The 144,179-nt window shown below is 41.2% G+C and overlaps 1 protein-coding gene and 1 long non-coding RNA gene across 2 annotated transcripts; one reads left to right on the forward strand and one right to left on the reverse strand.

Annotated features, from left to right (window-relative positions):
• Nucleotides 1-22,103: 22,103 nt before the first annotated feature.
• LOC142664329 (uncharacterized) lies at nt 22,104-83,079 on the reverse strand. Its single transcript, XR_012851270.1, has 4 exons — nt 83,027-83,079; nt 79,429-79,539; nt 51,707-51,852; nt 22,104-22,207 (listed from the first exon to the last, which is right to left on the reverse strand). It is a non-coding gene; the product is annotated as an uncharacterized LOC142664329 (long non-coding RNA).
• A 47-nt stretch (nt 83,080-83,126) lies between these two features.
• On the forward strand, nt 83,127-89,836 carry DACT1 (dishevelled binding antagonist of beta catenin 1). Its single transcript, XM_075843521.1, has 4 exons — nt 83,127-83,633; nt 85,883-86,015; nt 86,405-86,560; nt 87,241-89,836. The coding sequence occupies exons 1-4, from the start codon at nt 83,343-83,345 to the stop codon at nt 89,124-89,126; spliced, it is 2,466 nt and encodes an 821-aa protein (XP_075699636.1). The 5' UTR covers nt 83,127-83,342; the 3' UTR covers nt 89,127-89,836.
• Nucleotides 89,837-144,179: the final 54,343 nt, after the last annotated feature.

Genomic DNA, 144,179 nt, shown 5'->3' on the forward strand with positions numbered 1-144,179 from the left:
CTTGGAGAGAGGGACCCAGTTCTGGTTGGTCCTATACCATTTACGACTGGGTGGAAAGAACCTGTGGAGGAGCCCTCTCTCCAGACGGGTAGGAAATTGGCCCAAGCATTTTAATCTTTGCTATGGGGCCCCCACTTTTCTATGTATGTCACTGGAAGGGGGAACACTGGCCATATGGTGCTAAAGCTGCCCATGCATGGTGTATTTTTTGTACCCTAAAGTGACAATCAGGACGATTAAAGGAGGTTTTCTAACATGATTAGGTGATACTTCCATTCTCTCAGAGAAGGGAAAAAATAAAATGACGGCAGCTAAGCCAGTGGGGTCTGGCAACTATTTCACCACCTCAGACTCAAACATGCACGGAGGCCAATTTCAGGGAGGAAACACCGGGAGAACATAAAAACTCCATGCAGGTGTTGTCCCTGGTCAGATTAGAATCCATGACCCCAGTGCTGCAAGGCAACAGTTCTAACCCCAGAGCCACCGTGCTTGTGTTGTATCTGATCCTTTAAGAAAGGTAATGTTATTTTTATTAATGGAATTTCTGATAGCAGAGATACTTGACTTAATAGAGTACATGAAGAAAATCTGCCATTTCATTAGTGATAAATGTATGCAGTAATTTATTGGTAACATCGTCTGTAATGAGGTTTTTCCATAAGTGAGACAGTTAATATTGATCACTCCAGTGCCGAGATGTCTTCACGAAAAAGCAACGGCCGCCAGCTTCTCTATTACATTCATTGTTTTAGATGGATTTTCTCTGAATAATGGTGAATTTACACATGGTGGAGAGCTGTATCACTATCGCATTAAAAAATACACAAAATCGGTGTCAATAATGCCAATTTTGTAATGATTTCTTTGAAGTAGAACATACTGAAAATTGGCAAGTGTGAATATGGCCTTACTGATTAATAGTATAGACCTGCTAGGCCTGTATGTACCACACTGCAGTATAGTAGTATAGAGGAGGGGGGGGGGGTCACAAACTTTTGGTACTCCAGCTGTTCTGAAACTACAATTCCTAGCATGCACTGACAGCCTTTGGCTGGAATAATAAAGCCTTTGGTTGTCAGAGCATGCTGGGAGTTGTAGTTTTACAACAGCTGGAGTGCAGAAGGTTGCTGGTCCCTGGTATAGAGACAACATAATAATGAGGGCACCATATGGCTGATAATAATGCCGACTGGAAAAAAATACCATACACTGCAAAAATAAGATTCGTGGTTGTCACAAGCCTCAGATGCCTGGACATCTGTGACACCCCTTTCAGCAGTGATGGCTGATGCGCCCTGTGCAACTGCACAGGTCACAAACCCCTAAGTCACATGCACACAGAGAGTGTGCACTGATCCTGCACAGCAACACACAGGGTCCCTATAGTTCTGTATGTAGATCCATAGTTCCCCTGTGTGCCGCTGTATGATGCGCCTTATTCTCCCCTAGAAGCAATCGTTCTTGAAGAGATTTCTATGGTCGTGTGTGCATGAGGCGTTACAGCTGTTCTCCGGTCAAGGAATTTTGGGGAATCTATTTAAATCTTTCTTAAGAATATTAGTTTTTAGTTGTTGTTCTAGCCTTAAGGTTTAATTTCCATGTAAAATATAAGGATTCTTGGCATATGCTTTGAATTAGTATTCATTTTATTTGGCACAGGTTTGTAACACTTTCATTGCTAAACAACATCCCGTGCGGAAGTCTTAACTTTGCAAAATATATATCTTGCCTTGATACCAAAAATAAATATTATCCTGAAGCAATACTGAAAGAAAATTAATCATGCAGATAATAGAGTGGATATATTAATTACAATCATGAATTATTGTAGAGATGTCATTTTAAGGGTATTTTACATGTTTTGACCACTAGGGGCACTACTGGAATATTTATTAGGAAAAGTGCAAATGTTCAACCAGTGCGCAAATTAGGATGAACGTTTTTTTTTTTTCTCCGCAGATACATAGATAGTCCTCTGCAATTCTGCACACCAGTTAATGCATAGTTGGGTGTTAGATTGTGAGCTCCAATGGGGACAGGGGGCTGTTTGAGTAATGACAATCTTTGTACTGTGTTCTGGAATATGTTGGGACTATATAAGCAATGTGAAATAAATAACATATATATTGTTTTTACTGACTACAAAGCAGAATTAATTATTCATTCAATCCATCTCTATAATGGGAAGCACTGAAATGCAGGAAATGACGCGAACATGTTTGACCAGTGTTCTTCATCGTCACGGCTGGTAACCCCATGAAACTTGGCTTGGTGGTTAGCACCATGTCAATGTCACCTGCAGGGCCGGACTGAGACAAAAAAGCAGCCCTGGCAGACAAGTCCCAGCAGCCAACGCACTCTGTCTAAAATCAGCCCTGGGCCTAAGCCCCCCAGTCACAGCAGACAGCGCACGTCGGTCCAAAGTGATTTCTGTTGAATATCAGATTACCGCACTTTTTTATGAGGTGAAAATGCGTTCCGGTGGAGCCGCTAGCTAACAGCTTATGTGCTCAACATTCAGCTTTCCCCCTTGCCCATTGAGCAACACCTACGGGGTGACGGAACGTGATACTTGATTAAGTGATAAGTATATTTCTGAAATCTGCAATAATGTTCTGTAAAAGAGAACTGGTTCAGCCGCATCAGTAACTTTCTTATGCAGCAACCTCCTCACTACACCAACTCCACACAGCGAGGTATCCTCTCAGACAAGGCCACACTTCAGGATTTGAACTAGGGTCCACACAGAAGACACTGCTTAAGCACCAGACCACCAGCTCAGGCTGATCTCTGAGCTTTCTTATTGTCCCCATAAGACCAAATGTGAACGTCACTTCCAGCAGGAATAAGAACATGTCATCTTTAGAAGATTTTTGTTGCAAACAGTTGAAAGCAGAGGTAGCGCGCACTGGTAAAGATCTCTGCTAATAAATTAGAGGCGTGAGGACCATGTGAGTTCTATCTCCAGGATCTCCAGCCTTAAAAAAAAAGTTAACCCCCAAGCCACTGTGCTGTCATGTCCCAATGTCATCCAAGGTTTTTCTTGTTGAAGGTCCGATTACTCGTTTTTAAAAAAAAGAGGTGAAAAATGTGTCCTCATAAGGCTGCCGTGCAGCTAGATCACAGCTTCCATGATCCGAGTTGAGCGTAGGAAACACTTCTGTACAATGTGGGTTCTAACCCCCACGTTGTCCTCCTGGTGACCTTGGGCAGCTGAACAAGTAACTTTCTTTACATAATTAACGTTCTTATGCAGCAACAATCTCACTGCGCTGCCTCCGTACCACTATTAACACCACCCAGCAAAGTACCATTTTGGACAATCCACACATCAGGACTTGAACCAAGGACTGCACAGAAGACACTCACTGTTTAGACACCACTTAAATCACCACACCACCAGCTCACGTTGGCATCTTAGCTTTCTTATTGTCCCCATAAGACCAAATGTAGTAATTACTTCCAGCAGCAATAAAAACATGTCATCTTTGGAAGAGTTTGTGGCTGGCTCTCGATAGCAGAGGTAGCACACTGGTAATGTTCTCTGCTGATAAACTAGAGAGAAAAACGGTGCAAAATACTCACCATTTTCTGCAGGAAAAAACTCAGAAAATGGTGTTTTTCCGCAGCTGAATATTTGCTAGTTTCTGCGGCATTGCTGCAGAATTTTTCTGCAGCAATTCCAATACGTGTGGACAAGCCCTTATGATGCAGATTTTCCACAACTAAATCCATTGGTAAAATCTGCAGTATTTAATCTACGAGTGAAATACATACAACAGGTATAGCGTTCTGCACTCACACCCACATATACACACGCACACGCATATATAGACACACACACACACACACACACACACACACACACATACATATACACATACACACACACACACACTATATATGCACATGTACACATCACAAACACACAGACACACACATGCACATTACATGAACACATTATACACATATAAAGTACACATTGTAAACACACATGCACATCTTCACTCCATCACTTCTCCAGCTCACAGCCCAACAAAGAGCCCACCGACAGTCTCCCCTCCCCCTCCCTCACGTCCCAACTGGTAATAGCAGCAGGAGGGGAGGTTGGGTGAAGAGTAGGCAAGGGGGGGGGGGCTGGAGCGGGAGATTTTAAAGTAGCACCGCAAGATTTAGTAATAGCAGCACAGACCATGGCTGCGTTTACAGTTGGACAGCAGTTCTTAGCTGTTGTGCTGCCCCCTTAGAAATGCTGTACCCTGCCGCCTAAGACACTGATCTTTGGGGGGCCAGCAGGCGGGCCACTGTTCACCGGCCCATCTGGCATTTGCCAGAACTGCCAGATGGCCAGTCTGGCCCTGGGCACCTGGCTCAAGGTCAGGGCAGACGGCAGGCATGGATATTCAAAAAAACAAGCAAAGGTCAGTACACAGGAATTCAAAAACAAGACAGTGGGGATACACTTGAAACACTAGAAACTCAGGGGAACCAAATTGCTCTGGCAATACGAGTTGGGAGAGGAGGTCCTTCATACCAGGGGTGTCTTGAAGAATTTTTATTTTGGCGTGCGCTGACCCTTTAAGAATACAAGGGTCAGTATGCGCGCTAGGACCCAGTGAAGGGACCGTCACGCGCTGTACAAGGAGGAGAATGCTAAGAGCTTGGACCAGGATGCTGGGGACAAGTATGGAATGGGGCGCATTACACCGATCTAATACTGATGGCCTATCCTAAGGATAGGCCATCAATTTTCAAAATCCCGGATAACTCCTTTAAGGATTAAACAAGAAGTAAAAAAAAAAAAAGAGAGGCAGCGCTCCAAACATATCGTCAGGGAGAATAAATCCACTTTTCTGACGATATCTGTTTGGAGTGCTGCCTCTCTTTTCTACTTCTTGTTTGGACATTGTGGGATTTACAAGTGAGATCCCTGGAGGTCGGCACCCATCTGGGCCCTGGAGGCTTCTCTTGTTCTGCTGTGTTGCCCACACTCTCTTTCTCCTTTAAGGATTAAATAGTGCAGTGAGCCAAAAGGAAAATCCATAAATTGCTTGCAATGTTTTTTAATAAATAACATATGTAAAATGTTAAATTACTAGGTTATATGAAATTGGCCTATTGTCAAGTACACAACTTATTGTAACGTGTATAGTAAATGCCAGTGACCTTTAACACTACTAGGGTTAGGAGATTTGTGGAAAATACATGTACAGCTTAAAATAAATTGTTTAGAAGTACCCAGCCTTTTATTCCTCTAATCTTTGGCCATAATGACAGGGGATTGGCTCAGAGTTTATACCAATGTGTAAACCATTTGCAGGACCATCAGCAATTTTAGCAGAAGGTTCTTTCTTCAGGAAGTCCCCAATTTTAAGGCTGGATCAAATTGAATTAGTTTTGGTCTCAAGTCGGGAATGTATCCATCGAAGTGTGATCGTAATTTGCCTTCACGTAATCCTTCTATCATTTGTAGCTAAAAACAGACCTCACTATAGAATACCAGCATGGAGACGAGATCATGCATATTCAATCCGATCTCCAGTGTGTAATTGGATTGGGTGACAGATGATTATTCTTCAGCATAAGGCCAGCGGGCCGATAACGGTTTAGGTCGGTGGAGGAGTGATTTATCAAAGAATCATAGGAGTATTGTGAGAAAGTTACTAAATTGGTCACCATATTAGTTGTTTTGGTTAAAACATATCGCCTGATTCCTCCATTATTGCTGCTTTTCCAGGTCTGCAGCTGTCACATGGGATAAAAAGTCATCCCATGAGGCTGACCTGGAGGAAGAACACAGACTTCTGGGTAAGCAGAAGTTGTTTTTTTTTTGCCATTCCGCCGCAATAAATGCAACATCTGCTATTTGTTGTGGGTTTTACCTCCCTATTGAATTCAATGGGGAAAACCTGTTCTTCCGCTCACTATTTACGCAGTGTGTGGATGAGATTTGTTTTATCTCATCCACTTTTCTGCTACTGTATTATGCTGTGGATTTTCTGTGATTAATTCCATTGTGGAGAATCCGCAATGTGTGAACTGACCATTACCCCCCCCCCGTTCTGGTCCCTGGAAACATTTTCTTGCATGAAACTGGTCCTTGGTGCAAAAAAGTTTGGGGACCGCCGACTTAGGAGACCCAGTGATGCAGCTCAAAGCTGCAGGCCTTTGGCCATGAGAAGAAGTTTTGGGGGGCCCCAAGAAGCACTTTTGCAACGGGGCCCATGAGCCTTTATCTACGCCCCTGCTTTGAGAGCTCTATGGTTCCTAAAGTTCACAATAATCTTTAGAGGATACCGTAAATTTAGTTGTAGCTACCAGGGTTGGCCAGGCCCACCAGATCCTTTTGTGGGCCCAGGTTCTGACACAATAATGGGTCCCATGGAAAGACAACCCCATTTGATGGTGATTTGGAGCTCAATCACATCTTGCTAATGATAACTCTTCTACATTAATATGTGTTGTGTGAACACCGATAACAATATCATTCAGGATGTACCGAAATTAAAATTTGATGTTTACATGTTCTGTAAAAAGACATGCCCGACCAACGCTTGTAGGTATACAAAAAGACTTTCTATATTCCCAAGGATCCTGTTGCCATGTATATGTTCCAGCTGTTTGTCCTTCTGACTAATTTTTATAATAGGTTACTTGCCAAAGGTCAGTGAGTGATTATAAGATTTAAGCTGCGCCCATCTACATCAAAGCCTCGGGTATTAATATCAGGCTTCTCCTCATTATGTCTCTTGTTATTGACCAGAGTGGTTTAAAGTTTCATACATAAGAGGCCTTGCCTAAATAAATACCCCTCTATGACTAAATGAAGCACAACGATGTTTGCCTCTGTCTTATGCGAGGGCCTTTGGAGATCTCATATCTCTCAACTTGCTCACATCATGAGAACTTTTCTAACTTCCCAAAAACTTTAGCTTGATCCTCAGTTAACACAGCATTTTCTTTGAATACAGAAGTTCCATTACTGACAAATAACATTTTCTGCCTCTAATTGCTTCTAATTTGCATATCGTTACACGTGTGGTCCAAACACTGTAGGCAGGAGGTTTTATCTACATTATGCAAATGTATCTATCTGGCTAATTAGAGCAATATATTAGAATTCACTTACAGTCTAATCTTTTGCTCATGAACAGCAGGGTTGCATCTGAAGATCCTGTAAATACATTTCTGGTTTAATCCGTTTCCTGGCAGCGAACTACACCACAGAGCCGACTGTTCTGGCATGGAAGAAGCCATAATGGAAAAAAAAAACATTCTCTCCGAAGGAAATTTTCACGAGAAATACAAAAACACAAATACATAGAAAAGAAAAAATATATATTCTTATCTACCAGATTACGATCTAGACAAATAATATGCCCGTATCAGTGGAATATATTCCCTTACCATGGCCAATACTTCTTACATTGCATATATTAGGGTATTATTTGGGGCCCTTGTATGAATATATTTTTGGAATTGGTACAGGAGAACTGCTGGAATAAGGTCTCATCCAGACGGGTGCCTTTGCAGGAATATGAACTAACGGCTCTGAACGGAATTTACACCATCATATGTATCTATGGTGATGTAAGATTGGTTTAGTAGAACCACAGGAGGCCCGGGTGCTACATCTGGAACACGGACTGTTAAACACAAGTACAATACACTCATCTGAATGAGGCCCAACACAGACTTATCTATACATAGGAGTTCAGGACGCCATAAACAGCATCCTGCTGACAGATTTCCAGGGAAACAGCAGGACAATTTCTTACTCTACAGCCCTGGATCCAGGTTATTGGATTTTTTCAGATAGTAATTGGGAATTATGTTTGAGGGAAATAGCCGTTGGTGTCCGATTATAATCATTAATAAAAAAAAAAAAAAAAAAAGTGTCCTATAGTCCCTAATACTGTTTTTCCCAATCAGTGTTCCCCAGAATCTAGTCAGGGGTTCCATAAAAGACAGCTGCAAGTGCTGTCACATTTACAATGGATGTGGCAAAATTAGCTCAGCTCTCCCAAAGTGGAGGATGTTCCCTGCAGTTGAAAACGTTTTTTTTGGGGTTACTCTACGATAATAAAGTTGGGAATCACTGCCCTAATAGTATTAGCGAGTCCTGCTCGCTATCAGCAACGACTACATATTGGTAGACACCCTGCACTTATGGCGTGGACCTGACAGAAGACACAAGTTTCCCAACGGGAAGGTTTCCTTAATATCCTATACATGAATACAATAAGCATGCATGTATAAATAGAAATAAAATGGCGTTCTCATGGTCCAATGTGGAGTTCAAGCCACTTTGTTAGTCACCTGGACCATTGCCTGGGGAACCTGTGCTCCAAATGTTTATTTTTGTTTGTTACTCCCCTAATCCTGTAACGCTCTGTGATTCTAAACTCCAATCCATCACAATTATTTAAAATAAACATGAAATGCGTTCTAGCTGGACAATCGCTAAATATTTATGAAAGGCAAAAAAAAAATGACACAGGAAATAATCATTGTAATGATGTGCAAAGTGGAGAAAATGTGATAACTGCAACTCACTATTATACTTTATTACATGTGTATGCATACGACCATAACAGGTTCCATTATATAATATTACTTGCTATACTTCTCCAGAACGTTTACTATATTAATAAAATGGGACCCTTTAAAGCTTGACAGAGGATATAAAGATTAATAAGCTCCCGTTTCCTATTAACAATAAGTAGTAAATACAAATAAGGCCAATATTATTTTACAAGGCCTAGGGGTCTTATTTCACACGCAGATTCTCAAGGCCTAAGTTATGGTTAAACAGCCCGCAGTCCGGTCCTAAACCTCAGTAATGTTTTTTGCACTGTCCCCCTTTGCATCATCCACAATGATCTCAAAACGTGAGTGGGTAGATAAGGTGGACAGTTTCTTGGCAGAGCTTCTTTCAAATCAATTCTATCTATAAACTGGACCCTGTGGGATACGTAAATCATCTGGAAAAGGATCATACACTGTGGTAACTGCTCACATTTAGGGCAGTTTCAGACAGTCATAATACGGCCTTATTTTAGTGTTCGTGTTATGGCCAGACCCACTGCGGTTGCACTGAACGAAGCTTAGATCACCATAAAATCATACCTGGTACAATGTTGGCCAATACCATCTAAAGTGACGCTGCATATATCCCTACATCTGTTGAATGGATGGCCAAAATGAAAGAAAGTCTTGCCATTTGGCCCAAATCTTGGCCAGCAGAAATCCATAAACCCCTGCAAGTTTGGAATACGTCAATCGATTTTAAGGGAAGCACCAACGAGAACACAAAAGAAAAAAAGGCCTAATAACAAGAATTACAATGGGTTCCCTTATATGTGCTGACTTATACTACCACATGCTCCCATTTGGGGTCAAGGGGGCCGATCAAAGTTTACCTGCCCCACTAGCCAAGCTGGCTATGAAGATTGGTGAAAGCCCCCGTGGCTTGATTTACTTCTCCCTTGTTGACTGATGGTGCAAAAATGTGGAAAGACAAAGTCCCGCTTAAGTTCCTTCGACTCATTCGGGGATGGGAACAATTGAAGCTGCCCTCCCATGGGCCCCTTAGCTGCTACATGAGCTGCCTCTATACGCCCTTGGCGTCACACAGTTAGGATTGCTGGTTCTAACTAGGATACCTACTGTATTATAGTCATGACTTATTAAATGTAGATTGAGGCTTAAAATTGCACAAGAAAAATAATTAATGATACCACCTCAATTTCCTTTCCTTCCGCCCCTCCTAATCAAGCCTCTTTGTATTTTAATAAATCATTGAAACCCCTGCAATAACCACCTTTACATTTTCCAATGAATATAATTTTTCTACTGTGCTGAAAGCTTTCTAATGGCTTCACATAAATGTGCGCAGCCACTAGAGCTCCACGCAGTGTATGGCTGTTGGGGCTGAACTGCTGTAAAAGGGTCTTTTGTACAATTCACTGCCAGACAATAACACCGGGGACAAAAGATTTTGTTACTGCTGCCGATCAGCGCAGAGACTGAATGGGGACCCAGCACGCAGTGACACGTGTCGCCATAATGAGATGCAATCTTTGATTTATTGTTATGGAATTAGTCGTAAAATGTAGCCAGTAACCCTTGACTGTCCAAATAATCTGGTAGGTGTCTGTAAGAGACGTCTGACATTATATACATACATAAAATATATACTATTTGTTCCACATTTTGACAAACACAATATAATTAATGCAATTCTCACACCTTGCGCTTATATATTATTAGGGTATGTTCACACGGCCTATTTTCACCCGTTTTTCGGGTCGAAAATTCCCCGAAAAATGGCTAAAAATACGGAGGCTGAACGCCTCCAAACATCTGCCCATCGATTTCAATAGGCCTGTAAAAAAACACCTTGTAAAAAGAGGTGCATGTCACTTTTTGAGCTGTTTTTGGAGCCGGTTTTCATTGGGTCAATAGAAAATCAGCTCCAAAAACAACCGTAAAAACCAAATAAAAAACGTTTGATGCTTAAAAAAACGGCTGAAAATCAGAAGCGGTTTTCCCCTGAAAACAGCTCCGTATTTTACAGCCATTTTTTGTTTGCCGTGTGAACATACCCTTACCAGTTGACTGTGTGTATCTGAAGTAGATATGAATGATGCATAGTCCGTAAGAGTAGTACTGCTGCCGGAACAATTCATTATATCTCAGCCTTTCAACCTTTATAAACCTGTCAAATATTGGCCATTGTAAAAATTTACTAAAAATTCAAGATGTCAAGATATAGAAGAGAGCCACAAGGTTGAAATCACAACCAGTAATCTATGGCTGCAGGGCCCCCTCACACATAAGAGATTAAATAAGTGGTTGATTGGGGGTGCAATAACATATCATAGCATGACATCATCAATGACATCATCACATACTTTTAGTAAGGCATTTGGGGCGTAGGATTTATCAGGGCCCATGTGAAGCTATACCTCTAGGCCAGTTATTCCCCACTTTATTACCGTGGGGGAACCCCTACTACCCTTCCTACCGCAAAAATGTTTGATGTAGGGGAAGATGACGCATCCTATAATTCTTGTTCAGAGCTATATTTTTTTTCAAGCTTCATGGAGTCATTCCTACTGTAAAAGTGACTGCTCCAGTTATCTGGAAAAAAAAACCATGACCAGGCTCCAACAAATGGGAAATACTGTTCCACATCCACATAGCAGCCATAAATGTAACCACAAGAAGACCACACCAAAATTACTATGTGGCCATCATTAGTCAAGCTCTATTTTGGACCCACCTTAAATAATATACCATGAAATTCATAGAAACCTGTTACCCAACAAACACAAGCCATGGCTTCTATGAAATAACCTGCGGAGAATTACACTCACCATACCTGTCCCAACAGAATGCAGGTTGCAATTTGAGGCAGCCTATCCTCAGTCAATAAACTTTCAGACAGACTAAAAAAAGCCTCTATAGGGCGATAGCTCTTCTGTGACATTCTCCCCCATCCTTAAAGGTTGTTTTCAGGGGCATAGCTAATTGGGGGGGGGGGGTGGCAGGGGTACCAACAAGCCACTCTGCCTTGGCTAATCACAGGCACATTTCCGATAACATACCAGGGAATTGCTTTGTATGCCATTAATGTAGCAGTTATTTACAGTGGCCCCAACCCAAAGCTTCATATTAAACAATGAACCAATTCACTTTCCCATAGAAAGAGCCAGGGGTGTTCCTGGAAAGTACAAATCATTGTAATGGTCGCACTGTTTGCCTTTGCCTTTGTCAACTGGATAATAGAAGTGTCTATAAGAAATGTATTTATTGTATAAGCTACTGCAGGCCCCGCCGGTGGCCATCACGTCACAATGCGGAAGACTAGAGAGTTTGCCATGAAGTATGGGTAACAAAAGATGACTCTACAGAACTATTACAGTGGATTACGCTGCAGATTACATCTTTTCAACCCACAAAACAAAAAGTTTATTCACGAGTTTAAAGATATATGTTATAGCTTGAAAAAAATAACATGTTAATCTTACCAATTATATTTTACTCGCCAGCTTTAAGGATTATCTCTTTAAAATACGGTGCATTAACCAAAAGAAAATATCTCAGCATTTTTTCAGTTTCCAGAGTCAAATTTTAAAATGTATTGTTATTTTTGTTAATAATGTAAACAGTATTATGTTTAGAAGCCGGGGTAGGAATAAAAGGGGCGAGCTGTCCTGCTTGCCTTTGTGTTACATAGTGCTGACACTGCCACTCAACACTTTACAATACAAGCCAGCATGCGGCGCGGCACTAAAAGCTGGATTATATCTGCAAACATAACTGTAAAGATGAGATGGGCACCAGGGGCAGACATTGTCAGACCACAGCAGGTGGATTAAAATGCAAACGCGCATGTTGTTAATATTGTCTGCATTTGTATAGAACAGGAAGAGTGAGATATGAACCAATTTATAATGCAGCTCCCATAATCCTACTCCTCCCAGCGGGTCTGATATTGAATACCATGAATTTATAAGTGTCTTCTAATAATACTGGTGGCATCGGGAAACAGGCACAGAATTGCATTATGAATGGAAATTAAGGACTTCTAAACATGTCTGGCCTAAGGGGTGAGCGACCTGTGCGGTTACACAGGGCGCATCAACCTCCCATGCTGTAGAGGTGCTTCAGGGGCAATTTGTGTCCGCCAGAAAACGTATTCATTGTATAGCAGTGCACGGTTATTAAATTACACATGGAGCGGTTATCTGGTCACTGTTTGTTGGTATTATTTGACCATTGTTTTTGGTATTGGAGCATTGTAGGATGGTATTTACTTAGGCATTGTGTGGCACTCCTGCTTAGACACTGTACAGTATATTATTTTTGCCATGTATTGTGGTGGCGGCTGCACTGTACAGCTTTGTTAATTTGGCAACTTGTTATTGAAGTGTTATTTGGCCAACATATGGCACGGTATGGTACCTTTTAATTAGAAATTGTTTAGTAAACAATTTCTAATTAAAAGGTACCATACCGTGCCATATGTTGGCCAAATAACACCAGATGGGGAAGGGGTGTCCTAACATTGGGTACCGCACAGGGCAACATCCAGTGTAAGGCCAGCCCTGCTTATAATGCTCCTCTAAAAATCAATAGGACAGATTGTGCCATGTTCAGGAGATACCTGTGGATGACTTCTACTGACTTCAGGACAGCCTTAATGACCCTCTTAGAGTGATATTACCTTTCAGTTTGATGCATATGTCTTTTTTTTTTTTCAACAAAAATCTGTTTCCTATTAACAATAGTACATTGGTGGGAGCTGTAGACCCAGAATGTTGTGTGCCAAAGGAACAGGTGCCTTATCAAAATTGGCCCTATTGAGGCTAGTCGAGTTGAAAGGGTTTCTAAAAGAAAGTACAAGGGTCTTCTACTAATTGCCGGCTTTGTAGAATGCTAGTTAAAGGGGATGTCTGCTTTGTTAGGCTATATTCACATGAGCTTATCAGAGTCACACGCGTGAATCTGGTCCGTGTGTGTTGCATTATGCATCAGTGTGCTTTGGAAGTGGCATGCGTTATTCACACACGTTTTTGTTTTTTTTCAATCGAATTGATGTGCAAATCAATTGGCTCGTAAGTGCGTTTTCACGCACCAATATAGGACATGCAGTGAGTTTCACGCAGCGGACTCACGCTGCGTGAAAACTCACACGTGTGAACTGCCCCATTGAAATCAACGGGTCCGTGTGCTGCGCGTGATTTCCATGCGCAGCACACGTACATTATTCACGGTCGTGTGAATAGGCCCTTAGAGGCATCCCCTGGAAATAAGCTGATTCCACTGATTGATTCCTCAGCAATCTGCTGTAATCTACAGGGTACCAGGAAGTGTCTAATTTCCCTGCAGCACCCCCACAGGGGAAATTAAGCACTGTATGGTGGCCTATGTGCATTATATGGACAGCCCATTTACTTCAGACATGCCAGGTCGTTCAGAGCGAGAGAAACTCTTTGCAGAATAGAAAATCTGCATCTATAAAACTAAAAAAACATAATAATTTCAAACTAGACAACCATTTCAATACCCTACATGAATATAATGTTAATAAAAGAAACGTTAGTCATGAAACCAATTCTAACAAAATCAGGAAACTGCTATTGGGGCTGCTCCCCAATATTGTGTTTAAAGTGGCTCCAATGGTGGACCCTCACCTAACGTCTTTTACATGAATATCACAGAATGGACAATTAAAGTCAAAGGTTGCTATGCTACAGCGTTCTGAAAATACGTATTTTATACAACTGGTAGAACAGGTTTTTACTCAAAATGATCCTGCATCTCCTACATCATTGTCAGGTTACCACAAAGTATAACAGATCTCTATGGAGAAAGAAGCTGCTTGTCTGGACTGCTCCTGCTATATAACAGAAGAGCTCTCTGAAACAACTACTAATTCTTTCATGAATACCCATTTTCAAAGGGGTTGTGTGGTTTATAAAAACCCATTTTCAAATTACCTATTAGGGTACTCTGAGTTAATAAGTGGATCATGGCTACAAAAATAGTATGTCACTTTGGGGGACCAAACAGATCCATGCATTACACAGATAGCTCATTGATTTCAATAGGCACCATGTAATGCTTCATTTCCCCAGTGATGGCGCTGTAGGAGAACTGAACACTTGCTGACTGGTTTCCCTGAAGATTAAAGCTGATCGTTGAGGGTTCCTTGTAGTAAGACATTATTTGATCTCAAACAGATTCTGGTTTACATTATGTCTCATTCATTGATACATTTAGAATTCTGCAGAATTCTGACCCACTCTAAGCTCTAAGTATATGAAAAAAGTATCCGGCACACCAATTTGATCTTTTTTCACATAAAGATTCGGGTTGGGCCCCTATCCGTGCACCCCCTCCCCCAGTGCTGGTGATATCTGAACATCCATACACTAAGCTCTAAGTAGTTCACTGCTGATTCGGTGTCTGCACAGTACATGTTTGTATTTGCAATGTGAGAAGTGTAGTACACCTGGCATTAAACAGTAACCTGATGTAGAAGTACTAACTGCAGTCCATCATAACATGTCATTAATAAAATGGGAGCAGTGTGTTCATCTTTGCCCTCCATTATTAACTGAACAAAATCTACAATAATTCAGAGCAAACAGATCAAAACGTTAGCCCTCATTTGCCTAGCTTATGCTAAACCCAATTTATTCTTATTACATACTTGCCTGCTTTTGAGAAGTGACATCAGGGATATTATGAGAAATGGTGTGATAAGCGTCACAAATGCAAAAAACAGTTTAAACATATATCCGCCCACTTACACAGATCATGCCCCACATCTTACGCAACCTGAAGCCTTTGTTATGCACTACTTGTAATTCAACGTGAGAGGCGTAGATCCCCGTCTGCTAATTGTATATGCAAACCCAGAGACGGGGGTCACAAGACTGACAAGTAAGAAAGCCTAAACGATCTATATAAAAAAACTAAAAATAAAGTCTATTCAAGGTTCTCAGAACCTCCTCTTATGTACTTTTTTTTTATAGTACTCATACTAGTCCACCAGCTCCAAATGACATCAGCCAGGCCCACATTAGACCGGTAACCAGCTGACGGCCAATTAAGAGCACAAAAAGGATGGAAAAACTGGAAGTAGTAACGTACCACTCATCTCCAGAAATATCCGATTTTACATGAACTTGTTCTCTGAAGCCGATTACCCACCCGTCAATTGTAGCAATTTTGTTGGGTCGCCACTTTCCTCACTGAATCATGTAATGCCTGAAGTGAGGAACACCCAAACAACCACTGACAAAGATGTCTGAAGTTCTCAAGAAGCTACAAGTGGACTTCTAGACAGTAAGCAGGAAAGTATGGAAGAGGCAAATAAAGTGGATGGCATATATGGGAGCAATGTGGTTGGCATTTACTGGGGAATTATGTCTGACACGTATGGAGGCAATGAAGCTTACACTTATGAGGCAATATGGCTTGTGCTTACAAGGTTCAATGTGTCTGGCTCATGGGGCAATTTGGCGGACATTTATGGGGAAATGTGGGTGGCACTACTGGGATGTATTTTGTGGTATTGGTGCTGCAGGAGAGTATTTTGTGCTATACTCTGGTATTTGTTTGGCGCCGCTTGGTAGGGGTTTTATGCTGCACTGTGGTATTTAATGCTGCTGGGGCGCATTATGTGCACTGCACGGTGGTATTGGTTTTCTAGCGAGGCCCCGACATCACCATGGATTAGCTGGTGAGGCTCGGGTAAAAGAAGTTGGAGAAGCCCTTGTGTATATGACCCATTTACCACACACCAAAATTTTATTTTAGACACCAAAATTAATTTAGAACAGTCTACAAGGTGAATTCAGACCTTAGACCCCAGAGTTACTTACCTCTCCTAGCTCTTCCTAACACGTAGACTTAACTCCCGGGCGCCGCAAAGCACAAAGTCTTGAGAAAGTGCTCATCGAGCCTGGAGTCACGATTCAGTACGCGACACCTGGGAGACTTGTCTTCTCTTTCTTTTTTTGGTAGTCTAAGTAAGTATGCTTTATTATGTACCCCATTTCTTTATTAGCAGCCAAGCAGTACATGCAATTAAAGATTTGTGATTCGCCAATTTGCCGGCCATTAGGATGCAAGATGAAATTAATTTGCCAAATTTGAGATTTGCTTTTGATGAATTTATGAGAATAGGCACATTTATCCATCCTTTGTGTTCTATGGAACAGAAAATTGGTTAATCAGTTGCATTGGCAAAATGGAGACAAAGGCATATCCATTCACTCACCGCTACCCATGATACATAAGTAATTTTTCTATTTTCTGGAAATCCATTTCACCCTTAATTGGATCTATTTTTAATAATGGACTTCCTATGTAATAAGCATCTCAAATTTAGAAACCGAGATGCCTATCTCCAATATTGATAGCAGGCAGATGTATAATTACATCCCACTCATGTCCTCCCCTCCTCTCCCCAGTATAATATTAATCAAATGTGGTTTATATTGAAGAGGAAGAAAAACGTCCTTAATCTCTGGCATGTCGACAGTGCGACTCCAAGGCATATTTATTCTCATGTCTCTCGTGTGTTTCCAGTTAAATCACGGGGAGGAGATGTTTACTTTTGTTTTCTATTTAAATTTAAATTTCAGTTCCTTTTTTTTTTTCTAGAAATTAACATTTCTATTTATAGGAGTAGTAAGAGCACAACTTTTCTTTATGGGCCAAGGCTTACTGAACCTTGACCTCCATTAGTAAAGGAAGAGTGGAAGATTACAATAACCTGTGTATTTGATAATTCATATAATAAATCTCTACAATGAAACAGCTTCTTCCTAGTGACAATCCTGCTGTTCTTAAAGGGGCTTCCACTGACAGACTTTTATGTCAAGCCCAGGGGCGTAGCTAAAGGCTCATGGGCACTGGTGCAAGAATTCAGCTTGGGCCCCCCCTACCCCTCCCCAACACCACCGGACCCCTGAGGACTATGCCCAGCCGCCTTGCCTGACAGACCCCATGAGTGCCTCCACAGTATAATGCTCCCCATAGCTGCCCCCACAGTATAATGCTCCATAGCTGCCCCCACACAGTATAATGCCCCCATAGCTGCCCCCACAGTATATTACCACCCATAGCTGCCCCATACAGTATAATGCACCCCATACAATACCCCCATAGCTGCCACATATAGTATAATGCCCCCATAGCTGCCCCATACACTATAATGCCCCCCATGCAGTGTAATGCCCCCCATACAGTATAAAGCCCCCCACAGCTGTCCCATACTGTATAATGCCCCCATACAGTATAATGCCCCCCATAGCTGCCCCAATCGGTATAATGCCCTCCACACTGCCCCATACAGTATAATGCCCTCCTACGGTATAATGCCCCCTATAGCTGTCCTATGCAGTATAATGCCCCCATATAGTGTAATGCTCCCTCTGCAGCTACCATATGAGCCCCCCCCCCCCATACCCAGTATAATACCCCCATATGTATGCACCTAATGGAAAAATAACAACAATTACTTAACTATCGCCGTTCCCACGACACGACAAGGTGAGGAGATCCTTCTCCTCCTCTGCACTGTGCTGTGAATGAGACACTCGCGGCACAGTGAATGCTGGAGCAAGGTTGAGGACGCAAATACAGATTAGAAGTGTGACCAGCGCTGTGTGGCAATGGGGGCTCTGCGGGCCCCCCAGGCTTGGACCGTTGTGACCCCTATAGCTACGCCACTGTTCAGGCCAATCTGACATGTCATAGAGCAGTGGACCCCAACCATTGGCTCTCCAACTGTGGCGAAACTACAACTCCCAGCATGCCCTCGTGTGGTGCAGTCATGGTTTTAGGTTTTTGCTGTTGAAGATAATCACATCACCTCTGATGGAGCCCAGCAGTATTAGGACCGTGTTGAAATAGATTCTCATATAGGTCGCAGCATGAGTGGATTGATTGCAGATGCCCGGATGGTAATGCTAGGACATTGATTGATAAAGCTAGAGTTGAAATCCAGAATCGCAGGTTCACATATAACGAGACGATGACAGTAGGGAGCGTAACACAGCCACTATCTAACCTAGCAATACAGTCTAGGGAAGAAGATTCTACTGTTTAAAGAGGATCTGTCTCTAGTGATGGCACACTGATAATGCTAGTGACAAGGGTGTCCCAAAAAGTTTATTTTAAAAGTTATGAGCTTTTTTTCTAAATATGTAAATGAGCCTATACTAGACAAGTGAGTGTCAAAAGTAGCGATTCTCCGGAGGTGGAGCCTCCTCACAGCCTCTGACGCTGTCCAATAAGCATGAAGCTGCTTCACACAGTGTGAGAGACTGAGGCTGGAGGGAAGGGGATCAATTAAAATAGCCATATCTCAGGCTGTGGTGGCATATGAAAGATGAGATTCTAATCTTTTATAATGGCACCAGGATCGCAATTCTAGCTGTGAAATAACCGGAGGTATCGCCAGTTGATAACAGAGTCGGGAATGGAAGCTGTATACTATATGATCACACTGTGAAGCTCGGCTTGAGAACTCTATGACACTGATTGGACAGCGCCATACAGAAAACATTACACCGCCCAGAGTGAAAAGAAAGTATCACCTCCGATCGCGCAAGTATAGCCACATTACCATATTTAGAGAAATGCTCATAACTTTGCAAATAATAAACGTTATTTAAAAAAAATTACACTGTAGTTATCAGCATCATACCACCTATTAGATTAGTTACGAGATAGAGAATTACTAAACTAGCGGCAGAACCTCTTTAGGTGCATTTTATTTATGTTGTCTTTATTCACCCCCTATAGGTCCATATCCGGGACTGCCAGAGATGTTGTATATGTAAACGCCTGATTGTTTTGTTTCATTGTAGTGTGCTCTTTGTTGCATGCAGTGATGACTCACTTTATCTTTTGTATGTTGCCTGGGTGAATGCGGCGCCGAGAGAAATGTCCCAGACTCAATTTGCTTTTATATTTTTTTTACGACAACAGTATTGTGAGGACGCAACCAGCGTAGGGGAGTTGCCAGGGAGCCTCCCCGCAAGCAGCGAGTTTGATACGGCGGGTCGAGAGAGAGAAATGGCCTGGAGATAGAGCACGCTACTCTTGTATCAGGAAGGAGTTGAAAGCTCTGTCTGGAAGTTAAGTGGTGAGCCACCATTACCCGCATTGCTGCCATTATATTGTGTAACATTTAAAGAGGCTCTATCACCAGTTTAATACTTCTCTATCTCCTACCTAATCTAATAGTGTTGTAGATAAACATTTTTCAAAAAAAAAAAGTTATTAGTGACAAGTTCTGTTCATTTTTACATTTATGCAAATTTATTCTAAATGCCCAACTGGGCGTTTTTTTTTAACTTTCACCAAGTGGGCGTTGACCAATCAGCGTCATACACTTCTCTTCATTCATGCCCAGCTGTGCCAGGACGATCATCCTCCCTAGCAGCAGTCCTGGCACGGCTGGAGCGGATGTTTGGTCATTCTCCCGTCATTCTCCTGTCGCTCCGGTGAATCAACTGCGGGAGTAAGCGACGTCACGACGATCTCACGAGATCACGCTGTGCTATGAATAAAGCTGGGCATGAATGAAGAGAAGTGTAGGACGCCGATTGGTCAGCGTCATACATTTTTCTTTACAATGCCCACTTAGTGAAAGTAAAAAAAAAACGCCCAGTTGGGCATTTAGAAAAAAAATTGCATAAATGTGAAAATGAACAGACCTTTGGCACTAATAAATGTTTTTTAAAAAAACAAAAAAACAGTAGTTATCTACATCAAAGCGTTTATTAGATTAGGTAGGAGATAGGGAAGTATTAAACTGGTGACAGAGGCTCTTTAAATACACTGTGCCTCTTGTTTGTATGAAGTTGAGGCCATTTCTGTATACCACCTTTCAGTAAACAGCCTGATGTTTGCATCATATCTGGGCTACTGTCATCACTTGCTCCACAAACATCCCTGTCTTATACTCCGCTTATTCTCTGATCACCTGCAGCTGTCAGAGCATGCTTGGAGTTGTAGTTTTGCAACAACTGGAGAGCTACAGGTTGGGAACCACTGTCATAGAGGTTAAATTCCTGGGGTTCAGCAGCTGGGACCCCAATGATATTAAGATTGAGTGAATACTAATAGAGTGATGGATGTGCACGATTGGCCTTGCTAGATGTAGAGTCATGACTGAAACGACTACAATGTTTTCTGCTACCCCATTGTTCTAATTACTACCAGGAAATGGAAAGTTCTCCAAATGTACCCACTGATATATGTAAAAGGGAGTTGTATGAGAATCTCCAGTTTTATAATTCTTTAAAGAAATTAACAAGATGTAGGATTCTAAACGTATCCTCCATCATGGCCTATGGTGTTCTCTACTATGGAACGCAGATTCGAAGACTGCCTTCATGGCTGCACTAGGCGGTTTGTCCGATTCGAAGACTGCCTTCATGGCTGCACTAGGCGGTTTGTCCGATTCATTGTGTATGGCTCCTATTGACCTGAATGTACAAATGCAGCAGTGTGCACAGAGCCTTTATAGGGAGTTGTGTACGGTCATATAGTGCTATGGGGGTATTCTCCCCACGAACAATTAAAGGGGTTGTCCCAGAATGGACAATTATTCACTATCCACAAATTAATAATTGTCTGATCACTGGGACCCTCACCGATCACTAGAACAAGGGTCCCGAACCACCAGATCTTCCTCATTGCAGTTAAACGGAGCTTAAAATCGAGTGGCAGCTCAGCATATGCCCGCTGCTCTATTCAACGTCTAAGAGACCGACAGAAACAGCACAGCGCTGTACTCGGTTATTTCCGTCATTCCCATAGTCTTTGAACAGCAGTGCACATACTCGACCACTGCTCCATTCAATGTCCTCCTCACTGAGGTGAAGCTGCAAAGAGGAACGGGAGAGGATTGGGACCACCATTCTCGCGATCAGTGGGGGTTCAAGCGGTGGGTCCTCCAGCGATCAGACCATGATCAACTATCGTGTGAATAGGTGATAATTGTCGATTCTAGGAAAACCCCTTCAACCTGTGAGAAAAAAACCTCTGTATGACCTCCATATAATAGTGTGAACAGTGTGATACACTACCTATATAAGCTTTTCTTTAGGGAGGGGAAAATATTTGTTTACATGCTGCTCATCCATCTATGGAGATCTCAATGAAATGACTTATCCTATTGTTCTTGCCACCTCTAGCAGCATGCTAATAAGCAGACCCCCTCCTTTGGCAATGTATCCAGGATCAGCTCAGGGGCACTGAGCATTACTATAATGCATCTTACCAAGTGTGAGTGTCACTTGTGCTCCGTCGCTTGAACCCTATTGATTGCAAACCATGGATTTAAATCCGCTACTCTCAGCCAGTCAGTGCCTCAGCATTTGCACTGTATACTACTCCACCAGTTACTACTCATGTCCTGTTTTAAAAGAACCATCTGATCGTAACTCAAAGTTTAGAGGTCCATAAAAACAAACTTACAAGGCTTGGAAACTCTGTTTGTAATTCCTGGTAACAAGTGCCAGATGTTTTATTAGTGGAAGCAATTTGTTATTTCAACAGTATGCGAGGTCCTAATTACATACATGCCAGCAATCCGCCAGTGAAAACAGAGAGATTTAAGGGGCACCGCATAATGTTCTGCTGGGGTGGAAGCTTGTAAGACCTTTAACAAATAAGAAGTGTAAAAAGTTCAGTTTTTTTTAAAAACAATAAAATTTAGATGTAAATATATTAATCTGTCTTGTATTCTAGTGTTTGGTTGTTTGCTCTTGGTTACAACATTGAGTAGTCTGCATTTCCACCATGCATCTCAGTTTTTGGAAGTGCATATTAGGACTCTCTATTATCAGAATAACATACCTCTCAATGTTTAAGCTTCACCCAATTTGCCAAGGAATGACTCCAAAATAGCATAAAAAGGCTTTTTTTATGCAAATTTTCAGATGTACAGTCCATTAAGCAGTCCCAGACTCTTGTCAGGTATGAAATAAATTAAAGAGCATTTCCACTAAAAATCAAAACTGTACTGGAGTTGTCCCCCTACTGCTGGGAAACCTAGGGGGCAACAGATATAGAAACAATTACAGCTCCCATTTGGATTCATCCAGCTTTCCTAGAGGACTAAATGGAAAATGTGGCTAATTATGCTTTGATACGTCTCCTTTTTCTACACACCTGTCAACAGTTATATCCTGAAACATTTTAAGCCCTGCCCTTTTCTGCCCACAAAAATGGCATAGAAGCACCCCCGTTATGTAAATTTGAATAAGCCACACCCCTTTCATGATCTGGTTGGCTGGACAGCTCTACAAAAAGCAGAAATGTTGGGAAGTCTAAACAGCATATATAGCAATATAGGAGCAGTGCAACAAACCCGGCAGGAGCTATAATGCCAGCCATATTGGTTGAACCATGGCTTTCCAAGAAAAAGATTAGAGCATTGTTTTATTCTACCAACAAATGCTCTTAAAATTGGACAAGCGTACCTAGTCTACCTATATATACACACACACACACACACACACACACACACACACATTTAGTTCTTGCTGCTTTCCTCTGTTTAGTCCTTGCATTAACTTTATGCTAAAGTTCCTTTTCAGGAGGATTGTGCTTTCGTTAACATCGTTAATAATGGTCGAGCAGAAATGCCGTGCAGGGTATGTATATACACCAGTGTTTCTGTGCGGTGCTCCAGCTGCTGTGGAACGGGTTCCAGCTTCATTGTTACAATAGCAGAAGGAGGGTATGCCGATTCTCTGTAGTTTGTATACGTAAAGGAGAGATTTCCTTTACCCAGAACAAACCGATACAAAAGCATAAATAAACCAATGTGTGCATTGTGGGCCACTGTGAAGTTGAGGTTCTGCGGATCCAGTTTCCCACTAGTGGCACTGAAAGCAACACCTCTAGAGGAAAACTGGGCCGTTATAAGGCATCCCATGGAGCAAGCCGACGGACCGCACTGACTTATAATCAGGTTTCAGTTGATGTTTCGGTATTTTTGAAGGCAAGAATAGCACTGCAGACTGCTATATTGTTGCTGGAAAAAAATAATGGAAACCCCAAGAAAAAACAATAATATCATAAGCTCGGCACTTGGCTACAAATATAACAGAATGAAACAACATAGGATTGATGTCCTAACACCAAATTGTGGGGTATATTACTTGATCTGGTGGAGACTTGGAGAGAAGGGTAGAGGTGTCATTAACACATGCTACCAACACTTCTACAGACTGGTGGCTTGGTATGTTGGTCTCCACTGAAGTATGAAGATCCAGCATAGTCACCTGCTGTCTATGCCACCTGTTACGAGGCAATGCTATGAACGTATATGGACAAAATCCTTCAAATTGCCTGGAAACCTATTTTTATGTTTGTGTTTGAACCTTTTCCTAAAACTTGCTTCATCTGATATTCATAGAAGCTTTGCAAAACTATATAGATCTATTAAGGAGGACTATTACATAAAATAAAAATCCTGAGAATTTAGGTTTTATATGAGTTGTTCACAAGTTCTCTCAGACTTTGAATGGAAAACTCTACTTTGTGATGTAGGTGATATAGCTAGATTCCTGGGGGCCCCACCACTCGGAAACCCACCAACCCCTAGAATGGGGGTCTGAGTCCCCCGTACCTCCTCACCAGCACGACCAGTGATGAGGATAGGTTAGTTTGGAGCAAGACTGTGGTTTTTCTTTATCAGTTTTATTGTGTATTTTTAAACAAACTTCGCTGTATGTGTGTCTGAAGCTCCGTTCACATCTGCGTCAGAGCTCCGTTCATGGGTTCTGTCTGAGATTTCCGTCAGGAGAACCCATGAACGGACTCCAAACTCAAACAAACGGAAACCACAGGTTTCCAATTGCACCACTATTGATTTCAATGGTGACGGATCCAGTGCAAATGGTTTCCGTTTGTCATCATTGTGTAAGGGTTCCGTGGTTTTGACGGAAATACCACCATAGTCGACTGTGCTATTCATTACGTCAAAACAACAAAACCCTTACACAATGTTGACAAACGAAAACTATTTGCATCGGATCCGACACCATTTAAATCAATGGTGATGCAAACGGAAACCTATGGTTTCCTTTTTTTTCAGTTTAGATTTCGTTCATGGGTTCCCCCGACGGAAAGCTCTGACGGAACCCATGAATGGAGTCCCAACGATGTGAACGAAGCCTAATGTGTTTTACTGTTAATCCTGATTACCGGACTGCATGCAAATGAGGTCAGAGTACGTCTTTTTTTAGCGCTCGTTTCTTTATATTTAACATCTGTATTACTGCCTGTTCATTATACTCTGGCGTTGATGAAGATACCAGTTTGGTATCGAAACACGTAGCCTTTGAGTGATCAAATAAACGGATCAAAACAATACCACTTGGTTGTGTCGACTTTTCTATTCTAGCAGTGTAATGACGGGGTAGGAAGACAGACAGGTGAGCCCTAATCTACCCGCCACTCAGTCCCTGCCTACTTGCAACGGCCCGTCCTAGGCGACGGCGTACAACTGGGCGACGGTCCCTAAGCTCAATAAGTGCATGACAGACAAACAGACAAGGGTACACAGAAGCTAGGGAAATGGGGCAGTTGCCCACGGCAACACAGTGAGCAACAAGAGTAGTGAACGAGCCGAGTCAAACCAGGAATGTATGAGGTACAAATCGAAGAGCAGGAGCGTAGTCAGTAAAGCCAGGGTCAAAAATGAAGCAAGGTCAATGATCATAGCAGGAGCAGCATAGCCAGGAAACCGGAAAGAATCACAGGCACTGGAGGAGCAGGAATGCAGGTATAAATAGACAGAGGGCGGGAGCTAGCTCCGTCTGGCCAGGCTGTGATAGGCTCTCCCACTCCTCAGCCTCCCAGCCTGACTGGTAGAAGATCGTGTCACTCTCTCAGACTTAGGAGCAGGTGCAGACTGATTACCCACGGGCGTCGACACAGAAGCTGTGTCTGGCAGATGCTTTACAAGCAGCACCCACATCTCAACTTTCATTCCTACAAGCAAATTGAACAACGACATCTCTTCTACTGCAGTGACATATGACACCATTATTACAGAGCTGACCGTACAACGTTCTACTGGTCATTAAGAGGAATCTTTATTGTATAAATATGACGTTCTGAATATACAAGGCAAAAAGCAGCTACATCCCTTTGGCAAAAGATAGGATCTGTTTCCCATTAAAGCTCCCAGGTTAGTCCACGGGCCTACTAACCATTTAAATTGGAAAATGTGCTTCTATTATCCTATTCAATACTAATAACATAATGTCCAAACAGCAGAGTCATTATCAGTGCATCAGTCTGTAATGGTTCCCAAATTAATGATTGCGCTCCCGGGATGAAGAATGAAGAATTGATTCCTTCACTGGAGCCAGATAAATGGGCAGTCATGTGTAGAGAATGCAGTGTCAACCTCTGTATTATTCATGTGTGTCTAATGCACAAGGAGCCTTTCAATGGCCACAGTCGGCCTATGGTAAATGCTAGAATATAAACAGATATAATCTCCCTGTTAATAAACACAGTTCATAATGAAATGACAGTAATGAGTTTCGCACATGTACTTGGTTTCTGAGTGAGGGGCACTGTCTTTTCTGTAACCTTTTGTGTCTATGTATTAAATCTGGTGCAGCAGAAAAGGTTCCCTTAATGGACACAAGCCAAATATTCTCTTTCTAAGAGGTTTCGATGACAAAAGCGAATAAAAGAAATCGGATTGTACTTTTAGATATAGAAAACACGTCATTAGTTCTCATCAGTCAGGGCAGTCTACAACTAAGGAGCTGGGGTCCTCTGCAATTTATTCCCTTTGGCTTTATTTGACTGTAATGCAAGTCTATACCCCTTCTGAGTGAAGTCAAGACAAGCAATTGGGAGCTACTGGGGAACAGCACTCTGCAGAGTACTGCAGCCTTTAGTACGAACTATCAGCAGGTATCGGTCTCAACATTAAAGGGGGTTTTACACTGGGCGATTATCGGGCAGACAAGCGTTCATATAACGCTCATTGCCGATATTTGCCCCGTGTAAACAGGGCAGGAATCAGCAGATCAACGAGCAAACGGTCGATCATCTGCTGGTCGTATCGTTTTAAAAAAAAGTTAAATATTATCGTTGTCGGCAGCACATCTCCTTGTGTAAACAGGGAGACGCGAAGCCGACATGATGATGTATGGGGACGAGTGATCGGAGTAACGAACGCTCGTCCACATCCAACGATGTCTCATTGATCGGCGCTCGCTGCACCGGCCGATTGTTGGCAGGTGTAAAAGGGCCTTTAGACTCCCACAGATAATAAGGGACACGTCTTTATAATCTATTTCCAGCCAGTCCTGTGAGAAATAGTAAGATAATTGGGTAGGGGTTGTGTCATCACCAGTGGGTGTAGCTATGTAACAATTACATAAATAGTACACACAGCATCTTAATAAATCGTGCACATAGTGTCCAGTTGAATAGTATATGCAGCAACCAGATAGACTGTATAGTGACTAGAAAATCAGTCATCAGTGCCCCAAAACTCTAATGTAAAGGGGATTGGCTTGGTGACTCAATCTTCCAACCGGGTGGTCCATGGTTGTAATCCATATTAACGTTGCACAGGTCTGTTAAAACACTACTATATAGTTTCCAAATGATAGTGCCATACAATAGTATCAGCCATAACACCAATCTAACAGAACCAGCCACATCAATGCCATAAAGTATGCAAATTACAATGTCATAAAAAGGTCCAATTTATTGAGGCTAATGCAAATAAAAAGCAACCAGATTATTTCTTGCATTTTCTAAACTGTGGAGGAAAACTAAAAGCTGTAATCGGATTGGTCTAGTTTTTCTAAATGTGATCCACAGTATACAAATCACAGTGCCAAACAATGTCAAAATAATAGCGCCAATGTCTAAATAGCCTTGCCACACAATGCATAAATAATTGTTCCATACAGAGAGCAGATAAGACCAAGCAAACTTTGTTCAAATAATAGGGTCATGGAGCTGCCCAAATAATAGGGACATACACTGCCCAAATAATAGGGACATACACTGCCCAAATAATAGGGACATACACTGCGCAAGTAATAGGCATATACACTGCCCAAATAATAGGCATATACACTGCCCAAATAAAAGGTATATACACTGCCCACATAATAGGCATATACACTGCCCAAGTAATAGGCATATACACTCCACAAACTGTGCCTAACAGTGAGAAAATAACAGTGCTACACAATGTGTACATAACTGCGCCATTCATTGTGCAAATATAAGTGCCATACAGTGAGATATTGATTATATAGCACACTCCTACTCCTCTACACTGGATTCTGATCTCCTGGTAGCAAGAGATCGACCCCTTGACTGCAGAACCTATAAATGTGCTACAACATAATCCGTGTCATGGGTGATATAACCGTCCTCTAGAGGAGTTTACCTGCAGTGCTGCTACAATATGAATGTTAGGGGGCAATCTGGTAAATCGCCCCAAAACCTGCCCTTCTATGATCACCCCCATCACCATCCCATACACTACTGGTATTTGCGGTTTTGTGTTCAATAGGGCTACTGTAAGATCGACAATCAGATTTTCCTGTGCTGTGGTGCAGCCGTACAATGGATCTACAATAGAGGTTTTTTTTAGTTGCTCACACATTACATTTTAAGAGATGACAGTTTACAAAAAGTGAACGGTCCTAGATATTCTCATTAATGGAGCCCTAGCACATCTGCCCCGGGTGTATATACAAGATGAAGAGGTAGTAGTTGTACCTGGTGCCAGGGGGGGGGGGGGGGGGTAAAGGCCCCTGTGCCACATTTATAAGACACTATTATAAGCTGTAGTGGTAGGTGGGGAGCCCTGCTACAGATTTTGCATGTCTACATTTGCCGAAATAATATTACTATATAATATGACTGTTCATAGCTGTCAAAATAACAAGAGCAAACCTAGCAGAGGGAAAAAGGAAAACAAATTAGATACAGACGTCAATTTTAATCACGTGAAGATGATCAAAAAAACTTTTTGTATCTCGCAATAACTATTTTCTAATTTTTCTATTATTTTTCCTCCTTTTTTACTTTTGTTTTTTTCTCTTATAAAAGGTTCCACATACGTCAATCTGAGTTAGAGACCGGTACCACTTAAGAGATATAGGCTATATAATTTTAGATGACATTTTTTAAATTATATTTTATAGTCTTCTAATTATAAATGTTGTTTTTTTTTTCCTTTGAATAAAATTTCACATAATTAGCATTATAGCTTTAGTAAATCAAGGCTACAGTGAGTGCACATCACATTTTGACCCTCCGTTTAGCGTGTAAGTTGGGAAAGCTCTCAACGGACACGCTAAACGTATACATAGGGCTCCGTTGGCTTGACAGAGACCAAAAGAGCGTGGTTTTGGCCTCCGTCGGGCTGATATACGCAAATATACCCTTTTAAAAAAAAGATTATTACTTTAGGGGTATCGTATGCCAATGTAAAGCATATGTTAAACATATACATCATGGGCTTTACAATAGCCTTTCATGATGTATACGTTAAATGGATACCATTATAGAATACGGGTGACGTAGGCATTTAACGGATGCCTAATCGTGCCATCCGTCACCCATAGACTATAATGGTATACATTAAACAGATACCATTATGTCATGAACAGGGTCATAAGAGCTCATGACGTATACATTTAACGTACACTATTAAGTTCTATGGTGACGGATGCCACTGTTAAAAGGGCAATTAGTTAAACAATTATTATTTAAGCGATTACACATTGTTTTAATTTTTTAAATTTTTTCACAAGTCAGGAAATATTATAAATTAGATTCTAATTTATAACATTTCCATGTGCTGGTCACTAGAGGGAGCAGTTCCCAAAATTGCAGCATGGTCAATGTGGTAAAGCAACCTCATTGCTTTATGCTGCAAATTTGGGGTAGACACACTCGCTCTAGTCTCCTCATACAATCCCCCCTCCCTTATTCTGGCTAGTGCCAGGAGAAGGAGGGGGTTGAATCTTCAAACCTCCTACACTGTGTGCCGCCATTTTCTGAGCGAATGCACAGTGTAGGAGGATTAGATACAGTGCTAATCAGACAGTATAACACGGACATAATACACACATCACATACACAAACATAACTTACCTGCTCCTGCCGCCGCTGCCGTCTCCACTCCTATTCCTTGCGTTTTCGCTTCCTTGAACATATGGCCGGAAGCCGCGGTCGGAAGTCGTCATCTGACTGTCCGGCAGCAGTTTCCGGTCCACATGAAAATGGCACCGGATTTCGCTCTGCTAACGAGCTTCGTTTTGGTCTGTGTGGGAGCGGCGCATGGTGTGAATGGAACGGCTCCCGTTCGCATTCTCTATGGGGATGTATGTGCCGTATTCCAGATGAAAAATAAATGGCAGCCCCCATAGAGAAGTAAAAGTAAGAAAAAAAAAATAAGTAGAACACAAAAAATTTATTTTAATATCGTACTAAAAGCAATATTATATAAAAAAAATAATTTAATGACACCTTCCCTTTAAGGCACAGCTTACGTTTCAAGCATATGTTGGGAGCATTTTCAGGCATATACGTTAAAATGTAGGCCAAAAATGTGATGGACACACCCAGGTTTAGGCATAAATAAATCAATTATATATTTATATTACACAACAAAGCGTTGACAGCACTCTGCAAACACCAATGTAACAACCACTATATATAAATATGCATTACTGCTATAGCTACTTACAATAGTGAAGTTCTTAGCGCACATTTTGATCAAAATTGTGTGAGTCCACCTGCCAGGACAAGGCGACCTCACTTCTAAGGTTAGTCCCTACGCTGCACATACACCCAGTTCTGGGACTAAGCCTACAGATTAGGACTTGCGAATCCTAAGCGCCAGCATTAGACTAATTAAAATCACCACATATCAACAAAAAGAAAAAAAAAAGAAAAAAAACGTGTATAAGGCTGAATTTACCCAGGACAGAAATGCTTACAGAATTACAGTCCCATCCACGTGAATGAGATATGAACACATCTCATCCACTTGCGGATTTTCAAATCCACAGCATGCTCATTCTGTTCTGGATGTATTTTGCAAATGTAACCTTTTTCCAATGTAGAATGGGTGAAATGCACAGTAAAATCTTGATGTGTGGATTTTCCAGCAAAAAACACTGCAGAAAATCCAACATTTCTATTCTATGCAAATCCAGCCTAATCCGCTGCAGATTTTCCCCACAGAAAATCTCAAATATTTCCAATCAGTGTGAATCCAGCATTGGACCTGGTAGTCCAAGTTAGTGGGAAAGATAAAGTCATTAACCCTGGTGATTTAGTGGAACGTTTCCTTCTTTGGTGGTAAGGGTAGAAGAGGAGGTTAATATTTGGTAAACTAGAGTAGAAGAGGGGGATATCTTATTCCCTAGGGGGCTAGTATAAAAGCAGTGGCTAACACCTGGTAGTCCAGGGTATATTTAGGGGGTTCATTTTTTGTTCCCTTGTGGTCTAGTGTAAAATAATGGGTTTATACCTGGTGTTCTAGTGGTTAACTTACCTCCCAAGGCTCCAACGATGTGTCCTGTCTGGAAGCTGAATGTGGTGCGTTCAGCCGCTCTACCTGCCCTGATCATACAAGATGGGCCAGGCAGGGACAGGTTATGAACCGCCGCACAGTTCTCTCTTGAATGTAAAGAAAACTTTATGAGCACTTCCCTATCATTAAGGAATGCCCCCCCCCCCCAAATTGGACTACATCACTCCCTAAGAAAGCGTAATATGTGTGCCAAAGCAAAATTCAAAGCTGCAAGTTAAAACCTTTTGAATTTTTTTTTTATTTTTATTAGCCCCAACATTTCTTTTAAAACGTGTCCTAAAACGCTTCATAGGTGCCTACATCTCAGATGGCCCCCATACACTGCCTGCCACAGACTGCCGGCTATAGATGCCCACACCTTTATGTCCACATTTACCTACTGCAGGCTTGGCTTCTCCACGGCACCATCAGGGGCCCAATGTAACGGAACGGTTTACTCTATGGATAAAGCGTCCCTGCTACACACAGTCCAGGCAGGATTTTTATCAGGTGAAAAACTATACACTGTCTATAATTTCAACATGAAGTAGTGACGTCATTGAGAAATATGACTTGTCCATTGAGTGCAGATGAAACATCCACTTTAAGCACGGATTAAAAAAAGCAAACAAAACAAGCTTTGCTTATTCCAGCAATGAATCACTTGTTATCTCGCAGAAAATGCTGCCATTGAGGAATAAGGTTTATTTATACCGAACAAGAACACGATAGGGAAACGGTTGTAGAAACAATAGCAGGAAGTGATCGCACGTGTACATGCAGTGATCGATGCCTGTGAGCATTACGTTTGATTACATATACATGTAATCACAGTACATGAAAGCAAACAAATGTTTGGCACTTGTTTGAGAAAAGTTTTTTACTGTGCGGGTATAGCAGGTAGTCTGAAAACCGTAAAGAAGAAGACATTAAAAATCATACAGGGTACACAAACCCCCTAACACAGGAGATATTTTGAGCTTTAATGACCAGACAAATTTTAGAGGCGGCTATGGGTGCCATATAATTCAGAGGTTGTATGAATGAGCCCTAACTTAATGCTCTATTACACTGGTCGATTTTGGCCGATGCAGCAAGCGCCGATCAATGAAACAGGTCGTTGATCGGCGCTCGTTTGCTCCTGTCACAAGGAGCTATCTATGGGGGATGAACGGTCGTTACTCTGAACGCTCGTCCCCATACATTATCATCATGTCAGCAGGAAGTCTCCCTGTTTGCAGGGAGATGTGCTGCCGGCAACGATAATATTTAACTTTTTTTAAAATGATAAGATCAGCAGATGAACGAGCGTTTATCGGCAATGAGCGTTCTATGAACGCTTGTCTTCCCGACAATCGCCCTGTGTAAAGCCCCATTTAGCTTCTAATGTGACTTTTGGTGCTACATGGGGGAAATTCTAGGTGTGAACCAATAAAGAACTACGACAACAGAGGGTCCCTGCGAAAGAACAGTATATGGTTCTGCTAATTTGATGAGCAGGGTGCTAGCCATAGATCACCTCATTCATGGCTCCGCAAAAGAACCCTTACCCATGTGCCAATCCACTAGTAATGGTTAGGGTCCTCTTACACGGCCTGACATGGGCTGTGTAAACGACTGATGATCAACGAGGCAGCACTTCTTTGCTCCTTTCAAAAAGGAGAAATGCATGGGGACGAGGAATCATTACTACGATCCCTCGTCCCCATAAATTTCCATCATGGAAACCGGGAGATGGGCTGTAGGCAATGATAATATTTCATGCTGCATAAACGCTATGATCGGCCGATGAACGAGCGCTTGCTCGTTCATCGACTGATTGTTGCCCTGGGCAACAATATGAACGCTCATTTGCCCGATCATTGGCCCATGTAAAAGGGCTTAGACATGTAAAAGGGGCTATGCTCATTCAGATGTGATCTAATAGACAGTAGGGCAGCGTATTTTTTTTGTAAAGTAGCATTGACCTCCTTGTCTGCAGGGAGTAGCGTCCATGACCGCGGGCCGTTGGGTCTACTCACATCCTGACGCCCACAGCCATGGATCTGTGAGCGCCGGTCCCCATCTCCTTCCCAGGAGACGCCAGCGCTCACTTCCGCTCCTGTCCGCTGTGCCCACTCTTAAAGGGCCAGCACGCGCACATGAAGAAAATCATCATCATCAACACACATGATTTCCTGGACTATAAGAAGGCCCCAGCCCGTCTGATCCTTGCTTGAGTGTTGTTAGTATATCCCAAGTCTGTCTTGCAAATGGTCCCTTAGTGTTTCCCATTCCAGTTGTTACCCATGCCCGGTTACCTGTTCCTGTATCCCGTGCTGTGTTCTTGTTCCTGTGCCTACTAGTTGGAGTCGTGTCTACTTCAGCTGCTGTTGTTTGCCATGTTCTGTGTCATCTGCCACGTCCAGAGGGATTCACGTCTGGTGCAACCTGCGGCACCTGCTGTCATCCGCCACGTCCTGTGTAATCTGCCACGTCCAGAGAGATTCGCCACTCCTGGCTCAACCTGCGGCACCTGCTGTCATCCGCCACGTCTGGCGTTACCTGCTGCACCCACCTCCATCCGTGCCAGAGCTGCGGCCACTGTCTGGACTATCCAGGTACCCTTGTGCGGGACTTTGTATTGCTAGGGTTCCCTGTTTGGCCAGCTGCCTCCCTGCTACAGCGGTGCGGCCTAGTGGGTCCACATACCCACAAACCGTGACACAGGGCCTCTCTGCAACTGCACCTGGTGTGATCGAGATGATCAGCAATCTGACCGGAAAATAAGATTTTTAACCATTATTGTTTATTTCATTGTAGCATTCAGCTACAATCTAAGAAAATGTGCTCCATTGATCAGAATAATGTGCATATCGGCCTTTAGATGGTTACATTTTACGTTTACTGACTGCAGGGGCAACATTCATCATAGGAGGAGTTCAATTTGCCTCTGCTTTTAGAATAAATTGAAAGATAAACCCATAATAAAATGAAAAAGGTAAAAAAATAAATAAAATAAAAAAGTAAGTGTTATGATCTGCAGAACTCACAATCAAAACTGTACGAATATGTTCAGTTTACAAAGAATGAAAGATTACATTTTTATGTTCTGCTTCTGGAAATATTTCTACGGTGAGGACTGGATCGTGCAATAACTAAATTTGTATTTTCTAACACACTAACTCTACTATGTGAAACTTCACACATATCCGCCTCTGGGATATCTGGAATGGTTATAATTTGCTTTGGGCATATGGGATTATCTTAATCATATAAAACAATGGTCTTATGGCGTTGAGAAGTTTTGAAACGAAGTATAGAAATTAAATTAAGATTCCAAGAATCATATGTATTGTTACTTCCAACCTAGAAACCCATAAATAGCTCAAGGTAGTCAATTGGGAATAAGACTGTCCTATAAAATGGAAATCCATTAATCAGTCTAAGCGCTCATGCATGAAATGGTATTATCGCTCTGTACCAGTCGCAAGTGTTTCAGAGCCATGATACAGCGGTAATGTTATACTATGGAGGTTTCAGTAGTTCCTTGTGCCATTATTTATATGCACTCCATGTGTCGCTATACGCAAACAAAATCATGCCATGCTCCATCAGATGCTGTACGGACGCCATTTTTTCCCATTGATGTGAATGGACAAAAGACAAAAACCTTAGTATGGGGCTGTACGAGTACAGGTTTTCTCCCCTACCCTATTGGCAAGGACGATTTTTAAGCAGCAAATATTTTGGAACTCATATGGTACCCCTACTGAACACTATATGGAAATATATGGTCAAGAATACTGTACTATATGGAACTTAGGGGTATTCCGATTTCGGCAAATAAAAGGTTATTCCTTGTGTAAGGTAACTTTATACACTTTACCAACATAATTTCAGCCTAAATTCCTCACAGTTTCTGCTTGCGATCATTCGATAGGAAACTTCATATAATATGTTGTGTGACAGATTTTTATCCCCTAGGAGTAAACAATTCAGATTCCAATTGAATGACCGCAAGCAGAGATTCATACAGAAAGTATATTGGAAAAATTGTATAATCACTTCTGTATTTGCCGAAACTGTATTATCCCTTTAAAGAGAACCTGTCACCTGCCCATACGTGTGCAGCATGTAATAGACCGGGCTTCACAACACTATCTCACTTTAAAAAAAAATTCCTATCTTCCTCTGTTATTTACATATCGGTACTGTTATATTTGGCGCCCGATATGTAAATAAGCCCCTGAACTGTCAATGGGGCATTTCTAGCTAACTAAATGGCAAGGGAGCGTGAGGTCTTCGCTCTGACACTGTCCAATCAGCTACGGACAGTGTCAGGGCAGCTTGCGCGGTGTTCCCTCCCGCGAGAACACACACAGCGAGCGCTCTCTGCAGAACCACCAGTCTGTGTGTGTTCTCACGGGAGGGAACACAGCGCTAGCCGTCCTGATGCAGTCTTTAGCTGATTGGACAGTGTCAGAGCGAAGACATCACGCCCCCTTGCCATTTAGCTAGAAATGCCCCATTGACAGTTCAGGGGCTTATTTACATATTGGGCGCCAAATATAACGGAGGAAGATCGGAAAAAAATCTAAAAGGAGACAGTGTTTGTGAAGCCCTGCCTATTACATGCTGCAATCAACTGCACATGTATGGGCAGGTGAAAGGTTCTCTTTAACAAGTGCAGTTTGGGCATCCGCACGGAGTTCCCGTTGGTAAAGCATTCCCAAAGAAAATGAATAAATGATATTTCAGAAGCCTTCTTGTTATTGTGTTATTTTTTTAAATATTAGGTTATAGGTAAAAGTATATTTATGTCTGGCGGTGCAATGATGAAGTGTTGTAATATATGCTGGCAGTACAGAACATCGTGTATATATTTAGCTCTATGATGTGAACAGCTTGGCACGTGAAGAGTTAAAGTATTACATTTTGCATGACTTCATTTCCAAAGTGATTAGTATGGCTTGTTGCCTAAAGTAATATGCTAAATAACTAACTCTTAACTAACACTCTATTTTGATTGTAAGGAATATCACTCCATAGACTTCAGACAACATCAGGCCGTTGTGTTCCAGTTATTATTATTTTTTGCAACTCATAAAAGTATCATTTGGTAGATAGTTTTCCATTAGCAAAAATTGACTGGACCTGGCATGGGTATACATTTGAGGAGCGTTAGTAGGTTAGAGCATGATCACTGAAACGTCTCAATATGTTGCTTTTATGACATTTTAAGCCTGGTTTTTTACAACACGCTTTATAAATTGGGCACACCCTTGGGGCATTTGTACCACACCCCAAGCTAAAAACAAATGGCCACAACGAACACACACAAAAAAACAGTAGCCAGATGTAATAAATACATACACTCTGCAGATCTTGCTAGGTAGCACCATGAGGAAGTTTAGATGGCAGCCCTGCATGTTCTTATGTAGACCAGTGTGATCACCTTCTATCCTACAACATCACCTCCAAACGGCATGAGAAGATGAGATCGCGCCGGTACCCAAAGCTGGAGCTAGCCAAGTCAATTTTTGCTTTTACCATGAGAAGAGGAGTCGTTCGTTCTAGTGAATCCAAGTAGTACATAGGGACCACAACCCCAATTACTAAAATATAAAAAGGGGGTGAATGACATCATCCCAGACTGGAGGGCCAGGTTCTAGTTTACCCACGCTCCTATACTGGTCTCTTGTAGGAGACAACATGGGTGCAACGCCCACACTCCTTTATTAGACAGCATTGTTGTTCCTGTGCAGGCGAACTCTACCCACGGGGTAGGATATAAGGTCAAGCTGAGCCCTCTGATTGGGTCCCAGATCAGCGGCATGATCTGCCCCTGTGGTACATTCACTTAACTTGATTAAAACCAAATGTTCCTGGCACTCACATATTGCGCACACGGCTTAAGCAAGATACACAGCAAATCCATACAAGCCTTGAGGCTAAACATCAAGAGACAGAGTGTGCAGATTGACTCAAGTAAGGCAAGTTCCGATAGAATTAATGAGAAATACATTTGGCTACTCAGACAGCTAGAAGCGAAGCCATAAACAACTGTAGCTGCAACATAAAGAATATTTATAGGTAAATTTTCTGCATTTTATGCTCACTGGTTTCAAAGGATCGCCTAAAACCACGTTGAATACTAAGAAGTTAACAATTCTTCTACCGTTGCATTCAGCGTCTCATCTGACCAGAGCGTGGTTGCCATGGAAATGGAGAAAATTATAAAATTCTTAGTAAACAGGATTTTATCCTCTGCTTTATTTATGGAACAGAAAAATGCCGGACTGACCCTTCGAATTATTTAAACACTTATAATATTTCCATTATTTAGTACCAGCGATACAATTTCAGGTTGACTTTTGAAAATCTTTCCCATCATCTTGTGGATTCAGCGTTTTTTTATACAACCGGAGATCCGACATCAGAGGGGAATTTTCCCTTTCATTTCTCATCAATACTGTATCAAGTAAAAAATATTGATCTGTGTAGTCAATAGGGGCGCAAATGAATTTTGTTTTAACGCAATTCTTCAGTTCAGACCAATTTCAGTCCACATATGGCATGTTGCTTGCCAAAAAAACAACTGAACACCGGGAGAGAGCTGCGATTTATTGCGTGCTTGGCGGTGCGGATGATCAGGTGAGAGACCAGTGTTTGTCACGGCTGAACACTTGGTAACCACACAATGCAGCACTGCTCACTCTCCGAGTGTTCAGCGCTGCAAGGACAGAGTTGATCAACCGCTCTGTAAAAGAAAAAAAGTTATCAGCTCTCTCACCTATGTGCACACCCTCCCAAGCTGGTGTGTAGTAGCTGTGGTCTCTCCTACATGCACCCCCCCAAGCTTGTGTTCAGTAGCCACAGTCTCTATGTGCACACCCCTAATATGGTTTCAGTAGCCGCCGTATCTCCTAAATGCAACACCCCCCTAATATGGTTTCAGTAGCCGCCGTATCTCCTAAATGCAACACCCCCCTAATATGGTTTCAGTAGCCGCCGTCTCTCCTAAATGCAACACCCCCAAGCTACTGTTCAGTAGTCTCTCCTGTGTGCAGCACTCCCAAGCTGGTATTAAATAGCCGCAGTCTCTCCTATGTGCGCCACCCCCAGCTGGCGTTCAGTAGCCTCGTATGCAACACAGATGAACCATCTGCGAAGAAAGTCCGGGACAAGCGTCACACTGAAATGTAAGTTTATTAACTGATTAATTAATTTAGTCACATACGTGGTTACAGTTTGTCTATGAGTCAGGTTTGCATGGCAGATTGAGTACTTCATCATTGATTTATTTATTTTTTTAATCGGCATGCCATACAAAAAGGTTGCTTAGCCCTGTCTTAGACACTTACAGGAGCACCCCTTTGCCATCAAAATCCTCTTGAATCCTGGTTTCTGGGCCCAAATTTACAGAAGTGCCACATGCACCATCTTGGCCACTAATTGGGCATCACTAGCTTATGGGCAATTCCTCTCTGTATGCTGGGCCCCACCTAGTACCCCATTAAACAAACCCTAAGAAACTAAGAGCAGTTGCTTTTGGCTTGTAGTTTCTGGGCCAGCTTGGGCATTTGCTCCAGACTATACCAGGCTTATAACATATTACCAGGCTTATAACATATTATTACTAAGCTCTATGAATTTAATTATAACTTAAAACTATGTTAAATGCCTGGATACAAGAAGTGAACTCCATTTTAAAATCATTCAGGACTACAATCCAAATACCAAAAATAAAAACCTAAGAATCTTAAAACCTAAACAACTTTGGGGCCAAGGTAAGAGCCGTCATTGTGCTACGGAAGAGCCATCTTTACCTCATACTGTTAAGCTCTTCAAAAAAACATCTGGCAGCCTCAGGACTTGACAGGTTGGTCTCTCCAATGGATGAGAACTGTTGACTTTGGATATAACGTCCAAGTCAATTGCCAAGATCACTGCAGTAGAGGGCCTGGACGATACGGAAGGATATTGTTACACAGTATCTCCAGTGTCCCACATCTGGTCTCAATAAAAGTACTTGGAGTAAAGGGGGAGGGAGGTGGAAATTCTCCATGGACTCCATTTCCTGAATTTAGGATCAAGCTCATGAGCTCCAGATTAGTCTGCAGCTGATCATTTTCAACAATTTGCATGTCATACCAAGGAAATGCAAAGTTTAGCCCGCTGGAGGGTTAAAGGGAAAATCACGAAGACATATTAACCACTGTGTTTTCTGATTCTTTAATCAAACCTCTTAAGGAACCTGAAAATCCATTGTTCTTCACAAAATTAGGGCTCATTACCCTCCTTGTAACGCAGTTGAGCAGCATATTACTAAATAGTCATTACCTATAGATCTTTTTACTGTATGCTGCATACTATTACATGTTAAGTTATAAACTATAAAAGGTTTATGGCAGTAACTAAAGTAGTTTATGGTTTTAGGTACAATTTCTTGTTTTAAATGTTTACAATGCCATCTAAATATTCTGCGGAGATTTTTTGGGCTGCATTGTTCCTGCCATGTAAGGCTCCATTCACATATTGTTTTTTGTTTCTGTGTGGTGCATACTCTGTGCAAATCTTCTGATGTATGGGCTATACGTATAGCCCAGAATTATGCAACCGTATGCCATACAGTTACATATATCATCCAAAGACCACCATGATTATATATATATATATATATATATATATATATACATACACACATACACACACGTACGTACGTGTGTGTGTGTAAATATATATATACACGTGTGTGTGTAAATATATATATGTATATACGTGTGTGTATATATATACACACACACGTGTGTGTGTGTGTGTGTGTGTGTGTGTGTGTATACATACACACACAAATATTGGTGCCAATTTGTTAAAAACAAAACAAAAAGATGTTTCAATGAAGAATAAAAATATACTGTATATTATTCTATTCCAAATGGTGCATTTTATCCAGATCATAAAAGGCTAAAACATTTTTCAAAGAGACCTTGGTAGGTAAGGCTACCCCTGGGTGCACAGGATTTTTGGCCAATCCAAGGGGCAATTAGTGCTCTGACTGATGCATCTATATCAATGTTGACAATCATTTTGAACCAATAAAAATATATTAAACACATTTTCCAATATAATTTCGGTATTAGTTCCTCACGGTTTGCAAGATCTCTGCTTGTTGTTATTCAGCAGGAACATTGATTGTTTACTTCCAGTAAATAAATTCTGTCCATGGTCGTGTGAAGGACACACAGGTGCTGGGATCGTTAGAAGACACAGCTCTGATACACATACTGTAACGAGCAGCGCACCATCACATGACCATGGACCAAACTTATTCACTGGAAGTAAACAATCAATGTTCCTACTGAACAACAAGAAGCAGAAATCTTGCAAACCGTGAGGAATTATTTCAGAAAGTATATTGAAAATTTTTATAACTTTTAATTATACAAAAATATCATACATTTTCGGAAACTGGACATCCCCTTTAAGTTAAGTTAAGCTGACCTTACACATAAGATAGCGGCTTACAGGGAGGTCGTGGAGAAATCGGTCGGCCAAGTGCTAAGCTGACCGCCATCTCCCCTGACTTTCCCATGAAAATGCAGACTTGGTTTGGCCAATAGGGAATAGGGAGACAATCCACCCACTTCTGGCAGCAGGATTTGGGATGTTAAAATCCAACACGCCCATTGCTCGCTTCCCCCAACATCTGCAACCTGACATAAGACGGTTAGGATTATTAGCCAGTAAATGTGTATGGGCACCTTAAATTGGGCATGCTCTTATTAGTCTTATTTACATGATTATATAACTTAAAGAGGCTCTGTCACCAGATTTTGCAACCCCTATCTGCTATTGCAGCAGATCGGCGCTGCAATGTAGATTACAGTAACGTTTTTATTTTTAAAAAACGAGCATTTTTGGCCAAGTTATGACCATTTTTGTATTTATGCAAATGAGGCTTGCAAAAGTCCAAGTGGGCGTGTATTATGTGCGTACATCGGGGCGTGTTTACTACTTTTACTAGCTGGGCATTCTGATGAGAAGTATCATCCACTTCTCTTCACAACGCCCAGCTTCAGGTAGTGCAGATCTGTGACGTCACTCACAGGTCCTGCATCGTGTCGGCCACATCGGCACCAGAGGCTACAGTTGATAATGCAGCAGCATCAGCGTTTGCAGGTAAGTAGCTACATCGACTTACCTGCAAACGTGGATGCTGCTGCAGAATCAACTGTAGCCTCTGGTGCCGATGTGGCCGACACGATGCAGGACCTGTGAGTGACGTCACAGATCTGCACTGCCAGAAGCTGGGCGTTGTGAAGAGAAGTGGATGATACTTCTATACACAACGCCCAGCTAGTAAAAGTAGTAAACACGCCCCGATGTACGCACATAATACACGCCCACTTGTACTTTTACTTTTCAACACGCCCAGTTGTACTTTTGCAAGCCTCATTTGCATAAATACAAATATGGTAATAACTTGGCCAAAAATGCTCGTTTTAAAAAAATAAAAACGTTACTGTAATCTACATTGCAGCGCCGATCTGCTGCAATAGCAGATAGGGGTTGCAAAATCTGGTGACAGAGCCTCTTTAACAGAATGCTAAACACTCAATAAAAACGGACATGGAACATCCATGAAAAACTAATGCGCACATAGAAACAGACCTGTAATATGGATGCATTTTAGGGTCCAGCCCCCCGCAGTTCTACGGAGACAAACTCACAACATAGCAAAATAATAAATCTATTGAACCACGTCTTTTCTCAACATTTCAGCAGTAACATGGCCCCATTTTGGGGTCTGGATTAGGGACACAACTTCCGAACAGATTGCGCTACAGAGACTAATTTAAATAGAATCTATGGTGATCACCAGTAGACCCGCGGGGGGAGAGAAAGGGGAATGTTGGGTGCTGCGAATGTTTTACAGCAATGTGAACCCAGCCTTAGAAAAAGTAAACCCAATTTAGAATGTGCCCGTCAGGGCACCGTGTTTGCGTGGGTTTCCTCCGGGTACTCCGGTTTCTTCCCACACACCAAAAACATACCAATAGGGAATTTAGATTGTGAGCCCCAATGGGGACAGTAAAAAAAAGAGGACCTCTGTACAGAGCTGCGTAATATGTTGGCGCTATATAAGTAACTGAAATAAATAATTAAATAATAGTGCTGGTGACATGGGTAATTTAACCTGACCACATTCTTTGAATTTTCCTGGTGCATGGAGGGTCGAAGCAGATGCACTGGAGCTCTAAAATACATCATTACTACTCATAGGAGCCATGTATAATGCAACATGATGAAGCTCCAGAAAGACTTGTTGAAAGTCTCTGTGCCCTGAACACAAATTTGGAAACAGTCTTCCTAGTAACATTCCTAATAAATAACATTAGACTGTGATTTCTTGGAAAAGACTCTTGGTAGGAGAGGCTCGGGGTGACAAGGTCATATTTTTGGGTATAATGTGATCCCTTAAAGAATTCGTACTGTGGCCCTCACATCTGTCGAAGCCATTGTAATAATAGTAATAATCCAGACATCACTGTGGAAATCCCATACTTGCTATATACATCTCCAATGCCCTATTAATAGGAGTCAAATCGTACCCATCGGACCTTTCACATGTTTTAAACTCCTAGTAATCTCTCTCCATGAATATTACAACACAGAGCATGGTAATAACAGTTAATCCTTTGTACAAGGGAGAATTTGGACTGGTTTACTACTAATAATTGTGTTTTAATGAAATATCTGATTCAAATTGGGCAGAATAATTTTTTGGGAGATTTTTGCAAAATTGCAGTAAAACCAAAAACGTTAAAAATAGTCGAACATATTTCACATGCAAAAATAATTACATACATTCCAATTCCTATAAATTATATTACTTGTGAAGTTCTGAATCACTCCAGTTACTAGGAAAAAAAAATCCCACTATAAATGAATGTCTTTTTTTTATTAAAATTACAGCTGGCAGCTATATCCTACCTTAGATCTATAGCAATATTTGGACTGCAGATTTGGAGCGGAGAAAAGAGGTAGACCACCCCCGAAGGATACGTTACCCATTCTGGAATTGGAAAGGGGCACAACTTCATAGCAGTGATGCAGTCTGCTTTAATGCCACAGTTGTCCAGTGACACCAACATCCCAACTCCCCCCCCTTCTTGATTCTCTTCCTGAATGCTAGACCTTTTATATAAACATTCCTGGAAGTTCTTGTCATGTTTAATTGTGTTCCCCTATGTACTAATCTCAACCTCAATGCTTTGCTTTTGACCGTGCCCGTCTCCTGACTACGCTTTCGCTTGCTGCTTTGCACCCGATTCCTTGGCTCATCTGACTCTGCTGCCCCCTCCCTTAACAACCTCTGCCAGCTCCTACCCTAAGAGGCCATCCAAAGGGCCACAATGCCAGGGCACTCCACAGTGAAGACCAACGCTACAATATAATGAAGAAAAATGTATACCTTCCTATATATTTCTGTTGCATTATTTGCTAATAGCTCTTTGGCAGCATAAGCAAATCTTATACTGTATGAATTATTAAAAAGAAGGGCTAGATAAAAGTGAGGGGAGTGCAATGATGGTTCTGCGAGGAATGCAATAAACCATACATTGTTTTCTTTGTAGGACAGCCTTGGGTTATAGAAGCTGAAATGTATATGTGGTAATTGATTGACTGGCAGGTGACAAGGGAGTTGTTGAAAAGCTTAGTTAGGAGGTATCTATGTAGAGTTACTATTTCAATTAAGGGGTAATAATTAGGTCACTATGATTGACCTTATAGTGAAAAATAATGGAGCTCTATAACAGAGCCTACAGGCTCACCAAATGGGGAGGTCAACAGAAAGCAATAGAAAGGTCAAGATGGAGTTACTTATGTTCCATTTGGAGAGAGCAGAGCGTAAGAAGAATCCTTCACGACTTGTAGAGTCTGAAGGGGTAGAAAACGATCTACAGGACTGACAGAAGCGAAAGGCTGATGTATTAAGTGTTTCAGTTCTATTAAAGTTGCTCCTATAAACAGAAGGCTTGGAAATTGGTCAACTCTTTTAGATAACCTACCTGTTGCAATTTCTAAAATATTTGCACATGAACCCAGAAGAGTAGACTGTGTGGTCACGCAATATATTCTTCATTATACAGGTCATTATAGGTAGGGGGTGCAATCAAATGTGGTAGTTAAAAATAATTTATTAGTCTCCATGTAGCCCCAGCTTTTATTTTGCTATAGAAACAGTCCCTGGAAATGCTCCTAGAACTACTTGGATTGAACATGAGATAAAAGGGTGAGATAAAGACAAGCAGCCTTCAGTCATGTGGGTTTTTTTTTTTTTTTGTCCATGCAGCAAGCCTTAGAAAATTAGTGGTTTTTAAATGCACAATATATATTTTTCCAAATTCACGGCAAATTTTTTTCTTTGAAAAAAAAAAATAAAAAAACGAAAGTTAGTATTAATTAGCACACAATGTGCTGACAATGTGCAGTACTTTCAATATAATTTGATTCCTGAGAGAAAATTTTGGGCCATAGCTCCCTTTGCTTGCACTCAGCACAACCTCAGTCCTGCATATGATGATTATAAATAAAAATTGAGGCCTGAAGAGTCTTGACCAGAATTACTGTATACGATATATTATGAGCTGTGAGCACTCAATGTTCTTGTTTGATCAACGTTTTTAGGAATTTTAGAAACTTGGATAGTGCATCTTCCTTGACGAAATATCATACCTTGCCTAAAACCCTCACAATTCTTTGTTTACAACTTCAATGTTTTCATCTAGAACAGTGGCCCCCAACCTGTGGCTCGCCAGCTGTTGCAAAATTACAACTCCCAGCAATTCCTAATAATCTGCGGAGTTGTGCAACTGCTGGAGAGCCACAGGTTGGTGACCAATAATGTGGAACCTTTATTGTACTTTGTAAACTCAACCTGAATGTATAATTAAAGTTTTAGTTCGGGTCTTCGTAACGGTTTTGGTTCTTTTTTTCCCAAAAATTTCCCATACACGTTATTGCATTCGGGCCGAAGAGATTGTGTGATCAAGGTGCGTACATAAGTAACAAGAAAGCTTTTATCCTACTGCGTTTGCCTTCTAAATACGTATAGGTGATTGTAGGTGTTTTATGTGGTACGTAAACTGCTTACCCATTGTTTTTTTCTACATTATTCATTATGTGAATGCCATTTTCTATGATTGAAATACATAATAAAAGATTTCTATTTTTTTTTTTTTAATCTAGACATTGAAGATCTTAATCCACCTACTGTCAACACCGTACGTCTTGTCACTTTTCTGGTCCTTGCATTGTTTACCCATTTAAAAAGGACATTTCTCTTGTTAAAAGCAAAGCTGATCACGAGTACATAAGCTATTGAGAAAGAATCAAACCAGTGATAATGATCTATTGATTAGCTGAAGAATACAGCCTCTGAACACAGGACTAAAATGCAATCTACTCTGTGAGGCTTACCGAGCCGTGTGAATCGTAGATACAAACTTCGTACTCAAAATTAGTCAATAGTTGTCTGTTTCTTTTCAACTTCAAACAACCTCCAAAGCACTGGCTGGACTATTCTAACCAACGACGTAATCTCACCACAACTTTTTGTAAGTGTTTGGTACGTTCGCTCCTCTGATGTGCTTTATGTGTCGGTTTTGTATGTTTAAAGAAAGGCCCGGTTTGGCTTCCTCCTACATGTGTGCAATATTTGTCTGTCATTGTCAACCATTGTTTACAAAATCCCGTCCTCGTGTCAAGTTACTGCCTCTTCGAATTTCATTCTTCAAATGGAAGAGCAAAACAAACTTGTGTGCCTGTTGTTAATTAATTTTGGTCGGCTCATGAGCCTTTGGGAAGTTTGCTGTATTTAGCAGTTCGGGCTATTAATGCATTTTAAAATTACTTTCTTTCATCTCTCAATCCTTTCACCATTGCTTTTTTCCATCCTTTATACTTAACTATTTGTTTACAATACAGAATAAATGAAAAAAGGAATTACTTAAAGGATACATTGTAGCTGCTGTTATTTTATCCGGAGTTCTAAAACCCAGTCATTTGCATGAAGATTTTTTTTATTAAAGGATAACTCCACGTTTACCTTGGGGACACTAAGAATCTGTACCAATATATGCTAAAGAAATTGGTTTTGCTGGCAGCAGGGCCGGTGTTTTTAGATGATGGGTCCTGCGTGGTACCTTCTGTTGGCACTAGCCCCATATGGTGTTCGATTACACAGTGTACAAAAAACCATACCATACAGTGCCTAATTGTAAGTGACATTTAGTATGGTACCCAAATAACAGTGCTATGCATTGATCAACCACTTCCGTACAGTTGCCTTAATAACAATGCTATACAGTTTCAGCCATCACCATAAATTGCAAAGACACACTGTACAGTGCCTAAGGAGCAGTGCCACACAATGTTACTATTGCTATACAGTGACCAAAAAAAATATGCTATATAAACATACATCAAGCTGCAGATACTAGGTAAAGGTCATGTTTATAGTGTAAGAAAAAGATTAAATCCTTTTATTATCTGAAACGAAGGTCATGCATACTGCAAAGTAGGGTCCACATACCCTGTATGGCGTAATATGGACCAGTAGACAAACTCTGTGTACCGCCATGTAGTGCCTCCATGAGATGCCACATTCTTCTCTAAAAGAAATGTTTCTAAGGGAGAATACCTCAAGAACAAGGCACGATTCGTTTTCTTGCAGATTTGCACAGAATTAGTGAGAAATAAACATGTGCCCCAGTGTAAAATCAGAGGACCACATAAGTACAATATGTGTCCCATGTGCTTGAGGCCTAAAAGTAATTAAAACAATACGAGTGCATTCTAGCCATCCATAGTTCTCAACTATTATACACATGTAATACTTCATTGGCAAAAATTGTAGTAATGTAGGGTCATTGAGGGCATCATCCTTAGTCCACTGAATATTAACCACAAATAAATACGGTAGGTAGCTTGTGGTAGTTATGCAGTACAAAATATTATACTATTATGGTTGTTTCTTTATGGCCACTGAGAGATTAAACCATAGGAGAAGAAAACAAAATCTCATATAAAAGTATTGTTTTCATTGCACAGAGATTGTCTAGGTGGTTTACGTGTTTCTGAAGGTCAGAAGTGTTTATTATCACCTCCCAAACATGTCCGGATTCTCATCCAACCATTTGAACAAGGTGTATGACCAACTCAAAGGCTATGTATGTCTTCGAAACCATTGGGGTTTTTGTTTTTAACAAAAATGTCAGTGTGCTTTGTGCAACTTTAACTACTTGTTATTAAAAATAATTTACATTTTGGAGATACAGCTGCTTTGTATCCTGTATTCATCAGGTCAGCGGCACTGACGGGTTCAGTGTCAGTGGGTCCGGCGCTCATTTTGATCAAATTGTATTGACATTTTTCCATTTTTGTTCTTGCACTCCTCCCATTCTGCCCTAGGGTGATTTTAATTAGCTTAATGCTGGTTCCTACCATCCCCAATTGTATTCAGGCTTAGTTGCAGGTCTGGGTGTATGTGCAGCATAGGGACCCACCTTATAAGTGAGGTCCCCTTGTCGTGACAGGTGGGCTCACACAATTTGATAGAAAATTGCGCTAAGAACCTCACTATTTTAAGTAGATTCAGCAGCAATGCATATTTATTTATATATAGTGTTTTAGGTGGCATTAGTGTTCGCAGAGTGCTATCGCCATGTTCTAGTGTATTGTTTTGCAGTCACAGGCGTTCTTGCACCTGTATACACATTATTTGTTTTTTTCGTTTTGCTAGAATGTGCTGATCAAACTCTCGTGTAAATATATATATATATATTTATACACACACACACACACACACACACACACACACACACACACACACATATATATACACACACACACACACACACACACACACACACACACGAGTTCTAAGGTTGTGTAGCAAGAATATAAACAGGTCTGGTCAGTTTTAGGGCCCATTCATACAATCTATGAAGTTGCTGACAAGGCAATATACTTGATGTTTGGTATATCAGCCAGGCATCGAGAATTAGTGATGAATATGTCTTTGATCTTAAGATGTACATCAATGCAAGCATTAAAGTAAACGCTAAAACCCAGATTTCATGCATGTCCGAACAGAGGAACAATATGTGACTATACAGCAGAAAACATCACTGCTCAACTCAATCAGCCTTTTGTCAAATCCATGTAAGTTTCTACATAAAGTTTTTGTCTGCTATAGACAACGCCTGTTATATGGCCCATTAGGTCAAGTGTAACTTATAGAAGCCTCTCTCTTTTAGCTAAAACCAGGAGCCAACAACCCACGCAGTCCTGAAAGCCGTGGACCCAATGTTGGCAGTTGCACTGTTGTGCCATTGCAGGGAAAACAAGGATTTCTATTGTAATTTCAGGAAATTAACAACTATGAAATAGGCTGGTCACCATACTTTTTAGGGATTTCCACGCTCGGCCTCCTCACTTTCGACAAGCACTAGTTATTAAATAGACCACCAGTTTGCAGTGGCAAAAAACAACCCAAGGCCTCATTTACACGAGCGTGTGCGTTTTGCGCGCGGAAAAAACGCAGCGTTTTGCGTGCGCAAAAGGCACTTGACAGCTCTGTGTGTCATCCGTGTATGATGCGCGGCTGCGTGATTTTCGCGCAGCCGCCATCATAGAGATGAGGCTAGTCGACGTCAGTCACTGTCCATGGTGCTGAAAGAGTTAACTGATCGGCAGTAACTCTTTCAGCACCCTCGACAGTGAATTCCGATCACCATATGGAGTAACCTGTTTAAAAAAAAAAAGAGGTTCGTACTTACCGAGAGCTTCCCGGCCGTTGCCTTGGTGACGCGTCCTTGGTGACACGCCTCTCTTGACATCTGGCCCCACCTCCCTGGATGACGCGGCAGTCCATGTGACCGCTGCTTCTGTGCGACCTTCGTGGTTTTCACGCTCCCATTGACTTCAATGGGTGCGTGATGCGCGAAAAACGCACGATTATAGAACATGTCGTGAGTTTTCCGCAACGCACTCGCGCTGCGCAAAATTCACGCATCGTCTGCACTGCCCCATAGAGTAATATAGGTGCGTAAGACACGCGTGAAAAGCACGCGCGTCGCACGCGAGTATATTACGCTCGTGTAAATGAGGCCTAAAACATAGTTCTTAACACTAGGAATATAAATAAATAGGGCTCCTGGAATTGCCAGTTCTGGAAATATAGGGGTTATTGATCAAAACCCCATTGAACTCCAAAAACACACTGGCTGATTTATTTGGAATGTAGTTTTTGAGCCCCAATAAGGACAGGAACCGACGTGAGTGATCACAATCTCTGTACAGCGCTACAGAATATGTTGGTACTATATAACTGAATAAAATAAGAAATCTATGGTGAAACTTTACATGGACACACAGTTGTCAGGCATAAGGGGAGACTCTACAATGTCAAAATCGTACAGCACAACTGGTATGATCCCAACAGCAAGTCCAACTGCTCAATGATGCCAATAGCTCTGCTACATTCTTGGTATTACAAAAATATTTTTTACTATATCAATGCACTTCCTTGAAAACAGACAATTTGTCTGAACGAGCCCCTTTATTACGAAAGTTGGAAAATGTTAATAACCATATTAGTCATGTTCTGGACGACTTTGGTGGATCGGGCAAAAATCGAGTGTGTATGGAGAAGTCTGACTTCTCCCTCTACTTCTGCCATTGATAGAAAGAAAAATCATGCTTGCAGGATTTTAACATGCATGATACTTTATTAGCTAGTAAGGCTCGACCCTTCTCCCTACTGATCCAAGCATGCATATTTGTGGGGTAGTTAGATGAGAGGAAAGCTCTCAATAGATATCTAATGCACAGGGCCCTCTTAACACATCGGTGGGCTAAGGACTTATTCACACAAACGTGGGAAAAACGTGCACATTAAAAACTGCCGTTTTTAACCCGTGTGGGACCCGTTTTCACTGATCTCCATAGACTTGAGTCTATGGAGGGATCCGTGAAAACGGAAGAAAATAGGACATGTTCTATTTTTCAACGGACCCTTCACACAGTCCATTGAAACAATGGCCGTGTGAATGGCCCTATTGAAATACATGCGTCCGTGTGACGGCCGTTGTTTTACATGGACGTATTCCACGTTCATGTGAATAAGCCCTTAGTGCAAGGATTTTCATAACTGTTCCACCTCTCCCTTGCTGATAAATTTCCCTCTTAAAATGGACTCACCCCCAAGCATACATAGTATGCGTGTCACATCAAAATTTATTTTAACCTGAACGTTCCAATAAAATGTGTGCTTTAGAAGTGCCTTAGCCTTGGATGTCCCTGTACAGCACCTACCAGATACACAGCAGATTGCCAACCACAGATGCCACCCAGAACCCAATCCACGGGGTTGAGTAGCCTCACCGCACCACTGGGAGGTTGCCCAATGCAAATGCAGTTTGCCCTATGGATAAAGTGGCACAGCTAACCTGTATGGCTAGCATTAGACCAGAGTGGAGAACAACAAGCAGATTTTTTTTAGTTAAAAATATTCCTTTAGCTGCTTCTTTCTCAAGCGGTGATAAATCTCAATGACAAGAGCAAACATTTAACGTACTAGAAAACAATTGGCGTGGGATCAGCACACAGAAGAGGACTAGACAGACACTCTCCTTATGAGAGAACAATAATTTTAATGGACTTTACCACGTCCAGCCAGCTGTCTATGTATGTTTAACCTGCACCTGGGACATGGCACCTTTTCACTTTAATTTTAGTAACGGTAAGGTGGAGAATAGTTGAGATAAAAGGTGAAGAAGTGCTGTGAGAAGAGCTAATAAGGTCAACTAGGGAACAATAGATGCAGATGGGAGTGGAGGGATTAGCAGCGAAACGTAACCTCAGTGTATCTACTTTCATTTGACTATACATCTTTAGCTGTGCTGTTCCACAGGTGGCGTAAATATGAGGCGGTTCACAGCATCACGTAAGACTGCAGAGCAATAGACAGACACCAGGAGTAAGAATACCTTTGTCATTGCCAGGAGATTGTCTTTATTTAATAATGAATAGGGCCGAACAATAATGAGTAACACAAACAACTCAAGACTCAGCCTTCTGTAGCCCATCCCTGTACATTATACTAAGATATAACTTTACATGGCCATAAAAAAATGGCTGGGAAGAAACATTATATCTTGAAGCTACTGACCACTGATGCTTCTCATGGTGCTCCCATTGATCTGCATGGTTAAGTTCAAGACATGACTAATAATGATAGTCAGAGTATGGATATCGAGGCAGATCAAGACCACTAAAAGCATCGTCATTGGCACCATAAAGAGAAATGTGCTTCTCCAAAGTGCCCACAATACAAAAAAAAAAAAAAAAAAGACTTAAACTTCAATCAAGTGTTTACTTTTTCACATTTGTAGAACACACTCTTGGTTGTATGACCCTTGTGAAGTTTTCCTTCAAAGGACAACTCCAGTCAAACCTACACATCACTGGTATAAAAAGCACAAACCCAATACAACCCAAGTGAGTTATACTTACAAGGTCCAGGAATCTGAGATATGGAGAGTTGTTTAGCGGGGGTCCTCACACTTTACAGCTGGTTTAGTTGTCTGAGTGCTTACTTTGGACATGGAGGAAGCATGGTGGTCAATGGAAAAGTTCTTGCCTTGGCGAATTAAAAATGGCTGTATAGAGAGTTAAAAAAAATTTAAAAGAATTTTCAGGTTTAAGAGAAAAGATCTTTTAAATATTTTGTTATTTGATATACCTACATTGTAGCCACTAAACGTAATGATTACATGGTTAAGTGGTGTTTTTTTTCTATTGCAATATCACATTTCACTAAAGTGTAATTTTGCTTTTAACAACATTTCACAGTTTATATTTCTTTTAAAAAGTTGGGAAACTTTGCAAATAAACAACTGCTTTTGAACCAATTGTGATTTTTTGTTCTGTCCATTCATATGCATAATGGGTTTCAAAGTTCTGCTGGTTGCCCTTGGAAACAGACAAAGATTTGACTCCACCTCACTGTCAGACATGTGACCTAACAGCTTTAGCTCTAAAGTGTGTAATGGTGATGAGTTCCAAATGTGCTGCTGCCTGGTAACAAGAAACTAATAGAAATTTGAGAGAAAACCTCATGCAATTAAAAATTGGTACAGTGATAGTGTATTCACAAAAGGCACTATAAATGTTATGTAGCCTGTATCTATAAAATATACTAAGTTGTTGTTCAACACCGTGTATTTAATGCTAGAACATATTATAGTAATACAAGATCAGCCAACATGTATAAAAATATAAGGTGTCTAAACAAATTGGGTAAACGCCATGCAAACCCGCCAATTTTGGCTAGGAGGGCCGACCATCTAATGTATATGGGGTTGTCCAGTCTGTCTCTCAACAGCAGATTTGGGTGACATAGATCAGGCTCTCATGGGAGATAAGCTTGTGTGCAGGTGCTCTGCATAAGTCGAGTTTGATAGTGATCTGTAGCCTTAACAAGAAATGCACTTGAACGGTCCCCGGTCAATGAACTGGACTGTTGAGCTATACCATGTACTTACATGTTTTCTGTTGGTGTTGTGCTTTTAACATGTTGTGGGGCTTGTGCTCTTTCAGGTGGGCACGGTGGGCTGACTAAGTCTCTGGTTAGGTGTCCAGACGCAGTAGCGTTGCAGCACAAGTCTCCTTCCGAGGGTGGAACGAGGCGTTTTGGCGTGCCGCGTGGTGAATAGTGCCAATGAGTCACCCGAGATAGTCAGTGACATTTATGTGGACAAAGAGCCTGTCAAGTGCGATACAGGATTGATAGGGAGTAGAGAACCGGGGGCAGTCTGTGAGAGAATTGGGTCATGCTAGCATTGGGAGCCCGGTGTCTCCGGAGGAGCAGTTACGGAAGGCCTCCAGCATCTCGATTCTACCAGGCTGCTGTGTATTTCGGGTTTGCCAGTGATAGTGCTTCGTAAGTGGAAGAGGCCCTGTGAGTGTGAATCCTGCGAGTGGTTACAGACCACTTCCAGTGTAATCCTATACATAGGCAGGGGAAGGCCTACTCAAAACTGCCCGGAAAAGTGACCAGAAGACCAGAGACTGTGCTGCTAAGACAAGTGCTCACCAGAATTGTAACCAACAAGCGAAGTGACTAACACAGTTGTAACCGCCAAGCTTAGTGCCTCTCATAGACTGTAACCACTACGCTCCAGGGCCCATTGGGAGTGTAACCGCTAAGCAGAGTATCACTCCTGTAATAATAGTTTGTAACCAATGTGCTTTATGCCCCAGCTAGAGTAAAACTTTGTTTCTGCAAACTGTGCTATGTCTGTGTTCACTACTGCACATCCTTGGTTGGAGTCCCATGTCAGGGCCACATACACTTAAATCTGACCCGCTTACAAGTTGCTGCTTGAGGTGTCTTGCAGTAACTCATTCCCCTCTCCACATTGAGTATACAAACGCTCAACCGAGCATGCGTGTGTATAGAGAAGGGGGGGGGCTCGGGAGAAATAGCTATGACCACCCTTCGAGGACCTGTCACCTTTCCGGACGTCTTTTTTTGGTAAACACTATCATTTTCCATTGAATAAATTTATAACACCTTTTCTTAAAAATCTGCATTGTGCCATTTCTGATATTCCTCATGGAAATTTTACGAGTAACTGGGCGTTACCATTCCCCTGGTCAATAAGATGTGTCGAGACACAACCTTACATAGTCATCACTGATTGCACAGTATATTCAGGGAAAAGCCCCATTGACAAGGGGAATAGTAACACCCTTGAGTCAATTTATTCCAGGAGGAACAACAGAGGAACAGTACAATACAGGGTTCTAAGAAAAAATGCTCCAGGTTTGTTACTTTATGGAGAATGCATAAATATACTAAAACAGACATATCAAGAGAGCTTGAAGTCCTAAAAAAAAAAAAAAAGACCATAACCAATCAGATATTACATTGCACTTTTTGTCTGTACGGGTTATATGAGGCATCATATAAAAATTTATAGTCACTCAACCGGTTTTTTGCTTCGTCAAAAAAAGACTTGTAGAGAAGACATACACAATATCTAGTAAGGATAAAGCTTTTCCTCATTTTCTGACAGCACATCACAATCTGAATTTTAATTATTTTGTTAATATGCCAAACATCCACACTGAAGATAAACCTTGGCGGTGAAGCCTTTTGTTTTAGCGGACATGAGGTTTAATTATCTTTGCATCATGATGGAAAACATTTCAAATACAAGCTGGCAGTCCTAATTGACAATTTACTTCCTGTCAAGAATAAAACTCTCCCACCTTACGCCTGACTGATGTCTGATGGCAGGTACTTATTGCGTCCAAGAGATGTATATATGTGTGTGATAGTTATATACAGTTAGAATTACTTGGACAGTGATACAATCCACATGATTTGGGCTCTGCATGCCACCACATTGGATTTGAAATGAAACAACTGAGATGCAATTGAAGTGTAGACTTTCAGGTTTAATTCAAGGGGTTGAACAAAAATATCCTGTAAAACTTTTAGGAATTGTAACCATTTTTCTGCACAGCCTCCTCATTTCAGGGGCTCAAAAGTAAATTGGAAAAATTAACATTACCATAAATAAAAAACATTTTTTTAATACATTGTAGAGAATCTTTTGCAGGCAATGACTGTCTGAAGTCTGGAACCCATGGACATCACCAAACGTTAGATATCCTCCTTTGTGATGCTTTGCCAGGCCTTTACCGCAGCTGTCTTCAGTTGTTGCTGGTTTGTGGGTCTTTCTGCCTTAAGTTTTGTCTTAAGCAAGTGAAATGCAGCACGATCGGGGTGAGATCTTTTGATTGACTTGGCCATTGCAGAATATTCCACTTCTTTGCCTTAAATAACTCCTGGGTTGCTTTCGCAGTATGTTTTGGGTCATTGTGCATCTGTCCCGTGAAGCGACGTCCAACCATCCTTGCTGCATTTGGTTGAATCTGAGCAGAATTTAAATCCCTGAACACTTCAGAATTCATCCGGCTGCTTCGGTCTTCAGTCACATCATCAATAAACACTAGTGATCCAATGCCTTTGGCAGCCATGCATGCCCATGCCATCACACTGCCTCCACCATGTTTTACAGAGGATGTGGTGTGCTTTCGATCATGAGCCGTTCCAAGCCTTCTCCATACTTTCTTCCTCCCACCATTCTGGTACAGGTTGATCTTCGTTTCATGCTGTTCCAGAACTGGGCAGCTTCTTAAGATGTTGTTTTTCAAAGACTAATCTGGCCTTTCTATTTTTGAGGCAGATTAATGGTTTGCACCTTGTGGTGAACCCTCTGTATTTGCTCTCATGAAGTCTTCTCTTTATGGTAGACTTAGATACTGATTCACCTACTTCTAGAAGAGGGTTCTTCACTTGGGTAGATTTTATGAAGGGGTTTTTCTTCACCATGGAAAGAATTCTGAGATCATCCAACAGTGTTGTCTTCTGTGGACGTCCAGGCCTTTTGGAGTTCACGAGATCACCAGTGCGTTTTTTTTCCAAGAACGTACCAAACTGTTGATTTGGCCACTCCTAAAATTTGTGCTCCCTCTCTGATGGATTTCTTCATTTTTTTCAGCCTAACGTCTGTTTCACTTGCATTCAGAACTCCTTGGACTTCATGTTGTGGGTTCACAGCAACAGCTTCCAAATGCAAATGCCACACCTGGAATCAACTCCAGACCTTTTACCTGCTTAATTGATGATGGATTAACGAGGGAATAGCCCATTAAATAGCTTTTGAGATAATTGTCCAATTACCTTTGGCCCCTTAAAAAAGGCAGCTACACATTAAAGAGCTGTAATTCCTAAACTCTTGGAGAGTGGAGAGTCTGCATTTTAAGCCCATATTGATCATATAATTGTACATTAAACGATTTGGTAAACAGCTAAAATGCCAAAACTTGTGTCACTGGCCAAATAATTCTGGACGTGTGTGTGTGTGTGTGTGTGTGTGTGTGTGTGTGTGTGTGTGAGTGATGTCTTATCACAGAACTATTCTCAGACTGTCTCTGTATAGTCTCATTCAGACTGCCGTAGATCGGCCGCAAATCCTGACTCTACTGCGGGTCTAATGTTACCTATGATGTGGTCAGTTCGGGTCATTATACCCACAGTCGGTTTGGTCTACAGCTCCACAGTATAGTATCTCCCTCCATCTGTCTCCTATTGGCATCTTTCTCCCATCTATCTATCCAGCCATCTCATATCTATTATCTATGCGTCATCTATTCAGACAATATGTTCTTGTGTTTCTATCTAGGAGTATCTATAAATCTCAGTTATCTATGGTCCATCTATTATCTGTCTATATATCTCATCTATTCATCTAGAGCAAACACATTTTACAACATCCAGGAAAAAAGAAAGAGAAGGCAAATAATCTCGATTTAGAATTCTGAATTTGTAAGCCGCACATTCCTTCCTAGAAGTAGTAAAATTCTAGCGCAGGTTCTTTGTGATTCCATTTTTCAGATTCATGTACAACTGATCTGAATATTAATAAGCTTCTTGCTCTGAACCGTCTAATGTATGTGATTTTCCACAGACGGCTCGCTGCAATGAAGTGCATATCATTAATGAAAACTGATTTATACAAGACAAAGACCCAATTCCTAGCATCCACTGGCCAGGCTTTCTGCTGATCCATCTATATTTTCAATTACCTCATCGCCACACAAATACAAAGTCAATTAAAAATGAATGTGTTGAGCAGATTAAATATCATGGACAATGTGAGTCATAGCGCTCACCAGCCAACGTTTATAATCATATACCACTAAGCTTACTGTCAGTATTTCAGGAAAATGACAAATCCCTCAGTATATTAAACCACAACGTTAAGAATTCGGAGTTACTGAAATTAAATTTTGCTGTAACAAGATGAATGTGACCCAAATGCAATTTCCTTCCCTGATAGGTCTCATAGCAGTTCCTTGCTGCTTTTATTGTATACAACTGGCACTTGGTCTTTAAAGGGATTCTTCATCCTGGCATTTGATAAGTGGATGTACCCAGACTTCAGCTTAGATACGTCCCTCAACCTTTGCATTTCTATAGGACTCCGTAACTAAAACAGTTTTCAGTAGCAATAAGCCGCTCCTGATCGGCCATGGCTTCACTGAAATCAGTCATTTTCCACGTGCTGCCATTCCATGGTATTTAGGTTGCGTTCACAATGCTGAATAAAAAAAAATCACAACATTCAATCCCTTTGTTTTAACCAGTCGTTTATTGAAGTCAATGGAGAGCCAATATGGATAAGGCTGATCTACGACCTGCAAGAGCACAATGCTCAGAAGAGTGTTATCTTGCTGTTAGTTCGGGTCATTAGACCATTGGCAGAGCCTTGGATTTGGGGTCATAATTATTTTACGCTCGTATGAAACCGGTTTTACAGATACAAAGAGGAAAGGAAAGCAAGAAGTGTTAAATTACTAGTCCTTCTCAATTAATTAGAATATCATCAAAATGTGTATTTATTTCAGCAATTCAATTAAAAAATTGAAACTCATTCTATAGATTCATTACACACAGAGTGATCTATTTCCAGTATTTTTAATTTTTTTATGTTGATAATTATGGCTAGCAGCTAATGAAAAGCTAAAATTTAGTATCTCAGAAAATTAGAATTAAATAAGCCCAATATCAAAAATTATTTAATATTTAATTCTCTATGGGGTTTAGGTCAGGCGAGTTTGCTGGCCAATCAAGCGCAGTGATACTGTGGTTATTACACCAGGCATTGGTACTTTTGGAAGTGTGGGCAAGTGCGAAGTCTAAGTGAAAATGAAATCAGCATCTCCATAAAGCTTGTCGGCAGAGGGAAGCATGAAGTGCTCGAAAATTTCCTGGTAGACGACTGTGCTGACTGGACTTGATATATCACAGTGGACCAACACCAGCAGATGACATGGCCCCCAAACCATCACTGACTGTGGAAACTGTGGAAACTTCACACTGGACCGCAAGCAACTTGAATTGATGCCTCTCCACTTTTCCTCCAGACTCCGGGACCTCGATTTCCAAATGAAATGCAACATTTAGGGTATGTTCACACGCAGTGAGCAAAAACGTCTGAAAATACGGAGCTGTTTTCAGGCGAAAACAGCTCCTGATTTTCAGACTTTTTTTTTTTAACAACTCGCGTTTTTCGTAGAATTTTTTTACGGCAGTTTTTGGAGCTGTTTTTCAATGGAGTCAATGAAAACCGCCTACAAAAACGTCCCAAGAAGTGTCCTGCACTTCTTTTGACGAGCCGTCATTTTACGCGCCGTATTTTGACAGCGACGCGTAAAATAAAGGCTCGTGGGAACAGAACATCGTAATTCCCATTGAAAGCAATGGCCAGATGTTTGTAGGCGTATTAGGGGTGTTTTTTCAGGCGTAATTCGAGGCGTAAAACACCCGAATTACGTCTGAAAACACTGCATGTGAACATACCCTCACTTTCACCTGAAAACAGGACTTTGGACACTGAGCAGCAGACAAGTCCTTTTAAAGGCTTAGGAAACCTTTGCAGGTGTTGTGTGTTGATTCGCTGATTAGAGTGTAACACCATGAGGCTACAATCTTTAACTTTTATCCAATATTCAAATTTTGTGAGAGACTAAATTTTGGGTTTTCATTACCGGTTAGCCATAATCATCTACATTAAAAGAAAAAATGCTAAATATATGTCACACTGTGTGTAATGAATCTATATAATATATGAGCTTTCCTTTTTTTTTTTTTATTGAATTACTGAAATAAATTTACGTTTTGATGATATTCTAATTCATTGAGAAGGACTAGTATACTAATATCCAGTGAACAGATGACCAAAGACAGTTAAGGCCTCATTCACACGGCAGGGTTTCCCGGCCGGGTGCCGGCCGTTCATAAATCGGCCGGCACCCGGCTGCATTAGGAATAATAGACTCCTAATGGGGCTATTCACACGGCCGATTTTTTGACGGCCGGGAAAACCGCCCGTCAAAAAATAGGACATGCTCTATTTTCGCCCGGGTACCCGGCCGCCCGGCTCCCATAGAAGTCTATGGGGCCGGGTAATACCCGGCCATCACCGGAATGTGTTCCGAGTGATGGCCGGGTTTTCCGGCTCTTGCGCTCTATCTCCTCCTCCTCACAGCGCAGAGTGCATGTGAGGAGGAGGCGTTGATGCCATTCTGACGAATGGCATCGCTGTACACGGTGTGGCAGGGCCGGGGTGTACAGCAGGTGGAAGGGAGCGCTGCGCTGGCTCCCTTCTCCTGCTTGTTAAAAGCGCCCTGGCCCGGCGACACCTTTGATGGCGCCGCTAGTAGCAGCAGCTGCTGCTGCTGCTGCTGCTACTACTGTAGCGACGCCACTATAGCAGAGCGGGGAGGTATCTCCCCGCTCTGCTATGTGCTAGCCGCACTTCGCTCCTTGAAGGAGCGGAATCCCCGTGTGTTCGGGGATTCCGCTCCTGGACAGAGCGCTTGATGTCTCTGTCCATATCTGGGCAGTGACATCAGGGGAAACTCCAGAAGCGGAATCCCCGAACACATGGGGATTCCCCTTCAGGAGTTGCCGATGATGTCACTGTCCGGATCTGCCCGGCCCGGCACGGATGCATAACTTTATGCAAACCGGCCGGGCAGAATGGCCGATTTTACCGGCCGGCACTCGGGCTCGGACGCGACCCGGTCGTGTGAATCCCGCCTTATCCTTAAACACTAAAATGGCTGACAGTAATTTCAACTTCCTGTCCCATTAGCGTAATAAATGTATTAAAATGATCTATGCTCTGCATCAGTAATTAGCACTAAAAATGAACATTCATTAACATATACTGTATAAATCCAATTATTTTGGTTGAGCGATGACAGACTATTGATTGATACATACATACATACATATGCAGACACATACATTATATATATATATATATATATATATATATATATATATATATATATATACACACACACACACACACACACACACACACACACACACCGAATGTCTATATAATAGTGAAACAGTTGTTGGGGAGATTTGCTTAAGTGATCTTCATTTGCAGTTTTTGATTTTTGTCACTGTCTGTCCCTTGCACTTTACACCATCTGCTAAAAGCTTATTCTGAAATTTTGGTTTCCGAAATGCAAACATGTTTATTTACCTTGCTGGCTCCTAGCAACAAATATATCCGGAGGCAAAAGGACACAATTAAAAATCCATATATTTATGCTCTGTGACTCGACGTTCAGCCTTCAGCTGTTAAAGCTTGCAACATTTTCCCTAAATTGTGTGAAGACTCCCTTAGCACATAATGTGTGGATTACACAGCTTGTAAAACCGGCACCTTGCAGACATGAGTGCTTCAGGTACATAGTGACACATTTATATTTCATCCACCATCTGTTCATCTGCCGGACGGAGACAGACAGACAGACAGACGCGGACACACACACACACACACCTTAGCTGGCAATAACTTTATACTAGACAATTTTTTTTTCTGACGACTCATTTGTGGGTCCATTCAGGACCCCAAAAGTGGGATTTCCTAATAGGCTACTAAATTTAAAAAACAAAAGTAAACAAAATTGGTATTGCTGCATCCCTAAAAGTCTGAGCTATTACAATATACCATTATTTAACTTGCACGGTGAACGGCGTAAAAAAAAATAAAAAAATGCTAGAATCACTGTTTTTTGGTCAATTTAGCGGTGCAAAAAAAGTGTAATTAAAAAGGGATCAAAAAGTTGTATGTACCAAAAAATTATAGCAATAAAAACTACAGCTCGTCCAGCAAAAAATAAGCCAACTCAATTGATGAAAAAAAAGTTAGGGCTTTCGGAACGTGGTGTTAAAAGATTTTTTTTTTTAACAAATAGCTTTTTCTTTGTAAAAGTAGTAAAATATGAAAAAACCCATATAAATTTGGAACCACCGTAATCGGATTGAGCTGCAGAATAAAGTTAAATTGATGTTTTTACCGCACGGTGAAAGCCATAAAAACAAAACCGGAAAACAATGGAGAAATAGTTTTTTATAATTTCAGTACATAAAGAATTTTTTTACCGTTTCCCAGAACATTTTATGGTACTTTAAAAATGGTGCCAATAGAAACTACAACTGCTCCCGCAAAAAAATAAGCCTTCACACCACTCCATTGAAGGGAAAAAAAAAAAGGTTATGGCTCTTGGAAGGCAGGGAGTGAAAAGCGAAAAATCAAAAAATGTCTCAGTCCTGAAAGGGTTAAAAACTGACAGCACACTGACCCATGCAATTCAACAGGGCCACTCACACAACCGGTTTTCTTTTTCCCCACAGAGTGTCTGCTGTGAGAAACTCAGGGCATGTCCTACTCTGGTCTATTTGTGTTGACTAGACATGCCCATTAAAGTCTATGGGCACGTGAAAAAAAAAATACGGACAGTACATGGATCAGTCGCTAAAGAGATGCTGAAAAAAAAAATGAAAAGTGAAACCAGGAAATGCTTGCAGAGGAGAAAAGCAGATGACACACAGGAAGCACACGGACATTAATACGCATGAAAAAGTCAGTTTTTTTCGGTCACAAACCGGCCACATTCGCGTGTATAGCTTCTAATTCTCAGTTTTCTCTAAACTAATAGGTGGAGCCTAACTGCTAGCAAGTTTGCCATACACTGCAGCACAGAGAAGAGAAGAATCCTTCACGCCTACCTCTATATATGGAGGACATTATACAGCAGTACAGACCAGTAGCTGAGAATCCAGCACTGGGTTGAGATACAACTCTTACTAGAAGCTGCAGCAGCATCTCTATGTGTGTCTCTGCCTCGCTCTATCCCTACTCGCCTCTCCATAGACTTCTATGGGCAGCTGTAACCTGATCCCTCAGTGAGCTGATAATCTGTCTCACCTTGAAGATATGGAAAAAGCAGTACATTTTGAGTGAGTGAAAAGTTAGAGGAGGAGGAGGGAGGGGGGGGGGGGGGGGGGGGGTGAGTCTGAAAAGTGGCGAAAGCAGCATTTTTCCTCAACATGATATATTACAAAGTATCTTATATTCACTTGTACAATTGATTTATGCAGTTTGTTGAAAAGTTAGTAACCATGTTAAGGTGAGCGAACAGCACTTCTCTACAATAATAGGCTTCCACTGTGTGAAAAATACTCATTGTAACTCAGTAGCGATACTGTGTAAAATTGGAAAATTCAATACCGCAAGCATTGGGTGGCAGTATACATACAAACAATCAATACATAAGAATGGCGAGGGATGGAGCCTGTAACGAAGCTGCAGAAGTCATCACTTCTGTACCTCTAATAGAAGCAAATACATTTCTATAATACAGCCCTGTACGGAAGTATCATATGGTGGTAAACTGAGTGTCTTTGTTAATCAGAGAACGACTAATGCATGGGACTCCTCAGGCGTCGTATGACTGCCTTGGCAACTGTGCCGCCCAGCACTACCCCCTACCTTCGTCTATCAAAGTCCGAAATAAGATCATGTAGAAGAACATGTAACAGGTAAAGTGATACTTTAAACCGTTGTTTCTGAATGCACCTAAAGCCCGAGCTTCATAGCAACTTGTGGTGATGCGCGTTTCACTATAAAATTGTGGGAATACTGGATCGTGACCACCATCATTTTCTATGGGGAAGACCAAAAAATGTAAGCGCTCGAGACGCCGTGTATCCCTATCCTGAAGCAAAAGTTTGTGCTCGGTCACGTCTATGTAAATACTAGCAGGAAGAACAGTAAGTCTGGGTTCACACTGAGTTTTATGCAGGCGGAAATTCTGCCTCAAAATTCCGTTTGGAAGTTTGAGGCAGATTTTCCTCTCCCTGCACGTAATTTTCGCTGCGTTTTTCGCCCGCGGCCATTGAGCGCCGCGGGCATAAAACTCAGCAAAATACGCTTTCTCTGCCTCCTATTGATGTCAATGGGAGGTCAGAGGCGTAAACGCCCAAAGATAGGGCATGTCCCTTCTTTCTCCCGTGAGACGGTTTTGCCGCTCGCGGGAAAAAGACGCCTCGGCCTCCCTTTGAAATCAATGGGAGGCATTTTCAGGCCGTTTTTGCTGAGTTTTGCGGCGCGGTTTCCGCGTCAAAAAACTCAGTGTGAACCCAGCCTAACAGACGGCACATCTTGAGCTGTTTGGAAATAACACTACTCTTCTATGCAGTTGTAAAGCTTTGCTGCAGTATTCCTGGCCCCGCACAAATAAATGAAAATTATTTAAAAGTAAAAGAGTTACTCTGAGGAGAGATGTGTATCAACAACTGTGTGTAATTTGCAGCAATTTAGAAGAACAAGTCGCATATAAATCATTTAAACCTTCTGTTACGAAGTACTTTGTGAAAGTCTTGTTGTAGCTTGTGTTCCCTCCAGCCACGGCTGTCACTTGATTTTTAAGAACTAAAGACATATGTCGTATACACCTACGGTGGAAATTGGCACTACCACTGTATACATCATACTACAGTAATACAGCCGTGTGAATGAGCCCTAACCTCTATATGCAGCAGTTTACATTCAGGCAGAGGTTGCAGTCACACGTGGATGACAACAGAACTATACTGTAGATCCCTCTTCAAACAATGATTTTATTTGGGTATCTAAAAAATTGTGTTTTGTGGCGCTATCAGGCAATTTTGTGGTTGGTGGAGTGTTTTTCCAAACGTAGGCTTCTCTATAAGGATATGTTCACACAGGATGGCTATATTGTGTAAAAGTACACAGCGTATACGCCCTGGTCCCCGCAGGGTATTCCAGCCAAAAAACTGCACCAAATTGTGGTACAGTTTTTCAGCCGGAATGTCCGCTACGGAAAACAGCAGGTTAAAAAAAAAACGCCTATACTTACCCGTACCCATGGCGACACGTCCCTCTGACATCCTGCAGCCCGACCTCCTGGGTGACATTCCATCCCATGTGACCGCTGCAACCTGTGATTGGCTGCAGCAGTTGCATGGGATAAAACATCATCCCTGGAGGCCAGGTAGGATGCAGGAGCAGGGAGGTCTGGGTAAGTATAGTTTTTAGGTTTTTTTCCCGAGTTGTGATTTTTGTGGCAGAATGACAGCTTTTTGCAGCAAAAATTGCAACATCTGCTATTTGTTGCGGGTTTTACCTCCCCATTGAATTCAATGTTGACAACCTGCAACAGAAAACTAGTGATTCCTCAACATAAAACGGACATGCTCTGTTTTTTTTACGCAAGGTGTGGATGAGATTTGATCAAATCTCATCCACTCTGCTGCTACTATATTACGCTGTCGATTTTCCACAATGAATACATTTCGGAAAATCTGCAGTGTTTACGCTACATGTAAACATACCCTAAAACAACAAAGACGCCAGAAAAAAAAAAGAATGTACAAAATGACACCAAATGAAAGCGCCACCAAAAACGCCAGAAACCATTTTTGATGCAGTTTAACTGCCAGAAAAATCTTGTGCGTGAAGAAGGCCTCGGTTACATTAAAAGTCTATGGGGGAGACAGTGACTACCTAAAAAAAAAAATGTCACCCCTAGAGCATGCTACATTTGAAGAAGAAAAAAGAAAAGAAAATGGCACCATCAATTTTTTTTAAAATACACTATAAACTGAAATGCAATGTGGGAGATTTATCAAAAGTTGTGCAAGAGAAAAGTGGAGTAGGTGCCCACAGCACCTGGTCAAGATTCTGCTATTATTTTCCAAAAAGTCTATAAAAAAACAATAGGTGGAATGCGACTGGTTGCTATGGGCACCTACTACACCATTCCCTTGAAATAGTTTTGATAAATCTCCCCCAATGTGTGTTGAGAACTTTATATTTTCCTATTAACTAAAATCAAACATCTGGCCACAGTGACTTTTATGGGTTCTCCATTGCAAATACACTGCATGTTACAGTACAATACAAGTACCCCAAAAATTTCACACTGAAATCTGGGAACGCTGAAGAATTTCAAATCCGCAGCATGCGCATTCTGTTGCAGAAACGCCACAGATTTTCACTGCATAGGGTGAAATCTGTGGCCAAATCTACATGTAAGGCCCCATGCACAAGACCGTAAAAAATCTCCGTAACTGCGGACCGTAATACGGTCCGCAATTATGAACCCACCCGGAAGCATTGGCCGCGGACACCTTTCCGTATCGCTACAGATAGGCGTTCGTGCCGTAGAACCGTGCCGGAAATTATGTCCTTTTTTTTTTTTTACGGGCCGTGCTCCCATTACGGGCCAGACCGTGTGCATGAGGCTTCACACAGACCAAAAATGGCTCTACAAGCGGTGTGTGAATACAGCATAAGGTCATGTGGAGATGTTGTGGATTTGTTGCTGAATTTCGGTGTGTATTCTACACTGAAAATCCGCAAAACAAAGTGTACAGTGGAATATGAGTGAGGCCGGAATCACACGAGCGTGTGCGTTTTGCACGCGCAAAAGGTCCATAACAGCTCCGTGTGTCAGCAGTGTATGATGCGTGGCTGCGTGATTTTCGCGCAGCCGCCATCATTATGACACTGTATGTTTGTAAACAGAAAAGCACGTGGTGCTTTTCTGTTTTCATTCATAGTTTTTACTGCTGTTGCATGAATCACGTGCGCCACACGGAAGTGCTTCCGTGTGCTGCGCGTGATTTCCACGCACCCATTGACTTCAATGGGTGCGTGATGCGCGAAAAACGCACAAATATAGGATATGTCGTGAGTTTTACGCAGCGGACACACTCTGCGTGAAAATTATGGACTGTCAGAACGGCCCCATTGACTAACATAGGTCCGTGTGGGGCACGTAGAAATCACGCGCGTTGCACGGACCTATTATACGTTCGTCTGAATAAACCCTGAATATGATTTTACAACCCCACTCACAAGCAGTGGAAAAAGATTTTGCTGCGGTTTCCATCCTTTGAAATCCAGAGCCAAGCCGCAGCCATAGTCATGATTATTGGAAGTACGATTTAAAATTAGTTATAGAATTACGTTTTAGGGTATGTTCACACGGGTCGCATATGCTGGGGCTCAGATTCTGCAGAGAATTCCGTCTCAAAGTCTGCACCGCACCAGATTATGTTAAAATTTGGAAAAGATTTTCAGCCGGATCAGCAGAAGAGGGGATAAAAATAAAATATATTTCATATTTACCTTCCCTGGTCTCCTGTAGCGACAGGTCTCCGCTCCCCTGGGTGGTCTGTGTGGTGCCAACCTCCGGCAGCACAAAGTCCAGGCGGGGAAGCAGTGAGGCATCACTACAGGAGACCAGGGGGAATAGAATATTTTTTTGCGTTGAAATAGGGATTTTTTTTTTTATTCTCTTACTCTTCCACAGCAAAAATCACAACACTTCTTAATTTGTTTCGGATTTTAACTTCCCCATTGAACTCAATAGGAACTAATGTGCAACCATTGGATATCATTCACACGCTGCGGAAAATTGCTATGCAGAAATTGATTTGCGGTGCAGATTTTCCAATCCGCAGCATGTCAATTTATGCGGCGGATTAAAAAAATCTGCACTCCAGGTCAATGCCTGCATGGAAATTTTCTGCAGCGTGTGGATGAGATCCACTTGGCTGCTATTGTAATATGCTGCGGATTTGTCGCCCACAGATCCGAATGAAAAATCGACAACAAAAAAAATTGCCTAATAAGTGACGGACGGCTGAAGTTGCTATTTCATGCTGCCCTCCGACAGGACAACATAGATATCGGACAGAACCTTTTCAACGGTGTTAACGAAAACAATAAAATACACACATTTGCTATCCCCATAACCGCCTGTATAAAAAACGTGCACACACGACCTGTATAATAATCAACACGGGAAGATTTATCAAAAGTAGCGCAAAGGGGAAATGGAGCAGTCTCCCATACAAAACAATTCTAGTTCTTTTTTTTTTTTTTTCATAGGCCATTTGGAAAATGAAAGAAGCAACCCGATCGGTTGCTATGGGCAACTACAGCATTTTTTTCCTCTATACCAGTTTTGATAAACCTCCCCATTATTTAGGATAAGTCCAGACGTGCCGGAAAAAAAAAATCCACCACAGATTTTGCTGTAAATGCGGATTTTACCCTTTGCATTGCAAAAAAAATAAAATAAAAAAAAAGGATGTACAAACTCATCTTGCACTAAACAAGGCCTCATACAGCTACATCGAGCAGTGATTGGCTGCTGTAGTCACGTGTGAAGTACGGCACGTAAGCTCTGCGGTCCAACAAACATAGACTGGGGGAAGACTACAAAACCTATGGTGTGGGAGCGACCGGGGGACTTGAAATGGGAGTTTGTAATGATTTGTTAATAAAGGGGTTTTCCCCATCAGAGACGTTTAGGACATGTCCACAGGAGATTTCATAAATGTCAGATAGATGCGGGTCCCACGTCTATCTCTAGAACGGGGCCCCCTAGACCCTGTTCTACTGCTTTGTGGTGTGGCTGAAGCATCTGATTCCGGACCATGAATTACGGAAACAGCTGAGCTACGCGGTTTCCATAAGTCCTATAGAATAGAAGTGAATGGTAGTACAGAAACAGCGTAGCTCGCATGCTACACAGCTCCCGTAACTCGCATTCACTACTATAGGAGTTACAGAAACGAGTTACGCGGTTTCCGTAATTTATGGTCGGGAATCACACACTTCAGCCACAACATGGTAGAACAGTGTTTAGGGGGCCTCGTTCTAGAGATAGGTGGGACCCGCATCTATCTGACATTTATCCCATATCCTGTGGATTTGTCATAAAAGTCCCTGATGGGAAAACCCCTTTAGGGTATGTTCACACACACTAATTACGGACGTAAATCGGGCGTTTTTGTCCCGAATTACGTCCGAAAAATGCGCCTCAATAGCGTTGACAAACATCTGCCCATTGAAAACAATGGGCTGACGTTTGTCTGTTCACACGAGGCGTATATTTACGTGCCGCTGTCAAAGGACGGCGCGTAAATAGACGCCCGCGTCAAAGAAGTGACCTGTCACTTCTTGGGGCGTAATTGGAGCCGTTATTCATTGACTCCAATGAATAGCAGCGCCAATTACGTCCATAACTGACGCGGCGTTCAAGCGCCTGCACATGCCGTTACGGCTGAAATTACGGGGATGTTTCCTCCTGAAAACATCCCCGTAATTTCAGCCGTTACGGACGCTGTTGTGTGAACATACCCTTAAGCTTTGTGAAATGGTCAGAAAACCCCTTTAAAAAGCGCTTATCCCAAAGGAAAACACAGCAACAAGGAGTCCCACAAAGATTCTAACACATGTACATTGCACAGTAACAACAGGGCGAGCACAGGCGTAAATGACATCATACATGGAGGGCCTATTCCAAATTTTGTGACAAACACTTCACTGTGGCCTCCTTCCAGGCTCCATAATTCATCAAAGTAACAAGACAAACCACTCACCTGTCTGCAGCTTCCATAGTCTACACCTCACATAGGGACCTGGCATCGAGTCTCCTGCACTAATTAAAAACACCTGTGACTAGGAGGGAGGAGTGCAAAGAACAACAACATGTAAATTCAACTAAGGCCTCATGCACACGAACGTGTTTTTGCGGTTCCATTCATTTCTATGGGCCCATGCACACGACTGTGGTTTCCTTGGTCCGTGCATTGCCCGGGAGCCTGGACCGCAAAAAGATAGGACAAGTCCTATATGGGCCGGGCATATTGAAATGAATGTACACAGCCATGTGCACGGCCCATGATTTGCGGGTGTGGATGACACTCCTTGGCCGTCCGAGCTGCAAATCACGGGCCGTGCACTGCGGTCGTGTGCATGAGGCCTAAGGCCATTTTCAAACCACAATATTTTGGTCAGTATTTTGCTTTGTTGTTTGGAAGCCAAAACCGGGAGTGGGTCCAAATCGAGGAAGAGGTGCAAATCTTTCCATTATACTTTCTCTGTTAGGCTGGATTCACACGAGCATGTTCGGTCCGTAAAGGACAGAACGTATTTCGGCCGCAAGTCCCGGACTGAACACAATGCAGGGAGCCAGGCTCCTAGCATCATAGTTATGTACGACGCTAGGAGACCCTGCCTCGCTGCGGGACAACTGTCCCATACTGTAATCATGTTTTCAGTACGGGACAGTAGTTCCACGGAGAGGCAGGGACTCCTAGCATCGTACATAACTATGATGCTAAGTGCCTGGCTCCCTGCAATGTGTTCGGTCCGGGACTTGCGGCCGAAATACGTTCCGTCCTTTATGGACCGAACATGCTTGTGTGAATCCAGCCTAAGGTTTGCTTTTGACTTTCCATTGAGGGGCTCCACGACAGAAACCTCCGAAGGAACCCCTGAACGGAAAGCGTACACTGATGTGAAGCGGACCTTAGCAAATCTCAGCTACACGCTGCAGGAAAAAAATGCTGAAAAATTGTGCGAAAAGTGTTCTGCAGTGCGACTTTCAATTTCACAGCATGTCAATTTATGCTGCGGGTTCTATGCGGAGATGCTGCATGTTTGTGACCGCAATAGATGAGTTTTCTTGCGATTTGTAGTGTTTATGGTGTGAAAATGCAGTAAAAACCACTTGAAATCCGCAGGTCCACATATACTTTGCTGTAATCAATGTTTGACAGTAAATCCGCAGGTAAAACCGCAGCAAAAAGCACTATTTTTCTGTGGATTCTGTGGCTTAATTACTTAAATTTATTTGGACATTCCAATGCAGATGTTCTGTTGCAGAAATCCTGTGTGTGGGAACATACCCTTAGGCCACATGCACATGATGCGAATTACGTGCGGATTTGCGGCACCTATTTTCCTACAGCAAATCCGCAGCATTAGGGTATGTTCACACGCCCTATTTACAGACGTAATTCAGGCGTTTTACGCCTGGAATTACAGTTGAAATAACGGCTCCAAACATCTGCCCTTTGAATTCAATGGGTCTTACGGTGTTCTGTGCAGACGGGCTTTTTTTTTTACACGCCACTGTCAAAAGACGGCGCGTAAAAAGACGGCCACCACAAAGAAGTGCATGTCACTTCTTGGGACGTAATTGGAGCCATTTTTCATTGACTCCAATGAAAACCAGCTCCAATTACGTCCGTAATGGACGCCGCAAAAAACGCCTTTACTTGTCAAAACGTCTGAAATTCTGGAGCTGTTTTCGCTTGAAAACAGCTCCGTAATTTCAGACGTAATTAGCGTTGCCGTGTGAACATACCCTCATACAGCAACAGCAAAGTAAATGAAATTTCAAGTAATCTCATCTACACGTTGCAGAATTTTTCCACACATAAATCAACCCGCGGTGCATTTTTTAAAATCTGCAGCATGTAAATTTATCTTGTGTTTCTGCCTGTGAATTGTATATGACAAGTTTATAAAAAAAAAAAAAATAAACACACCAAAATTTGCAGCATAAAACCGCACTTCCGCATAAAAATGTAAAAAACTTCTGCACAGCTGCATATTTTAGCCGCAAAATTGCCTGCATTTACCTGCTGTTTTGATGCAGATTTTCTGCACCAAATTCCGCAACGTGTGCATGTAGCCTTGGGGTATGTTCCAGATTTTCTGCAAAGGAAATTATTTTATGCCGGGTTCCCATGGGATGGATACGTTGCGTAAAATCCAGTAATACATTCCGTCCAAAAACCGCATCTCATTGTGTTGTGCGTTTTTTTGGACGTAATTGCCGCTGCGGAAAGCAGCAGTAAAAACCGCTCATACTTACGTAGGTCGTTGTTATGGCGACGCGTCCCCTTATCGCAGTACGGTCCAGCCTCCCTGGATAACGCTGCAGCCCATGTGACCGCTGCAGCCTGTGATTGGCTGCAGCAGCGATCACATGGGATGTAACATCATCCAAGGAGGTCGGTCTGCAGGAAGGAGGAGGGCGTTCTGGGTAAGTATGATTTTTTTTATTTTCCATAGTTGCAATTTTTGTGGCGTAATCGCTGCGAATATGCCACAAAAGTCATAACACTGGGCTTTCTGTTGCAGGTTTTGCATCCCTATTGAATTCAGTGAGGAAAACCCGCAGCGGAAAATCAACATAAACGCAGCATAAATTGACATGCTGCGGAATTAAATTCCGTACTGCAGGTCAAGTTATTAACGTTTACGCTGCATTTTTTCCCGCAGCATGGGCATGAAATTTTCTGAATCTCCTCCACTTTGCTGCTACTGTAAATGCTGCCGAATTTACGCACACAATGCCATTGCGGAAATTCCACAGCGTTTACGATACGTGGAAACCCGGCCTCAGTTGTTTTAGTTGCTCTCTGCCATACCACTTTCTACACGTAGTAAGCTACTCCTAATAAACCAGGCACCACGGTGATATAATGCACCACGATTATCACACATTGCGATTACTGTAGATTGCAGTGTAGGCCCACCAGAGGAGATGATTCTGAGGGCCCACCCTCCATCACAGGTACATGTCCATTTTTTATTTTATCATAGTCTTTGTTGTTATCATTGCACGCAGGACATATCATCAATAAGGTCTAATAGGTAATTTGTGACTCATCCCAAAAGAAATAGACCCTTGTGGCAAATGATTAGCTCCAAAGTCACCTCCAAATGGAGTTGTCTTCTGCTGGACATTTAGGGTCCAATATTTTGTCACAGCCTGGGGCCCCCTGGAGGATCCTCTGGTTCTCTGGTGGGCCAGTCTGACCCTGGATGTCGCGCATTATAGCCGCTAGTGTAAATCTATGGATGACGCAAGAATTTGTGTGTATTTATGTTAGATGTGATTACGATTTAGTGATTGCCAAAAATTTAACTAATTTCCAGTTTTCTGAGATTTTGAAAATGTAGTGCAGCGGTTACACATGCAATTTCATGCACCCACCGTAGATTAAAGGGGTTGTCTAGATCTGGATTTATTTATCCAAAACAGCCTGTCGATCGAAGTTTTTTTGGTGTAGTTTTGTTGTGCAGAAAAATGTGGCAACTCCCAACAATAAGGCCTCTAATTACGCCTGAAAACTCGGCTCCAATACGTCGGCAAACATCTGCCCATTCATTTCAATGGGTTTGCCGATGTACTGTGCCGATGACCTGTACTGTGTCGCTGTCAAAAGACGGCGCGTAAAATGACAGCCTCGTCAAAGAAGTGCAGGACACTTCTTGGGAAGAATTTGGAGCCGTTTTTCATTGAATCCAATGAAGAACAGCTCCAAATTACGTCCGTAATTGACGCCTCGCAAAACGCGAGTACGAGCAATTACGTCTGAAATGCAGGAGCTGTTTTCAGGCGAAAACAGCTCCTGAATTTCAGACGTAATTGCAAGTACTCGCGTTTTTCGTGGCGTCAATTACGGACGTAATTGGAGCGGGTTTTCAATGAAGTCAATGAAAAACAGCTCCAAAAACACCCAAAGAAGTATTCTGCCCTTCTTTATCGCGGGTGTATTTTTACGTGCCGTCTTTTGACAGCGATGCGTAAAATTACACCTCGTCTGAACAGAACATCGTAAACCCCATTGCAAGCAATGGGCAGATGTTTGCAGGTGTAATGGAGCCGTCTTTTCAGGCGTAATTCGAGGCGTAAAACGCCTGAATTACGTCTGAAAGTAGGTCGTGTGAACATACCCTAAGGCTGGGTTCACACACCCTATTTACGGACGTAATTCGGCCGTTTTAACCTCGAATTACGTCCGAAAATACGGCTCCAAAGCGTCGGCAAACATCTGCCCATTCATTTGAATGGGTTTTTACGATGTACTGTGCCGACGGTCATTTTTTTTACGCGCCGCTGTCAAAAGCCGGCGCATAAAAAGACGCCCGCGTCAAAGAAGTGCATGTCACTTCTTGGGACGTAATTGGAGCCGTTTTCAATGGACTCCACGGAAAAACAGCTCCAATTACGTCCGTAATGGACGCTGCGAAAAACGCCTGCACATGCCATTACGTCTGAAATTCAGGAGCTGTTTTCTCCTGAAAACAGATCCGTAATTTCAGGCGTATCGGACGTGTACATGTGAACATACCCTAAGAAGTCATGAGTGGGTGAAGTCACACGTGGTGTCAAAATAAGCCATAAAATCCGTAACTGTTACCAATTTTCTGTCATTACTGTTACCAATTTTCTGGCATATTTGTGGCTTATATGTGTTGTGGATTTCGGTGCAGAATTTTACACAACATTGAATTCTATGATGACATTTCTCAACCAAAATGTACAACACATACAGTAAACACTGCAGCAATTATTTCGGCAGCGGATAAATTCTGCACAGAAATGTAAACCATGTATGTGTTGTGGATTTTGTTTCTACCATAGGAATACATTGTGTAAATTTCCCACGGACGATTAATTCAGTGGTCTGAAAAGCTGGGTGATTACCCTATCGGGGTATAATGGTGGCCATATTGCTTGTTACTCAGCTTTCCTTGAAACTTGTCATCAGTAGTCCACTTATAAGTAATAGTATTATTACTTATAATTTGTCTTTATTTTAGGTAAAATAAATTACAGTAAATTAACCATGGCGAAAAGGAAAAGTGAAGTAGTTGCCAATAGCAACCAATCACAGCACAACTTTATTTTCTTATAGTGCTCTTGAGAAATGAAATCTGACCTGTGATTGGTTTGGGCTACCTCAAGTATTATCTTGTACGGGTGTGTTCACATGTTGCAGTCATATGACTTTTTTTTGGTCAAATTTATTTTTAAATTCATATTTATTTTTTGTTGTGATTTTTGCAAAAAAACATTGATATGACCACAACCCGTGACTACACCCTGAAGCATAGTTGAGACAATATTAAAAGTAGTAACAGATACTGTTGTGCTGTCTAAATAAATTGTTGGTGCTAAGGATTATCAGCGGCTTGTGCAGCAGCTCCCTGGTGTTCAGTGATTTTACCATGAATTTTAATGAGCTTAGACTAATACCAATTAACCCATAAAATCCCACAAGACAGCTATTGACGTTTGAGATCCCCTGATCTGTCCCTCATTTCCAGGGCTGTCGTCTGTTGCTATGGCGACAAACTTTCTATCCAGAGATGAAAGAGCGCCTATAGTGGAGGTGCCCGCACTTGGAAACCTCTCACCTCCCCAATTCATTAGGGAATAACAATGCACAAAACATTATTAGTCATAACGCCGCTTTCTGTCTAATTAACCACTCGGCTGTCTCTAACAGGTGGAAACGCCCGAGCCAAATGTTTCAGATAAATAATGATATCTACAAATACATTAGAAGCATAACAGTGACAAAGGCCCTTAAATATATAAAACAACAGTAAATAAAGGTCTTCGAGTTGTTAAAAAATTCTATGATGAGTGGACTGGCTCTATAGTGAATAGGAGTGAGCTGCAGTACCACACATAGCCACTTGAAAGATAATGGCGCTGTGTCAGCACTGCTGTAAAGAGACCACAGTTTTACAGACTCTTCTTTCTGTTGATCAATGGTGGGTCCGAATTTGGATCCCCACCAATAATACAATGTTAGCCTATCCTAAGATAAGCCATAAGAGTATGCTTACATGAGTAATTTGTAACCGCACAGTCAAAACCACATCAAATGCCAGGTAAAACCGTGTTGCGGTTTTTGGTCAAAATAAGTATAAAAACGTACCCTTAATGCTAAATCCTACAAAATCCCTTTAACACTCTTATTTATTAGAACATTGTATATAGCGACAAATGAAATTGTCATAGGGACAACCCTTTCATATTGGAGATACAATTTTTGTAAAAGGTTATTTTTAGACAGATGTATTTATAACATAGGGAGGGAAGCGATGATAAAATATTAATTCTGTGAAGCCGAAAGGATTTTATTAATCATGAGAAATCTTGAATGAGAGGAACTGCCCAACCAGAGAAATAAGGTATGTATTATGTTTCTGCTCGAGGCTGTGCAATCTTTCATTTTTTTTGTAAGCATTTCTTAAAATGTATTTCCAGTTATTGCTATATAACGTCATGTGGAGAGGTGCTTCGAGATACTGTTGCCAAAAATCCAATGTCTTACCTGGTTTATATAGCTTTTTACTTCAAAGCTGCTGTAGATCAGACACTGGATTGCATTCGATGTAAAGCCACAGTGAGTAGTGACCAGGGGCTGTCCCTTTTTATGAAGACTGGGTGACTCTGTGACTAAATTATATCATTATAACTGCTATAAGTTATATTCTTCCTGGATTCAGCTACAGGAGGAATATAAGGTCGGAAGGAGCAAAACTCATGGGAAGAAAAGCACACAGTATGCATTTATAGAATAAGAAGAGCTGTAAGGGTGGCCGTAGTCAAGCTATATTTGTTGGTAGATCATGGCAATTTTTGTGGGATCTAAAGACAATCTATTGTTTATAGTGGTGCATCATCAAAATTGACTGAGTTTGAATATCGCTTGTCTGGGACCAACTTAAAGCTGGCTATTCATATCAGATAGCTATCAGTCGAACAGCTGTCTTTCCCAACCTCGCCATAAACATACATGCTTGACTAAAACATAGGATGAGGGAGGCAAGAAGTGTCTCGTAGAACAAAGGAATGGGCATGTTGAAATTCTAAATGCCTAATCCTTGTTGCCCCAAACATTTGCTCTCGCAGAGACCCCATACACATTATAATGTTGGTGGGCCCGCCAATTTCGTCAGGATCATCAGACATTAATCTGTTTATGAGCAACTTAAGGGACAAGTCTGATTTTCTACAATGTAGTCACACTACAGCATTCTGGGACTATAAAAAGGTCTTCGGAGATGCTGATAGAATAGCACATGGCGTACCTTTCAGCCTAAATAGACCCATGGTTGGAGTGCGGAAGCCAGAATTCATAAGTTAAGCATATTTGACCATTAACTACAGACTAATAGTTTACAAGTCCCTCATCTACAGGGGTGTACTCTTTAATTATTCCATTAACCTATGCACAATAATCAGAGCAATATCGATATTCCGGTCACAGTTCCTTGTATTTATGGGTTAACATTGTCTCATGCATTTTTAATTATTTTACAGGCTAATTAATTAGATATTCAGGAAACACTTAAGTATAGGCTCTAGAAAGCAGTAAAAAGTAGCAGAAAGAGCAATTTACTAAATGAAATAATGAAAGGTTTCAGGAACCATTTAACTTTGATTGGTGGCACATGTCCACTTCATATACCAGTGTTTTACATGTAGACTGATCTCTTACTATAACAACACATAGTAACAATATCATTTACATATTCAGTGCACCCACAGATTGTATATTGTGAGGATGTGGGCAGTGGAAATAATGTAGTAGGAATAATCTTCATTACTTTGCATGGATCATCAACATAGGCAAGCGCAGGAAGGATAAACTCTCATTTCCTACATTAGTACATTGGCACCAGGACTAGAAGTAGACTTCATAGTATCCAAGGGCGCAGCTTGGTATGTTATTTCCCTCACCTATCCCTTCTGAGAGTAATTACTGTACTGATGATGATCGACAGGAATATTTAGTAACGGGTCCCACGTTGTCAATGGTACAATTCGCATCTGGTGCCTATTGGTATATGGTATAATGACCCTGGTAAAGTAATTTATCAAGTCACAAAGCTTCAAGATAAAAATAATAATATTTTTTGTCAACCATGCCACCATGTCAACCAAGGTGCAAAACAGAATAATATATAAATTTGCAAATACTAAGTGCAAATGCTAGTGTAGTCCCTTGAGCGGATAATGCCACCCAATATGCACCTTATTGGTGAGGCAAAGGAATACCATATACCCTTCAACATCCCTGAAAATCTGCCCCTAAACCTAGGCAGAGTAATAGTCCTGAAAGTGCCCCCCCCCCCCCCGCACAGGAACCTAACCCTGTAGCATCCTAGCACATCCTTTCACTGGGTCACTGCGGAGGTATCTTGCTTTATCCATCGTGTCCTTGACCTTTTTAGCTCCTCTACTCTGCTTTTATTTGCCATTGGCTTTTGATGCTTTCCAAATGATAGAAACTGTGTCCTTGTGTCATTATGAATGCCACTCTCGAGTGCCTATGTTCCCACATGAGCACTCTTTATGTGTAGCTATATTTTGAACTGTTTATTTTGCATTTTTGGAAATACAACTTTTTATAAATTGATAATTAGCAAAAAAATTATATATTTTTTTGTTCTATTGCAATAATAAATCTTTTGCGCCACACTCTCGCAAACGTTTCTGAAGGCGTACGCTGCTGCATTGCATGTTACGTTGCAAAATCAACTCATCGTTGACTAATAAGATGAAGTTATTTCAGAGATGTTTTCAATGTGCCAGTCAAAACGGTTTACCACGGTTTTCAATTTGTAACTTAGCTTCTATTTTCCCTGTGATTTGTGCCTATTTGAAGATTAGGGGTCCTGGGATATTATCCATGATAGAGAAGTGAGGATTTCTCCTCCCAGAAGGATAGCTATTTGTAATGTCATTACAAATCCATTTCCCATGTTCAGCCGGGCTCCTTGGAGATTATGTGGTGCTAATTAAGGGTATACTCTGCTGGCTGCCCTCCTGCTGAGTGCCAAGACTGCTGTGCAAGGCAGAGATTACAGAGGGAGCACACTGGATATATTTGATACAAGAAACCGGCCTTATATGCGACACATTTTTTTCTTCTCTTGTGTTTTAGTTACAAATTGGAAATTAAGTCATATTACTTTTTTGGTTGGTAAATATTCATATCTCCCCAAAATAAACATCCCACCAGTAAAGATAATTTGAGTCAAGTTGCAGCAAATAACATAGAAATAATGTGCTGCACTAAGAGGTGCTAAACTATAACGTACATACTGTCCCACTCCGGTCTAATACACAACGTCGGAACACGGAGTCCCTGTGGTAGGGTTGGAAAGTGGGATAGGCGGCCATTGAAGGAGGGAGGGGCACAATTTATGGATTTAAAAAGAAATGCCAAAAAGTCAATGGCATAGTGGAGACACAACCATACATGCTGAATGATTGTCCATCCAAAAGCTATCATGCTGAACTTTAGGGTGATGGGAGTATTAAGAGTGAAGGCGGGGTGTATTTTGAAACCTGCCTTGATCATCAAAAGAGTTCCTGCCTTACTGTCGCTATTACAGACCTGCAGGCATGCAGTGTGCCGCCCATATGGTGCCTCCTAAAGCTGGCCATACATATTAGCTGTATGTCGGCGGAACCCCGCTGATTTTGGTAGGACCAGCCAACCATAGTGTGTGTCCTGACTCTCCCTCGATGGCAGATGTCGAGGGAGAGAAGGGTCAGGTATGTTGGATTTTAACTTGCCCGACCCATTTTTTCGTTAGTAGAAAAGCTGCAGCTAGAAGAGTCTGGCAGTGGCTTTCTCCTTTCTCCCTAATGAAAACATGAAGCACGCTCCGGCACGCTGAGCGTGCAAGTGTATTTGGGTAGGAATAGCTGTCAGTTGATTGTTCGGCTAACAGCTATCTAAAGTCTATGGCCAGCTTTAGGATAGGACATCAATGTTTGATCGGTGGGGGTCCAACCCCTGGCAGTCAGCACATTGAAGGGGCTACAGAGGCACAGCAGCTCGTCCATATGGGCAGTTGTGCCTGGTACTGCCAGTGTCACTCGAGCTAAGGCCAAAAGAGTCTAAATGTTAGCGATACCCTCCCCCCACCTCTTATATGAATTTAAAACAAAAAGTACTTCAAGCAAGTCTGAGAGTTTTTTTATGAGCCCACTTAGTTTTTCTCACTGAGGGCTCAGTGGGGCAGGGTCACATGCTGTCGTTTGGCCCTGGTTGACATTTAGGAGAGGGGCATGCCCCAATTAAAAGTAATCGATCTTAGTGATGGATTTCTTTTAATGTTGAAGCATGAAGTGTAATGATTTTTTTTTTCTCATCTAAAGCATGTGTTACATCAATTATCAAATCATGCCATGTGCCATATACACTATATATCAGTAAATTTACATTGTACATTCTAACTTTTCATTGCATATACAGGAATAAAATGTAAGGGCCTGTACACATCAGTGTTAGTGTCCGCTGAGGGGCTCTGTCAGAGGTTTCCGTCGGTTAACCCCTCAGCGGAAAGTGAAACGGAAACCTCAGCTTGCGTGTCCCTCACCATTGAACTCAATGGTGACGGAAACCTAGCTAATGGTTTCCGTCTGTCACCGTTGTGACAGGGTTCCGTCGTTTTACGGAATCAATAGCGCAGTCGACTTCAAAGTTTCCGTCACCATTGATATCAAAGGTGAGGGAAACTGAAGCTTAGGTTTCCGTTTTCCTTTCCGTTGAGGGGTTAACCCGACGGAACCCCTCAACAGAATGGCAACGGTGATGTGAACCGGCCCTTACGGGGAGAAGAGACACTTACATTTATATATAACTTAGGCTTCTTCTGTCTTGTCTGAGCATGCCTGGGTGGTGGCAGGCCAGTTAAACACCAAGAGGTGCTAAACCATCCCTTACATGGTGAAGACAGTTCCTATGGAAACAAAAAGAAACAACGAAGAAAAATATGACATGAAAAAGGCAAATAGAAAAGAAGCAAATTAGCAGAGTCTTTGAGAGACTCAAAAGTGATTTCCTGACGTTAATGTGGCTCATAAATCCCTGGATCGGAAGGCTTGAATGAACAAGCGCTGGGCAAAAACTATAATCCTACATGCAAATATACAGAATGAAATACAGTGCTGGTCCTTGGAATCCATATTTAGAGATGCAAGAAAAAAAGTGACCATTTAAAAGAAAATTTAAACATTTGCAACATTTAAAGAGTAACTGCGCTCTCACATAACTTTTGATATTTTATAGAGACATATCAGAAGTTTGGATCGATAGGGGTCCAGGTGCTGAGATCTCCATCGTTGCCAAAACTATGGTGCTGGAGTGCTCAGCAGATCGCCCTTCATCTTCGTCTGTGATTGGCGCTCCTCATTAGGCTGAAGATGGGCTCAAGTAGAAAACTGAAAGAGTAGCTGCACTTTCCAAAAACTTTTGATATCTCAGAGACAGAATTTTTGATTGGTGGGAGTCTGAGTGCAGTGACCCCACCGTCGCTGAAACAAAGGTGTGGAAGCGCTCAGCTGAGCGCCCTGCATTTTCGGCTGTGATCGGCGCTACTTGCTAGGCTGAAGATGGCTTAGGCCCCATGCACACGGCCGTAATTTTGATCCGCAATTACGGATCGTAATTGCGGATCAAAGTACGGACCAATTCATTTCTATTGCTCACGGACACCTTCCCGTATATTTACAGGAAGGTATCCAGGTCGTAGAAAGGCTCTGCATAAAATAGATGGATGATACCATAGAATTTGAACAGGCTACCACGTTGTAAAACAAGAAGATAATACAAATTTAGCGTGAGCTGAGTGTAAGGCCATGTTCACACGCTCAGGATTCTGTGGACTCCGCAGTGAAATTGCTGACAGTGCATGTATCTGGGGTATTCTTTACTCCATTAACACGCTCAAAAAAATATCCGCACTGAAACTTTTTGCAGCAGATTTTTGGAAAAATAACTACGGCGGGTTTGCCTATGGCAAATCCGGGCCGTGTGAACATAACCTAAATCACAGTTGCCTCAGCCTGATTAGCTGAGAAAAACCATGTGATACCAGCCACGCCACCTTTAAAATGAAGGAACATTGGATGTGATCACAATGAAGGACAGGCCCTCTCCACAGGCACTTCAAACAAGCAAGAGGGGAACTGGGACAAATGGCAAGTCACCTTTCTGTCCAACAAGGGTTGGGGAACAAAAACAGTAGGGCCTCAGTCATATGATGTGTGAATAAGGATCCCATCATGATTTTGTCAGAAACCCCTCGCCCCTTGCATCTATATACCCTCTTCTGTATTTTATTTACTTTATTAAAAGCATCAATTTACTTAAAGAGGCTCTGTCACCAGTTTCTAAGTGCCCTATCTCCTACCTAATCTAATAGGTGCTTTAATGTAGATAACTACAGTTTTTGTTTTTTTAAAAACACGTTTATTTTTGACCAAGTTATGAACATTTTAAAGAGGCTCTGTCACCAGATTTTGCAACCCCTATCTGCTATTGCAGCAGATCGGCGCTGCAATGTAGATTACAGTAACGTTTTTATTTTTAAAAAACGAGCATTTTTGGCCAAGTTATGACCATTTTTGTAGTTATGCAAATGAGGCTTGCAAAAGTCCAAGTGGGCGTGTTTAAAAGTAAAAGTACAACTGGGCGTGTATTATGTGCGTACATCGGGGCGTGTTTACTACTTTTACTAGCTGGGCGTTCTGACGAGAAGTATCATCCACTTCTCTTCAGAACGCCCAGCTTCTGGCAGTGCAGACACAGCGTGTTCTCGAGAGATCACGCTGTGTCGTCACTCACAGGTCCTGCATAGTGTCAGACGAGCGAGGACACATCGGCACCAGAGGCTACAGTTGATTCTGCAGCAGCATCGGCTCCAATTACGCCCAAAGAAGTGACAGGTCACTTCTTTGACGCGGGCGTATATTTACGCGCCGTCATTTGACAGCCGTAATTCGGGGCAAAAACGCCCGAATTACGTCCGTAATTAGTGCGTGTGAACATACCCTAAGGGTATGTGCACACACACTAATTACGTCCGTAATTGACGGACGTATTTCAGCCGCAAGTACCGGACCGAACACAGTGCAGGGAGCCGGGCTCCTAGCATCATACTTATGTACGATGCTAGGAGTCCCTGCCTCGCTGCAGGACAACTGTCCCGTACTGTAATCATGTTTTCAGTACGGGACAGTAGTTCCACGGAGAGGCAGGGACTCCTAGCATCGTACATAAGTATGATGCTAGGAGCCCGGCTCCCTGCACTTGGTAGTGTCCACTACTTACGGCCGAAATACGTCCGTCAATTACGGACGTAATTAGTGTGTGTGCACATACCCTAAGGGTATGTTCACACGGCGGGGGTCCGTAACGGCTGAAATTACGGGGATGTTTCAGCCTGAAAACATCCCCGTAATTTCAGCCGTAACGGCATGTGCAGGCGCTTGAACGCCGCGTCAATTACGGCCGTAATTAGCGCTGCTATTCATTGGAGTCAATGAATAACGGCTCCAATTACGGCTAAAGAAGTGACAGGTCACTTCGTTGACGCGGGCGTCTATTTACGCGCCGTCATTTGACAGCGGCGTGTAAATTACGCCTCGTGTGAACAGAGAAACGTCTGTCCATTGCTTTCAATGGGCAGATGTTTGTCAGCGCTATTGAGGCGCTATTTTCAGACGTAATTCGGGGCAAAAACGCCCGAATTACGTCCGTGAATAGGCCGTGTGAACATACCCTAAGGGTATGTTCACACGGCCTATTTACGGACGTAAATCGGGCGTTATTGCCCCGAAAAACGCCCGAATTACGTCCGTGAATAGGCCGTGTGAACATACCCTAAGGGTATGTTCACACGGCCTATTTACGGACGTAAATCGGGCGTTATTGCCCCGAATTACGCCCGAAAATAGCGCCTCAATAGCGCTGACAAACATCTGCCCATTGAAAGCAATGGGCAGACGTTTGTCTGTTCACACGAGGCGTATATTTACGCGCCGCTGTCAAATGACGGCGCATAAATAGACGCCCGCGTAGAAGAAGTGACCTGTCACTTCTTTGGCCGTAATTGGAGCCGCTATTCATTGACTCCAATGAATAGCAGCGCTAATTACGGCCGTAATTGACGCGGCATTCAAGCGCCTGCACATGCCGGTACGGCTGAAATTACGGGGATGTTTTCAGGCTGAAACATCCCCGTAATTTCAGCCGTTACGGACCCCCGCCGTGTGAACATACCCTAACTGTGATATTACAGAATAATTATACTTGATGATCAGTTACACTTGCGTCATATAAAATATTGGACCCTGGCACTGATGATTAGGACACACTCTTGATGAGCATGCCATTTAGCAGAAGCCATTTCTATACATTTGTAGAGCAATGAATGGAGTTGTCACCTCTCCTGTGTACCTCAGCCTGGCCAGAGTTGTAGGGGGAGGGGCGGGTGACGTCACGGCGCTGTTACTTAGCCTGGCTGGGGCTGAGCGCTGCTCTGCACAAGGACGGAGTTACTCGGGAAGTCTGGAGGAGGTGAGAGCCCTGTAGGGCTGTCACAGGCAGCTCCTGGAGGAGACGGTCATTACACATCGCGGCTGCTTAGGAGGAGGGTGCAATATGCTGCAGACAAGACCTTGATCGCTGGGAGGTTGCACGTTGCGCGCAGGATTTGTGGCAGCTGTGGATGTAGCGGGGAATTGGCGCTGGGCTCCCAGGATGAAGCCGATAGTAGCCGCCTCTGATCTGCCCAAGGGGAGCTCCCCACGGCGCAAAGAGAAGTGTGAGGCTGAGTCTGAGCGCCAGAGGACCCGGGAGCGCCTGGAAGCCACCCTGGCAGGACTGGGCGAGCTGGCATACCTGCGGCTCCGGCAGGAGACCCTGGTGAAGGCTGCGCTGAGCCCCGCAGCGGGGACCGCAGGAGATGCCCCTGTTATTAAAGGGGACAGTCCCAGGAGTCTGGAGGAAAGGTTCTTGGAGGAGAATATTCTGCTGCTAAAGAAGCAATTGGTATGTTACAGAGCAGTCTGCAGCTGAAGAAGGGAAAATACACCGTGTGGGGGTCTCTATGCCATAGAAGAGGGGGGATGGTGCCATACTGGGGTTTTACAGGGGGGCTACACACTGTATTAGGGTCTCTGTTATAAGAGGTGCATACAATACTGGGGTCTTACAGGAGAGGTATACACCGTATTATAATCAGTATGCCAAAAAAAGGGGGTATACTATACTGGGGTCTTACAGAGGAGTATACACTGCATTCAATTCTCTGCTATAAAAGAGGGGGATACTATACTGGGGTCTTACAAAGGGGTATACACTGCATTAAATTCTCTGCTATAAAAGAGGGGGATACTATACTGGGGGCTTACAGGAAGGGGTCATATACTGAATGAGGATCTCTATGTAATAAGAGTAGGGGGATACAATACTGGGGTCTTGAAGGAGTGGTGTATACACTGTATTAGATTCTCTATTCTATAAAAACGGGGTTATACTATACTGGGGTCTTCCAGAAGGGATATACACTGTATTAGGCTCTCCATGCTATACAAGATAAGAGTATAATATACTGGGGTCTTACAGAAGGGGTTAGATACTATACTGGGGTATGTAACTGTTACAGAGCACTGAATGCACTAGGGTAGGGGTCTGTATGTATATTATTAGGGGGGGGGGGGGTAGATTTGATCGGTGAGAGATATAGATCTATCTCTCTCACTCCTGTGTAGCTACACCAGAGACAATGACACTCCTGCATTGATCAAATATAGGAAATACTTGAGTGTAGCATATTCTAATTGAGTGTAAATATTTGAGTATAGGGGTCTGCAGGCTGTAAATAGACAGAGGTGTGTGTGTGTGTGTGTGTGTATATATATATATATATATATATATATATATATATCTGATGCATAGAATATGTCAAGGTCTGAATTTAATTAATGGGAATTGTATAATATTCCTAATCATATCATGAACTGATTGCAACAATTTAATTGCATCCCCCACCGTTTGACTAAGGATTAAAGCCAGGTGAGGAAGTGGTGGGTGTTTGTCATATTCTAGTATAGCATGGGCGATCGGTGGGGGGAGGGGTGGGTTGTTGAGGATTTACTGTAGTGCTATATTCATTCTTGGGGGTAGTGGTTGGTGCATTATGAAGTTCTGATATTCATTGCTGAACAATGAGCTTTATAATGTGAAGCCCTGACTGCTTTCTCAATGACCCTCTGTCCCTACATGATCCTTTCAGTTGTTCCCCATGTAATCCTGAGGCTAGCACTGACGCCCAGCAGTCCTGCACAGCAAGCTGCTAAAGCCAGGCAGGCTGTAATATGACCATTCGGAGGATTTGTGACTCTCGTATAAATATGGAAGATTAATTTTCCTAATAAGTCTTCTAGCACATGTTGTGGAAATAGTATATTGGCGCAGTCGGAATTGTCTTGGGATAACGGACTTGAGGCTTTAGGTAAAAAGGCAGACCTTATTTGGGAAAAAGAAGCAGAGGACGCAGTGAGGCCACCAGGGGGCGCTCACAGGTGTAGTATATCTGCGGCTCTTTTCTATACAATAAAGCCCCTTTGCATGTGTGCCCTAGGCACTTCTCTCAGTAGGGTCTTGTGTCCGCTGAAAGGACGGCAAATATAATACAATAAACTACTTTAGCGTCTAGAATTAAATAATTTGTCACTTGCACCAATCTATCTTGTCCCTTATATTCTTTTATACTATGTCATTTGTTTTGGTCACTCTGACTTAAAATGACTAGTAGTGATGACTGACGTGTGATTAGAAAGCCTAAGTGACTCTGAATATGTATGAAAAATGATGAGGAACTTGGCCGTCCTCCCCAAAGATTCCATAGGTGCTGCATTATGGCACCGTACAGCTCTGAGGTCGTGTGCATGAGCCCTAAATCCTAGGATTAAATGTTTTGATAAAATATTACCGATGCTAAAACAATGCGGTACTTCTGTGGTTGATGACTGTACAAACTACCGTAGACAATCGGGCTGGCGCTATGATTTGGAAGACATTTTAACCCCCTTAGATGTGGTATCTGGTTCTTATCAGACTCCAAATGTCAAACCGTTCTGTATCTGTGTGAGGGGTTTGGCTATTTTACTTGTGGTACAACGCTGCACTCTTTCCTTTATTTTGGTTGTATGTGGTGTTTTTTTTTTTTTTTTTTTTTATATATATATCTGATATGTTGTTTTTATTTAAATATTGTATTTTTATACTTTCCACAGAACTGCTTGAGAAAGAGGGATGCCGGCCTATTAACCCAACTTCATGAACTTGACAAACAGATAAATGACTTAAAAATTGACGTGGAAAAGACAACTGAAGAGCATTTAGAAACTGACAGCCGTCCTAGTTCAGGTAAGTGAAAGAATGTTTACTGGCCCTGGTTGAAGTTATTACTGAGAACACTTGGTAACAATAGCGAAGAACTTATTTTTTTATTTTTTTATTTTTTTTTTAATTTGCGTGGAAGATTAAAATTGCTAACTAGATTTTCATTTTATTTTTGGACCTTCTGGGTTGTCATCGTATAATGTAGGACAATAGTTGTGACTCAAATTGTGAAAACTATTGTAAATTATAAAATATAAAAAAAAACTATCCACAGTTGGTAATATGGCATCGCTGGAATGGATAACCATTTAATTTTTTTTTAATCATTTAATATTTCTGAAGTCCGTAGTAATTCTGTTGTACATCTGCAATGAATTTTCCCTGAGAATGTCTTCATTTTTTTTTATTTTTAGGATTTTATGAGTTGAGTGATGGGACATCAGGATCTCTTTCCAATTCCTCAAACTCTGTCTTCAGTGAGTGTTTATCCAGCTGTCAGTCTAGCACCTGCTTTTGCAGCCCCCTGGAAGCATCATTAAACATCCCAGATGGTCAACCAAGATCAGCAGGTAAGGTTTTCTGGTGGAGTCTCCTACTTCCCTGCCCCCATTTACAGATTTTGGTTGTGTTAGTCAGTTTAGAAGACCCTTGTGGTGTTTTTCAGCCACACTTGCACTTGTGTCAATTTAGTGAACTTTCTTGCCTTCGTCTTTGTAATGGTCAACCCTTCCAATACAGTCTTATTTATTTTTAAGAAGCTAAATTAGAAATGCATGGCTGCCTTCTTCTAAAAACAGCGCCAGGCCTGTACAAGAGTCGTCAAGTATTGCAACTTACCGCTATTAAAATAAATCCGACTAGGCTGCAATACCACATACAACCTGTGGAAAGGTGTGGTGCTGTTTTGGGAAGAAAGCAGCCATGTTTTTCTACTAATGGACAACCCCTTTTTAAGCATGACTAGTACTTGGAGATCTACCATGGGTGGTAATTGGAAAAATCTGGTTAAATATAAACCAATATATGCAACAAAAACTTAGAGACCTAGTGGGAACATTGTTCTGCAGTCTGCCTGGCCTGTGGTACAGCTCTTAAGTCTTGTAGACTTAGCTGAGAGGGGCCTTTAGTGTCACACCATACCTCCCTGACCTTAATTTCTGTAGAATTAATTTAGAATGCTTTATATTACTTGATGTAATAAATCTAGTGTTGGTAATGTATTTTTTTTTTTCTTCAACCTCCATTTCAGATGACTTCTTTGAATGGTTGGACTACAGCGAAGGCCAGTGTGAAAGTACAGGCACGGTGCGCCGCTCCTTTTCGGCACCCCATTCAAATACCACTGAAGTTGTTGCTGATGTACACCCAAAGTACCAGTGTGATCTCGTCTCCAAAAATGGCAATGATATATACAGATATCCAAGCCCTCTGCATGCTGTGGCAGTGCAGAGTCCCATGTTTTTACTATCTATGATGGGTAATGTAAAAGCGGAGGAGGAGGTTGAAATGGGTGAAAATGTGACTGACTGTTTAGTGCTGGAACTGGATTCCCTAAAACATGAAGACTCTCTTCAGCAACAGAGTAGTTTCTGCCCCGTACCTCTTCCTTCTAGTAAAAAATTGGATGGTTACATTTTAGGCATAATTCAGAAAAAATCACATCCTGTACGGACTAACAAACCCAGAACGAGTGTAAATGTAGACCCAGGAAAAGGTATTTTACGACATGGGAGTATGTGTGTCAAACAGACTGGTGGCATCTCTCATAACAGCACCACTAACCTGAAGAATCCTAAACAGCCATGTTTACATTCCTCTGGAATAACCTCTGTGGACAATAGCACTTACCCTTCTCTTAAACAGTGCTCGAAGGAATCTCAAAGTGAACAGCTGGAAAGTAAAAAGATGCCTTCAATCCAGAGTTTCCAGCCAAGTAATAATGAACTACAAAGCCAAACTATTTTACGGAACTCTGTGAAGCCTGTCTGTCAAAATCTTGGAAGGGGCCCTGTGGTTGGAACATCAAATATTCCAAAGGAAATGCATGGAAACCCCTGTCCTACCAGTAATGTTTTCCCCAAGATTTCCAATCCACTTTTCAACGGATCTCCCAAGGAACCACTCATTATTGTCCCTCTTCCTCAGGAGGTTAAAATTGTGCCACCACCAAAAAGGATTTCACCCAAAAATACAATAAACTCTTATCATGGATCATCTCATGATGAGAGACCTCCATTAGACTTCAAGAGTGAAGGATCCTCCTCTCAGAGCTTAGATGAAGGGCTGTTGGTCAATGCACATTATATTCCCGCGCAACAACAAGGTGTTAAACTCCATAAAAGTACCAAAAATGTAAAGATTGTCAAGAGCTCAACATTAAAACACAAGTCAAGTATGCAGAATGTTATGGACAATGGCTCTCAGACGTTGAAGGAAAAGGGTAAGGTTGTAATAAAGAAATGTAGGTTTCCAGATGACCTGGACGCAAATAAAAAAGTAAGGAAGGTTTTGCCAAGAGGTAAAAAAGTTGTCAATTCGCAAGTAGAGACTGGTATTGTTGGTAAAAATCCAGGGGGTAGTAAGTCTGGCAGCAAACCTCATGGACATGCAAAAGATGTGGTTTTGGCTAAGCCTAGACATAAAAGAGGAGACTATCGTAGGTGGAAGTCCTCAGCTGAAATATCGTACGAAGAAGCTTTACGGAGAGCAAGACGGCGAAACCAGAGGGAGATGCTTGGAGTTTATAGTCAAGTGCCTCTTCCATATGCCAGCCCGTATACTTACATACCTAGTGACTCTGAGTATTCTGCAGAATGTGAGTCTCTGTTTCATTCCACTGTTGTAGACACCAGTGAAGATGAGAAGAGCAACTACACTACGAACTGTTTTGGGGACAGCGAGTCCAGTTTAAGTGAGGTTGAATTTGTTGGAGAAAGTACAACGTCAAGTGATACGGATGAGAGCGGAGGACTTATTTGGTCTCAATTTGTCCATACCCTTCCCATGCAAGCAGCCACCGCTGTTGACCTTCAAACCACAGCCAAGGCCTTTGTCAAAATCAAAGCCTCACACAATCTAAAGAAGAAAATTCTTCGCTTTCGATCTGGGTCTCTAAAGTTGATGACGACCGTTTGAAGCATCAAATGTTTTCCGACTGTTCTTGACCCCTTTGTTTTTACTCTGTAAATAAATTTGTATCATTTGTGCGAATATTTAAAAGGTTTACAGTAACTTATGTTGACTTGTGAAATCTGTTCTACTTCCGAAACTCTGAATCAATTAGTTGTCCGATGCAGACACTGGGAACTTCTCCAGAACCCAATCTTAAGAGGTCCATCAAGGTGGTTGCTTAAGATCCACCCTTCAGTTTGGAACATTAGAACAGTTTAGGACATTCTTAACATTCCCTCTGAAGTTGCACCTTTTTATATTTGTCAGAAGAAATTTGCATTTTTCCAACTATACTCTTTTTAGCTGAAGGATTTTGAATCCAGTGATGCATTTAGAATTTGCCAGGCTCACCGAGTGGGAGGGACATCTCAGACGCTCTTCCAGTATATTGGCTGGGTCCCTTCCGTTAAATATTTGCATGCATTATGCATGGAAAGTATTGGTTCCCATATGCCTTTTATTATGGGATTTATGTATACTATAATCATGTATTTTATATATTTTGTAAATTTTATATAACAAATTTTACATGGTAATAAACTGTCTGCTTTAATGCTGTCTAAAATTATTAAATTGGAAAGGAACACGCTCATCTCGTCTTGTGTTTGAGCCTTGTTAAATCTGATCTCTATCTCCAAGAAGACCAATATCCTGTCAGCCGTCTCCTTTTTGTCCATTTAAATGCAAAATACAAGGAGCCCTTAAGGTGGATCAGTCATAAACATGCTTCTTTTTCAGGAAATGCCTCGTGTCTCGGACGCTACGAGTTTCTAGTGAAGTAGTAGGTGGCATTCTTATGATTATTAGCTTGGCCAATACAATGGTGTTTTTTCAAAGGTTGTTTGTGATGGGTCCACCTTCCACTATGCTAGTACTTGACTATCAAAATTGTGCATGCATGTTGGGACGTAATACAGTTTCAGCGTATTCCCATCATGCTTGGTAGTCTGTTTGTAAACTGCTGAGAATTATTTCATGATTAGGTGGTAGAAATTGACGTGTGTACAGCTTTAAGAGTTTTCATATGGGCTTGATCAAGAGACCTTTTTATATTAAAAATGTATAACTATACCTTTGCAAATGAACGATCGCCTAAAGGTGCCCATACACAAGCTAGTTGTCTGACAACCTCCCGATTCCCTTATTAACCTATTTCAATGGGATGAGGGGTACAAGCCTCTGGCAGCTGCTTATCTTTTGCTAGAACAAAGGATCGGTCATTTTAAAATCCAACATTACTGCTGTTTTTGTTTTTTCTGCTTCTCCCATGAAGGCATCGTCTGCTACTCGCGCCTACGTCTGTGGGTTCGGCTGACTTTAATCTAATGTATATGGACACCCTTTAAAACCTGTTTTGCTGTTTACGTTCCCTTTTGTGTTTTTTCTATGTGAATTGTGCAGTTGCTTGACAACACTAACCTTGCCACCAAATGTTCCATTACCACTTCCAGAGAAATCCTATACTCCAGCAGGAGATTTAGATTTCCTGTCAATTGCCGAAGAATTTGTTGCCTTTAGGGTATTCTCACATATAGCAGGTCATAAATTACCACGGACTCCCCCCTCCATTCTTCTATGCAACATTTTCACAAAATTTTTACCGGAGAAAGTACACAGGGTAATGGTATTTTATATTTACTCTGATGTTTAACTGTTTTTTAATAACTTAAAGCCATGAGCAAACATTGTATTTGCTTAGAATTCAGCCTGAATTCAAAGGGTTTGTGTGTCCTTCTATTAGACATAGATTGAGTCCTTCGCTCTACTGTGAAAGGGACAACACGGGGTATTGTCTCTGCTACAATTACACATTCCATAAGAGGTTTGTGGTTTTTATGTGCATTTGCCTTCTAATTAGATGTTACGTATTATATGTATATATATTAATCTATAATCTATATATATTAATGTATAATCTTCTAGAGTGACCCAGTACTAATACTTGAAATGTAAGGCTCTGATCACACTAGTCTCATGGCTTCTGGTTTTAATTGAGATTTTATAATTGCATCCTGATGGACCCCGTTGACTTTTCTAATTGGGCCTGTCTGGTTTCCGTTGAGGGTTCCAGTATTTTTGATCGCAAGAATGGTATAAAGCTAATGGAAAGCCCGTGGCACAAGTATGTGCAGAGTACAAGAAATGGCACATCCTTTTTGGATCTTGACTTTGGCTTGGTGGGGTGGGCACATACTGCACTTGGGTGGTGTGGAAGACTGATTTTTGTTATTTTTTTTTTTCCCTCGACTGATCAAATTACTTTTGTCAGAGAAGAATTTAAAGGACATACAAAGTAAACGGACCCCAATTGGAAACCGGAAGAGGGGGGGGGGGTGCACACTACTAAAATGTGACATGTTCACCAGGGCTCAAATTATTTGAAAAGATCAAAATTTTAATGGATTGTGCAGTCATTAAAAATAACTGGGCCTTCTCTGTAATTATTATGGCATGGTTATACTTTTGAGCACACTGTAACTTGATTATTTTGATTTATGTAAAGGGGCCTAAAAATGCCAGATCACATGTTGGGAATGTCTGTCTGAAGAAAGCTGCCCATGCCTTAAACAAGTAAGGGTATGTTCACACACACTATTTTTAGATGTAATTTGAGCGTTTTACGCCTCGAATTACGCCTGAAAAAATTGCTCCATTACGCCTACAAACATCTGTCCATTCTTTTCAATGGGTTTTACGATGTTCTGTTCCCATGAGGTGTCATTTTACGCGTCGCTGTCAAAAGACGCCCGCGTTAAAGAAGTGCATGTTGCTTTTCGGGACGTTTCTAGAGCCGTTTTTCATTGACTCCATTTAAAAACGGCTCCAATAATGTCTACAATACGCAGCGAAAGTTGCTACAAAAACGTTTGAAAATCATGGTGTTTTCAGGCGAAAACAAAGCTCTGTAATTTCAGACGTATTTTGCTACTGCGTGTGAACATACCCTAAGTATTTTTAAGCCCAATGTTTGTCTCTGTCTTAAGGCCTAGAGTTTTCCCCATCATATTTTTTTTCTCTTTTCTTCTGCTTCTTGCAATGATTACTCATACTATCACAGCCTAGTATATTTCAAAAGCTTTGAAAAATAAAGATGACAGTATTTGAATTGACGTCTGCTCTCTAAGGTGAAACTTGGTCAATTTGTTGGGGGATGGGCTAAGTGAATACGTTTTAAAATACATGCAAAATCTTTTCTCCTTTACATGTTGAAGTCCTGTCCTTGGAAGCAATAGCTTTGGATCAATAAATGACCTTTCATATATCAAACCTTATGCATGGCACAACCAAGTGTGTGTGTGTCCTGAATTAGAATGTCATAAAAAAACTAATTTATTTCAGTAATTCAATTCAAAAAGTGAAACTCATATATTCTATAGATTCATTACACACAGAGTGATCTATTTCCAGCATTTTTTTCTATTAATGTTGAAGATTATGGCTAAAACCCAAAATTTAGTGTCTCTGAAAATTTGAATATTAAATAAGACAAAATTCAAAAATGTTTTTTAATACCGACATGTTGGCCTACTGAAAAGTATGTCCAGTATATGCCCTCAATACTTGGTCGTGCCTCCTTTTGCATGAATTACTGCATCAATGCGTCATGGCATGGAGGTGATCAGCCTGTGGCACTGCCCTGGTTCTATGGAAGCCCAGGTTGCTTTGATAGTGGCCTTCAGCTCATCTGCATTGTTGGGTCTGGTGTCTCCTCTTCCTCTTGACAATACCCCATAGATTCTCTATGGGGTTTAGGTCAGGCGAGTTTGGCCAATCAAGCGCAGTGATACTGTGGTTATTAAACCAGGTATTGTTACTTTTGGCAGTGTCGGCAGGTGCCAAGTCCTGCTGGAAAATGAAAGCATCTCCATAAAGCTTGTCAGCAGAGGGAAGCATGAAGTGCTCTAAAATTTCCTTGATATAACACAGTGGACCAACACCAGAAGATGACATGGCTCCCCAAACCAACACTGACTGTAGAAACTTCACACTGGACCACATGGAACTTGGATTGATGCCTCTCCGCTCTTCCTCCAGACTCTGGGACCTTGATTTCCCAATGAAATGCAAAATTTACTTTAATCTGAAAACAGGACTTTGGACCACTGAGCAACAGACCAGTCCTTTTTCTCCTTAGCCCAGGTAAGACGCCTCTGACATTGTCTCTGTGTCATTAGTGACTTGACACAAGGAACGCGACAGTTGTAGCCCGTGTCCTGGATACCTCTGTGTGTTGTGACTCTTGAAGCACTGACTTGGTTGAACTTGATGGACATGTGTCTTTTTTTCAGCCGTACTAACTATGACTCCAGTCACAGTCCACTCCTTGTGAATCTCCCACAGATTCTTGACTGGCCTTTTCTTGACAATCATTTCAAGGCTGCGGTTATCCCTGTTGCTTGTGCAACTTTTCCTTCTACACTTTTTTCCTTCCTTTCAACCTTCCATTAAATCGCTTGGATACAGCACTCTGTGAACAGCAGATTATTTAGCAAGGATTTTTTGTGGTTTACCCTCCTTGTGGAGTGTGTCAATGACTGTCTTCTGGACAACTGTCAAGTCAGCAGTCTTCCCCATGATTGTGTAGCCTACTGAACCAGACTGTTGGACCATTTAAAGGCCTAGGAAACCTTTGCAGGTGTGTTATGTTGATTAGCTGATTAGTGTCACCCCATGAGTCTACTATCTTCAACTTTTACCAAATATTAACATTTTCTGAGAGACAAAATTTTGGGTTATCATTAAATGTTAGCCATAATCTTCAACATTAAAAGAAACAAATGCTGGAAATAGATCAATCTGTGTGTAATGAATCTATATAATATGAGTTTCACTTTTTGAATTAAATTACTGAAATAAATTAACTTTTCGATGACCTAATTCATTGAGAAGGACCTGTGTATGTAATGTATGTATGTATATGTGTGTGTGTGTGTGTGTGTATGTATATATATATATATATATATAGAAAACTTTATTTTTTGGCAAGTAAATGTACTATGAATGATGTGTTCATCCTTTCGTATATATTTCATAGGAAGCCACATCGCAATTTTTTTTTATACAATAAAAAGTTTTATGTAAAAGCCAAGTTAGAGGAGCTCCTGTATCAACCAATCAGATCTCTCCTTTTATTTTCTAAACCACACTGGAATTGTAAAAACTACTAATATCGGTTACACTTTCTGCCTGTAGAAGGTTCGTATAGAATGGGAGGCATTTCTGTATTGCCCTGTGGAATATTTCCTTATCTAATAGTATGCATGAACACTGCTCTGTCTATAACCCTGCTACTTTAGTGTTTAGTGGACACTGCTAGTAATTTATTGATTTTATGAGCAATAAACAGCCCTCCTCCTGTGTGCGGTGTAAGGAAAAATTTAATTTCCTTAAGTGGTGAGAACATAATTTCCGTTTTTTAAAAAATGAACAAGGACATACAAACTATAATAAAAATTTTCAGCTAAATTACAAAAAATAAAATAAAAATTTGTCTTTTTAGTGTTTAATGAAAGGCTTGGTGACTACCAATAAGGTGGCCATTACAACTCCCACATGGGCCATCACTAAGCTTTCCTACACTCACGAATGACAAACCAGCCAAGTTGTACATGGACATGGCATCTTTTCACCATTTAGGAATCTAAAAAACAACTTGGTGGTAACCCTATGGGACCCATAATGGCCACCATATTAGTTGTCATAAACCCTCCCCGATTAAAGAGCTGAATAGATTGTTTAACAACAACTAAAAACGACTAAAAGACTTATTTTTACTGTGATTTTCGTTCATTGTTTATTGTTCTAGTATAAGTGGTAGAACCATAAATGTTCTCTGAATGTGTTTTTGCCTGTTTTTTTCTCTAGAAAATTTGTTATGGAAATATTCATTTCTTCTTCCCTCTGCTGGGATCCATACCCACTTTTGGAATATTTTTTTTAAAAATAATTACATAATGAAACAGATGCAAACATGTCTGTGTAAATGAGCCGCAGCTAGTTGAGTGGCGCTCGTTTGTTCTTTTCACAAGGAGATAGTATGGGGTCTTAATCCGATCGCTTGTCCCCATATATTTGTATCATGTCGGGTGCACTGCTCCCTGTTTACACAGGGAGATGTGCTTCCAACAACGAGAATATTTTTCCCATTTGAAACGATACAATCAGCCGATGTACGAGTTGTACGAGTTTGCTCGTTCATCTACTGGTCGCTGCCCTGTTTACACAGGGCAATTATCGGACGTTTGCCCGATTTAATTGGCCAGTGTAAAAAGACCTTTAGAAATGACCAAACCTTTTTGCCCTTGCAGAACTTTCCTGAATAATGTATACTGACTGCATGTCTTCAGGGATTGCCATGCAATGGTAGTATGGACATTATTCTTTTTTTTTTTTTCCTGGACAGTTTCCTGAATAAAATGTATTAGATGGGGGCGCTTAATATTTATTCATGTTTGGCTCCTGTAAATGGAAGATGAAGTTTATTAGTACAATTTAGTATCCCCAATTGCAGTTCCATCGTATGTTTGACATAATCATTCTGCTGCCTCCTTTTGTTCCTTGGCTGGTTTCCCTAGGAGAAAGAATCCCTTTGTCTAAAATGTTACATAAAAGGCAGGTCACACATTAGGTACTTCCTAGCCGGCAGATCATGTCTGGAGTAGATTCAAGGTTTTATGTGTGCGGCAAAAATTTGACCAATGCATCTGGTCATTTAACTATAAAAAAAAATAAAAAATTATTTTTTAAAATACTATCATTTTTATTGTTTGTTTTTTTTATTTTTTCAATTTTTTTAAATTCATTTTCTAAATTAAATTTGTAGTCGGCTTTCCTATCAATTATTTTTGTGTTACAATATTCTATATAACACTTTACAGTGGCGATGTAAAACATAAATATATATTTAAATATTTTTTAATGTGAGTAGCCGTACTAGTTAAACCACTGGCTAATTGTGATCTTTACATTTCTTTTATTTATTTTATTTTGACTACATTATGGTAAAAAAAAACTAAACTTGCCCCAAATGTTTTTGATTAGAGAGCAATTTTTTTATTTTTTTTATTATAGTTTTGCGGTTTCAGTAATGATCCTAGGGTTGAATATATCTCCTTTAGACTGAATTTTAATGGCCTTCAATAGAAGCTGAAGACGCAGTGTTTGATAAAGTGCTTAACGTATGCGTGCCTAACATCAGTGACACCCCGGGGACCCTTCTGTGCTGCTTCGAGGGTGATATAATTATAGGATTCCCTTCAGTTTGTAGATTTTTCTAACATATTTTATCCAACAACCATTTCACACAATTAGTGATACTTGACACACCGTTTCACCGTAAACTTCCTTTTGTGTTCTATTCACTTGCAAAATAAGCCGACGCTGTATACTAAACATTGCACAGGACGCATGTTGTCTCACTTCCATGTCCCTTATCTCAGTCAATGTTAAAATGTGCAAGTGAAATGCATATTGATTTATCATCTATCTTGCCTTGGTTTTATTTTACTAGTTACGTTATTTTTCATATCATCCTATTATTTAAACATTAAAGGAAAACGCCAACCAAAATGAAAAAAAATCTGTAGAAATTCAGCTTTGACTATGTGATTAGGGAAATGCCCCGCTGGGGACCGTAACCGTCTTTTCCTATTCTATTAATCTGAGTGCTTCATCTGGTGTCTGGGTGACTTTATTATTATTATTTAATATAATACTTCATAAAGTAGTAGTAGGTAGTCAGTGGTGCATAAGCTCACACAATGCTGCTCTTTATACTATCGGTTCATGCAGGGTTGGACTGGCCTAGGCCAGGCTCTGATTATTATAAAGTGTCCCACCAATAGGGACCCCAAAAGGGTTATCCACCCTTTTGGGGTTAATGCGCAAATAAGCTATTATAGGGGTTGCCACACAAAGCCCTGTGTTTATAGACAGTATTGAATCAGCTAATTGGGTCTAGTAATTTCCAGGGATCGGCTGTTATGGCCAGGGGAAGCTGCATGTGGCCATAAATAAATTAATGTAATACATGGAAGGATCACCCCGCCAGAACGAGAGCTGCTATTTGTTAGCGGCTCTTTGCTCTAGCTCATAAAGGGGGTCCAGAGTGGTAGACCCCCCTCTATGATGTCCACCTACCCTCAAAAGGAATCTGGACCGGGGTTGTCTTTCTGAGACCAGCCTTTTAAATCGGAACCTTGAATGGTGCAGCTCCTAATTTTCTCCAAAAACACTGCACTCTGGTCGTAAGATTTAAGGACCTGTCATTTGATGGATTGGCTGTTGAGTTAACGTATTGCTCATTAGCCTCAGTCCTTGTGTAATTAAGCTAAACTTATACACGGGTAAAGCTTGATATGAACCAAATTGAATAAAACAAAGTGTTGCTAATGGGTTCTCTTTTATGTTAAATTAGCCTTGAGCAAAAAAAAAAAAAAAAAGTGACAAAAATTTAATTTACATTAACGTACACAATGTAGGAGCTTGTCTGTGAACATATCACCCATGTTGGGCCTGTTAATTTGATAAAAGGGAAAAGATGTTTGCCTGCAGGGGTCTGTGAGACAATGAGGTGATACATTGTACAAGATATTAGTTTCTTTTGTAGCAAATTGTTTCTTCCAGGTTAAAGCATAACTTCAAGATCCTGGGCCCCAATGCAAGCTCTGTAACCGGGTCCCCCACCTACCATACATCATTTATAATACTGGTGATTATTTATGTGGCAGAGAGGCCTCTGGGCCCAGTCGGGCACCAGGCCCATGTACAACTGCTACCACTGTACCCCCTATAAATATGTCCCTGTTTCCAGGTAATATCCAGATGATTGGGTTATATTGAAATAATGAGAAGGTTCACAGAATTCTTAAAGGGGTATTCCGGTTACTGGCTATTTTTTCAAAAAGCGAAAATTTATTGTTCTCCTGTATACTCTCTAATCTAATATGTTCGGCTGTGTTGATATTCCTCCTTACCTGTTTTTCCTCTCAAACTGTTCCAGCAGCGATAATTTTTCTAACTGAACTAACATGGCAACGCCACTGTTAACACGTGACCTTCTCGCTTACATATCCCATCATGCCACACCGCACCAATCTGTCTGTTTGCACGTGCACAAGATTCTCTGCTCCGTCATTGGTTAGAAGCAGAGAGTCTCGTGACCTAAACCTCGATTGTACTCTCCGGCACCCACAGCATCCTGCGTCACCTAGTATATGGTGGTGTGTTTTTTCACCCAATGCGCGTGTACGACCACAGACTACAGGTCGTGACTATTAGGAACGGAGAACAAAATACAAGATCAGGGTACTATAAAGTTATTTTATACTGACAAAACGATGCAAAATGGGTTATTACAATTAATTAGAGACTTATATTTTGTAAAGATGTATGACATAGGTCCTATTTAAAGTAACCGGAATACCCCTTTTAAAGTAACATCATCTTGCACAATGAGCAGTGTTCAAAGGGGAACAACAAAATGAAGCGTCATTAATATATTGGCAAGCCACAAAATGGTTGCCTATTTTGTAAGTAGATAATGCTCTAGATTTTCATAGAAATTTTGGTAAGTATAGTAACTCAGCGTTATAAATCATTAAGCTCTTGGACACCTTTCTATCAATTTACTTCACCAATCTTCTGGTCCCGACTGCAGTTCGGTGCTTTGTTAAAAAATAATAAAAAATGGCACTGGAGGTTAAAGGGATATAAATGTCTCATTTCACTTATCTCCAGAAAGGGGGTCACCCGACCTGCCAGATGAGTCAGCCACCAGCCCGCGAGTTCTGGCAGAGTTGAATGGGGAGGTGGCTACACATGCGTCTCTCTCCATTTACTTCTATGCTCATCTGCAAGCTCAGATGTTTCTGTACTCTCGGTCACCTTGTAACTCAGTGGCCGGAGAGCAGGGACAGCGGGACAAGGTAGGATGGGGCTCAAGGGGCCCAGTTCTAGAGATAGATCCTGATTCTGAGAATTTTAGCTACTTTATGCCTCGCAAGGTACTGATTTTCTTTTTGGAAATCCAGCAAAACGCGCACAACCTGGAATTTATTGCGTTCAGTTATTTTATTGTTTATTTGTTACTTGCCCATTTATAAACTGGCAACATATTCAGGAGTGGCGTGCAGAGAATACATTACATAGGACCCTACCCCTTATTGTGGGTTAACAATCGAATTTACCCAACAAGCATTCATGCTAGTGCCAATTTTATAGGAATCCAGTTGACCTTAGCATGATTTTGGAGTTTGGGAGTAATTTGTAATAACCAAGGAAAGAGAAGTTGCTCTCGCAGCTTCAAGCACCGGACCTCAGTAACGAATGCAACATTGTTAACCAATGAGCCACCATGCATACTTGCCAACAGTCCAGGTTTTACCAGAACAGTTCCACACCGAACCACAAAAATATCTGTATTATGCTTATTAAAAGCGGCATTCCTGGCAATTTTGGGTGTGATCCCTGGTGTAACGGGTGAGGCTTAAATGTCCTCCAATTTGGGTTTCAAATGTTGTTCAGTATGCCCCATGCCATCGAAAAATAATATTTTAGATGAAAAAACTGAGCAAGAGCTCAAAACGTGAAAGCCTGTGCCCATGAAAAGCAAATATATTTCGAAGGTCTCTGTCATGGCCAAGAATGTCCAAATATTTATACTGCTAAATAAGACGTATTGTTATTTTTTCTAGGTCACTGATTCCATTATTTACATTGGAGATGGTTATACCGCTTCAAATTTCTTGAATTATAAACTTTTGTATAATACATATATGAAGTTATAATTTAATTTTGGATCATAATAAGTAAGACTCATGGACCACATGTTCTTTAAGATAACACTGCACCCCCTGCAAGAGACACAAGCAACAGCCGGTTCCCTTTAAAGGTCACAGCGAGAGGTTAGATGCAGCATGGCGCCCTAAGGCAAGATGGGAGAACCTAATACCTGGGCAACTGGTGATGGTATTGGATAGACCTCTGTGTGATTTTTGAAGTGGCCGCTGTCGTAGCGATTTATGCATCAAAGAGTCAAGTTAAAAGTGACAACAACGTCCAGATTTTTATCAGGGAGCCTGTGGCAATAGTAATAAGCTGTTTCATTTGCAGGTAAAAAGCTCTATTATGAACAGATGGCCAGTTAGAAGTTATGCACCGTTTGCACCTTTCATCTGAGACAGGGAGCAAAAAAAAAAGAAAATCTTCAAAGACAGAGGCTTAATTGGTGGCAGAACGAAAAGTAACAATCAACTGGAGAGATCATTGCGTTCCAATTGTATAAACAACCTTCATTGTATTACTTGCAAATAATAGGAATTATGTCATACTCTAGATGATTTATTGTATCAACCACTAGCTAGGTAATAATATCAATATAAGTCAGCAGTATGGAATGAGCTGTTAATGTCACATATTGAATAATAAGATATACTTTCTTTATGTCATTTTATCTTTTATTTCTCGTCAATTATCATATTTCTATGTGATGTCAAATTAGACACTCTACTATACCCGGGACCCCACCAGAGGAATGAAGGGGCCACGAGCTGCAGTACCTTTCACAGCAGAACGTATGGATAAGGAGCTGTGCCTAAATAAACATTAAAGGGGCTACGTCACTGAATGGAGTGCTGTGGCCTGAAAAAACATAAAATGCCTAATCTTAGGATAGGTCACCAATGTGTAAAGGTTACCGCTATTCCAAAAAATTTTATACAGTAAATAAAAATGTATACTTTTTTTTAATCACAATGGTAGCTTCTAGGAATACACCGCAACCTTCCTTCAGAGGTACAGTATACACCAGGAGCTTTTCCCAGTATATATCTTAGGCCTGATTTACATGAGCGTGTGCGTTTCGCGCACGCAAAAAACGCGGCGTTTTGCATGCGCAAAAGGCACTTAACAGCTTTGTGTGTCATCAGCATATGATGCGCGGCTGCGAGATTTTCTCGCAGCCACCATCATTATGACACTCCGTTTGGATGTTTGTAAACAGAAAAGCACGTGGTGCTTTTTTGTTTACATTCAGAGTTTGACAGCTGTTGCGCGAATCACACAGTTCGCATGGAAGTGCTTCCGTGCGGCATGCGTGGTTTTCACGCACCCATTGACTTCAATGGGTGCGTGATGCGCAAACAGCGCACAAAGATAGGACATGTCGTGAGTTATTTTCAGTGGACTCACGCTGAGCAAAACTCAGGGACTGTCTGCATGCCCCCATAGACTAATATAGGTGCGTACGACACGCGTGAAAAGCACACGCGTCGCACGCACGTATATCACGCTCGTGTAAACGAGGCCTTACATTGTAGCATGTAAATGTGCCCTTAATTTTTCTACATCGCCGTACTGTGGCCTTGATCTAGGCCCAAATAAGACAACATTTATATTAAGTACATACCATATGTTTTTTATATGCTCCAATTTTTTTGGGTATTTTTACTTTAAATATTCCGGATAATTGGCTATGGAGGTGTTGGGTTGCTCTGTATTTTAGAGATAATGACCAGCACTGAGCAGCTTCCAGGGACTTCATCATTATCATCTCCGTTCTGAATGATGAGAAAATTACCTCAGCAAGGAAGGTGTAATCATGATTCATTTTCAGAATGATAATTGTACATTTCAGTCATCCACAGAATACTATATCACAAAGGCTGATTGCCATTGCTTGACCCCCAACAAAGCAAACAAAACAGGTTTGACAATTATAACATTATAACATATGCTTTCTATGAAGTCTCAATAGTACTTTACAGTGTAGTTGTTACCCAGCAGAGGTGGCATTAGATTGACGGCAGCATAATTGCTTTGTATGCTGTTCTTTGTGAATTTTAAATGATTTCTGTACTCTCACTCAGAGTAGGTTTTTCTATTGTGAACTTATGATCGCATATTAGACAACTTCATGTACAGCTATTTTTAATATACCTATTATCAGGGCCAGATCAAGGTCTGTGGAGGCCCCTGGGCAAAATAGACTAAATGAACAAAAGTATTGGGACACCTACACATTACACCTACAGGAGCTTTTATGACATCCCATTCCAAATCCATAGGCATTACTATAGCCCCCCCTTTATCAACAATTGTCCAAAATGTCTTGGTATGCTGAGGCACTAAGATTTCCTTTCTCTGGAACTAAGAGGCCGACCCCTGAAAAACAACCCCATATCATTATCCCTCCACCACCAAACTTTACAGCTGGCACAATTCAGTCAGGCAGGTAACGTCCCCCTGGCATTCACCAAACCCAAACTACCCCATCAGACTGCCAGATAGAGAAGCGTGACTCATCACTCCACAGAACACGTTTCCACTGCGCCAGGGTCGAGTGGCAGCGACTTTACACCACTCCATCCGACGCTTGGCATTGTGCTTGGTCATGTAAGGCTGGCAGGCAGCTGCTCGGCCAGGCATACCCATGTCGGATGTTAATACCAGAGGAGGTTTGTAACTCTGAAGTTATTGAGTCAGCAGAGCGTTGGCGATGTTTATGCATTATGCCCCTCAGCACTCGGTGACCCCGCTCTGTAACTTTACGCGGTCTCCACTCCGTGGTTGAGTTTCTGTGGTTCCTTAATGCTACCACTTTACAATAATATCACTCACAGTTGATCGTGGAATATCTAGAAGAGAAGAAATTTCAGAAACTGACTTGTTACAACGGTGACGTTCTATTACAGGACCAGGCTGGAAGTCAGTGAGCTCTTTAGAACGACATTCTTTCAAAAATGTTTGTAAAGGCGACTGCATGGCTAGTGCTGGATTTTATAAACCTGTGGCAATGGGCTTGAATGAAACGCCTGAATTTAAGGATTAAGAGATGTGTCCCAATACTTTTTTCCATATTGTGTATTTTATGGGGGCTTTCACTTTTTGGAAGGAGGAGAAGGAAATTTAGCTCTGAAAATGCAGACTACAGGGCAAAAATTAAATGTTACAAACATTAGCACAATCACAACAATAGTCTTAAAACTGCCATAAAGTGCACGAATAACAGCACCATCCAAGTATGCAAATAATAGCACAAAACAATGCACAACACAATGCCACTACAATTTCCAAATAACAAAGCTCTGTAGTACCTAAATAATAATGCCATATGGTGCACTAATAATACAGACATAAACTGCCTAAATAACATTGCCTATACAATGCCCAGATAACAGTGCTCAGGTCCTCAGTTTCCAAGTCAAGTATCAGAAACTTGTAGTTACTGTGATTTGTCCTAGGGAATTTGGTGGAGGCCCTTGGGCATTTGCCCCTTTTGCCCTCCCTATAATCCAACCTTATTTGCTATTGTAATCACTCCCTTTATAAACAGGAAGAATCTGATATTGGAGCTGGGAAACACCTAGGACTTCTCTGAAGCCAATCAGCAGGCGTATGGGATTTTATGAGCACGTCTGTGTCAGCTGCAGCCTGTATTCTGCTAATGGTCTTGCAAGGCGACTGTGGGGACAGACTGCTGTCCTGCTTTATTATCAGAATAATCCTACAAACACAGTAAAGGCCATATTACACCAGCCAATTTTGGCCGGTGCAACGAGCGCCGATCAACGAGACAGCTCGTTGATCAGCGCTCATTTGCTCCTTTCACAAGGAGCTATGTATGTTTCCACAGGGACATGTGCTGCTGACAACGATAATATTTCATTTTTTAAAACTATACGATCAGCAGATGAACGAGCGTCTGCTCGTTTATCTGCTGATCACTGCCCTGTTTACACAGGGCAATTATCGATAACGAGCGTTCTATGACTGCTTGTCTTCCCGATAATTGCCCAGTGGAAACCCCCTTGAAATCTGATAATAGATGTATAATGGGGAATTGCTGCATACGCCACATAGTCATATATGTGCCAATGTAGGGTCTCTGATTTATGCACTAGTACTATATAATAAAGTTACACTCCAGTCACTATTCTTGTCTTGTGCACTCTGACCATAGCTTCATGTCTGACCAGGGCAACTCAACATCTTAATGGAGTTAGCATGTCCTCCCAGAGTTTGCATTTGACTATTGAAATATTCTTAGGTTTATTGTTTTCCTAAAGAAGTCCCCAGTGACTATGAATGTGCGTAGGTGAGGCTGAAAAATGTAATTGTGAGCTCCATAGGATGTGTTTCTCTACAGTTCTGCAAATTTTGCCTGTACCATGAAATTAAGTAAATAAAAACTTTAAATATCAGATTTTCGAAATTGCAGCATTTCAGAGTTTACGAAATACAGTAATAAGATAATACTCCTTCATGTCTGGATTAGTGTGTAGATTAAGTACCAGGAAAATAGATGAGGATGCAAGCGTGTACATTTCCATGTGCCGCTTACTGATCAGAAAGTGATTATAGTAAAACTATTGGTATGTGTGAAGCGTCTCTCCCTGGTGGCTCATTATTTGCCCAAGTTGAAAGAGTCCCTCTGTCCTAGAGATGTCCCGAGCAGCTGGACTTGTTTACTGGAAGACACTTCTGTGATAAGATGATGCTGTCTTGTAGAATGAGCCTTGAATACAAAGTAAACAGTTACGGGATTGAGCGATTGTCTGTAATGTGTATTCTTTTTAGTGCAAATGTTGTCTTAGAAGAATCTACACGACCATTGAAATGCTATGCCAGTTTTCGAATGTTACATACTTGATACTTGTAAGGATTAGGCAGCGCTACAGAGGCTTGTATTTTGTTTATATGGAAATAATAGATTTATACAGAAACAAATAATAGAAAAAAATATATAGCCGGAGCATTTGGCAAGAAGAAGGTTCGGAAGTGATATAGCAGAGTTTTTTTTATTGTAAAGAAGTAATAAAATTGCCTTTTCAAAAACAAGCAAATAACAGCAACAGTGGCAACAAATGCGAATAGCAAGATTGATTTGAAGGTGAAAAAAATAAATAAAATAGCATAGACCAGAGGTCTCTAACCTGTGCTCCAGCTGTTGCAAAACTACAACTATAACCATGTCCTGACAGCCGCAGGTATTCTGGGAGTAGTAGTTTTGCAACAGATAGAGAGCCACAAGTTGGAACCTACTGCTCAGGTTTTCGTCAACCAGTAGCAAAGGGTGTGGAACCAACCAGGGCTGTGCCCCCCTCTCCATCGGCCCCATAGCAGCTGAATGGACAGCCTCCATGGTATGTATGCTCTTCCCACTGCTATAGACTGTATTTTAGGATCTCTACAGGTTCTAATCAATGTGGAATTGTAGATAATATTGGGCATACGGGCCAATATTGCCATGTGACTGGCCTCAAAATGACCATACCCTTCAAAAATGTCTCCTCTCTATGTTTATCAGATCGTATACTGCATATTCCAGTTGTAGTAAAGCCAACCAAATTGATGTCCTAAGGGCAGAATATTCAGAACTCATGTATGTTTGTACACACACAGTATGTGTGTATGGGCAAAACAGGTTTTAGCCCAGTTGCTCGGATTGAGCAGCAAAATATATAAACAGAATATGACTGCCATTTCTTGACTTGATTTAACATGATGTCAGAGGTAGGCAGTCAAAAATAATTGTTTTTTCTTTTCCTTTACTCTAGAAGAAATTTTGTGGGGTATATTTGTTTTATTCGGGTAAGTAAATCTTCATATACTACTTCCCTTTACCCAATGGAGTATTAAATCTGCCCTGCTAAAGGCGGTTTTACACTGGACGATTATCGGGCAGACGAGCGTTCATATAATGCTTGTTGACGATAATGGCCCTGTGTAAACAGGGCAGCGATCAGCAGATGAACGAGCAAACGCTCGATCATCTTCTGGTGGTATCATTTAAAAAAAGTAAACTATTGTCGTTGTCGGCAGCAAATCTTCCTGTGTAAACAGGGAGACGTGCTGCCGACATGATGATAATGTATGGGGACGAGTGATCGGAGTAACGACCGCTCGTTCCCATCCATGGCTCCGTGTGACAGGAGCAAACGAGCGCCGATCAATGATGTCTCGTTGATTAGCGCTCGCTACACCGGCCGATTATTGGCCGGTGTAAAAGGGCCTTAAATCCCACTTACAGCAGAATGAAAAGAGGGAACTCTATATTCCTTACATTATTTGTATACTCAAGAATAGTATTATACAATCAACATACATGTCTAGAATCGTCAATTTACGTGTGACGTGTCAATAGGGACAGGGCTAATTAGCAAGGTACAGAGGTTGAGGAAATGAGGGGGTAACCTAATTTGTCCTAATTTTCACTCATTGCTGTTAGTAAATGCATTTGGCCACACTAGGTCATCCTCCACTGCCAAAGCTCTCTGTGTCAATAACCATTGTATCCCACTGTTGCAAAAACATTCATATAAATGATCTGGAACATGTTACTACTTGTTTATAGTTTAAGCAGTAATCTCGAAGGAAGGAAAATGAACTAGATTTAGTATTGTGCCTTCCTACGCTTCCATCTTAGTGGAAGGCTAAGACTGGTCTGGACCTCCGAGCATTAAAGAGGCTCTGTCACCAGATTTTGCAACCCCTCTCTGCTATTGCAGCAGATCGGCGCTGCAATGTAGATTACAGTAACGTTTTTATTTTTAAAAAACGAGCATTTTTGGCCAAGTTATGACCATTCTTGTATTTATGCAAATGAGGCTTGCAAAAGTCCAAGTGGGCGTGTTTAAAGTAAAAGTCCAAGTGGGTGTGTATTATGTGCGTACATCGGGGCGTGTTTACTACTTTTACTAGCTGGGCGTTCTGACGAGAAGTATCATCCACTTCTCTTCAGAACGCCCAGCTTCTGCCAGATCACGCTGTGACGTCACTTCCCCAGGTCCTGCATTGTGTCAGACGAGCGAGGACACATCGGCACCAGAGGCTACAGTTGATTCTGCAGCAGCATCGGCGTTTGCAAGTAAGTCGATGTAGCTACTTACCTGCAAACGCTGATGCTGCTGCAGAATCAACTGTAGCCTCTGGTGCCGATGTGGCCGACACGATGCAGGACCTGGGGAAGTGACGTCACAGCGTACTTTTACTTTTCAACACGCCCAGTTGTACTTTTGCAAGCCTCATTTGCATAAATACAAAAATGGTCATAACTTGGCCAAAAATGCTCGTTTTTTAAAAATAAAAACGTTACTGTAATCTACATTGCAGCGACGATCTGCTGCAATAGCAGATAGGGATTGCAAAATCTGGTGACAGAGCCTCTTTAAATGTTTATGTTCTGACCAACCTCTAGAGCCATAATAATCTTTGGTTGGGTTAACAAATCGCATTTGTGGATAAAGAAAAAAAACAAATCGCATTTGAGGAGCACTTATTTCTTGGATTTTTGTTTTTGTATCCCCTGCACTTTTGTAAAAGCGGTAACTTGCTAAGGGATTGTGGGCCCTCTCTTTCCATAGGCACCCAGGCACTGCCCTAATGCCTGAATGGTTTGTCTGCAAATGCCGCCACTGCCACAGTTATGTTGTCAATATTGAAATGGGAACCAGGTTGTTCTTGAGAACGGAGGAGGTCCTAGAGGTTGCGGCACTACCAATCATATTTCTATAGCATACATTTTACTGCATATTTCCATTGGTGAACTTTGCAAGCTCATCCATATATCCAAAAGAGACCGAGAACTGCCTAAAAGAAATGACAGATGACTTGAGATCCCTGATGAGATAGGAATCAGATAGGTTTAGCCCGCATGTGTTTCAGGGTTGAATGGCATTTCCCAAGCACCTTTCTCACTTTAAAATCTAATAAGCACGGAGAGTAGAATCAAATTATCAGCCGCTCCTGCTGTTCCCTTAACAGTACTTCATTACAGACAAGAAGAGTTCAAAAGACTCAACATATGTATATAGAAAAGAAATGAAGGAGACTTCATCATAAGTTCATAGATACTAAATAGATTGTGTTTAGAAACATCTGGACTTACAACAACTGACAATGATTAGGATATGTATACATTATTTATTTAACGGGGCTTTCCTTTTTATCTTCTGAAACACCTTTCCGTCTGTGCTCTTTAACACTCCACCAAAAGATTCCAAAAATAAAAGGGCTACATTGCTCAGCCGTGTGCCCTCGTACCTTTGGCATGTTTGGTCAAAGACTTTTTTGTAACACTGAATGTCCTACACAGCTCTACTTTGGAAGCATCATTGTTTTTAGCTATACTGTGTCGCAGATTCGTGATAGGGAACTTTAAACATTTTTTTGTTTTTTCCAAAGATGAATTCGCTAGGCGCTAGCGATTCCGAATAACATTAGGAACCATGTCCTAATACATCTGGGAATACACTGACATATAATGCAGCTCTATGTAGAGAGTATATTGAGCTCTTCAACCAAGGAAATTTATACTCTGATTTTCTTGGCGCATACAGACACTGGTGCCAAACCAATTGGAAGCCATTGAACCATACATTATATGTACATTATTGGTAGAGTATCCAAGTAGGCACAGGCAGAAGATACCAACTCCCTGCAGGTAATGCCCTAGCTGGATACAAATGCAGAACTGGATCATTGTAAGACAGTACCACTATACTTTGCACCGTAGCAGCATACAATCTCAGAATATGAATAATATCTTTTTGAACTTTTGCTAACTTTTTGCCTGTATTTTTATGTTTAGTTCAGTGAAGTGTTAGTACTGAAATACAATATGCACTCTCCACTGTATGGTCCTATTTCTATTTATTTTGTTCTTGGTGATTATATCAGTATGTGGAAGTAGCATAGCAATAGGGGGTTGCAATAGCAAATAAGGCTCTATTTATATAGAGACCAGTAGTCTCTCCTAAAATGTAAGAGAACCACAGTGTTATAGGAGGGCATTGCAGAGACGTTAATTGCACAATCATGTAATCACACTAATAATCACTCTAGATACATCTATTGCACTACTTCATAGATTATATAGATTCTATACATCATGACATCACATATACGGCAGCACATGACATCATTTTTTTAGTTAGCCTAGCTTACCCTGGCACAGATATCTGTTTTGCACTGGGGTCCAGATTCTTCGAGCTATACTTCTGGTGTCTGATCAGTGTCACTGCTTTCTATCCATCTTTTCCACCCATGTTTTATGCCCAACTAAAATATAAAACTTTAGCTTAATGCTTGAGTCATCCTGCAATGTATATTGAATAAGTCCACTAAATGGTATGCACTCAGTCGATGATGTTCAACTTGTGGCACTGGTTGTTTATTTGGTCCCCTAGTGGACAACTTGTGTTGAAGCTGGACAGAAAATCAAATGAAATACATTAAAGTAATTTACACTACTCTGACAGGCCATAAAACCTGTAAAGAGCAGCGGATTTATTGGCCTCATGAAAGACATTGACATTTTAAAGGATTTTATAAATTACAAGCATCTTCATTATCGGAACTGGAAAGCCATTGGAGATGCCTCCAAAGATTGCTTACTATGCATAACCCATCTCAACGGAACGTCCAAGGAGAACATTTAAATGTCTTCTAACAACAATCAGGTTTATAGATTCTTAAAGGGTAACTAAACGTTTGACAAACTTCTGACATGTCACAGTGACATGTCAGAAGTTTGTATTGGTGGGGGGTCCAAGCACTGAGACCCCCACCAATCGCTAAAACGAAGCGGCAGAAGTGCTCATGTGCGCGCTCAGCCGCTTCGTGTCTGTTTGGCTTTTTACGTAAATCAATGTATCTGTGTACGGGCTCAATTGAAAGTCTATGAGCCCGTACTCCGATACATCGGCTTTCCAGAAAAAGCCGAACAGAAATGAAGTGGATCAGTGCTCACACGAACACTTCTGCCGCTTCATTTGAGCAATTGGTGGGGGTCTCAGTGCTTGGACCCCCACCAATCAAAACTTCTGACATGTCACTATAACATGTCAGAAGTTTGTCAAACATTTAGTTACCCTTTAAGCAATGCTACATGGGCATGTGTATATGATGCTTGCACACTCAACCATCAAAAGGTAGAGGGTTTATATCCAATATACTCTGATTTCTTGGGGTAACCATTTTATTGTGGAGAAAGATGCAGTTGGCAGTAACCTACATAAACCACTTGTAAAAACCTATAACAAACATCAATTGCCAGAACCCCCCCCCCCCCCCACAAAAAGGTAAGTTCCAAAAAAGAGAACATACACTACAGTAAACATATATACTTATATTGGATAACCGGTCATGCGTTATGTTAATGTAGGAATTCCCATTCACACTCTGTATTATTTTGCAATTTTGCAGCAGTTTTGAAATATGCTTTGAATAGAGGAATGTTGCCCAAGCACAATGGTACATAAGGCACAATCAGACTTTGACTAAATTGAACAAAAACATATTGCTTAGCTCAGAAGAATTATGCAACTCCCAATTTTCAACATAAAGGTATATTAAACAGTAGTGGAGTGATCAGTCCGCATTAGGACAATGGTAGTGTCCATGACCAGAAGGGTCAAATGCATTAAAAATGTAGGTCCTAAAAAAAAAAGGAAACAAAATAAAAACCCCAAGAGGTACATGAGATAAATACAATATTCATTTATTTGCTGTGATGTATGTTTTAATAGCAGTATATCGGTGTTCAGGGGAGAAGAGGCCATACTTTGGAAACCTAAAAACTTGTTGACATGGCCATATTTGTGGTTAATCTTCCCTTGGTTATCTTCATGCCAAAGATTAAAATGGATTTTCATCCTTCTTCCGAATAGGGTCTTCTTCTTCCCTCTGCTCGAATCCAATCCCAGAAGGGAAATGAACAGACTTCAAGTACTGACTAAGCCGGTTTTTCCTCTTAATGAAATTGGTGAGAGACAAATAACTTTAGAAGACTCAGCTCCATGTAAAATTTAGAGACGTCTCAGCTTTTAAACTGATAAAACCCAGAAGTTAGGGCTTTATATTAATTATGTAGAAAAAGGCCACAATAAAATCGCTGCATATAAATCAGATTACATCTTGGATTTTTAATTCCATTATTAGCCACATTAGCGAGTCTTTCTTTCTCTCTCTCTCTCTCTCTGGAGGACCTGGCACGTCCATCCATGCATTACAGCTCATTCATTTCAATGGGCACTATGTAATGCTTTATTTTCTCTGTGGAGGTTCTGCAGGGGAATGTAACACTTGATGTCGGGATCTTCCACAATTTACAGCTGATCGGTGGGGTTCCCAGCAGTGGGACACCCTGTGATCAGTTTATTGTCAGGAAACCTTTCTAACAAAATTAGATTGTCTTTTACATTAGGGCATATGTGGAACTGGTCAGTCCATCACTTATGCTGAATACATTCAGATTCACTATGTTTGTAGCTCCACAGCATATCAACAAAACATTAGCTTACGGCTGCTGTAAAGTGTTGGTTACACTTTGCAGTTGTTGTAAACTGTAAACAACACTTTACATCAGCTCTGACTCATGCTGCTTGGTTAATGAACAAGATGGTTGCTCGAAGGTTAGCCCTGTTGCCTTGCATGCTGGAGTCCTGGGTCTGGATAAAACCATGACATCATCTGCATGTATATTCTCCACATACTAGCCCTGAATAAGGACACTGATAGTGTTTGAAACGCGTAGGCTTCAACACATATTACTTGAAACCACCTCGCTACTGCGTCTGTTCATATTGTATCTTTTCTACTACAATAAAAGTGGGAACATTGATTCCTTTTTGAAAAAACACCAAACAGCGCTGGATCGACTTTCCTTTGTTTTTTCATGTTACTCACCATGGGCCGTGATCTGGGCGAAGTTGGAGTGCAGGACGCAGGACTGGTGAGCAGGAGGTTTCCTCCCCCTGAGGTTTTTTCTCTCCTCTTATCTCCACATACTTGTGTCATTTTCCTATGCGAATACTAAATTCTTCCCACACTCCAAAAATATATAGATGAACTATTTGGTCTCTAATGAAATTAGTCCTAGAGTATGTGTCTAATAAAGGCATATTATAATGCCTCATGCACACTACCGTTGTGCCACTCGGGTCGTTTTTGACGGCATCTGTGTGGCACCCGATAGTCTTCACAAATGTTCCAAGTCTCCGATCCGAGGAAAGATAGAACATGTCCTATCTTTCCTTGGATCACTGACGGGACTCGGACGGCACACTCGGTCATGTGCATGAGGCGTAAGAGCCTCTTCATGGATTTATGTGACTGGACACATTCTGTGTACAAGTGCTGTGGAATGTGTTGCCACCATATAAATATAGCATAATACCTACTGCTGCTTTATTATGTTTTTGTCTATTTTACTCGATAACCAATGGTAATAATCATAATAGCTGCACTCCATAGGCAGCTATTGTACACAGCTCTAGTACGTTATTAGTGCCATTTAACCGCAACCAAAATATACCATCCTTGAAACCATCATTTAACAAGCAGGCTCCTTAAATCCAGAAGTAAAAGAAAAAAGACAGATCTTTGAAAAAGGGATTATGGAAGCAACGTCAAATCAATTAATCATCGTTTTCAAGACAAAGATACATATCACTCTACTTTATAGCTGGGAGGTCAAATGCAAATTTGCTCCATTCAATCAATGTATGACCCCAATAAATTATTGCCTGCTTGTCCTGGAGAAATCTCATTAACAGTTTAAGTCATTACTCAAACATGGGGCAAGCATGTGGAAGAAAGGAAGATCCTATATTCTTCAGCAGGTTCATGAGTTTTACAATGACCTCTTGGATGGGTTTCTACTCAACTAGTGCATTATACGTTATTATGTAATTTGTCATCTCATCCCAATCCATTTGCCATATGGTCCTAGAGCTGATAGTGGTTATTATTAAATTAAGGGCCATAACCTGAAATGACAAAATGATCAACATTCATATTGTTCTCATAGTCATTATTTTTTATAGCCCTTCATAGGAATAGATAAAGTTTACAGCTTTGAATAGATTTTTTCTGTCATATATAATTCACTATGTAACACTCTACAGCTGTGAATCCATTACCCTATAAGGGATTTTTTAGTTATTAGAGGGTTACCCCATTCAGGACCATCCACTATTAGACAGAGTGGAGATTGGCTACCTCTTGTCCTGGTGGATCCGGTATGTTCATGCATTACGCGGATAGCACACTAATTTCAATTGGAACTGTGTAATGCATGATTTCCCCTGTGGTGGTGCTGCAGGGAAATGTAGTACTTGCTGCTGGATTTAACCACAGATTACAGCTGATTGCTGGGGTTTACAGCAAAAAAACAAAAGGATTGTAAAATGGGGGCAGTCCCTGTAAAAACAACCATTCTACTTGAATAGTTACTACTAGTCAGGTGGCAGGCCACACCATTGCCATGAGCTTTTTAATAAGGGGTGGCAGTAGGGGGTGCAGAGGTAGCAATTGCACTAGGGGCCTGGTGCTTAAGGTGGCTCAAATGCCCCTCTGCCAGATAAAACACCAAGTTACAGATTTTGCTGCAGTTCTCCTGGGCTGGAAGTCCTATGCTGATTTCACTATGGGTACTCCCTCCCTTATCCGTTATTAATATCATTAATCTAATTGACCTGTCTCAAACATGCACACATGGATTATAGCCGCTCTCATAGCAGGTCAAATAACCTAAATATGTTTTTTGGAGGAATCAGAGTATCCAGAGCAAATCCACTGATTGAATGGAGACTACTCGACTAACTACCACTGCATGAACTATAATCCAGTCCTAATTCTGACTAGAGTATTATCCTGTAGAGCCGTCCCTAGGTACTGGCTATTAGAAAATCTGGCTGTGTCAATGGAAGCAGAATCATAATCTGAAGCTCCTGAGCCCCATTGCAAAATCTGCAAAAAGGCCCCCACCTACCATGTGTCATTTATAATATTGGTGTCTCTTATGTGGCAGAGAGTAATATTCTCACTACTTTCATCTGGTATTTGACTACAAAGGGGCATAATTAAAGAAAGGCCCTGGAACATGAGGTCCATAAGGTCCTCAAGCCCCTTTATAAATTAAGCAGAGTCATTATGATTTGTACCATCGGTGGGCTGATTTGGAATGGACATAGGTGTACCCAATAAATCTCTCAATTATAGCAATATCTAATGCAACAAATTTGGGATGAAACCCAAGAGGGAAAAGAAATATAAAATAAACTTTTTACCTAACTTTTTATTTAACTCCAACCACATTTTCGCAAAGAAATAAAAACAGCAATTCGACCTAATCTAATATTTAAAGTAGCATCATAGTGGAGGAGTTACTTGAAACTCCTCGACTCCAATGCAAAATCTGTAATAGAGCCCTCCACCTCATATAAAAACAGGTGTCTTCTTATGTGGCAGAGGGGCATTTGGACATCTTCAGGCGTCAGGGCCCCTAGTGTTACCTCTGCAACCCCTATGGTTACACTCTTGGCTCTACTATAATAGAATTACAATGTCCACTATAGTGCAGAATATATCCCGTGTCTTGTGCCACCAGCCTGTAGATCTTTATGAAGAGCAGCTTTTATATTAGAAATCATCACTGTTTTGATGATACTGGCAAAGTTAATGGTGCAAACGCTGAGTACAGTGACTGCGAAGTTTAACTTGTGAGTGCAAACAAGAGTCCACTGATTTATTCAGACAATGGAATGCATTGCTTATTCAGTGACCTCAAGATGCAGACAGAGCAACCACACTGGAATTCCAGGCCAGCACAACTGCATGTTTCAGTCTGCCAGAGACAAGCTGTAACCTTCAAGAAAAGCTTTGTTGAAAGTGGATATTTGTTGAATAGTTTGTAACATGAAATACGATGGTCTCAGTAATGAAGGGTCTGGGGGTATTGCCGTAATTACCAACCTTTTAAAATCGAGCACTTTCTAAGTAGTGAAGCTGCTGACTCAATCCTTGTTTAAGAGGCTTCACCGGGGCTTCTCCTTTTATATATATGTATATATATATATATATATATATATATATATGTATATATATATATATATACATATATATATATATATATACATATGTATTTATATATATACGTTTATTGAAATGATCACACTGCTCGATCTTTGTCATATTATGTTCAGTATAAAGGTCCTCTTACTTGAGCGCCCATCAACGATACAGCTTGTATGGGGACGAGCGTTCGTTACTCCAATCGCTCCTCCCCATACATTGTTATCATGTCGGCAGCACGGCTCCCTGTTTACATGTGTTTAGATGTTCTGTCGACAACGTTAATATTTAAAGAGGCTCTGTCACCAGATTTTGCAACCCCTATCTGCTATTGCAGCAGATCGGCGCTGAAATGTAGATTACATTAACGTTTTTATTTTTAAAAAACGAGCATTTTTGGCCAAGTTATGACCATTTTTGTATTTATGCAAATGAGTCTTGCAAAAGTACAACTGGGCGTGTTGAAAAGTAAAAGTCCAAGTGGGCGTGTATTATGTGCGTACATCGGGGCGTGTTTACTACTTTTACTAGCTGGGCGTTCTGATGAGAAGTATCATCCACATAACTTCTTCCACACACACAGGATTACATTTCAAGTCACTGCAAACACCATTCTCTAAACACCGATTTGTTTTAAGAATCCTGGGCGTGTTGAAAAGTAAAAGTCCAAGTGGGCGTGTATTATGTGCGTACATCGGGGCGTGTTTACTACTTTTACTAGCTGGGCGTTCTGATGAGAAGTATCATCCACTTCTCTTCAGAACGCCCAGCTTCTGGCAGTGCAGACACAGCCGTGTTCTCGAGAGATCACGCTGTGACGTCACTTCCCCAGGTCCTGCATCGTGTCAGACGAGCGAGGACACATCGGCACCAGAGGCTACAGATGATTCTGCAGCAGCATCGGCGTTTGCAGGTAAATCGATGTAGCTACTTACTTGCAAACGCTGATGCTGCTGCAGAATCAACTGTAGCCTCTGGTGCCGATGTGGCCGACACGATGCAGGACCTGTGAGTGACGTCACAGATCTGCACTGCCAGAAGCTGGGCGTTCTGAAGAGAAGTGGATGATACTTCTCGTCAGAAAGCCCAGCTAGTAAAAGTAGTAAACACGCCCCGATGTACGCACATAATACACACCCAGTTGTACTTTTACTTTTCAACACGCCCAGTTGTACTTTTGCAAGCCTCATTTGCATAAATACAAAAATGGCCATAACTTGGCCAAAAATGCTCGTTTTTTAAAAATAAAAACGTTACTGTAATCTACATTGCAGCGCCGATCTGCTGCAATAGCAGATAGGGGTTGCAAAATCTGGTGACAGAGCCTCTTTAACTTTTTTCAAACTATACGATCAGCAGATGAACGAGCTAAAAGGGCTCCCAGGAACGGCAAGGTAGGTCTGTTCTTGTGATCAGTGGGGGTCCCAGCAGGCGGACCCCCACTGATCAGATATTTATCACCTATCCTATGAATAGGTGATAAATATTGATTGCAATGAGAAAACCCCTTCAAGAATAATTATGTGCATACAGAATATAGAGAGAGAATATATAGAGTGTCTCTATTTTACCAGTGCCTATGATGTCACTATTGTATATAGGTAGAACAGGCGTCTTCTAAGTGGTAATATAAATACGATTCTTGTTTTTCTTCACTTATTCAGCCCCTAGAACACAAGCCGCTTGTATTTTGCAGAACTGGACATTGTTCTGGAGCCCAGAGGACATTATAAATGGTTTGTTGATGCTGTTATGAGATATGACTGACTCTCATTGTATAAGTTTCATTCTCACTAGTGAGTTTACCCAGACTTACAGTTCTTCAGTGGGGGGGGGGGGGACTCAACCTCAAACACATCAGGCCCTACCCCCCCCCCCCTCCTCCCGGCTTCTTCCACACACACAGGATTACATTTCAAGTCACTGCAAACACCATTCTCTAAACACCGATTTGTTTTAAGAATCCTGGAAAAAAAATTGACACATTGAGGGAAATCTGTTTATTCTTCTTGTCACACCCAGTAGGTTTCTTTGTGGAACTTTTACTTATTATTTTTTTTAAATAAATTTAGTGGTTTACCTTGACTTTCAATATAAGATTATTTATACATTTCATAAATGTAAGTTTCATTCCTGGTCTGTGGAAAATTGAAGCACTGGCGGCCAAATCATTTGTCACCCATCCGCACAGAAGACCAGGATAACTCAAAAATTGCTGAATACAATATTGAAACATTTGGATTACAAAAAAGACGAGGCACCTATTGAAAAAAATGGATTACTTGGACATCCTTTGATTCCACCGCTTGCTCCTATATACTCTATGCTGCAGGTAAATTGAGCATAAATACTGTCGTTTCCCCGGAGCAAACTACTGACCATAGGAGATCCCTGCAGTGAGGCCTTCACAAATCATCAGCTTCTACCAGGGGAACCACAATACAAAAGGCAATTGTCCAAGGTGGACAACCCCTTTAAGTAATATTCCTCAAATACTAATTTGACTCAAATGAGCACTCTCTGAGATTTGATTTAATGAGTAGTCAAGGAATACAGCAATGGAGGAACAGACCATAAACTATACATAGTTATTTTATGGGCTAGGGTGGTATTTGAAAGGTCAGAGTATGGCATGTGTCCTCTTTTTCCGTGCTGTTGACAAAGTAGGTTGACTGTGTCCATAGCTGTATTTACTGCAGGGCATGCCCCAGGCACTGTATGTAAATAGCAATGGTACTACCCAAAGTGCTTTTGGACCACCTACTTTATAATCCATACCTTACAGCAAAAATAACACAATGAGAGGTCAAAATAAATAAAATTACCATATTCAAAGTTCAGTGCTGCTTCCTAAAAGTGTTAGCCCCAGGCCTAGTTTACCTGTACTGTAAATACATCCATTATTATGTCCATGAATGGTAAACCCTGACAGAACTGAGAAGCAATCTACTTATGATAAAAGCTTTATTTGTGTTCATCTATCAGTATAACCAAGTTGTAATGCAACTTAAATTTGTGCTATACATTAACTGCCCAATTTTACAACACATTAGTTTTTTCTGACAGTTATAGAGACTGAAAAAGTCATTAAATGCCCAGTAAGCTGTAAACTGTGAGACAATTGCTCTGTAAATGGAGGAAGGCAATGGTTAATATCCAGTTAATTACAACAAAACCACAAGATTTAAGGTGGCCATAGACATTAGATATACAGATGTGATCAATATTGGGTGGGGGGGGGGGATATGCTAATAATTTACTGTCTATGGCCTAGAATATACATTAGATTTTCAGAAGATCCCTCCACAGTTGGCTGCATTTGTCAACATATATCTAATGTCTAAAACCACCAATAAATTGGCCATACACATTAGATTAACGTCGTCATAAACCTTTGATTTTTGCCTGACTGGCCGACCATCTAATATGTATTAATTGTCATTCGTTTGGCTAATGTTGGGGAAAAAAGGATCAGGTATGTTACATTTCAACATGCCCGATCCTTTGTTCTCATGGGAGATAAGCTGCCACCAGGGGTGTCTGTCAGTAGCTTTTTTTCCCTTTCCCAATTGAAAAACACATGCATGCTCGGCTGACCCCAGCTTGCATAGGTATGGGAAGGTCAAGAGGAATAGCTGTCTGCCGAACGAGCATTCAGCCGATAGATTTAGAAGATATAGCGAATGTGATTTGTATGAAGATATGATTATATGCCCAATGAGACAGAGGAATATACAGTAAAATATAACATATTTGGACCATATGGAGAGAAGTAGGTCATGCTGCTATGGGTTCCGTGAAGAGATTGCCATACTCTGAACAAAACCCCACTCATTTCTGGTCTTTTTCATGACTATGGTTGGTTTCTGGTCACTTGTGACTACATGTTTTATACTCTATTAACAACTGAGCTGGCACTGTGGGCAAGGAACTTTTATCAGGATGACAGACGGTGTCAATGACCTCCACTAATTTGATGGCATCGGGGGCAAGGAAGGACATCATAGGTGCAGTTGATGGATCTTTATTTGCTATCGTGGATTTGTTTTATGCATCAAGAAAGACAAAAGAGAAGGAACTTTACTAGTTGGTGAAAAAGATAAAGGGCAGGTCAGTGCTAGACCCAGGTGTATGTGGACCCTTGAACAACATAATCACAGTGGACCACCTTTCGCTTGACGAGCGTAGAGCATATTTATCCAGATCATTATGTGCTCCCTCAGAACCCAGTGGGTCGGTCCTTCTATCTGAATAGGCTTGCCAGGTGCTGATGTCGTCTTTGTGGCTGAAGCATATAGTGCTCCAGATTTTGTGTCCATATATGCTAAAAAGTTTCAGAAGTATAGTTACGAAATCCCAGCACTGTGGTACCAATCTATTGTAATTAGGAGATTTTAAGGGAATTAATAGGAATACCCTAAAAGCGGAGAAGAGAAGAAATAATTACTTGTTGAACCAAGTTTTTTTGACCCGGTTTGCTGTATTTACTACTTATGTACCTCACTAATTTTTTAGGTGTTTGGCACATTTTACATCATTTGATGGTGGTCTTGGGACATAATGGATTCCATATAGTTAATTGTGTTCTAAGCTGTCACTTTAATAAGGGTATGTATAAAACTTTGTAACTACTTCACAGTTGCATCATTTATGTATTTACAACTACCTCTGATGCAATTGTTTTAAAAAAAATAAAATAAAAAAATATTACACTATAAAGGTTGTCATAGACGCAAAAACAAAATGATCAGTTCTAACTTAGGAAATATAATTTATTAATGCATTGAACAGTCTTAAGAATTATTTTTGGCAGCCCATAGCCCCACTGTACTAAGCATTGGCCCTTTAAAACTAGAAAGTTTTTTACGATGACACGAAAACATGTTCTCATAGTAAAATTATTCAGATAGCAACAAAATGTCCTTGCACGTATGTGGTTTAAAGACGTCCATAGAACATCTTGATCATGGCCACATCTTAGATAACCATTACACAACAAAATTCTTTAACTCTATGTCAGGGGCTCAGCATAGATTTGACTTTTTTGTACAGTTGACTTTCATCTGTCTTTTTGCCATACTGGTTGCTTTGTTTAGACTGTAATGGAAGTACAAGGAAGGTATTAGAGTGTATCCATCGTTGTTAGACAGTGAAGTCATAAGTCAGCATGCTTGAGTGAAGCACTTCTGAGCGATGGGTCAGTGACTAATGTATCCCTGTTAGAACCCGTCATTTGATCTGAGACAAAAAAAGTATAAAAGATGTAAAAACCCCAGTTTTCTAAAGATATAATTGTGCAACGTGATAAACAGATTATTGTACTTAAAGGTATTGAAGAGCAGGAGAAACTGGTTCATGCCAAGGAGGCCTCATCGTATGTCACTTCTGTGTTGGAGCATGACTCTCCATCTTTTTCATAAGTTTATTACTTTTTATACATGAAAAGATAAGTGCCTTCAGCAGATTCACAAGTCGGTGATTCATAGCAAAACAGTGAAGTCACTCATCATCCTGTATAACATGATCAAAGCTAATCACATTAAAAATATAACGTATGTAACATTGAAGTGCCCTTAATGGTTTCCATATATTCTTCTTATCATCGATGTCTTTCTAATTCAAGTCAATGTTATTTCTTTTTGAAAAGTACTTCCAGTCATCACTTGAAAATACTTTCGCATGTATTTTGTTCTTCATATGTTCTTTCATGTATATCAGGATGAAATCTACAAAAATAAATACTCTTTTTATCAGGGACTAAGGTTGGGATACATACACGATTAACATCAGACTATTTGGTCACTTAAATTATACCATTATAGATAGATGAAACATACTTGATCAAGCATCCCATCCAAATATACTACAATCGATATTTATCCAATCTAACATCTTATGGTCCTTTTACATGGACCAACTTGGGCCATGAAAACGAGTGCCGATCAACGAGACAGCTCATTGATCAGCGCTCGTTCACTCCTAGCGATGATCGGTTTTGTATGGGGAATGAGTGATCCTTACTATCATTGTTTGTTCCCATACATTTTCATTTTTATTGCTGTATAAACGAGCCGATCGACCGATAAATGAACGTTTGCTCATTCATCAGCTGATAGTTGCCTTGTTTACACAGGGCAATGATCGGGAACAAACATTCATATGAATGCTCATTTGCCAGATCATTGGCCCGCGTAAAAGGGCATTTACCCAAATGATAACTAACTAGATAACTACATCAGCTATTAGATAGGAAAGTTAGAGGGACCATTTATGGGTAGAGAAGTTCTCATTCAAGTTCTAAGTACATCATTTGCATGTGTATGGTTTCCTTGAACTGGTTAAGTGCGCACATAAAAACTGTATAAAGCCTTTACACACACAGATCCATAATACAGTGCCAATAGCCTTATATGAACCAATACTGTACCTCCACGTGCCTCCGATTTTATACGTTGCATCCTCTAACGCATGGTGTATTATGCCTCATTCAGACGCCCTAATGTGGCTGCATTTTTGGATCCATGTTATGGATGCCATACCCATACACCGCGGCTTCTATGATGATTCAAATTTGGTTCACTGTAACTGCATGGAGTCCGGATCTTGTGGCCATAATATGGATGCTAAAATACAGCCACATTATGGACATCTGCATGTTGCCTTATGGAGATAGTCTCAAGCAATGCTTCTAGGGGATTTTATGGTGCATAAATAAGGGGATCCCACTGTGGCAGTTAAAATGTCTACAGTTTTGTAATACAGACCCATATGGTCTCTATGTACTTCCGTACAGGGTTCATAAGCATGACTTTATCAGACAATGCATCAAGCAATTTAGACATTAAGGCTAAAATGTTGATGTTATAGACAGTTGATGGATATTGTATCAAGCGTGGCCAGCACTAATAGTAGATAATGATCCGTTAAGTTATTAGATGTGGCGGTCTAATCAAATTTCCATGCAATAATTAATAATTAAAGACCTATGTGTATTTCAACATTTACCGTACAGTAATTAATAATTAAAGACCTATGTGTATTACAACGTTTACAAATGCAAATGAACATACAGTTAGATAAATAAGTTTTGCAGTATTTTCAAAACTCCTTCCTCTTCAGGCCGTGCTCTCATGTAGAGCAGGCGCCGGTGACATTGGTGCAGATAAGACCTCACAAAAAAAAATCAACGACGCAAAAACGGCAATTTGGGGATGACTTAATTTAAAGCAGTGCTTTCCAGCTCTTGCAAAATTCTTTGCATGGTAGCGTATGCTGGCGTTTGTAATATTACGGTTTTATAAAAGCTGTAGAGCTACAGGTTGAAGACCATTGTCTTAAAGGTACAGTTCACGGAAATGTTCCTTGTTGCTGTGGTAAAAAAGGGAACACCAGGATTGGCCGCAAAGTGCAACAAGTGAACCTTAGGCCCCATTCACATGGCCTTGGAGCTTGGATCCGAAATACGGCGCCCATAGAAGTCTCTGGGGCTGTACGGTGCATTTGTATGGCATGTTCCATCGGATTCTGTATTATGGGGCTAGTCTCCCCTAAATGAATTTCTTCTAGGGGAGCATCCCTCAAAAATACAGTGCGTATAACTCCTTACAATTGTTTTGTGGGTGAATCTAACATACATTTTAACAGGAACAGATAAATTTTTGTTAGCAATGCAATGACCTGTCAAGAAATGATAAAGCACGCAGAGGAAGCATGAAATGCAAACAGATGTGACATTTTGTTTTCATAAAATACATCTAATCCTCTGGTTATCCTTCCTTTCCTGAACCTATTGATGTCCTGATCTATCTTCTCCCTTACATTATCTGTAGCGGAGGGGCCTATGTAACAGCTGTGCCGATGCAAACCTTCTCTGATAACAGCGCTACCAACTGCAGCACTTAAAGAGCAGAATCATATAGAGTTACATTGCCATTATGCTTGTCTAATGTGCAACATTTGGAAATCTGTACCGATCACTGATTCTGCAGTCCCCGTCTTGACTGACATGTCTGTCCCCCCCCCCCCCCCCAAACCTTCTGGACTACCAACTGTTATGGGATGCTAACTCCTAGTAGAGAGATGCAAATGTTTCCAATAATATATTTGCTGGTGTATATTGTTTGCTTTTTCTCAGACCTACACAGCTTGAGAGCGATCATATATTGTGAAGGTCACCAGATGCCACTCGCTCTGATTACAGTCCTGCCGGAGGCTGTGCATTGAACTGCTTGGAAAGTGAGAGTCGGGGTTAAACATCTACAAACGAAAGTGCACGGGGACACGTGAATTAATATTAGTGTTCATCCTTTTTTTCGAGAAACTATTTTTTTTTCTTCAAAATATCATTGGGGACAGGGACTGATGTAAATGGTGACAATTGCTGTGCAGCGCTAGGGAATATGTTGGTGCTATATAAGCAACGGGAAATAAAACCCCACAATGAGTGACCTGTTCAAAAAAATTTGTTTAGAAATTGTAATAAATTATAATATGCACTAGTGTCGGTCTTAAATTACTTGGGTACTACAGAGGAAATTATTTTGGGGGCTCACCTTTTAGCCATACAGAACATGTGCACAGCCACAATTTTTTGTTTTTTTTAAATTCTCAATTTTTATTCTTTGAAATAGACAACAAGACCTTAATAATCACATCAATTTACATTTTACTTCCACCTATATACCTTCTCCCCAAGCCTGGCATTGCAATATTATTCAACGTGCCCAACCAATTGCACAATTTTTCAATTTCTGATTTTTAGACTTTGTTAATTCTCTGAGTGACACGTTCACTTTTATTTTCATAGTTAACCTTTTTATCATTGCACATACAGGACATATCATCAGTTAATTTGTGAACCAAACCATAGGAAACAGACTCTAGTGGCAAGAGATTGGATCTATAGATCGCTTGTCCCCATCCATTATTATCATGTCGGCAGCGTGTCTTCCTGTTTACACAGCTAGATGTGCTGCCGACAACGATAATATTTAACTTTTTTAAAACGATACGATCAGCAGATGATTGAGTGTTTGATCGTTCATCTGCTGATCGCTGCCCTGTTTACACAAGGCAATTATCGTCAACGAGCCCAGTGTAAATGGGCCTTTAGATATGAAGGAAGCTCCAGGATAAGGTGCCCTTACAGATCAGTGTATAACTTTATATTTCCAAAGTTAAGTGTTAAAAACAGGTCTTACTGTGACACAACGGAAAGATTCTCGGTGTGCATTCATATAATATTGGCAATGATATAAGGTTGCATTTAGAGAAAAACAGATTTAAATGGATGAGATAGTTTAGTATATACCGTAGGTGTTTAACTGCCAGCAATGCTTAGATTTCTAAAATATAACTAGCCTGATCCAGGTTCCATTATGAGATAATGGAAGGGAATTGAGGCCAACGAAAACCTTGCGTTTAACTTAGATACAAACTTTGGCAAGAAATTCAAGAACTTTCCAAATACATTATTCAACATAGCCCACCCAAAGAGGCTTAATATGCAGTTTGTGTGATCTTGCAGGTGCTCCTGATCTGAAGAAGGCACAAAGTGACCTGGATAAAGCTGTCATATTTAAAATCATAGCATGTTTATTTTAACCCTAGGAATGTGTCCGGTAATGATTGCAGAGGGTGGGTTTCTCTTAAGACCAATGTTGACGAAGGATTCTACCTCATGACTCATTCAACTGGTTAAATTAACACACAAGTTGATCTCTTGGATGTACACATAAAATAAATAGTGTTGCATTTAAAGGTGTTTTACAGGATTGGAAAAACATAGCGGCTTTCTTCCAAAATGGTGCCACACTTCTTCGCAGGTTGTGTGTGGTATTGCAGTTCAGCCCTATTTTGGAAGAAAGCAGCCATGTTTTTCTAAGCGTGTACAACCCCTTTAAATTAAATAGCTGGTGGCTGAACCCACTGATTTCAGCCCAAACAGGTCCTTTTTCCCAGCGGTGTATCCCCATATCCCCATTGAAATAAAAATGCACACCTGGCCAGTCCAAGCCAGTTGTCATTTGGTTTCCAGCTATCTCATGTGCTCGGCTCACAGTAACAGTTTTGCAATTTAGTTGTGTGAGAATGGATTGTGTGGACTTAATGGTTTATAATGGTTGGGGGTGATCATTATGCCAAATGAGGTATAGCATTAAAGGGCTTGTTCAGGTTTGCAGCTATTTTTTTATACTGACGGCCTATCCAAAGGATAGGTCATCAGTATGTGATCCGGTAGGGGTCCGACACCCGGACCCCGCACCAATCAGTTATTCCGGCTACCTACATGTGTCAGAAGCTATGCAGTGGTCGGTGCCGGAAGCAGAAGGCCCTGGTCACAGTATAGCGGCCGTGCTTGACCCCCACCGATCATATACTGATGACCGATCCTGTGGATAGGTCGTCAGTATAAAAAACAGCCCTGAACCTGGACAACCGCTTTAACCACTATCTATGAGATATTGCGGATGGCACACAATGGGTCCAAAGATGGTGAGTGAAACATCTGCCTGCTTCATGGCTGCCCTTACTGTAACTTTCACTGTTAAATAATGACTTCCATTGCAGCAATGAATGCAAAAGCATCCTTTATTAGGAAATAATACTGCACACGAGTCGTTGGCATGCCTTCACCATCACTATCATTAACAAAAACATAGCTTCACACAGTAGAGAGGTTTATATCGTGTATAGAGACCACACGATTTTTCTACAATCCAACCATGCCAGTACGTGTAACCCATTCTATGCTGGAGCGGAATGTATAGATCTGTGTTTTCAGCATAGAAGACATTGTGGCAGAAAGCTGTTGGTGAGAGACAGTAAAACGTGCCTTGGCCTGCCTACAGTCTCACTTTTCAGCTGTAAAAGCTAAAAATGACTTGCGGATGATGATGGTTGAGTATTTAGTTACTGTGGTCAGCAAGAAGAAAACAAAAACATATGCATCATAAATTATTGACGTCTTCTTCCAAATAGAGAAAATAATACTGGAGGCGTGCAGGCCTCAGATCTTATACCATTGAACACTGTAAGTAAATATGTCTTGTTATTGGTCTTATATGCATGATCGGACTAGAACAGCAGAGTATCAGAGGATCCTCCAGTGGGCCAAGGCTCAATAAAAAAGGAACCCAAATACAACAGGGTATCAAAGGTCCAGCAGAGAACAACCAAATCAATTGCTACTAAGGTCTATTTCTTATGAGTGGATCCACATATAATGTTTTTGACCGTACATGTTCTGTATAGATAGAAGGTGGGCCCACAAAATCATTTCCCCTGGTGGGCCCAAGAAACGTCAATTCTTATATGGCCGGAAAAGGTAGACTGTCTGCAATAAAAGTAAATGAATGATAGAATCAAAACTTTTTTCCTTTCCTGTTCTATTGTCATATGTGGTTTTGTGTTAACACCTGAGCACAGAGTAAATCAAACGGAGACACCAGAGAAAATAAATCTTTGTCCCTTTCTCTTTCTGTCCTTTCTCCATCTCTCTTTATCAAGATATACATATATATATATACTGTATATAAGATATCTGGTAACATCTGTTCTAGAACGTCTCTTCTTTAAGGAGTCATACAAACTCCCTTATGAATAAAAAGTCATTAATTTGATTGGCGAATAAGCCTGGTGAAAGGCACTGTAAACAGTGGGTGACTACACTCCTGTGAAGACCAGGAAGATCGACTCCACAGAAGCATTGCTAACACGTATTGATGATATTCTACCAGCTGTACAACCGCAGGATTTCTCCTGTGTAGATGGCCGTTGGTCCACAATATAATTTAAGTATTACTGCCACAGCTTAGAGACAATGTCCGAAACGTTCTTTATGCCAGTCAAAGTGAAAGAGTGATTTACGCCAAATGTATTAAAAGGCGCAAACATGCATTTTGACCTCACCATCAGGCAGAAAATCAAATCTATGCCTGCTCTGAGATTTGTGCCAGATATTTGCATCCTATTTTACTGATTTCACTTCATAAATTTGACTTAAACTACATTTCCTGGAGACCATGCCTACTTTTCACTTTCCAAATTTGACAAGTGATGAGAAAAGTCACAAATTTTAACACAAATTTAGTTGTAGTTTAAAGAGGGCCTGTCACTAGGTTATATAAGTTGAACTGGTTAACTGACCTGAATATCGCTGCCTCCCTGATTTCCAGCGCTGGTTTTTTTTCCCTAGACAATCCCCAAGCTGCTTCGTGCTGATTTGTCAGAATCAGAGGCAGGGTAGCTAGCTCCACCCCATTGGCTAACTACAGTAAATAAGCATATAGGGAGCCAACACAACGGTGGGCCATCTTCCTGGAATCGGGGGAACGAGGAAAAAAAGAGCGCTATTCAGGTCAGTCAACCAGTTCAACATATATGACCTAATGACAGGTCCTCTTTAAGCCTAAAAAAAATCTCTTTAGTAAATGTGGGCCGTAGTCCTTGAAAATCCTGTTGTAAGAAAGATCCACCATAAAGAAGCAGTTTGCAGGATGTCCCTCTGAAATCAATTAAATGAATTGAAATCAATGGGCTTTCCATGTAACCCAAGGACATGCTGGGTCCTACAAAGACAGACATGCTTTTCGTGGTCGCCCTCCATTCTGGCTAGTTGATTGAGGTCCCCTCTATTAACTCTGAATGCCCTAATAGGATAAATAAAATTGGGGTTTCCAAACCAGATGACCCCTTTAAGTAAATATATTGTACATCTTTCATTATTGAGCAGCTCATTTCAATCTCCCGCCACAGTGGTATCAGCAGTCCTCATGTAACCCTTGCTGCTATGGACTCTTTAAATGAGTGCCTACTAAATTCCTCTGCCAAATATAAATCCAGAAATGTTCAACTCTGAGCGCCAATTAATCATATTTCTTCACACATCATCAAGCAGAAAAAGAATGCAAAACATAAACACTTGGGGGTAGTTTGATGATGTGTGAAGAAGAGAAGATGGCTTGTCTTTCTCCCAGGTTAATGGTCCTTGATAAAGGAGCTTAACATCTAGCTCATAAAAACTGACATTTAACTATTTAATGGAAGCCTTGGTGGGACAGATGTCCGGAAGCGGAGGGAGACCATGTCATGGACTGCTGCCAGTATGAGCTGCACCTAGTCATGTATAACAGGTATATACAGGCAGTTAAAATGTAACATACATACATGTGTTAAAAGCAATATATTGAATTGACATTTTTAGCAAAATCCTAACTAATATATGAATACCGGTACTTGTGCCATTCTTAAAGGGAATTCACTTGTACAATAAAAAAAAATTCTCGGTAATTAAACATGTCTTTGAACCATCTTCTCTATTCTTTCAAGTTGTTTGAAATTTGATTCATTGGTTTATTCACTATTTCTGTTTCTGGAAAAGTTGGGCAACAACTAATATGGCCTCTATCACAGCACCTACATTAGTCGTTCTTAAGAGTCCTGCGTGACAAAGTCTGCCTAGAGATATGGGGAATATTGGGGTGTATCACTAAAGAAACACTTTATTTACCCTCACCCTTAGGGCTCATTCACACAGCAGAGTCATGTGCAGTCATGTGGGTCCATAAGGTGGCAGACGGAGTCCCCATGGCTCTGTGGTATGGAGTCATAGGCACTTGTGTGTCGCCGTATGGTGCCTCCATGCGGTACCATATTAAAGAGTTATTCAATATATCATCCGATCTTTTTTTCTGGAGGATTTGATATAAATCTGACAGAAAAACCTTTCATATGCTTTCGTATGAAAACAGGGCCAAACTGAGAAACAGTAGGGTCCTATAGACTGTTATAGGTGCTGTATTACAACTTGTAGATTGGATGGGGAAAAAATATGTCTGTGAGCATTAGTCCTTATATACTATATAGTTCTGTGATATTGACTTTTTTAAATTCTCGGCTTCCTTGCATCCTAATTTCAAGTTAATCCAGAATATTTATGTAATTATTTGTTTCATCCTGGTACAACTCAAGCCATAAGCCTGTCAAGATATCTAAATAAGACACTACAACAAGCACGAGTCATATTTCATTAGGTCAAATATATTCCATTACATTCCATTATGGCTGACAAACTGCTACTAACATTTTCTCGCGGTTTTATGCCATTTGTGCGTGTTTGCGGTGGTGTTATCTAGCAATAGTGATAGGTGAGAAAATAGGATATAAACCATTCTACTACATTACAAATGCATTGCTTTACTTATGTTGCAGTAATCCTAAGTAACAGCATGTCTAAGGGCTTGTCCACACGTAACGAAATTGATGCAGAAAATTTTTGCAGCAATTCTGCAGAAACTAGCAGAAATTCTGCTGCGGAAAAACCGTACCATTTCCTGCGTTTTTTACTGGAGAAAATGTTGCATATTCTGCGGCGTTTTTCTCAATGTTGGGAGAGGGTGATATCTCCTCTGAAAAACGCAGCAATTCAGTCCACTTTCCGCAGCAGGAATTGACATGCTGCGGTACGAAAACTACGCACCGCAGGGGAATTCCTAGTCGGAAATTTTACGCAGCGTGTGGATGACATTTGTTAAATGTCACCCACTTTGCTGCTACTTTATTCTGCTGCATATTTTCCATCCGCAATTCCGGATGGAAAATATGCAGCAATTCCGTTACGTGTGGACAAGCCCTTATAGCCTATTCTTACCCAGCGCTACATTTACAGGTCTGTTGGATGCTTAGTTTACATCTTCCAGTAATCCCAGCTAATTCAGTGTCTGTACAGATCATGTTCTGCTAATTTACATCTTTACACCAGACATTGTTCAGTAATTAAAAAAAAAAAAAAAAGGAACCTCCCAACCTTTTAATAACCTTTTAGGGGTGTGTTTGACAACATAATGTCGACTAATTCAAGCAGCAACCAGATGACTTTTGAATGCAAGTATAATGGTAGTTTCTCCTGGCTCAAATACCCACAAGATAGCTCTCAGACCGGAGCAGGTAAAACTAAATTGGGTATGACCCAACAAATACCCTAAATGACATATATAAACATATATAATACACCCTCATTGGATTGCGGATTGTCCACTGCATTTTTCTGTGAGAGAGTGTCCATACTGAATGATATTGGACTGTTACCAGTGCCGTCTGAGCGGTAAACTTAAAGAGGCTCTGTCACCAGATTTTGCAACCCCTATCTGCTATTGCAGCAGATAGGCGCTGCAATGTAGATTACATTAACGTTTTTATTTTTAAAAAACGAGCATTTTTGGCCAAGTTATGACCATTTTTGTAGTTATGCAAATGAGGCTTGCAAAAGTCCAAGTGGGTGTGTTTAAAAGTAAAAGTCCAAGTGGGCGTGTATTATGTGCGTACATCGGGGCGTTTTTAATACTTTTACTAGCTGGGCGTTGTGTATAGAAGTATCATCCACTTCTCTTGAGAACGCCCAGCTTCTGGCAGTGCAGACACAGCCGTGTTCTCGAGAGATCACGCTGTGTCGTCACTCACAGGTCCTGCATCGTGTCAGACGAGCGAGGACACCGGCACCAGAGGCTACAGTTGATTCTGCAGCAGCATCAGCGTTTGCAGGTAAGTAGCTACATCGACTTACCTGCTAACGCCGATGCTGCTGCAGAATCAACTGAAGCCTCTGGTGCCGGTGTCCTCGCTCGTCTGACACGATGCAGGACCTATGAGTGACGACACAGCGTGATCTCTCGAGAACACGCCTGTGTCTGCACTGCCAGAAGCTGGGCGCTCTGAAGAGAAGTGGATGATACTTCTCATCAGAACGCCCAGCTAGTAAAAGTATTAAAAACGCCCTGATGTACGCACATAATACACGCCCACTTGGACTTTTACTTTAAACACGCCCACTTGGACTTTTGCAAGCCTCATTTGCATAGCTACAAAAATGGTCATAACTTGGCCAAAAATGCTCGTTTTTTAAAAATAAAAACGTTACTGTAATCTACATTGCAGCGCCGATCTGCTGCAATAGCAGATAGGGCTTGCAAAATCTGGTGACAGAGCCTCTTTAACTGTACTTTATATATGACTTTTGAATGCAGCTCTGAATTATACATGATGTACAAGATACATATATCAGATCCATATTAAGTCAGATTTTTTTTCGTTGAAAACACGGTGCCAATACATTGAAATGGTTTATTCACATTTCTTACTCTTAAGCGTTTTTTATGCGCATTGCTTTTTTTTTTTAAATACGTAGCATGATCCACAGATCTGTATTTGTACAGTTTAGCTAAAAACAATAAATAAATGGGTTGATTTTAAAAACGCATATTTCATTTTTGCATAGTTCACTTGACAGTTGTTTCGTTTATTACACCCGTATTTCAGCAACATTACAATAACAGCATAAAAAAGTTAATCCTTTAACAAAAAAACAACAAATATGGATGAAAAACAGACAACGAAACAAATTGTAAAAAAACTATCCGTATTTGATTCGTATTTTCAAATGTAAGTATAAGGAACCCTCAACAATATATTTTATATAGATGTAAATTGTAAGACTGTGTTAAAGGTTAAGCCATTAATTAAAGGGGTTTTCCAGTATTTTTTTTTTTTCAGCCCTGTTATTCATGAAGAAAAAAGAGTGCCTTTCAATTAAAATACTCCCTCCGTACTTACAGCGTCCGCTGAACACATTGCAGTGGCACTCAGGTCCGTCATGGCCTCTTCTCCTCTCATTCTCTGTGCAATGTACGGGACACCCAGGACACTATTGTAATTGAAAAGCCCTCTTTACTCTTCATAAGTAAGAGGGCTCAATAATGTTATTTTTTAAATTCCGGACCTCCCATTTAAACTTATAAAATGTTTTGTACTCAGTACTAAATGGCTTCAAGTATCCTTTAGTTAAGAAGAAATGACTTGATCATTATCTGAAAATCCATGACTGGTATAATCAATGCGTCCTAGATCTCGTGACCGTATTACCGGTCTGTGTTGTACGGATCAGTAATACACCACCCAAAGCCCTATGTGTTCATACTGTACAAAACCTGTGGTCTGCTCCATCACATATCGTATTACTGAGGATTGCTCACCTAGAAGCATTGCTTTCAGGGAAGAGAACAGGGCCTTATGTCGGCACCATACGGTGTACACAAAGTGCCGCTAGGGACTCCATCTGCCATCACATGGTGCCTCAAAAACGGACCTGTAGTGATCGTAGTGTGTGCCTCCATATAGGGTCTGTGCACTCATGATTTATTATATTGACAATTTTAAATTTATTATCATCAATAATAATAATTTTAGATTTTATCTTCCTATAAATTTCAGTTGACTGTATTCTAGAGAAGAATTTCCATTACAACTCATTATTGTTCATTTCATACAAAAATCATCACCTCTTTGCCAGCGTTATAAAACGAAAAATTGTATTACTTAAAGACGTACTAACAAAATTCATCTAAAGAAATCCAAGGTTGACTGCATTCTTTGTGATCAGCTAACCAACACTGTCCGCAGTCTGTGCTAGAAAAAATAAACCAAATTCCTCAACTTGATGTAGTGCCCTAAGATAAAACCATAAACCACAAGCTTCCTTGTTTTATTGCTCTGCGAAATGCTATAAAATTGTTCGAAATCAATACCTAAAATGAGCAGCAAAAGCAGAGCTGTAAAAACAATAATTAACCATGAAAAACGAATACGCAATTTATTTAATGAGCTTTGCAGGAGGATATATACTCTGCAAGACAAATAATCACTATATAACGAGAAGGGTTCTTGTCTGTACAGTATATTGGGCACATTCGGCAACATATGTGGGGCAGCAGTGTGATGATCAATTATCAGGCCATGATAGGAGTTGTACTTTTTTTCGCTACAACTTTGCCCTTACCCCAACTTACAACTGGTAAATGCTCAGATGGAAGCGGCAGTGGGACCAGCAATTTCTAGTAATGCCCCTGACTCTGCTGAAAGTTGGTAAAGGTCTTCAGTGGGGCCATCAGTTCAGTTCCAGATATTTGCTGTTTCAAGGACATATGTGTTTGGAGTGTGTTCTCTCTGGTTTGATGTGGTTTTCCTTCAAATTCTACAATTTTCCCCAAAATTCCTGTTAATAAGCTTGTGCCAGGAAATTAGATTGTAAGCTCCATTGGAGCAAGGATGGGTTCATCTGGATACTTTTAATGATCACCTAATTTGTGATTTGCAAACCGTCCGTGCCATTAGTATGTATGGAGAAGGTGATTACTCTTTACAGTTATATTCACACAAAAAGTTTAATTGGCACGTACACCATACACTTCAATAAGGTAACTGTAGCGTTATCCACGTGGGAATCAAAAAACTTTTTAGAAGATTTGCGATGGTGCTCAGTGTCATACACACGGAAATTGGAAGATCATATAATATGGTAAAAATAGAAGGAAAATAGACACGACACTCAATGATTCAAGGTTTCTTCACTTTATTTCCTTTGCTATAAAAAAACACACGGGCTGCAGGAGCAAAATGCAGTAATCCAAACATCAGCACATAATAGTAATATAAGCACGGCGTAATGGTGTAACATGAAAAAAATTCAGCTGCACCTCAGTATTAACAATTACTATTATATTATTATTATGTTATTTCATTAGTTATTATGTTGTTGTATTATTATAGTAAATGCCTGTTTATCTAAATCATAGAATTTCATGGGCCCTTAGGCCCCATGCACATGACCGTGTTTTTGCGGCCGCAATTCCCTCGAAAATCCACGGGAGAATTGCGGCCCCATTCTTTTCTATGGGGCCATGCACACGACCGTAGTTTTTGCGGTCCTTGCACGGCCCGGGAGCCCGAACCGCAGAGAGAACGGGCATGTCTTATTACGGCCCGGTTCTGCGGTCCGGGCTCATTGAAAACAATGGCGGCGGCCATGTGCAAGTCCCGCGATTTGCGGGCGGCCTGTGGCTGACAGTCCGCAGCCGGCCGACCCGAAAATCACGGCCGTGCACACGGCTACGGTCGTGTGCATGAGGCCTTACTGTTCCACAGTTTTTCTCACGCATTCCATGAAAATGTGCAACTGTTTAATGCTCTATCACATGCCGTATTACAGAAGTATTCTCCCCTATAACATGGACTACACTTTGGCTCACGGAGTGTCCATAATACAGACCCGTAGTCACTCCGTGTCATTTGCATTGCATGAACTTGTTGCAGAAATTTCTACAACTGTCTTCTTATTCATCTGAATGGGGCTTGTAGAAATCTATGCCTAAAACCCATTCAGATGAATTGATCAGATGTTCAGTTGCAGGCATTTTTGCAACAAATCTTGCACGTGTGAATATATCCTAAGCCTTTTTGACTTTTGGGTTCAACTCCTAGCTCCGGCACATGTTAATCTTGCCTTAAAGTGTAACTAAACTTTCAGAAAACTTCTGACATGTCATAGTGTCATGGCAGAAGTTTTGATCGGTGGGGGTCCGAGCACAGAGACCCCCACCGATCACTAGTACGAATCCGCAGAAGTGCTCGGATGAGCGCTGAGCCACTTGGTTTCTGATTGGCTTTTCTCGGAAAGACGATGTAACGGTGTACAGACTCAATGTCAAGTCTATGGGTCCGTACACCGTTACATCGGCTTTCCGAGAAAAGCCGATCAGAAACCAACCTGCTCAGCGCTCACCCAAGTGCTTCGTTTTTGCAATCGATGGGGGACTCAGTGCTCGGACCCCCACCAATCAAAACTTCTGACATCTGACTAGAACATGTCAGAAGTTTTCTAAAGTTTAGTTAGCCTTGTTGTTGTTTTTTTACTCTGTTTTCAGGCTTTCTTGAGATCTGATGGTTCCTGATGCCAGAGGTGTAACCTAAAGCTCCTGGCCTCTGATCTAAAATCTGTAATAGGGCCCCCCACTTACCATGTGTCATTTATAATACTTATGTCTTCTTCTTCTTATATGGCCTTTGGGCCCCCTCAATCACCAGGGTCCCTGCCTGTTGCTAAACTGAAAATTCTTTGGAACAACATGTGGTGGTTTAGAATTGTCGATAGTATACCTTCTTCTTGTTATTCCGGATGGTTTATTAGAATTTTGTAGTGAAAATGAACAACACTTTCTATAAAGATCTAGAGGCCACACTAGTGCTTCAATAAATAGTGATAATACTAATATAATAATAGAGGACTTCTTTTTGCAAAATCCTTTTGAGGAACTAGGAAATGCCTTCAGCTAAACTGATCTTCCTGTGGAAAAAAGAAAATAAGAAAAAAATTGATCTTGGGTCTGCTGGGTTTTTAAAAGACCGCTGTTGTGCCTGGCTGCAGCACTATTTTAAGGTACTGACCACAAATGTCTATGTGTCGAAAACGGAGAAGTAATTGGCTATACTGGCAGGTTTAACTAGTGTGATTTGCTGTAGTAACTTTGATATTGGCTGAATACTGCTTTATATACCAAGAAACTAGAGGACGTTTTAATGAAAGTTTTACAATACCTTCTTGTGTCCATGAGCAAGCCTGAGAGTTGGGCCCACATTTGTGTGGTGGTGGTGGTGGTGGCATTTTGCTTATTACAAGATTGTTCTGTTTGTTACTCTTTGTCTATTATTTTTTTTATATAGCTGTAATTTACTATATACATATAAAAACATAGTTATTAGCCCAATTAGCAGTTCATTATTAACCCCTTAATGACCGGGCCTGAAAATACCTTAATGACCAGCTAAATTTTTGTGTTTTTGCCGCTCTGCCTTTTAGCAGCCATAACTTTTTTATTTTTTCATTGACGTGGCTGTATGAGGCCTTGTTTTATGCAAGAGAAATAGTATTTTTTCTTTTCCCACAGCTTGGGGGTACAATTTTTTTTTTTTTACTGCGTGAATATAGGAAAAAACGATTCTTGGCATGGTTTTATTTTTTATCCCGTTCATGTTTCACGCTAAATAACCCATTAGATTAATTCTTCAGGTCATTACGGTCCATTAGATACCTAATATGTGTATGTTTTTTGTTTTTATTTAGTGTAGGGGCAATAAAATATATTTTATGCAAAATAATGTCTTTTTTTTGTGACTTTTTATTATTTATTTATTTTTTTTGTTACTTTTTTTTAAAATCCCATTAAGGGATAACTTTATTTATAACTTTATTTTTTACTTGTAATGTATTAGCATACTCCTGTATGCTAATACATTACACTGTGTTACTATGACAATATTGCTGTTGGGGCAGCACATAGTATGCCTGAACAGCAGGCAAACTAAACAGACAGCCCTGGGGTCCTTTCTAGGTCCCCAGGGCTGACTGCAGAGGGATTCCCCGGTGTTTGATCGCATCACTGTAATCCTGGTGATGCGATCAAAGAGGGGAATTCCCTTTGATCATGCCGCGGTCACGGGCCGTGGCAATCAAAGGGTTAAACAGCTGGGGTCCAAATGTTTTCCAACGCCCAGCTTGTGTTCAGGAGGCTTCTCTAGGATTAGGAGCTGTAAGTTACAGCTCCTGCTTAGAGGATGAGCAGTGACACGAGCGCTCATCATCCTCATCTACAGCGACGCCAAAAGACGTTGTTGTAGGCCGGGGACCTGCACCGCCTGCCGTCAAAAGACGGTGGGCGTTCATTAAGGAGATAAAGATTGAAATGAGGTTGGTCCAGTCCCTCTGCCACATCATTGCTGTCCCTTTCAGGCTGGATTTACATGTTGTACATCTGCCATCCAGGAAGAATTGGGATGCCGCCATGCACATCAGATGGTAAGCCGATCCTGCCGAAATCGGTGGGTTTGGCCGACATACAGTACATCTAAAAGTGTGCGGCCAGCTTTATACTTCTCTCACACAGAGTTACATATTCCCCTCACTTCTACTGTGTAAGTGACAGTCTTTATGGTGTAAGATCAGGATAACCAGGGTTATAGGTCCTAGCAAGACAGAAAAGTGATTGATATTGTGATTTTTAACAATTGATTATTATTAGTAAAGGCCTTTTTACACAGACAACGATCGAGCAAATGATCCTTCATATGAAAGCTTGTAAACAGGGCAACGATCTGCCGATGAACAAGTAAACGCTCGTTCATCGGCTGATCGTGTCGTTTATGCAGCAATAAATATTATCATTGTCGGCATCAGATCTCCTTGTATAAATAGATGTGCTACTGATATGATGAAAATGTATGGGGACGGACAATCGTAGTGACGAACACTCGTCACCATACATAACCAATCATAGCTCAGTGTGACATAAGTAAATGATTGCTGATCAACGAGCTGTCTCATTCATCGGCGCACGTTTTCACAGCCAATATTAGCTGGTGTAAAACGACCTGAATCTATAGCTGCAATCAGGGGCGGATTAATGGCACCATGGGCCACGGGCACTTTTTCAAGTCTGGACCCCCCCCCCCACCCCGAACTCCGGAGCCAGAACTTTAAAGACGCTGTACCGTATATATTTGCAGATTTCTGTTTAGGCGGACACAGATCTGGCATGGTTTTAAATTAGCTGTAAGAGCAGAATGAGCCATATAGAAGAGAAAAAGCAGAATACTTTGAGACACTAAGGTGGTCAGGAGGTTTATAACTTTTTATTTTTACGTCAATGGAGTGGTGTGTGAAGGATTATTTTTTGTGGAGGAGTTGTAGTTTTTATAGACACCATGTAAAGTACCATATAATGGGTGAATTGGAAAAAACTTAGATTCCTCCATGTTTTTTTGGGGTTTCGTTTTTACTGTATATATTTACCTTCTCTTAAAGGGGTTGTCCGAGATTTATTTATTTTTAACATTTAAAACCACATTGCACATATTTACAATTGTATAATGTACTTACCCGTGCAATCTTGCTTCTGTTCTCTGCTCTGGCTTCTTTTTTCCTTCTGATCACATGAGCTCTGACGTCACCTTTTCAGCCTCCTCCACTGTCGTGTCGTATCCCGATCACATGGTCTCGAACCAGAGAGCCCTCGGATAGTATGCGACACGTCACTTGTCACGTGGTGTATATCGGCTTGTTCTGCTTCACAGCCCGTAACACGCATGCGCTGTCACTGCTATTCTCACGGTCCCTGCTGTTCTCGAGATAACAGCAGGGGCCGCGCATGCGCGTTACAACAGAACAAGACGATATACACCACGTCACAAGTGACGTGTCGTATACCCGACAAAGAATTCAAGATCAACAAAGCGGCAGAGCCGGAGCAGAGAGTGACGTCAACAGTCAAGTTCCCGACGGCAGGATCTGGAAACGGGGCCACTTTGGAAAACGTAAGTATATTACAAATGTATTTGCATTTATAACTTACATGCATTAAAGGGGTTTTTGAAAATACGATGGTATCTCGGACAACCCCTTTAAGGTAAAAGTAGATTTAACATATACTTTTACCTTAAAGGAACAGTGTCATCACAATTTTTTTTTTCATATGTTAAAGATGTTAGTGCTTTATTAAAAACGTTTATATTTATTTGTGTGTTTGTGTTTTACTTTTTCTTATTTTTACACTTTTTCTTCCCTATGGGGGCTGCCATTTTTTGTTCCATTTCTGTATGTGTCGATTAACGACACATACAGACATGGAATACGGCAGCCACAGTCCCATAGGGACTGCGAACGGCTCCCGTCCCATCCACTTCTGTGTACGCCGTCTGTGTGGGAACTGCGCATGCGCCGCTCCCACACAGTCCAATTTGAAATTGTCGCCATCGGCGCCATTTTCCTGTGGACCGGAAGTCGCGGCCGGACAGTAAGATTACTACTTCAGGTCGCGGCTTCCGGACTTGTGCACTTGGACCAGCGGCAGCAGACGGAGCGGACGGGCCGGAGGGAGCCGCGGCGGCAGGAGCAGGTAAGAGATTTTAATGTATGTTCGTGTTTGTGTACGTTTACTACTGTATGTAAACCTACTACACTGTGTGTTAGCTCAAAAAATGGCGACACACAGTGTAGGAGGATACACCGTTCAAACCCCTCGTTTATCCCGGCACTAGCCAGGATAAAGGAGGGGGGGATGCTGAGAGCTCACTAGAGCGAGGGCTTTTTACCCAATTTTGCAATGCTGCAATTTTGGGAATAGCTCCATCTAGTGACCAGCAATGGGAAATATTATAAATTAGAATCTAATTTATAATATTTCCTGACTCGTGAAAAAAATAAAAAAAATTTGAACAATGTTTAATCACCTACACACTAAATGTTTAATTAAAAAAAAACAAACATGTTTTTCTGGCAACACATTCCCTTTAAGAGAAAGTAAATATATACAGACACAGAATCAAGCTCAATACAAATATACAGACCCAGAACCAAGCTTAGTACATATATACAACACCAGAACAAAGCTCAGTACATATATACAGCACTAGAACAAAGCTCAGTACATATATATAACTCCAGAACCAAGCTCAGTATATATATACAGCACCAGAACAAAGCTCAGTACATATATCCAGCACCAGAACAAATACAGTTCAGTACAGAGATAATTTGCAAATTCAGTTTAACCCCGGCTGTATACATTTGTATGACATAAAACGACAGCTCCCAGTATAGCCTGAACAATGGTTAGGATATGCTGGGAGTTGCTGTTTAACAAAAAAAGAATGCTACCATCCGTCATCTTGCTGCAGATCATACAGTGACTACAGTACTGATCAGTCACATTTACATTAAGTGACTCACAGGTGACGTCTCAGATTCTTTTTTGTTCTTTTTCTCTTTTCTTCTCCATCCGGTCCAACCTCTATGATGACTTCTCCTAGGCACGGCCCATTTCTGCAGTTCACAGTTCAGATGTCTTCGGCTCCTCACTTTTCCAAAATTTCCGCACCTGTAAACGAAGATAAAATTCTCATGATGCCACACTCTATGCTTTTAAATATAATAGTATCATACAATGAATATAATAGTACTATACACTGTGCCCCTGAATATAATAGTATCATACACTGTGCCCCTGAATATAATAGTACTATACACTGCGCCCCTGAATATAATAGTACTTTACACTGCGCCCCTGAATATAATAGAACTATACACTGCGCCCCTGAATATAATAGTATCATACACTGTGCCCCTGAATATAATAGTACCATACACTGCGCCCCTGAATATAATAGTATTATACACTGCGCCCCTGAATATAATAGTACCATACACTGTGCCCAGGAATTAAATTGTCAAACACTGTGAAGTAAAACAACACACACTAACAATGCCCTCTGTACATAGCACCAGTCACAATGCCCCCTGTAGATAGTGACAGTTACAATGCCCACCGTAGATAATGTCCCCTGTAGATATCGCCAGTCACAATGCCTCCTGTAGATAGCGCCAGTCACAATGCCCACTGCAGATAATGCCCCCTGTAGATAGCGCCAGTCACAATGCCCCTGTAGATAGTGCCAGTTACAATGCACTCTGTAGATAATGCCCCTTGTAGATGGGACCAGTCACAATGCCCCCTGTAGATAGTGCCAGTTACAATACCCTCTGTAGATAATGTCCCCTGTAGATAGAGCCAGTTACAATGCCCTCTGTAGATAATGCCCCTTGTAGATGGGGCCCATCACAATTCCACCTGTAGATAGTGCCAGTTACAATGCCCTCTGTAGATAATGCCCCCTGTAGATAGTGCCAGTTACAATGCCCCTTGTAGATAGCTCCAGTCACAATGCCCCCTATAGATAGCGCTAGTTATAATTACCACTGTAGATAATGTCCCCTGTAGATAGCACCAGTTAGAATGCCCACTCTAGATAATGTCCCCTGTAGATAGCGCCAGTTACAATGCCCACTGTAGATAATGCCCCCTATAGCTATTGCCCCCAATGTTGCAGAGAAAAAAAACAAAACATTCTCACCTGTCCCCGTTCCCGCGTCTTCCTCCAGCGCCGCAGGAGTGGTCAGAGAACAGAAGGCGTCATCCATCGTAACGGCGACTTTCCATCAGCCCGACTTTGTCATTAGTAAAGTTCCCTTTCTCGCCAGCGCTAATGTAAGCAATCCTAGGGATGCGGATACAATTGGGTAAGAGGTCCCGCTTCACTCCGATTCTCTGAACCGGCAGTAATTTTAACAGCCTGTACGGGAGAACCGGGGCGAACTGGGCCCCCTTCCAGCCTCGGGCCCTGGCACTTGCCCAGATTGCCCTTATTATAATCCACCTCTGGCTGCAATCTATGGGGCCCCATGGCAAAGAGCAGAATATAAGCACAAATAATTTAATAACTGCGGACAGGTAGCAATATGAAGGAAGGGGTTACAGAAGTTTACTCCACTTGCATAGTTATTTCTTGACGTTCACAAGATGTAGGAAGGAATTGTATAGGTTACACAAATATCTACAGGAACGAGTGGAAGGTTCATGTGTCCCTAATATTAGAAACCAGTTGCTGACCTTTGAGGAAGGGGCAAGAAAGATGAGGCTTAGACCATGTTGAGATATTCCGACATAAATGTATACATCTTTTGTAATGCTACCTCCATGGAATGAACCATTGACAAGTGATAAGTTATAATCCATTCATCTCCAACATCAGCAGTTCCACCAAGATCCTCTCTCTGATAGAATATCTAGATCTATGTGCAAGGTGTTTGTTTTGATCCCGACACAAGATTACTGCAGTAAACCTAATGACATCATCTTTCACACAAGAATATAGTCATTGCAAAATAAATTTCGATAATTAATTGTTTAGCTGAGTAGTTTGTATGCGCATATTTAATTGGATGATGTCAGATAGTTGGTTTTACATAGAAAGAGTATGGGAAAATGCTATGTGATCCCATAATAACGTGTGTGCTGATTATACTGACACGGGGTGGATGAATGATCTGTTGTAGAAAAATGACTATAGGGGCCTATTATAAACACATAAGCAAGTTAAAACACAATATATTCAGCCGCCTTAAGACACATTACCATTCCTGAAGTCACTGTTCGGGTGCGTTCACATGTGGTGTATGTACCTTGTAATTACGCAGCATAAAAATACGCTGCGGAAAACCACAATGTATGCCTATTGAAAAAATATTCAGCAATTTTTCTAGTTCTTGCGTTGCGGAATATTTTTCACTTAGTCATACATTATTAAATTTTCCGCAGTGTAAACACACGAAAACAAATAACAAAGCAAGTATGACATGTGTGACTGCACCCTAACAATACAGCAGCATTATCATTGAAGAATAGAAATGGGAATACGAATAAAGGCCCTATTACACCGGCAAATTTTGGCCAATGCAGCAAACGCGCCAATCAACGAGACAAATCATTGATCGGCACTCGTTTGCTGCTGTCACAAGGAGCTATGTATGGTCGTTCCTCTGATCGCTCGTCCCCATAGATTATTATCATGTCGGCAGCGCGTCTCCCTCTTTACACAGGGAGATGTGCTGCCGACAACGATAATATTTTACTTTTTTTAAACTATACCACCACCCAATGAACTAGCGTTTGCTCGTTCATCTGCTGATCGCTACCGTGTTTACATAGGGCAATTATCGGCAAGGAGCGTTCTATGAAAAATCGTTTTCCCAATAATTGCCCAGTGTAAAGTTAGAGTCAACTTTTTATTTAAAGCGGGTCTTAAAGTGTTGGAAGGATAAAAATAAAAAGTATTATAATAAACTTTAGTATATAGTGCCATTATATACGAACAATTTAAGGGATAGGGTAAACATACGAAATGACAAATGTACACGTGTAACATATACCGTACATGACTGGGTGAATTTTTGTATGCTATGGACTGTTTTTTTCACGTGCTTTTCTGAAAGGTGTTTTTTTTTAAACTGAAAATGTGTTACGGTGCAGGCAGTGGACTTTCAGTAACCACAATTGGATTGATTGACTAACCTTTGGGGCAGAGTCCAAGGGAGACCTTGTCTTCACCTTTGACCCCCTTATAGAAGTTTGGACTGTCCTGCAGGGTATTCCGCAGGATTCGGTCCCTAAGATAATCTCTAACTGGTGGTAGCTAAACTAGCACACTCATGAGTGGAAGGGATGTTAGATGTAGCCAGCAGTGAAGAATACTGCGATACCAGGGAAGGAACAGAAGATATCAGAAAAGGGGCCAATGGTCAGGATCAGAAGGCGACAGCCAATACGACATATTTAGAGGGAATGTGTCGGAACAAGTGTATCACGTAGATTGTAGGAGAACCACGGTACTGTCAAATACAGTGCTGGACTGCGGGCTCTGCCGTGTCAATTACCATTGTCATTCATGGGTGACAGACAGTGTTACTGCAACACCAAGCATAGCAAAAAGTTGTCACAAAATTAAACCTTTTAGCATAGTTGTAGCTATCCTTTCCTTCACCCGAGGCATACGTTCAAGTTATTGCCCCATCCCTGTATCTAAATACGGCAAAGTGGCTTTTTGGCACCTCTCCTGGCATCCAGCACATAGGGCACATGTCCCGGTAGCTCTTCCCCCAGCTACACCACTGTTGCATTAAATCCTTTTTTGAATGTGACCATACATTTTAATGGGGTGTGATATTTGGTTACTTATAAACAGGACTACATTCAATAGTCTCAGTCATTTAGTTTTTACAGGTTTTAGAGTAGAACTGTGACTAGAATAATAAACTCATTGTCTCAATCAATACATCAATTTGTTTCATTATGTCTAGGTAACTGTATCCGACAAACAATTAGATCTATCTGTTTACCTATGAGTGTACTCCAAAGGGCTACACAGAAGACATTATTTAACCACTTACTGTATCTCTTGCTCCAGTGGAGCTTACAATCTAATTTCCCTACTTCAGAAGTATAAACACATCAGGATGCACTTTAGTCACAAACAGATGAACTTTACATTGCAGCTTTGAACTGTAGACGAAACTTAAGTGCTCAGAAGGATAGACACTCAAAACACACTCAGAGGGCACAAACTTTTGCATTTTTTTAAATTTGATTTTGTTGTTATTAATTTCGGTATTGATTTTGGTATCGTTAATCAGGGTCAGAAAATAGTAATGGGCTTTAGTCTGTAAATAAAAGAGCATCATAAAAAAAATGTTGTACTACAGGTCCTAAGTGGTTTCTGGGCAAACAAAAGCCATTTAAATGTTATTTCTACCTATGCTAAAAAAAAAAAGACTATTGTTTAAAATAAAAATAGCAAATTTGCAATGAAAAATCTCCTATTATTTTGTGTATACGGTTCCTATTATAACCTGTGTGTCTCCATGGTAACAGACAACAAACAAACCCTGTG

Source organism: Rhinoderma darwinii, chromosome 12, assembly GCF_050947455.1.
Source record: "Rhinoderma darwinii isolate aRhiDar2 chromosome 12, aRhiDar2.hap1, whole genome shotgun sequence".
In the NCBI taxonomy this organism is placed as follows: Eukaryota; Metazoa; Chordata; class Amphibia; order Anura; family Rhinodermatidae; genus Rhinoderma; species Rhinoderma darwinii.

What these genes read in the sequence shown, in the direction of transcription:
- DACT1 (XM_075843521.1), top strand. Translation starts at nt 83,343, where the DNA reads ATGAAGCCGATAGTAGCCGCCTCTGATCTGCCCAAGGGGAGCTCCCCA. An exon ending in TGCTGCTAAAGAAGCAATTG is followed by an intron (nt 83,634 to 85,882) that starts GTATGTTACAGA and finishes TACTTTCCACAG; the next exon opens with AACTGCTTGAGAAAGAGGGA. An exon ending in TGGTCAACCAAGATCAGCAG is followed by an intron (nt 86,561 to 87,240) that starts GTAAGGTTTTCT and finishes CCTCCATTTCAG; the next exon opens with ATGACTTCTTTGAATGGTTG.